Raw genomic sequence first — 144,179 nt, forward strand, 5'->3', positions numbered from 1 at the left:
AGAATATACTAAATTATGAAGCCTTCAAAGACAATCCTTTGTACCTAGACAGAGTGTCTGTTGGGGCACTAAAAGGATTAAATGATTTGCCTTGGCTTTTGTACTTTATTAGTGCCCAAATGGCTAGTTTTAAATCATTAACAGCTTAATTTGTTAAGGCTTTTCTATATACATCCTAAAAGAATGCATTGCAAATACCCTCTGTATGATTTTTAACCCACTCATGGTCTCTCTCACTTAAGGTGTCTTTTATTGTCTTCCAGATGCAGCCCCTTTCTGATTAAAAAAAAAAAATGTATCGCTGAATCTTTCTTTGAATGAGTAAGAGCTCAAGATGCAATAGCCTGCCTGCAGGTCTTCCTTCCTTTTGCCAGTGTAGGCTGTTAACTATATGAATGTGGTCTAAGGACACTGAAGAAATTTTCGGCATTGCAGCATTCAAGCAAATGTTCAATGTCCAACCAAATAGCTAATTCTACATGGGACAAAAATAGATGGAAATGTGTTATTTGTGGTTCAGCTTGGCTTGCTTTTTTGACTTAGCAAAGAACTGATTTCATTTTTATATTCTGCTCTGTTCTCTACAGTGACTTAAAAACATAGTGTAGAAACTTAAAAAAAAATCATGTTATTCCCAGTGGCCCAAAATAGATATTTTTAAAAGTCTAAAAGCAAAATAGAATGCAGTTCACTATAGTGCTGCTTTCAGTATAATTTAGGGCTTTTTTGGGGGGTGGGTGTGTTAAAGAATCATACCATTTTTTTCCACTGGTTATAAAAGCAATATATGTTTGTGGTGAGGATAGCATAATGCATAGAGAAGTTAAATCACTATGTTGTACACCTGAAATTAACATAACATTGCATATCAACTATACTCAAAAAAATTTTTTTAAGATATTATTAGATGAAAACATAATTTTTAAATACCTAGTAGTGCAATTACTGGATTGTAGGGTAGTTCTATTTTTAACTTTTTGAGGAACATCCAGACTGTTCCCCCAGAGTGGCTGCACCAGTTTGCATTCCCACCAACAGTGCAAGAGGGTTCCCCTTTCTCTGCATCCTTGCCAACATCTGATGTTTCTTGTGTTCTTAATTTTAACCATTCTGACAGGTGTGAGATGGTATCTCATCATGGTTTTGACTTGTATTTCCTTGATGATGAGTGATATTGAGCATCTTTTCATGTGTCTGTTAGCCATCTGGTTGTCTTCTTTGGAAAAGTGTCTATTCATGTCTTCTGCCCATTTCTTAACTGGATTATTTGGTTTTTTGGAGTGTTGAGTTTGGTAAGTTCTTTCTAGATTTTGGATGCTAACCCTTTATCAGATATGTCATTTGCAAATATCTTCTCCCATTCCATAGTCTGCCTTTTAGTTTTATTGATTGTTTCCTTCGAAATGCAGAAGGTTTTTATCTGATGAAGTCCCTATAGTTCATTTTTGCTTTTGTTTCCCTTGCCTCTGGTGACATATCTAATAAGAAGTTGATACGGCCGAGGTCAAAGAGGTTTCTGCATGCGTTCTCCTCTAGGATTTTTAAAAATATTTTATTATTTAATTAATTAATTTATTTATTTTAAAGATTTTATTTATTTATTTGCGAGCGAGAGTGAGAGAGCACAAGAGAGGGGAGGGGGAGGGTCAGAGGGAGAAGCAGACAACCCGCTGCAGGACTTGATCCTGGGATTCTGGGATCATGAGCTGACCCAAAAGCAGTCACTTAACCAACTAGACACACAGGCACCCCAAGATTTTATTTATTTATGTATTTATTTGAGAGAGAGAGAAGGAGGGAGGGAGAGCAGAGGGAGAGAGGGACCAGCAGGCTCCTTGCCAGCACGAAGGGTGAAGTGGGGCTCAATCTCACAACCCCAAGATCATGGCTTGAGTTGAAATCAAGAATTGGAGGCTTAACCGACTGAGCCACCCAGGAGCCCCTCTCCTCTAGGATTTTGATGGTTTCATGTCTCACATTTAGGTCTTCCATCCATTTTGAATTTATTTTTGTGTATGGTGTAAGAAAGTGGTCTAGTTTCATTCTTCTGCATGTTGCTGTCCAGTTTTCCCAACACCATTTGTCAAAGAGACTGTCTTTTTTTCATTGTATATTCTTTCCTGCTTTGTCAAAGATTAGTTGACCATATAGCTGTGGGTCCATTTCTCGGTTCTCTATTCTGTGCCATTGATCTATGTGTCTGTTTTTGTGCCAGTACCATACTGTCTTGATGACTACAGCTTTGTAATATAGCTTGAAATTCAGAATCATGATGCTTCCAGCTTTGTTTTCTTTTTCAGAATTGCTTTGGCTATTCGGGGTCTTTTGTGGTTCCATACAAATTTTAGGATTGTTTGTTCTAGCTCTCTGAAAAATGCTGGTGGTATTTTGATAGGGACTGCATTAAATGTGTAGATTGCTCTGGGTAGCATAGATATTTTAACAATGTTCTTCCAATCCGTGAGCATGGGGGGAAAAAAAAAGACAATGCAGCTATTCAGGGGAGGAAGTGGAGTACTTCCTTAGTCAAAGCTACTGTGTCTTGCTTGGAATTGCTACAGTAGCTTTCTAAATGGTGTCTCTGAACCCTCTCTCATCCATCTACAATCTGCTCTCCATCAACATCCAGAATAATCTTTTCAAGATTCAAGTCTCCTACTTAAAAATTACAATAGGGTTCATCTGGATGGCTTAGTCGGTAAAGTATGCATCTCTAGATCTCAGGGTCATGAGTTTGAGCCCCAGGTTGTGGGTAGAGTTTACTTAAATAAACAAACAAAAAAATGCAATGGTTTTCCAACTAGTCTTCAAAAAAAGATCAAAATCCTTAACAATGTACAAAGCCTTGAGTGCTCACTCTCCTGCTTAGTCTTTGAACCCCTAGCCTACAAATCTCAGCACAAGCCTCACTTCCCTGACCATGTCTATCCTCCAGATACATACTTTAAGCATTCAACTGAGCTTTCTTTTTTTTTTTTTTTTTAAGATTTTAGTTATTTATTTTTCAGGGAGAGAGAGAGAGAGAGCAAGCACAAGCAGGGGGAGTGGCAGCCAGAAGGAGAAGCAGACTCCCCGCTGACCAGGGAGCCCGATGGGGGACCCGATCCCAGGACCCTGGGATCATGACCTGAGCTGAAGGCAGATGTTGAACCAACTGAGCCACCCAGGCATCCCAACTGAGCTTTTCTTAATAGCCCTTTTTAGAATTATAGTTGTAATTATAAACTCTATGAGGGCAAGACCCAGGTCAATTTTTGCTCACTTTTGTATCTCTAACATCTAGCAAGTACCTGGCATAGGTAATTTGTAAGCACCTGTAATTAGCTGAAAAAAAAAAAAAATGGATGAGCCCTTTCAGCAAGAGTGAATTATCTAGTGCGGTAATGGTGTAACCTTTAATATTTGTACTTTTTGGTTTCTGGGTCCGCATGATGAGTCATGACATCATGAGAGTTGACCATCTAACCTGGTTAAGACTATTCAGCTCTACAACTCTGAGATCAAATACACGTCCAGCTTAAGTGAAGTTTTATTTGGAGATCCTCATTTTAAATATCAAACTAGTCATCAATAACTGACATCTGCTGTCTGACTCTCTGAAAAGTCTTTCATCCCCACCTAATTTCAACCCAATAACTACCACACGGGACTTCTTCCCCAAGTTCTCTTGGCCGGGGTCCATCTTCAGACTTCCCAAGTTCCTCCTCTAGTTAAGGACACTTCAGGTACCCCACTTGGAAATGAGGGCTCACTTTCCAGAATTTGTATCTGACGTAGAGAAGGAACATAAAACTCTGTGCAGCATGTAGTTCATAAAATCTCCTTGGAGAATAAAGTGTCTCTTCTCTGTATCTTAGTCAGTTCTGTAGTTTGTGAAACTTCTGTAAGCATGAAGAATAATTTGGAGTTCCAAGAAGCTGTATCTCATACAGAAGGAGCTGCCAGATCTCTGTCTGTGTACTTCCTATAATCTGTTTGCGCAGTAAAGCTGAGTCAACAGCAATTGTATCTCCCATGGATACAATGCTCTGTGCAGTGTGGCCTGCCTATCATTTGCGTGGAGAAAGTTGTAAGTTGTGTTTTCTGGTTGCCAGAGGGGGAGGAGTGGATGAAATAGGTGAAGGGGATTAAGAGGTACAAACTTCCAGGTATGAAATAAATAAGTCACAGGGATGAAAAGTACAGCATAGGGAATATAATCAATAATATCGTAATCACTTTGCATGGTGTCAGATGTTAACTATACTTACCATGGCGGAGCATTGCATAATATATAGAATTTGTCAAATCATTATGTTATACACCGGAAACTAACATAACATTGTATGTCAATTATACTTCAATTAAAAATTAAATTAAATTAAAATGATGCATCAAAATGTTAAAGGGAAAAAAAAAAGTGTGTCTTGCACAGAGAAGCCATGATGCTCTACATCCCCTAGGCTACTTCCTTACTCTCTGTCTACAGGCCTAACTCAGAGTTCCACGCCCACAGAACTCTTCATTCCCTAAATGCTCCATTTACATCTTCTTTCTCTTTTTCCCTGAAGGTTCATAGTTGTCCTTTCCAAAGATCGCTGAATTAAAAAGAAAACCTCCCTTCTTTATTTTTCCATAATATATATCATCATCCAACATAATAAATATTTTATTTGTCCCCATGATTTACTGTCTGTTTCCCTTCCCCTCACTAAAATGTATGCTACATGATGCAGGAATTTTTGACTGTTTTATTCATTGATGGTCCTAGTGCTTGGAACAGTGCCCAACACATAGTAGGTTCTTAATAAATATCTGCTGATGGAATTAATGATGTCTAATCTACAAAATAAAGAACATTCAAGATTAACTATATCTTGCATAGGGTTTAAAGTAATTCTTCATTTCAATTGCTGAGCAAAATTCTCAAATTAAAAAAAAAAAACACAACCAACTACTTTGGAAGAGAATGTAGACATGTGGAAGAAATGAGGTGCAGAATTAGGAAATTTAGACTGGAAATAACACCAAGGAGTGAGCACTTGGAGACGGGCTAGATATAGTTATATATCACACATGCGGCTGGAGCCTTCGTTGCTAGAAATAACTGCCCTGAATAATTTCTGGGAGTTTATGTCATCACTGCTCTGCTTGGCTCCACCTGCCCCTAGGTCTTGGCCGCTTGGCTTGCTTCCTTGCCAGACAGGTATTAAGAGATGATAGCAGAGGGGCACCTCAGTTGGTTAAGCATCTGCCTTTGGCTCAGGTCGTGATCCCAGGGTCCTGGGATCAAGTCCCACGTCAGGCTCCCTGCTCAGTGGAAAGTCTGCTTCTCCCTCTGCCCCTCCTCCCCTGCTCATTCTCTGTCTCTCTCTCAAATAAATAAATAAATAAACAAATAAATAAAATCTTTAAAAAAAAAAGAGAGAGAGAGATGATAGCAGAGTCAAGGGCGTTATAGCCATGGGAATGGGGTGAAGCAAATTACTGGGGGTAAGGACTGGGTTTCCACAGCAGTTTCAGGAACCTGGTCCACCTGACTGGACCGGTGCAGGCTCTGGCTTTCCCAGAGGCTTCTTGGAGAAGCCAGTTAGTACAACTGAGAAAGGCATGGGAAAGGACTTTTTTGCCCTTCTTTCCTGCCCTCAACAGATTGTTCTGCGACCCACACAGCCTCTCCAGAGATCTCATATGACCAAGCAACCAGCCTCCTGAAGAAGCAGTGGCCCTTTCCCCCTTATTCTTCCTTCCCTGAAAATATACTCATCATCCCTCTTCACACACTCCTAATACACAATAAAAATTAGCTGTCTAAACTTTGTCTTAGGTTTTGTTTTCTAGAAAACCTGGGCTAAGACACAAAGAAGAGGAGTTGTCACAATTCAGTTTTGGAAAAAATGCGCAAAACATAGCCATACTTTTGAGCTCAAATTCTTCTCCTGTGTGCCTTACTGCAAAAAATGTATGCTTCTACTTCAAAATAATTAAAATATTAATATCTAGGAAAAGTCAAATAACCACAAGGTGAAAAATTGGTAGAATTTCAAGTGAAGATGAAAAGACATGGAAATGAGATATTGTAGTCAGAAAGACCTGTCTAGAATTCATTTTCATTTGTTCATTCATTCATTCATTCACTCATTCAACAAAGAGTAAGAAGCACTAATCTAGGTGCTGGAGACATAACAGTGAACAAGACACGTGGGCCCCTCCCCAAGGAGCTTAAATACTACTGGAGGAGACAAATGATAAACAAATAAGAAATACTTAACATAATGTCAGATGGCAATGAATGATATGAAGAAAACCAAGAGGAGGGGATAGAGAGTGATGGAATACTTTTTAGGTAGCGTGGTCAGGAAAGGCCTCTGTGAGGAAAACCTAAGCAGATACCTGAGCGAAGTCAGAGAGGTATTCAAGGAAAAGTCTAAGGACTAGCACCCAACTATGCACACACATAAATTGTTAGATTAGCTTTGAACTGAGAATAAATAAATATAACAAGGGAAGGAGAAAAGTTTTTGCCTTTCTTTTTTTATCTCAAAATCATCTAAGCTTGAAGCTCTCCTAAATTCCTCTTGGTGGCTTGTTGTATTTTTTAAAATTAATCAACTTAGCAGAAATTGAAGATACTTCTTCCTTCTCCAGTGCAAGGTTATTTCTAATCTTATGTTAGCCCCACACTTCGCCTAGTATTATTGCTCTTTATACATGCACCTCATATCCATATAATATGGTATGTACTTTGAAAGCAAAGTCTATATATTTTCAGCATTACATTTCCTGAAATATCTAGCACAGTGTCTGACACAGAGTAAGCAAATAATTATTTGCTGAATTAAAATTTTTATTTTTAATACTACAGGTAATTTTTGGACAAAATCATCTGACTCCTCAAATTTCCTAAATTACAAATAAGTGTTTAGTCTCTTTGAAACTATTATTTATGCATACACTGATTTTTTTTTTTAAGAGAGAGAGAGTGAGCGCATGTGCGTGCATGGACAGAGGAAGGGGCGCAGGGGACAGAGGGAGAGGGAGAGAGAGAGAATCTTAAGCAGGCTCTACGCCCAGCACAGAGCCCACGGGGCTTGATCTCTCAACCGAGATCATGGCCTGAGCCAAAATCAAGAGTTGGGCCCTTAACCAACTGAACCACCCAGGTGCCCCTGCACGCACTGATTTTTAATAAAAAATAAAATATCTCGTCTTGGAAAAATCTACCTAACCTCTCTGAGCCTTAGTGTAGAGCAAGAAGGAATAACAATTCTTATTTGACAGTACTTGGTGGGAGAATTTTAAAAAAGACAGTAGAGGGCCAGACACCTGGTAGTATTTGTTGGTCATTCAATCAATAAGTTAGGAATTTTTGTGGTGCCTGGGTGGCTCAGTCATTAAGCATCTGCCTTCTGCTCGGGTCATGATCCCAGGGTTCTGGGATCCAGCCCGGCATTGGGCTCCCTGCTCGGTGGGAGGCCTGCTTCTCCCTCTCCCGCTCCCACTGCTTGTGTTGTCTCTCTGTCAAATAAATAAACAAAATCTAAAAAAAAAGAAATTAGGAATTTTCAAGGTTGATATAAAACCTGGTTATTTGATCAAAGAATGTGCTAGTTATTTGTTAACAGCATGTGTCATTACTTATTTCCTATGAAGAAACCATGATATTATCACAAGATTCTTTCCTTAATCAGTTTTATTGAGATAATTTACATGCAACAAAATTAATCAATTATCAGTCTATAATCTCTGATGAATGCATACGGTCATATAATCAACTCCACATCAATATGTAGAATATTAACATCACTGTAAAAAGTTTCCTTACATTCCCTTTGCAGCCAGTTCCATCCTTCCACCCCCAGACCTAGAAACCACTGATTTGTTCTCTGCAAAAGATACTTTTTATTTATTAAGAGAATATTTATGGAGGCCTTCTATTTGGAAGTCCTTGAGTTAGATACTTCGTAGAATACAAAGATAAATAAGACAAGTTTGTGTCCTTAAATAGCTTAAAATCTAGCCTAGTTTTATATAATTTTGAGATGACTTGCCTACAAATAATATGGGACTGAATTTCAATATGAATTATGCCTACTAACGAGAAATAAGAAGAAAAAGTATTGCAAATGATTCCCTAACTTTTAGAACACCGAGCAAAATAATGTACCTTCATGAATGTCACTAATTATGATTTCTTTTAAAAGGCACAAATTTATGATTGCACGATGTCCCAGATAATTATTGAAAAGTAAACTATTTTTAAAATCAAGTAACATACATACAGGAAAAAAGTGCAGAAATCCTAAGTGCACAGCTTGATCTTTCCAGGTTATTTAATGTCAACTTAGACCAGTTTTCTGACCAATACAGTAAAAAGACAACATCCTAAAGCCTTTTGGTTTAGATAGAATAATTATATCTTGGGAAGAAAGAAAGAGATAAGAAAATGATGCCCTGTGAAGGCTCACATAGAATTGTGAGGATAAGCAGTGAGAAAATGGATGACACATTAAAATTCATGAGGAGATGCCATTTAAGTTCCATGAATAACAAAGCGATTATTATGCAGGATCAGGTTTTTCTTTCATCATTACAGAAAGACACAAAATCATTATCGTGATCTGCCATGTGTTTTTCCTTTGTTATTAGATGCTGGGACAAGCCTGTTAAATGTTTTGTGTTACCCAGGGGAATGGTCACTGGTGAGAAATGGTGGTCTCGGTGCACGTGGCTTTCTATGGTTCTGATTGTAAGTATATTTATACCAAAGGAAAGGAACAAATTAAAAAGAAGGGAAGAATGGCTGGGTGGGCATTTTCTTGTGGTTACAAAGAACTGAATCTATTCTTAACCTTAACGGGTCTTGCTTCATGCTTTACTCTTGCCAATTTCCGAATAGACAAAGCTGGTATTTGCATTTGGAACTTCCTTGGTCAATACAGTGGGGACTACAGTTCATTTCAAAGGGGGTAATATATGCGAATTGAGGAAGGGTAATAACATCAAGAGAAAAAACAATCTGGAAAAATACTCCTACAAACATTCATATAGTGGGGTCAAAATTTTACCCATATTATAATTCCAATATGCAAAGAATAGATTGCTCTTTATTTTCTTCAATGAACATAATTTTCCTTGCAAGCTTCCATAGTGGGAGCAAACAAACAAACAAAACCCCCCAAACTTTAAGCTTGTCAATTCAAGGTTATAACCTTTTTCAGTTTCAATAGTCACTATTGAATAATACATTTTCTTTTGGGTAGGTGCAAAATCTTCCACATTTTTTCCTCCTTACCCTTGCTTCTCTTCAAAATAGTGTCTGGCTGTATTGAAGGATTTGTGATCCATGGTGTCAGGGAGAGAAGAGGCCTCAGATCCCCGTGGGGTCTCAGGATGCAAATTTGTCCTTGTGGCAAGAATGGCATCTCTGGACTGGCGGCCGATGAGGGCCATTTTGAGATGTGGCAGGTCTTACCTGGCCTTCAGGTAGTGTGCTGGTATCATCCCTGGGTCTGTGGTTTAGGCATCCTCTCTAAACACTGCAGCTTCTTAGTTTCCACGAGACGCTTCCCCATTTCTGTGCTTTCTGACCAGCATGTTCCTGGGAGGCCACATGGGAGCCAGGACCACTGCTCCCAGCCAATCCATCCATGCACGTCTCTCTGTCACTGCTGAACAGTCACTGTAGTGGATGTTGCACCAAGTCAAATAGAAGCAGGGCATGATCCATTTTCTCTTCAGCTTTCTCCTTATGCTATTTCACTTATCTCCCTTCTCTAGAAAGTTGCCCTAGGGAAGAACACTTAAGTCACAGGGATCTAACCCTTCTTTCCCCTTTCAGGATCACCCTCTACCCTCTACTTCTTCTCTTTCTAAAGAGGCTTTCTGCATATCCTTTGCTTCACTAGAAGGAGGTGGGCACTATATGGCTCCATCTTAATGGCAGACGGTATCTTTTCTATGGCATCTATGAAAGACACCGTTAGGAGTGGATCCTGATAGGATAGGGTAAGTTGTCTTTGTCTGCAAGACAGCTGGGAACTGGGGTTTACAAAATACTGTTCTAGCTTCTTTTTGAAGGAACATTAAATGCTCCCTAATTATATATTGCCATGGTGCTCAAAAATTGTGACCATCAAGGAGAGAAAAATGAAATTTCTGATTTCATATTTTAGTCTGCTCATTATTTAGGCTTTTTATGAAAACAGAATTTCAAAATGGCTTTCAAAAAAATGCCTAGCTGAGGTTGAGATGGGTTACGTTGAGGAAGAGTACATTCCAATTCTTATTTGGAGGACTTTGATTCCATTTCTTTTTTATTTGGCCTTGTGCTTTCTTCTCTGTCTTCTCAAGCAAGAGAGAAAGATTAATCTAATATTCCCAGTGACAAAAGACACACTTTGCCTTGAACCTATGGATAGTGAGAAAACCCAAAAGATGGAAACAACAAAGCTCCCACAAGAGATGTGTACCTTTTATATGCCTCTATTTCTTTCCTTCCTTTAAAAAATACCAAATATTGGCAAAGGGAGTGTTTTGGATGCATCATATGGACAGAAATACAGTCTTGGATCTCAAGGATCTTCTATCTTCAACTTTTCTACAAGCGGCTAGAGAGTCGTAGAGATAACTAGAAAGACATGTAGTATGGTACAGTGCCTTTCCTGTAAGCTGTGTTTACAATTGATGTAGAAAGACAATTTTGTAGTCTCCTTCAATGTCCTCATGACCAGTGAAAATATGTAATTATTTATTTGCACAAAAAGGCTTAATTACCTAGATTTCTCTGTGAGACAATGTTTTGGGAGTTTTTAATTAGAGTCAATATTTCAGATATACAGAAAAGTATAGAAAATAATATGGTAACCATCTATGTATGCAACAGCAAATCTTAACATGTTGCCATATTGTTTCAGATTCTTTTAAAAGAAACACAAATTACAAATGTATTTGAAACAACCCTCCTTCATTTCCTTCCTATTTACCATAGGTAACCTGTATCCAGACGTTAGTATGTATCCCATGTTTCTAAAATTTTACTATGTAGTTATGTGCCCATAAGCAATGCTATTATTTTTGTGTTTAAAATTTTATTAAATGATATCATACTGTTAAGTATACTTTTGCAACTTTACTAATATAGTAGAATTTATTTCTACTATCCTATTTTGTGTTTTCCATTTACCATGCTTTTTCTTTACTTCCTTTTCTACACTTTCCTTCCTTCTATTGAGTTATTGAGTTGTTTATCTCTCATCTCTACTGACTTGGATGTTATATTAATATGTATTAATATTTAAAAATATTAACCTTTATTTATTATGGGATGAAAAGGAGTTTCTCTGGTAAAGAGTTGCAGTTTCAGGTTTATTTACAGAAAGCTTTATGTGACATAGAAAAAGTATCAGGAAAAAAACTTGCTATTTTCTTATAAGCTTATACAATTTTAAAATTGGTCTTTTCTTCATTATAATTATATATATCTTTTAAACATTTTTTTTTTTTGGTTGGTTGGTTTTATCCATTTTCCTTGGATACTTTCTCTTTGTTGAGAAGTTCATGGTAGTCAAGTGTATTTTCTTTCTTTCTTTTTTTTTTTTAAGATTCAATTTATTTATTTTAGAGAGAGAGAGAAGAAAAAAAAAATGAGGGGGGGAGGGGTAGAAGCAGGGTCCCAGCTCAATCCCAGGACCCTGAGATCATGACCTAAGCAGAAGGCAGACATTTAACCAACTGAGGCACCCAGGTGCCCTTAGTATATTTTCTTCATAGTGGTAAAATCAACAACTTACTTTGCTTCTCTTTTACATTTATGAAAACAATATACACTTTCATTTTATTTATTCAATGTTTACCTTTAAATTTATAACATGCACATTCAACTGGGCCTAAAATATTGTCAGCCTCTTTTGAATAATACACAATATTAGAAGATTCACACTCCCATTATTTCTGTTCTTATAATATTTTGGTTTCACCTTTTCAAAAATCCTCTCATCTTAGAAGTATTTATCATTATTGCTTTTTAATACTCAACATTAATTTAGATTTACCAGTATTTTTACTAAGTTGTCTGTTCACAATTCGTACTTATAGAAAATTTTTCCTGGGTTAAATTTCCCTCATCTTGAAGAACACACTTGAGTATATTTTAGGCAATGATTTATTACTAGTAAACTATTTTAGTATATGTCTGAAAATATCTTGATTTCAGTCTCACTCTTGAATGACAGTTTGAGTATAGACTTCTTGATTATTTTCCATTAACAATGTGGTGATGCCTACTATTCTACTGTCTTTTGTCCTCAATTTTTGTTGATATCTGATAATGTATTATTGTTCCTTTGTAGGAAATCTTTTTTATCTTGTTGCATTTAAGATTTTCTTTCTATTGTGTTCTGTGTTTCGCTTTATTTAGGTGTATATGATTTTTATTTTTTACTTTATAGGGCTCAAAGATTCTCTCCTCAAATATTATTTTTTTCCTACTCTGTCTATTCCATCACTCTGGAACTCCATTTAAACATATAATGGACATTTTTATTCTATTCTCCATATCTCTTATTTTCTTTTTCATATTTCCCATCTCTTCATAGGTAAGTGGTACATTTGAGGTGATTTCCTCAGCTTTGTCTTCTACTTCATTCCTTTCTCTTCATTTCTTTAAACTCCACTGAGTTTTTAATTTCAATGATTATTTTTTAGTTTTGAATGTTTACTTTTATTATTTTTTCAATCTTTATGTTTATTTTTATAATGTTCTCTTGTTTCATTATGGTTTCTATTCTTTTATCTTTTTAATATTTTAAAACTCTTATTTTATAGTCTCCTTAGGATTTTCCTATTATTTCTAGTTCTTGGGGTACAGTTTTTCCTGGGTTCCTGATCTCTCTAATGATGGTTTATTTCTTCATGTGATGTGCACTTTTTGTTGTTGTGAACTCATCTTCAGTAGGGTATGCTTACTCTATGGAAATTATATTGTCCTCTGAAAGTATCCTCACAGGAGACTGTCCCCACATAACAGTTTTTAATTTTTAATAGATTTGCATTTCCTATCTGTTTCTGGTATCTAAGGATTTCCTTTTCTTATGTTTTATCCAGCATATATATGTTTTTGTTGCATGAGGCAAGACTGGACCACTCAGATTTAATTCACCAGCTTGCTGAAAGTCCCATATAGTGAAAAAGATGAATTCTCTGTCTAATTTAAAATTGAATGAGAAACATAGCTAATTTAATGTAAAGTAAAAATTATGTATAAGTGTAAAGTCTTAGAATTATCAACTAAAATGCCAGCATTTTAGTAAACCTTAGATTACTAAATTAGATTTGTTTCCTTTGTCTAGATTATGTTTCCTTTGTGTGTGTGTATTTACTTTGTGATGAGATTTGTAAACCCAGTGGCACTGGATAAAGCTTGGCAGTATTTTATAAGAATTGGGTTTAATTTTGCTTAGTCAAATTTCATGTACTAGATGGAAAAGCACTGAAAATGAAATTTTAGATAAAAGCCTACTGTTGCAACAAATATCCACATTTAATAAGTAGGAATAAAGCTATGACACATTTCATAAGGGGTCACACACAGTTGGCAGAAAGAGCAATGGCCTGGAGATTTGGAAAGCTGTACCCTGGGCTTTGCTTTGCCTCCTTCTAGTTGTATGAACTTGGGCAACTCACTGAAGATCTTCGAGTCTCAGTTTCCTCTTTAAAACAGGGGGGCTGGAGTTTAAAATTCCATAATTCTAGATAGTGCAGAGATAGTGTCATCTCAAAATACCTTGAAATCCTATCACTCCCAAATAAAATAAAATAAAATAAAAGGTAGAGAAACCCTGACACAAATTGCTCTTTTTAAAATAGAGTGTAATATTTGGGAAATAAAGTGAAAAAAGGGGGTGCCTGGGTGGCTCAGTCAGTTGAGTGTCTGCCTTTGGCTCAGGTCATGATCTCAGAGGCCTGGGATCAAGCCCCGCGTTGGGCTCCCAGCTCAGCAGAGAGCCTGTTTCACCCTCTCCCACTGCCTCTCCTCCTGCCTGTGCTTTGGTTCTTTATCTCTCTGTCAAATAAATAAATAAATAAAATCTTAAAAAAAAAAAACACTGTACTTTGGATGACAGAATTAAGAAAATTAAAAGACAAGCCATAGACTAGGCCAAAATATTTGCAAAGCACATAACTGATACAGGACTTGAATCCGGAATCTATAAGTAACTCTCAAAATTAAATACTGAGAAAATAAGCAACGCTTCCCTCTCTCATGCAAGTTGACAAAAGACTTGAATAGACACTTCATCAAAGATACACGGACTACAAGTAAATACATAAAACAATGTTCGACATCACTGCCACAGAGATATGCAGATTAAAACCATAATGACATGGCACTACAACTTATTTGAATGGGTAAAACAAAACAAAAAACCTGATAATACCAAGTACTAGGAAAGGTGCAGGGCAACTGGAATTCTCATATGTGGTTGGTAAAAGTGCAAAATGCCCCAGTCCCTTTGGGAAAACAGTTTTGCAGTTTCTTATAAACATACATTTATCATTTAACCCAGTAATTCCACTTCTAGGTATATACCCAAGAGAAATGAAAATGTACAGTCACTCAAAAACCTGTATGCCAATGTTTGTAGTGACTTTATGCATGATCACCAAAACCTGGAAAACACATATATGTCCCTTACCTAATGAATTGATAAACAATTTGTGGAATACTACTCAGACAAAAAGGATTGAACTATTGATATACATTACAACTATATGCAACTCTAGATGAAACTCAAGGTAATTATGCTGAATGAAAGAAAAAGCCAGACTTAAAAAGAATACATACCATATGAGTCCATTCATATCACATTTTGGAAGAAACAAAACTATAGAGACAGAAAACAAATCAGTCATTTCCAGGGCCTAGAGGTGAAGAAGGGGGTTGACCACAAAGGAGCACAAGGAAATTTGTTAAAATGATGAAGTGTTTTATATCTTTATGATAGCAGTGGTTACAAACCATATGCACTTGTCAAAACTCATAAAACTCACTACTATACACTAAAAAAAAAAAAAGGATGCGTTTTACCATTTGGAAATTATGTCTCAATAAACCTGACTACTCTCAAAAGATTTATAAACAAGGCTGATCACAGATTTTAACGTTAATACTTAAAATATAACCTCCTTTTAGGGGCACCTCACTGGCTCAGTTGGAGGAGTGTGTGAATTTGATCTTGGGGTCATGTGTTGGAGCCCCACTTTGGGTAAGAGATTACTTAAATAAACTTAAAATAAGTATAATCTCCTTTTCTCTCATTTTTTCAAATGAAAAAAATTGTATAACTGAGAAATTAATAAGGAAAATAAAATATTAAAATTTAAAATATCTAAGTATCTAAATTAAAAATTAAAATATCTAAAATCTATGGCCTTAAAATAAGTAATATTAGGGGTGCCTGGCTGGCTCAGTTGGAGAAGCATATGACTCTTGATCTCGGGGTTGTGAGTTCGAGTGCTCGCTTTGGCAGCACATATACTAAAATCGGGGTTGTGAGTTCGAGCCCCACGATGGGTGTAGAGAGTAGTTAAAAATAGAATCTTTAAAAAAAATCTAAATATATACAGATTTTAATATAATAATATAATGTTAGTAAGTAATGTTAAGGTTAGTAATTTTTTATCTTTTTTCACTTTTTGATCTTATGAGTTAAATGTCAATGAAAAAATTGTTTTTCAGAGAAATAATACTGTTTCATTTTTCTTTCAAATAATATTGATTCTAAAGTTTCAAATAAACCCAGCTTGCCACCTTCAGGCAAGTGAAAGATTTACAGAGACTATGACTGGAGATAGAACATTGATTTTGTAGATTTCTCAATAATCCTTAATCATATCTTGATCACTCCATTATTAGTGCCTTTGTGAGATTTCCTCTATCCAGGATCTTTCCCTGGCATTTACTGGAATATTCCCAATTTTCAAATCTCAGTTCAAATGCCACTAACTCCGAGAAGCCTTCCCTGATCACTCTAGCTAGTTTTTCCTCTTCTAAATATTTTATCTCCTTGAATACATGTAATGTCATTGAAGGTAGGGATCATGTCTTACACATATTTTTATGCCTCTGTATGACTATTAAAAAGGATACATGTGGTCGCCTGGGTGGCTCAGTCGTTAGGCATCTGTCTTCGGCTTGGGTCATGATCCCAAGGTCCTGGAATCGAGCCCCGCATCGGGCTCCCTGCTCGGCAGGAAGCTGCTTCTCTCTCTCCCACTCCCCCTTCTTGTGTTCCTGCTCTCACTATCTCTCTGTTAAATAAATAAATAAAATCTTTAAAAAAAAAGAATACATGTAAGAGTTGTGTATTCTGATATTTGCTGAATGAATACATGAATGAATGAATAGGAAGTTAGAGTAATCATTGAGCCTTCTTTTGAAAGAGGCATTATTTTACTAATAAAATAATGGAATTCTACACTTTTATTCAAGATTATATGCATACCTGTAAAGCATCAATTTTTATTGGCAATGATTAGAAGTGTCTCAATCTTTATCAATCTCTCAATTAAATTATATCACTGATGAATGATTCAATGACTGCTCGGTGAGGGGCTCTGTGATACTAACTCAGATCTTAATATCTGCTCATCAGAAACATGAGATTAAAAAGAGAAGAAAGTATGATGATTTCTCTTTTTATTTTTTTATATGAGATTGACTTAGACCTCTGATTCCCTTTTTTTTTAAGATTTTTAAAAATTTTATTTACTTGAGAGAGAGAAAGAGCAAGCATAAGTAGGGGGGTGGGGAGGGGTAGCGGGACAAGCGGACTCCCCACTGAGCAGGGAGCCTGATGTGGGGCTCGATCCCAGGACCCGGAGATCATGACCTGAGCTGAAGGCAGACGCTTAACCGACTGAGCCACCCAGGTGCACCACCCCCTTAAAATATTTTATTTATGAGAGAGAGAGAGAGAGAGAGAGAGACTGTGCACGAGCAGGGGGAGGGGCAGAGGGAGAAGCCGACTCCTGGCTGAGCAGGGGAGAAGTGTGATGATTTCTTTTACCCTCAGTTACATTGATTCATGCCGCAAAGGAAACAACGCGTCTACAAGCGTACAAGTCTTCCCATCTAACAGAACTTACTGAGATTTACAGCCAGACTGACATGCCATCTGATGTGTACTCCAAGTAAAGCTGGTTGATGACCTGGAGCAGGTGCAGGACTCGAAGCTTTCAAAGCTTTACTTCTTTTATCAGCAATCCTGATTTTCTAAACGATGAAGCCCATCAACCCCACTCCTACCCAAATATCCTGGTAAACCTGGGTATAGTAGGGCCTCATGGGGACCCAAACATTTTTGACAAGGTTTTGGAGCATCTCAGCACAGGACCCATGGCTATGACCCACACGGCCAACAACTTGGAAAGGTCACCTTGATTTATTTATTTACTTTAAAGATCATTTATTTGGGGCGCCTGGGTGGCTCAGTCGTTAAGCGTCTGCCTTCGGCTCAGGTCATGATCCCAGGGTCCTGGGATCGAGCCCCGCATCGGGCTCCCTGCTCGGCGGGAAGCCTGCTTCTCCCTCTCCCACTCCCCCTGCTTGTGTTCTCTCTCCTGCTGTGTCTCTCTCTGTCAAATAAATAAATAAAAATCTTTAAAATAAAAAAAAAAAAGATCATTTATTTGAGAGAGAGAGAGTGCGTGCATGCATATGTGGGGGGAGGGGTAGAGGGAGAGGGACAAGCAGACTGCTGAGCAGGGATCCTGAAGCAGAGCTAGATCTCAATCCCAGGACCCCAAGATCATGACCTGAGCTGAAGGCAGACGCTTAACCACTTAACCGACTGAGCCACCCAGGCGCCCCCTCACCTTGATTTATTTTTAAAGGAGGAGGGTTCCACATTTGAGGATGGTTCATCTTCCTGAATTTCTTCCATTAGAACTTCCAACCCTTTTTCTTTTGACCACTTTGAGGGCTCTATTCCTTCTCTTGGTCTTCCTTTCTCATTACATTCTTCCTTCTCTCTTCCCTCTCCCTAGTTCCAGTCCCAACAGTCTTGAGAGAAAATAGTTCTTCATGCACAGGAGGCTCTGGTCTTGGCCATTAGGTCAGCAGTGTCCTTGGATCTTTGTTTCTGCTCTGGTGGGGGCTGGAGAGGAAGAAAGGCCTTTGGTTTACAAGTAAGTTAGAAATAGGGAAGGAAAATACAGAGGAACAATCAGATTTATATTTTGGGATACAAATCTGCCACAAATGCAGATTTATAATACTGCCTTAACTAAAAGTTTGTTCTGTCTCTTCCAACCCTGCATCCTTTCTCAAAATGTGAACTCACTTTTTCTCCTTCATCAGTACCTCTGTGTTTCAACTCTCCCAAACACACCTTCTAATTGTACCTCAATGATTTCATTGACCATGTCTCTTTAAAATTACCATTTATACACTGTAGCAGTGGCATCTTGTTCTGGCTATTCTTTTCTTTCCCTTTCATTTAGCTTAGTTGATTCTAACCAAACATCTCCAAATGCATCATGCATATTTTCAATTTGCTCCCTAATTCTCTTCTCACCCACTTACAGTCTGGCTTCTCTCTGCCTCTCTTTACCAAGACAACTATTGTTTTGGTCAAATTCATGAATTGGAAAAAAATGCATGTACTTTGACACCACTGCTCACTCTCTTTCTGTGACTTCCTGTTGTGATTAGCTTTCTCCATAGCACCACTTGCCTGGTGTTTGTAACTTTCTGGATTTTATTGTATTAATATCTTTGATAATTTTTCTTATGCTCCATTAATTTCTTTTAAGTTGTAACATTGATTCTATAGTCTCCTTTCTTTCCTGAAGATGATTTAAATATTTTATTCCATTTTGTAAATCTCTAATATTGAGCCTCCTTCCTTTATTTTGGATGCTCAGAAACAAATTGCTTGGATTTAAGAACATTTTGAAAGACTATCTATGAAATAGCAGAGTGCAATTTATATTTCTCACACTTTTTTTTTTTAAGATTTTATTTATTTATTTGACAGAGAGACACAGCGAGAGAGGGAACACAAGCAGGGGGAGTGTGGGAGGGAGAAGCAGGCTCCCCACTGAGCAGGGAGCCCGATGTGGGGCTCTATCCCAGGACGCTGGGACCATGACCTGAGCCAAAGGCAGACGCTTAACGACTGAGCCACCCAGGCGCCCCAGCAGTCGGTACATTTTTAATGAGCACAGAAAAATCTTGGAGTCCAATGACATCTTTTGAAGCCTGATCAGACAGGAGCATACTGGCCTTTAGTTAATGGTGAAGGGACAACTTTAAGTTGTATTCTTTGGTACTAAGTGTTGGTTAATTCTAATAGTAGGGATGGTTGAAAAGCCCAAGAAACAATCTTCTAGCCTTGATTTTGTTACAATTGACACTATTTACAAAGTTGGAAGATTCTACAACAATAAGATCTGCCCTCCAAAGTACCTTTTCTGAAAAAGTCACCCCACCTCTGATTGTTGCATATTTGTTTAACTTTTCTGTTATTGTGGTTTCCAAGAAATCCATATCCATCAAGTGAGTTTAATTCCTCTGAAGATCAATAATTCACTCACCATCCAGAAAATTCAACAAGTATTGAAGGCTCATTCTGAATCACTTTGCTGGGCTGAGTGTACCGTGGTTTTCTAAAAGTTCCCGCTCTAGTTGGGGGAAAGGGGAATAAAATAAATTGAAATGCAGGGCCCTATGGAGGAAATGAACAGCGTGTGGGACGGAAGCTTTGGACACTACAGAACTAGAAGTTCAGCTCTGCAACTCAGTAGTTCTGAAATGAACAGGTCACTTCAGAATGAGCAAGGTGAGAATGTGTTGTGGAACGATGCACTCTAGGAAGGTTCCAGCTCCGGGCAAAGGGTCACATCACGTTAGGTGTGTGAAGGCAGAACAGGGTTACAGTGACCACAGGAGCTTAGAAGAGGGGTGTCATCTGGCTCTTCTGAGCACAAGAGAAGTAGGAAGGGGTCCTTCCGGACCTTGGGGATGGCATCAGCGCCCTAGGCGCAGCGTACACCAGCAAAGGCAGGAAACCCTCGGGACTGGGCCCTCGGCTGCTAGCCCAGCCGGGTCGCGCCGGCGGGGAGAGCTTTCCGGCGGCCGCGCGCCACGTCAGCTAACAGCTCCCCCTCCCCTCGTTCCAAGTCGCACGCGCGGAAGTAAACACCTCGACGTCATCAGGGCGCGTCTTTGTCTTTCCCCTCCCATCTCTTCAGATCGGTGGACGTGCTCACCTCCGCTCCGGGCCAGGTCTATGTCCCGGTTTCCCGCCGTCGCGGGTAGGGCGCCAAGGCGGCAGGAGGAGGGTGAGCGGTCAATAGACCTTCAGGAAGAGCGGCCTTCGGCTGTTTCCATCGCTGATAGAGGTGCGGTCCGCGGGACGCTGCGGAGGCCAGCGGGAGTTTCGGCATGGGGGTTTTGGGGTGATAAAAGTCCGCTTTTGGCGGGCAGAGAAAAGTGGAGAGGAGACCGCAGCGTTCTCCTTGCCCTCCAAGCCGGAGGCGAACTTTGCGTCCAATGAGCACTTTGGTGTAGAGGGGGGCGGTCCCAGATCCAAGTTGGGTGAAAACCTTGCTGGGGGACAAAAAAGTGAACCCCAACACCTAGGCGCGTTCTCCTCTTAAAGAGGCTCATAAAGCCTTTGTTCTCTACCCATCCATTCCCCCCCGCCCCCCCAACTCGTCGGGCCGCCAGCCTGCCTTTGGGTATGGCATGAAGGGAGCCAGTTTCCAGGAGCCAGTTTCCATGGTTACCCACCACTTGGCCTTCTGGGATATCAGTCACTCTGAACAGGGACCTAACTTGAACCATGAATCAGAAGCAAACACAGGTGGCTTTTTTTTTTTTTTTTTTAATTCAGCTGAGAGTTTCCCGCTGTGTTCTAGCTTTTGGTCTATTGTTTAATAAAATTGGGTTTTGCGCTTCTATATAGGTATGCTTGCATATTTATTGCTTTGTGCTAGGCTTACATTGTCAAGTACTCTGAGTCATGCATTAGCAAATGCTCATGTTGTTAGATTTTACTAAAAAGTTGTTCTGGGCTTGTAAACCCTCACATACAAATTGGACATAGATGATTTACCTGAGAAGTCATGGATTGATCCTTTCCAGCCCTAAAATTATATTGTCTTTCTCTATTCAGTTCTGGGAAATTGAGTCAAAGATATCTTTACAGTCCTTTTAATTGCACAATTGTTTTTCTGTTATTACAGAAGAGAAAGGATGCACATCACAGGAGGGAGGAACTACTCCAACTTTTCCTATTCAAAAACAAAGAAAAAAGCTTATTCAAGCTGTGAGGGACAATTCATTCCTTATTGTTACTGGAAATACAGGAAGTGGTAAAACAACTCAACTACCAAAATATCTGTATGAAGCAGGTAATTTTATTCTGGAATAATATTGGGAGTATTTAAAAATATATCCTCTTAAAAGCTAATAGGACTTCTGCATTGCACAAATGCCCACCATTTGTTCTACAGTCCCAATTCTTCTCTTGGCACATCCTCCCTACATCTTCCCTGCTTTTTTATGGTCTTATTTCATATTCAGGAATTCAGATGATTTTTCCATTTTTAATTACTGTAATAATCTCAATTATAGGTAGATACTGATTCTCTGTTATAGAATGAGGTTGATTTGCAGTATACTCTTAACCATTGGGTATTGAAATAATTTACAGGAATATAGTGATATCTGTTGCTTACGTTAGTATTTCTTGGTTCTTTTTCCAGAGTATTATCAGGTAAGTATTTATTCCCTGACTCCATAACCCAAGCCAGCTAACAAATTACCCTTAAAGTGTCTTTTCCTTCAATATGGTAAAACTTACTATCATAAGGTTGGTATAGAGCAAAATTATACTGGATGTTATTCATATAAAAAATAAACATTTCTTAGCTGATATTAACTTATTCTAATCCATCAAATCTAATGTGCCATTTATTAAGACATTTACCACTGTTTTACATACTATTAATAAAGAAAAAAATACCATTGTCTGTAAGACACATCTTTCTTTCAGAGATATTAAAATGGTAAAAAATGAATCTATGAATGGTGGTATATTTAAACTTTTGTGGCAAAAGTAAATCTTTAGGAAGTCTGAAATTTTATGGATTCCTAGGACTTAAGCATTTTTGGCTTACTCTTTAAAGTAAATCTTGACTGAAATTGGGGGGGAAACCTAATAAAATACGTATTTTAATGGAAAATATGTATTCTTATTTTTTATTACTACTTAAATTTCCATGGTGCATTTGTAAAACAGTATGTTGTTAATTTGCAGTTTTCTTTTGGAAACACTTGGAACAGTTTGTGTTGATTGGTCTGAAACAATTTAGCCCTAATTGGAAACATTGTTAACAATTTTTTTTTTTTTTTACCTCTGGTTTTGTTAGGGTTTTCACAACATGGTATGATTGGTGTGACTCAGCCACGAAAAGTAGCTGCTATATCTGTTGCTCAGAGGGTTGCTGAAGAAATGAAATGCACTTTGGGATCCAAAGTAGGGTACCAAGTTCGTTTCGATGATTGCAGCTCTAAGGTACAAAAATTTTATTGCTGTTTAAGTCCTATAGACTTATAGAAGGATTGGAGAAAGTTATGAAAGATTTTAACTTCAAATTTGCGTTTATATTTTAAAGAAACAAAGCCCAAGATTAGAATTAATTTTTGTTGTCCTTTGTTAAATGATTTATCTCTGAAGTGCCTATTAGTTTTACTATTTTCTCCCTTCTCAATTAGTTTATAAGTGACAGTTACGTTTATTTTTTTAAGGATTCTCTTATTTTATGTTTTTTTAGCTGTAAGAATCCTGGACCTGTACCTTACACTTGTAATCTTTGAAACAATTTTTTATTGTACTAAAATATATATAACGCAGAATTTACCATTTCAACCATTTTTAGGTGTTACATGTCATTGGTATGAAATACATTTACAATGTTGTGTATCCATCAACACTCTATTTTCAGAATGTTTTCATCATCTCAAACAGAAACTATATCTACTAAACATTAACTCTCCTGTTCCCTCCTCCATCCAGTCTGTGGTAACTTCTATTCTACTTTCTGTCTTTACAAATTTGCCTTTTCTGAGTACCTCATATAAGTTGAATCATGCAATATTTGGTCCTTTGTGTCTGGATTGTTTCATTTAGCGTAATGTTTTCAAGATTCATCCATAGGGTGTATTTGTATTCCTGAAGTCAACTTAGCAAAGTCAGTAAGCATATCTTCTGTATTCACGGCACCAAGTTTAAAATTGTTTTCTTTTTAGTAGTTAATGGTTATAATTTACATTCCTTCAGGATTTTTTAATCCTGTACCAAATACAAAACAATCCCTAATTAAATATGGTCCCTAATAGGAATGGCCATCAATTATGACACACGGTGACTCCCCAAAATACTATCTTTGCATTCCTAGTGGTTACTGCTGGGGAGTTTTCTTTCTTTTTTCTTCCCTTGTTTTATGTGTGTACTGTTGTTAACTTCTAGCTTTTAGACCTTATTCTCACCTTGTTTTAATGCTAGGTGACAGACACAATTTTTAAAAATTTTTATTATTTGTCAGAAAAAGAGCACACAAGCAGGGGGAATAGCATGGCAGGCAGCGGGAGAAGCAGGCTCCCTGCTGAGCAAGGAGCCCGATGCGGGACTCGATCCCAGGACCCTGAGATCATGACCTGAGCTGATGGCAGACACTTAACCAACTGAGCCACCCAGGCATCCCTGACAGACAGAATTTTTAAAATAAGCAAATAGGGTGGCACCCGGATGGCTCAGTCGTTAAGCGTCTGCCTTCAGTTCAGGTCATGATCCCAGGCTCCTGGGATCGAGCCCCGCATTGGGCTCCCTGCTCAGCGGGGAGTCTGCTTCTCCCTCTCCCACTCCCCCTGCTTGTGTTCCTTCTCTCGCTGTCTCCCTCTGTCAAAAAAATAAATAAATCTTGGAAAAAAAAGAAATAAATAAAATAAGCAAATAGGGAAGAAAGAGAGTGAGAGGAAATTGTGCACCTAACTATTTCCTCTGCCTTTTCTGAGTCCTCTAAAATATTGGCTCAGGGGCGCCTGGGTGGCTCAGTTGTTAAGGATTTGCCTTCGGCTTGGGTCATGATCCCGGGGTCCTGGGATCGAGCCCAGCGTCGGGCTCCCTGCTCGGCGGGAAGCCTGCTTCTCCCTCTCCCACTCCCCCTGCTTATATTCCCTCTCTTGCTGTCTCCCTCTCTGTCAAAAAATAAATAAAAAACCTTTAAAAGAAAAAAATAGTGGCTGAGACAGGGAGATGGATCCCATTTCATTGTTGTTTCCCACAACTTGCTCACGGGAAGCCATTGCATTATCTTACCACTTTCCCCAGACTACTTTATATCTCCTTATTGGCCCCTTTTGTTGCTTTATCCCAGAACATCCACGTTAGTTCCTTATCTCTGTCCCTGTATAGATCACAAGTTTTACAATTTACCATCCTTGTTATTAGACTAATTTATATACTTTTTTATTTAGTCAGATTAGGTGGATCACTTAATGGCTGCACATTTGGGGGGGAATTTAGTATGCGAAGCAAGGGAGAATTTCTCTAACACTATATATATAAGTTGATACACTCTGCTGTTTGAACATCAGGAAACTGCAATCAAATATATGACTGATGGATGTTTACTGAAACATATTTTGGGAGATCCAAATCTTACCAAGTTCAGTGTCATCATTTTAGATGAAGCCCATGAGAGAACTCTAACTACAGTGAGTATTTTAATATGCTGGTTGTTTATTAGTTTACTTATTTGGGGTAGCTTTTACCCTGTAGAGAATTGCTTGGTCTTACTTACATTTTATTCTATTGAAATAGGAATTCTTTGGTTAGGAAAGCAAGATATTTAAAATAAGTTGGTTGGTAGGTGTACTCGTGACTTATTAGAAATTTACTTTTTTTTCAGGACATCTTATTTGGTTTATTGAAGAAGTTATTTCAGGAGAAGTCTCCTAATAGGAAGGAACATTTGAAAGTCGTGGTGATGTCAGCAACTATGGAATTAGCCAAGCTCTCTACATTCTTTGGAAATTGTCCAATATTTGATATACCTGGAAGGCTTTATCCAGTCAGAGAAAAGTTCTGCAATTTGATTGGCCCACGAGACAGAGAAAATACTGCATATATTCAAGCGGTATTACTTGGCATCCTTTTTGTGTCTTTTTTTATATTTATGATTCTAGTTGATTGAGTAGTTCAGTAATTTGTTTGTTCCCTTTTATTTTTTATTTATTTATTTTTTTTAAGATTTTATTTATTTGTGAGAGAGAGAATGAGAGACAGAGAGCATGAGAGGGAGGAGGGTCAGAGGGAGAAGCAGACTCCCCGCTGAGCAGGGAGCCCAATGCGGGACTCGATCCCGGGACTCCAGGATCATGACCTGAGCCGAAGGCAGTCGCCCAACCAACTGAGCCACCCAGGCACCCTGTTTGTTCCCTTTTATTTTAATGGCGGCCCTTATAGGTCCTAGAAGTTTCAAGAACCAAATTTAATTTTTCTGTGGAATAAGGGGAGGTGGTTGGGATTGGGGGACTATATTTCCATCAGCATATTATGCTTGTGTTTCTTGCTTTAGATTGTTAAAGTGACCATGGATATCCATTTGAATGAAATGGCCGGAGACATCTTGGTTTTTCTGACTGGTGAGCATTCAGTATCAGGTTTAAAAATTTTACTATTTATATAAGAGCCGAATGTGGCATCACAGTAGTGTTACTTTTGTTGGAAAAACTGGGCTTTAACTCATATTGCCTTAGCTTTGTATGATTATCTGAAAGTTTTAGATATTCTATCTTATTTAAGATATATAAGATAATTCTATACTGCCATAAAAACTGCCAGTCTCATGAGTAAACATATGTAAAACACACTGACCTTTTAGTAAAAAGATATTAAATGGTAAAGTATTAATATTTTATTAGTCTATCTTTTATAGAGCTGTTACCACACCAAACAGTCCTGGATCTGAATGATTAATTCCATTATTTCAAAAGACATCTTACTAATTCATTTCTTCTTTGAGTGGTGGGATGGTACTGTGTGATAGCAGTACATAAGGTGTTGAATCCGTGTCTCCTAGACAGGCCTTTTTTGGAAGTCAAAAATAGATTAAATCCTAAACTAGTGTGATTCTTCAATTAGCAGCATCCTACTAACAGAAATGAGTCATTTTATCGCTCACCTCCTACTCTGCCTTGTACTGATGTCAGAAGTGAGACATTGTAATGGTCTCTGCCTTTTTCAGGTTACTTAAGTATTTTGAAATACACCTAAATGCAGTATCTCCTGGACTAGATTCTTCTATATTAATGATTAACTTTACTGAGTCTTCCTCAAATACTGTGTTAACAAGATGATAGGCTTGAAGATTATAAACATTTTTATTCCTGTAGAGGTTTAAATTCCTTGGAAACTCGTGTTCTATTTTCAATTCTATTGTTGAGATTTGGTACAATTTATGTGTTCATCTTCTTTAGATCAAATGAGATTGAAAATAGCTATTATGCAAAAATAATCCAGAAGACTTCTCTTTTTTTCATTCTTAAATTAATTTTGCTGTTCAGTTGCTGACATTATTTTCCCTCCCTCATTTCAGGTCAGTTTGAAATTGAAAAAAGTTGTGAGTTACTTTTTCAGATGGCAGAGTCTGTTGATTATGATTATGATGTTCAAGATACAACTCTGGATGGTTTGTTAATATTGCCATGTTATGGATCTATGACAACAGGTAATTCCTCACTAGAATAGAAAATTTGACTAATTTTTTAAAAAAAATATTGAATAATCACATATGTACAGAGTAGTATACAGATCCTAAGCGTTTAGGTCAATTAATTTTACGAACAACTCATTTTTATAACCAACACCCAGATCATGAAATAGAACTTTAAGGGAACCAGCATTCCTTGAGAGAAGTGATTTTTTTCTCAAAGTCTTTTCATACTCACTTTTTCAGGAGCCTTGGACCACCCCCCCACCTTGATATTATTTAAGAGTGGGCTGTGTCCTCTCCCAGCAGAACAAAAATATTGTTGGTAATTTTTTGAAATTAGGACTATAATTTCTTGATAGTAGTACCATAAGTCAAACCTAATTTAGTATTGCCAAAGAATTTCTAGAGATCATATACATCCAGGTACATCTGAGACTAAACATAGTGGGTTGTTTTCTTTTGAAGTAGCACACAGTCTGCTTTTCAAGAATGATGCTGTTCTTTTGTAATTTCAAAGAGCAAATGCAAACTCTTATTCTGTTACTTGTTCATAATAAATATTGTTGAATTAGGTTTAGAATTTGTTTAGTAAAACTACTTTATTATGGAATTTGATATGTAAAAAAGGGAAGCTATTTAGAGTTTGATTGTGATTAGCATTAAATGTGTAAAAAACATTTGAATGTTTTGATATATATATATTTTTATGTTTTTATATTTTATATGTATTTTTGTTTTTGTTCAGTAGGTGGTTCTTAATCTTATGTTAACAAAAAAAGTTAGGAATATCTGTTTTGGTAAATAACCATAGACCATGTGCTATTTTAGAAATCTCTTTTGTGATGGTATTAGGCCCTTGCCCTCCATATGGAAATCTATTTTTAGGTTTTTGTATCTTTAAGGGAATTCTTAGGGTCTTTATTAGATATTTAAGGTTTTCATTGTTTTCTGGAGATTTGATCCGCTGGCTCCTTTAAATTTATTTTGTTTACTGCTGAGGTAATTCAAAACTCTATTAGAGTTGCTTTGTTATTAACCATTAACAATATAAATTTTTTTTCTATATAAGTAATTTCATTCTTTCCTTTGTTACTGTCACATTGAAAATAGCATGCTGAGTCTGCTATTGCATCTTGTTTAATGGCCTGAAATACAGTTTTTATACTATTAAAGGTTGTGAATGACCTCCTATTTCTCAAATCTCATGGCTTTTTTTTCATTAGTTTGTATTTTGATTTTGTGATAATAATAAGTCTCCTTGAAATGCTGTCATCTGGGATAATACTTAATTACCTGGTTCTCCTGACCACTCTTTCTCTAAGTGTGCTGCCCTCCCACCCTTCCCAGCCTTTGTTCCTCTCTAAATGTGACTATTTTTTAAGGTTTTATCTTTAGCTTGCTGTTTTCTTAGAGTTCTCTGTTTTGGAGAGGTTGGCTATCTCTAGTTAAGTCTCACTCCTGCATTCTAGAACTCCTGGATCTTCTCACAGGGCTTTCTAGTCTGTGTATCATGTCATCCTAGCTCATTCAGTCCAAATAAGTGACAACTCCTACAGGTTGGTTTTTTTTTTTTTTTGTCTTGTCCAGATCATTCATTCTTCTTTTTCGTTTTTCATTGTCATCATTAGAGTTGGGATCCTCAATTTGCTTTCCTGAGTTGTTAACATAACCTGCTAACCTGTTTTCCCTGATGTAATTTACCATCCTACCTGCAGTGGTAAGCATCATCTTTCAAAAGCACAGCTCTGATTGTATCATTTTCCTGTTGGGTATCTCAGCCATTCCCTATTACCAGTTAAATTAAAATGCTAACTTAATAACTTGGCATTCATTATCCTTCCAGTGTGATTTCAGCCTGGTTTCAGCCTTAATTCCCAGGGTATGAGATTTTCTGTGTTGGCGTGTATGTGTGAATGGTAAAGATATAGAGCTGCCTGTCAGTAGAGCCATTACTGAAGGGTTTTGTTTATTTTAGTTTCCCTTCTGGTTCCAAGGGCACGCTAAGGGCGAGCTACTGGTGATCCATTATGAGCATAATAATATTTATGGGAGCAATTTCTAACAATGGAAAGAGGCATTCAGATGGAGCTGATGAGGTACTGAGTAATGGGTGAGGTGAAGTTGTGAGTGGCAGCTTCCTGGGATCTTAGGCTTTTTTTTTTTTTTTTTTTAAGTCTGGCTAATAGAATATGGCACTTATTTTATTATTGCTACTTCGGGTGGTGGGGAGAAACACTATTAAAATGTTATTTCCTTTATTTCCTATTATGTCTTAGGAACATAAAGCTTGTGCTTGGGAGTGAGGAGAGGGAAGAAGGGTTTCCTGCTTGTAGCCTCTTGTGAGGAGGGTTCAAAAATGACTCAGATCTAGGTTTAGTGAATAAGTGAAGATTATGAGGTGGATATGTTGTATTTGCTTTTATTTCTGGGCTAGCCATGAGGGTGGCTGATTGTTTTAAAGGGACATCTTAAGATACCTCCCTAATTGACAAAAAATTCTCAACTGTCAAATGTGAAGAGGTGCTGTGGTATCCCTTCTATTGCCAAGATTATATGATCCCACTCCCTGGGCTGAACTCTAACCCCCACCCTTTGAGGTGTTTCTCTCAAGCTCAAAGTGTAGGCAGTATTTTTTATTCCATTTCCTTCTACATCTTTTTTGTGACAGCATTTGATATTTCCCTTCACTTGAACTCCTCCTTTTCCCTTTTATTCTCTCCTCTTACTGGCTGAAATCTTGCTGTTTTGTTTCACGAGTGCAACCACCTCGATAAAAACCTTCCCTGATTTCCCACCTCACAACTGACTTTGATCTCTTCTTCGTTTATACGTCTTGTGGCACTGAACACATTCTCCCTTGCGTTATGGTTGCCTCATCTCCTTTCTGAAATTGTGAACTACTTGAGTATTATGTGTTGAAAAAGTCCTGATTAGATGTTTGTTAAAATGAGTTCCAGATTTTTCACTTTCTGCTAGACATTATGTTATATCTTGTATGAAAACGCTAGCTGTGTCTAGAACCTTATTCTTGTTTCCCTCGAACCTTTTTGCTCTTCTGACTTCCCTCTTTTGTTCAAGATTTTGTAATTCTTCAGGTTTACTGAAATATACCTGTTACTTCATAAGCAACAAATATTTGCATGGAATTTGACTATTTTAGTACTATAAGTAATTATCGAAATTCAGTGCTGCTTAGCCTTTTTAGAGGGTGGAATCTGAGATTCTTTTTAAAAGATAATGAAAGCCGTGGTTTCTTTCTCTAGAAGAATGCACATATACCCATAAATATTTTTCTTGCATAATCAGACTTCTTTATTGAACAGATAGAGACTAAGTGATGTTCCTGAGGTCACATGGTAAACCTGCATTTGGTAACTGGTTATCCATTCAGTAGGGGGTGGAAAAAATAGTACATGTGTTTTCAGAATACCTGAAGAAAAGGAAAGGAGCTTTACCTTGGATTAGTGCAAGTTTCTCTCAAGCTCAAAGTGTAGGCAGTATTTTTTTTTACATTTCCTTTTTTATTTCCAGTATTTTAAAAGAGGAAAATTGCACATTTAGATTATTGCATTAATCTAAAAGTAGTTTTATTTCTTTCTTTTTCCTGCAAAACAAAGACATTATCTCACTTTGGCAAGTACCTAGAATTTGGCTATGTCTGTGATAATTTCCTTAAATGTTAAGATTAAAGATGAGGGGGGAATAAGGCTAATGAGCTTCATATAAAAACTTTTACTCTAGGGGCGCCTGGGTGGCTCAGTTGGTTAAGCGACTGCCTTCAGCTCAGGTCATGATCCTGGAGTCCCAGGATCGAGCCCCGCATCGGGCTCCCTGCTCAGCAGGGAGTCTGCTTCTCCTTCTGACCCTCCCCCCCCCATGCTCTCTCTCTCTATCTCATTCTCTCTCTCAAATAAATAAATAAATAAAATCTTTAAAAAAAAAAACTTTACTCTCTCCAAATGGGAAAATTTTTCTTTTGTCTTACAAAGCAGACATAGTTGTAAAGAGTACATAGTTGTAGAGTATGTAGTTGTAAAATATAATCAGAAAAGTAAGAAAGATAATTAAACTTAGATATCACCAACATGGTTAAGTGATAATCACTATTAATATTCTGAGGTGTATTGTTCTAAACTTTTTAAATATATTTAAATATATTTTTAACATAAATATATTTTTATTGTTTAGCTTTTTCTAACAAAAAAATTGCATTTTGTTATATATGTTCTTTAATGTTTTTTCCTTTAGCCTTTTGTAGAAATTTTTAAAGTGTAGAAAAGTACAAAAACAATCCATTTCCCACTGTGCAGAATTAACACACTCTTAGTGTCTTCACATTTTTGCTCCAGTTTTCCTTTAAGAAAAACTATTCAATTAAGGAAAAATGATAACAGTTTCATTATAAAGAATTCAAGCAGTGTCCAAAGTTACAAAGGTAAAAGTAAAGAAATCACCTCAAGTTCCTCCATATAAAAATAACCAGCTCTGTGTGTGTGTGTGTGTGTGTACATATAGAAGGATAAGGAAGTAAACAGGTGGGTTGATAGAAATACTTTTTAAAGTGAGATTATACTATTAGTTGCTTTTTAAAAAAGTATTTAATTTTATGTGAATTTACTTGAAGGAATTGTTAAACGTCAAGTAACTTTCTTTACCACATGAGAATATGATATAAAAGGTTGCTGTCAAGTGTAAAAAGATGAAAAATTTTAAGAAGTTGAAGTTAATCTCTTCTTTTTAGACCATGTGTGATTGGAGATCTTATCTGCTGATTCTCTGATTTGAAAGATAAGGACTTAAATACTTTGACTCTTCTGTATCTTTCCCTTCTGATTTTTGTTAGTTATTTTTACATTGTTTAGATGTTTATCATCAATCCTTTTACCATGGCTTTTCCATTCTTAAGTTACTTTTGGTTAATTTTCAATTGCCTGGGTTTTGTTAACTTTTTTTTTTCCAATAGAAGGGCTCTTGATTGTTACTTTTTGTTTTTACTCTTTTATGTTTGAGAATGTCTCGCTTTTGCCTTTATACTTGAACTATGTCGTGGCTGGGTTTTATGTTCTTGGGTCACACTTTCTTTTCCTTAGAACTTGGTAGATGTTGCCCACTTGTCTTCCGGCACTGAATGTTGCTGTGGAGAAGTCTGAGGCCAGCCTGATTTTTTTTTTCCCTTCCTTGTAAGTGATTTGCTTTTTCTGTCTGCCTGAAAATTTCTTTTTTTTTTTTAAATTTCTCTGATTTTGAAAGTTCAGTAGTTTTAATTAGGATATTTTTTGGTGTTGAGTGTTTTATATTAAAATTTCCTGGAATTTGATGTGCTTTTTTAAAAAATCAACTTTTTGAGGTATAATTTACATACAATAAACTATGCTTGTTTTAAGTGTATAGTTCACTGAATTTTGACAAATGTACATACCCGTGTAATGACCATCACAAACAAGATGAACTTTTATGATGTGTACTTTTGATCTGAAAATTCAGTTATTTCAGGGAAACTCTTTTGTGTTATATCTTTGAATATAATTTTTATATATTTATTGGTTTCTCTACTTCAGGGATACCAATTATTCTTATGTTGGATTGCCTGTCTTCCATATTTTTCAACTTCCTTCTAGTTACTTTTTCAGTTGCATTTACTCATTATTCAAGCCTTTTCTCTGTGTCAGGAATTTGATTTTCAGCTGTGTTACTGAGAATTCTCAAGATATTTTTGACTCACCCAAAAATAACTTCTTGGGGGCAGAGGGGTACAGTTTTAGCCAAGCAGTGTTGTACTTCTTTCTTTTCCTCCGAAACTGTCATCTTTTCCCCTCTTTGATGACAGTTTCTGTTTATTACTTTAAGTTATGTTCTTTTTCTTCTCTTTCTCAGAAATAGTTCTGCTTTGGAATCTTTTTGGGGGACTTTGGGACAAGATATTCTATGAGGAAGTTTCATTGGCCTTAACATATAATGTGTCATATGCATAAATCTAGGAGCGTTACTTCATTATGAGTGTTGAGCGGTCTCTCAGTATCCTTATTTCTTGGTAGACTTTGGACATCTTTTTTGCCTCTTTGCCAATCCCCTGCCCTCCCCATTAATAACATCCTAAGACCTAACTACATATTAATGAAAGTATTCCATTTCCCCTTTCCTTCCTGGAGAGTGAGAATGTGCTTTAGGATATATTTAACTTTTTTTTCAAACCTTTATAAACAAACATAGAACTGATATGTGTTGGAGTGCCTAGCTGGCTCATTCAGAAGAGCATGTGACTCTTGATCTCAGGGTCGTGAGTTTGAGCCTCACATTGGGTTTAGAGATTACTAAAAAATATATATATATATATAAATAAAATTAAACTGGTGTGTGTTTGTACTTGGGGAATATGGTATTAAAGTGTGTGGGTGAAATGGAAATGAAATAAATGTGAGTCTTGTCAAAACAGTTTCAAGACTTTTTAATTGATTATAGTGAACAAAATGGTGAATGAAACTGAAATTTTGCTTGAACTGAACACTTACAAAATTAAGTATTTTTAGAAATGGGTTGATTGAAAAATAGACTTAATTATAGATAAATATGTTCAGAAAGGACATTTTTAATTTATGTAAATTTTTAGGGTAGTGCGGTAGAAAGGATGTTAAATTATTATTTATATAATGCATTTTTTATTTATCAATTCATTGAATTCTATTGAACACTTTCTGTGATCCAGACATTGTTCTAGGTAGTGGGGATATGTCTTGGATAAAAGAAAATCCTTGTTTCATGGAGCTACATTGTAGTAGAACAAGCAGATCATAAATAATGTATAAGCATAATTTGAACTACAAAGTAGTATAAAACTCCTTTGAACCATCTGGAAGAAATGAGCTACCTGAGTCTAATACCTAAAAATAATTCTTAACCAAAGTTAACTATAAATCTAAGAGAAATAGGTCTTTTTGGAATTATTTTTGTATTTACCTCAGAGCTTCTCCACAGATATCTTTTATAAGCTGCCTTTCTGGCACTTTTTTACTTGTGAAATTAATTTCTGAATAATGTGGAAGAATAGCAACATTACTCAACTTGGTTTCAAATTTGTCTGTCTGTAAATCTTAGCCAGTCACTTGACCTCTCTGGGATTTAGTTTTCTCATTTATAAAATGAGATGGTTGGCTTAGTTCCATGATTTTAAAACTGCTTATCTGTGCCATTCCTTTTCTCCCTTATAATGGTTTAACTTTGGTCTGTTATATATACTGGGAATACATGGATCTTTGTAAGATTTTATTTAGGAACAGGTTTTGTACTTTATTATTTCAAAACAGGTTTTGTTAAGATTTTCTCGACTACTGAAAAGAAAACAATTTTGAGATTGCTCAATTAGAAAAGATGAATTTTCTAAACAAATATGGGCATATCTTATGGAAAACAAATACAGCCAGGCATTTAATTTTTTTTTCTTCTTAAGGTATATATGTACTTACTGTTCTATTGTATAATGTACAATTGTAAATACATGTAACAGCTTAAAAAAGATGTTATGAAACATACAAATAAAAATGCTAATAATTTCTTTTCATACCCCCAATAGATTGACTTGTATACTCACTCACTGGAATGATCACTCCTAAGTTTTGTTGATTATTGAAGTAGAGTGATCCACCCAAACAATCCTTTGCTTTGAAGTTCCTTGATCTCTGTATACTTACACACTCTATAAGTGATCTTTTCCTTCATCCCACTTAAGCCACCCATTCAGAAGCTTCCATCCTAGACTTTGTCATTACCATCATTTCTGGTCTCAGTTTTAAACATCTTTCTGTTTTTGCCAGATACTCTACTGTTTGTAATTCAACAATTTTCGGAATGCACTGACACTTGTCTTTCATCAGCCTTCACTTCTTTCACCCATACCATAATAATTTCCTTGCAAACGTTCTCTTTTTTTTTTTTTTTTAAGATTTTATTTATTTATTTGACAGAGAGACAGCGAGAGAGGGAACACAAGCAGGGGGAGTGGGAGAGGGAGAAGCAGGCTTCCTGGCAAGGAGGGAGCCTGATGCGGGGCTCCATCCCAGGACCTTAGGATCATGACCTGAGCCGAAGGCAGACACTTAACGACTAAGCCACCCAGGCGCCCCTGCAAACATTCTTAACTCTCTTGTCTTATTTTGTGCTTAACCTGGCAGGAGAGCAAGTCTGGCCAAATCTGTCTTACTAATTTTACACCCAGGCCTGGGAAGAGCCAGGAACCCAGAAATACTCTCTTATCAACTTTCATGGCTAATTCATTATTTTCTTTTTAGACTTTCCTTCATGTACATTAACCACTTCCCTATGGTTCACAAGTTCATTTTTCTTCTTTGCAAGAGACTAGCCTAATCAAATAGAGTATCTCTTGGACCTTATTCCAAATTCCAGGAGATTGCCCTAGCTTGGGGGAGATGTTTATCTTTGGTCCCATAAACTATGGTTGGAGGAACAAGGTACTATAGTACAAGCATTGTTGCTGGGGTTCACTCTTGAGACTGTGTGGATAGGGGAAATAAATATGATGTTACTTGCTTAGAGAGGTAGCCATCAGAAATATACCCCAAAGGGTGAAAACCACTTAGCTAGTCAATCTTTAAGGTAGAGAGAGGTCCTTAATGTGTAGTCCATGGATGGACTGCAGTGAGTCCCTGAAAACCCTGAAATTGTTTGAAGTGTGTGTGCACATGTGTGTATACGTGTGTGTATACATATGTGCCTTTTAATGGAGAAGAGGGCCACAGCTTTTAAATACTCTCAAAGGGAGCTATGACCTACATAAAGGACTCTGCTCTAGGGTTTATTTTAGCAATAATAATCTGTGATTTAATGGATCTAGAAATGTTAGCAGTAAAAGGTGAGGCAAAGATAAGTTTTGCTCTTTTGAATTCAAGATAATTAAAGAGGTGAAGGAAGCATAACTTTTAATGAAAAGAAGTAAGTTTTTCAAAAGTGGAGTTTGGCAAATGCATGTTGTAAATTAACATTTTCTCTTTACGGGTATTTTAGATCAACAGAGAAGAATATTTTTGCCACCTCCACCTGGAATTAGAAAATGTGTCATATCCACCAATATTTCTGCAACATCTTTGACAATAGATGGAATCAGGTACAACTTTTAAAGTTTCTTTTAAAGTCAAGGAAGCCACTTAGGTTTGAGTTTGCTCCTCTGTGCCCTCCACTAATTTCCTTCTCACCTACTTGTAATCACTTACTATTTTTTATAATTATTGTTTGCCATGATTAGGAAATGGAGTAGGAGGTACACATAGTATTCCTGATCATACTTTTTAACTACTTGTATTTGGCAATTTGTAGCTTTCTCTTCCCAAACTTAAGATTATGTGTAATGCTTCGTGGGTTTCATTATTCATTATTCATTGAATAGAAAGCCAAAGCTGTTTTTCTGTACTCATTATCACCATATACCTAAGATGATATGATAATTCCCTTCTCATCTGGCACCTCCACTTGGTGGGGTTGTATGTCCCAGTGTTTAGCTGAAGGTACTGTTTCTCACTTTTCACCTTTTTGTGAAATGAACTATGATGTGAGTCTCTTTTTTGATGTAATCAATGATGCCATCAATTTTTGGGTAAATGTAGTGGAGAAACACTGGGAAATTTTAAGTCTAGACTGATGGTTAATGTGAAGTTCTTTTAGTGTATTGAACCACAGCCCTTTTGGATATTTATCTTTTATCCAATATATTTTATGTCCTTAATTATAAAAGTCTATCTGTTTGCCACAGGAAGGCTGTACCTGAATCTCAAAGATCCTATATCTTTCTTTTGGGTAAAATGATCACCCAGATCTAAGAGGAAGTTTAATTTCCTTTGCTTTTCTCCTTTACTTTAAAAATAATTATTTCACTAAGGACTTTGACTTCTTTGGAGTAAGTTTACCTCTGTAATTTTTTGTTTCCAGCAAAGCTAAAATCATTAAGTATTGTGTTTTGGAATGTTCCCTTAGTGAATGGTAGACTTATTACTATTCCTAACTTATTTACCTGACTTGTTCTCTGTTTAGTTGACTTAAATGGTGTTGTTAAAGGCTACCTGGAATTAGATTCTAAGCCTATTAGAGTGGTCTAGAGGTGACTTTCAAGTTTGTTTTTTTTTGGGAAGAAATTCACATAATGTAAAATTAACATTTAAAAGTGAACAAGTAGTATTTAGTACATTTACAGTGTTGTACAAACACTAACACTACCTCTGTCTACTTCTAAAACATTTTTATTACCCCAAAATAAAGCCCTATACCCTTTAAGCAGTTACTCCCCAGGCCCCCTTCCATTCCAGCCTTTGTCAACCACCAGCCTATTTTCTGTTTTTATGGAGATCCTATTCTGGATATTTCATATAAATGGTCAAACAATGTGTAAACTTTTGTGTCTGGCTTCTCTCACTTATCATGCTTTCAAGGTTCATCCACATTGTAGCATGTGTCAACACATCATTCATTTTTATGGCTGAATAATATTCTATTATATGTATATGCCATAATTTGTTTATCCATTTATCCCTTAATGGTTAATGGACATTTAGGTTATTTCTACCTTTTGGCTCTTAATGAATAGTGCTTCTATAAAAATATGTCTATAGGTATTGGCTGAGTTCTTGTTTCAGTTCTTTTGCGGTATATGCTTAAGAATGCAATTTCTGGGTCATGTGATAATTCTGTGTTTAACATTTAGAGGAACCTTCAAACCATTTTGCACATTGGCTTAACCATGTTACATTTCCATTAGTGATGTACAGGGGTTCTCATTTCTTGACTTTCAAGTTTTACGTTTAATATAAAAGTCATCATGTAGTTGTTCGTTTGGTAGAAAAGGAGAATCCAAAGTGGTTAAAAATCAACGAGTCTTATTTTCTAGAAGCTTAACTGGTTTTCATTCTTCTTAGATATGTGGTAGATGGTGGCTTTGTGAAGCAGTTAAATCACAATCCAAGATTAGGGTTGGACATCCTGGAGGTGGTTCCAATTTCAAAGTAAGTCTCTATGCCAAGCTTTTTTGTTCAAAGAACAGTTTGTTAGGTCATTTTTAACTGGTTTGGGGGTATGATGTTAGCTACTTAGAAAACTTCCAGTACATTTTGGGGCCTTCTGGTTTTTTTTCTTCTAAAGGAGTGAGGCGTTACAGCGAAGCGGCCGAGCTGGCAGGACTTCCTCAGGAAAATGCTTTCGGATCTATAGTAAAGAGTTTTGGAACCAGTGTATGCCTGACCATGTGATCCCTGAGATTAAGAGAACTAGTTTGACATCTGTAGTTCTGACCTTAAAGTGCCTTGCCATACACGATGTTATAAGGTACGTAGACAATCTGAAAAAAGAAAAATTTGTTAGGATGGAGCCAGGTTATTCCTCAGAATTCTTTTGAAGTATTTGACTCCTACATCCCCCTCATTTCGAGGTTTAGCTAAACCCAAATAAAAGGCTTCTTTGCAGTGCTTTCCTGTGATTTGATTCCTTGCTCCTATTTTAACCTTGGCATATGGGGTACTTCATGCTGATGTTTATTTGGATCATTCAGTGGCCACTGCTTATCTGTAATGAAAGGTACATAATGACCCTTATTCCAATCAGAAAGTGGTTTTCTGGTAGCATCTTTTGTATGACTAACATTGTAGCAAGTACTGTGAGAGATAGAGTAATACTCTCTGGTAGTATTTTGCTTTCACTAAACTTAAGTTATATTAGAGAAACAAGATTCAGACACATGAAAGAAAGAATGGGACAACTGTTAAGTTACTCAAATGTTAAACTATATAATTAATTGGCATAGGATAGAATATTGTTGTAGGGGTTGAAATTTCATATTATACATGTTAGAGGAAGTAATGAAGGAAAATACTGTTCTTGGTCTTAATTTTAGGCTAAATTGTCTGCAAATGTGAAAGGGTCAGGAACCTTGGGAGAAGGTGACCGTGCATTCTTTAAATTCATAAGGGAAATAATTACTAGGTATATCCAAATATGTCTTGTATACTCTTGGAAAGCCAATTAAAATATTTTTTGGATAGTTTAAAACTAGAGATTTTCTAAATGAGAATATAGATCTTAGAAAGAGGAAAGCGTATAATTATGAATGATACCAATGAGAAAAAAAAGTCATTTAAAGAAATCAAAATGGCTAAACAGAAAGCTTTCAGATGAACCCAGATTTTAAAATAATATTCATAATATGATTTTTGTGAGTAATATATAATTATAAAGCAACATATAATCAAGAATAAATATGTATTAGAAAAATAGGAATAATATTAAGAGTGGCATATAATGAAGAATATATATTAGAAAAGTAGGAATAATAATTACTTAATATCATCTGCACTGAGTTATTTTTCCATCTTAAGTTTTAAGACTTAGAATGTACTAAAAGTCTCCAAAATGCTAGAGACAAAAAAAAAAAAAAAAGATTTCTCTCTCTCTCTCTCTCTTTTTAGGATTTTATTTTTAAGTAATCTGTATACCCATTGTGGGGCTTGAACTCAAACCCCGAAATCAAGAGTCACATGTTCCACCAACTGAACCAGCTGGGTGTCCCTTTCCTCTTTTTATTTTTTTTTCCCTCTCTCTTTTTAATATGTGTGTAGAATAAGGGGAAATAGAGCCAGTATTAACTTGCAGATTTGGGGTTATCTAAGAGAAATTATGCAGAACAGCTTGCCAGAAAATTGTGAGAAATACAAATGTTTTGACTTCTTCATTTAGGAAAAGGGCAGAATCTGGAAACAACTGCCCAGTGTGCTTCAAATTGATCTTCAGCAAATTCTAGCAGAGTTTATTAGAAAAATAGTTTTAGAGAATTTAATGGTGATTTATAGTAATCCATATGAATCAAAATGGTTCACAAAGAATATGTCATAATAAACCATTTCCTTTTTAGTTTGAAGACAGGACTGTCCACATAACGGGTGCACCATAAGAATTTATTGAATGATAACCTAATATCTCTTGTTTTCTACACAGTACATGATAAGTTTATATCTATCTATTTATTATGTATCTATTATATCTGTCTTACTCATCTTTGTGAATAAGGTGACAGTACTGCTGAATATAGTTGCCAAATAGCCAAATCCAGAGTGTATTGATTAATTGCTTAGCATAGCCCAGATGGAGGTTTTGCTGATTGTATGCTGAACTTTGCTCTTTCCTCATGAGCATTGTCAATGAAAATATTAAAGATATTGAAGTCATGGTTATAGATTGCTGGAAAATGTCTTGGTATCTAATCAGTAGATGATTAAAACTGGAGGATTTAGAGTGATTTTTTTTTTTTTTAAGATTTTATTTATTTGAGAGAGAGAATGAGAGAGAGAGCATGAGAGGGAGGAGGGTCAGAGGGAGAAGCAGACTCCCTGCTGAGCAGGGAGCCTGATGCGGGACTCGATCCTGGGACTCTAGGATCATGACCTGAGCCGAAGGCAGTTGCTTAACCAACTGAGCCACCCAGGCGCCCTTTAGAATGATCTTAATAGGCAAAAATCAACAAGGCAAAAGTCTGAAAGATTACATCTTATATCCTTTGTTTTGGTTATACATTAAGGAGATACACATGGAAAAGATCTGAAATTATCAGATCACCACAACTTAGTATGAGCTTGCAATTTTTATTCTGTTTAGAAAATAAAAAATTCCTACTGGCATAGACTTTAGTTATGTTAATAGACTGCAATGTCCAAATGACTGGAATTATAGCATTCCTGTTCTGTGTTGGTCACTCTACATGTGGAGTTCATTTATGAGTATCATCACATTTTATGAGGATTTTGACAAGCTAGCGTGTTTCTAAAAGATGGTAATCAGGTATGATGGGTCTTTTAGAAAGCAAATAATACAAGCAGTGCTTGCAAATTTGGTAATTGGTATAATCAAGGGAGAAAGGTAGTTTTTACAAATCTGAAAGGGCACCCATGTAGAAGAGGAAGCTGACTCGTTTGGTATTGCTCTAGGACAGGGGTCGAAAACTATGGTCCAGGCTCACTGGCTGTTTTTGTAAATAAAATTTTATTGGAACACAGCCATGCATATTCATTCATGTATGGTTGCTTTTGCTACAACAGCAGAGTTGAATAATTGTGACAGAGACCATATGGCCTACAAAACCTAAAATATTTACTATCTGGCCTTTTACAGAAAATGTTTGCCGACTCTTGCTCTAGAAGATACCAGGACTTGTTGGTACAAGTTGTAGGAAAACTGACTATAGAACAGTCTGCGAGATTTTTGTTTATTTGTTTTTAAATAGAGCTGTGAATCCTGGAATGGACTTTTATGTAAGGTATTGGACCTTTTGTCCTTTGTTGGACTTTTTCAAGGTGAGAAATTGGAGTAGATGACTTAACCATCTCAAGACTTATGGCGAAAAAAGCAATCCAGTGCAGATAGTATTAAGTAATTATTGTTATTATTAAGATAATATGTATATATATTCAGGCTTGGTTATATGCCACCCTTTGTGAATATTATTGTCTTATGTTCATTAATAGTATTGTGATTATGTAAGAGAACGTTTTTATTTTCAAAGATTTTATTTATTTTTCATTTATTTATTTTAGAGCGAGTGTGCACGTGAGCAGGGGGAAGGCAGAAGGGTGGGAGAGGAAGAGGGAAAGAATTCCAGGTGGACTCTGCGCTGATTGTGGAGCCCAATGTGGGCCCCATCTCAGGACTCTGAGATCATGACCTGAGCTAAAACCAAGAGTGGGACACTCAACTGACTAAGCCACCTAGGCACCCCTAAAATGTCTTTATTTTCAGAGGATGCATGCTGAAGTATTTTGTGGGTGAATTGGCATGTATTTTTACCTTGTTTTCAGATAGTTCAGGAGAAAATAAGAATATACATAAAGCAAATACGGTAAAATTAATTGAATATACTTACCATTTTATTAAAAGCCATATTGAAGTACTGTTAATCAACTTACAATGTTTGCATTTTTTCTCCACTGGTTTATAAAATTGTAATAAAAATTGTGGGCTACAGAACAGAGTAGATTTGGCATTGGCTATGAAGAATGGGGCAGGAATAAGATAGGTAGAGAAGAATGATGAGTGTTCCAGCTAAGGGGGATCAAAAAGAAGTGTTTTTTGAATTAAATAGAAGAGTGTGATTCAGCACTGAGTTATACTCCTGAAACCAACATTACACTGTATGTTAACTAACTAGAATTTAAATAAAAATTTAAAAAGAAAAAAGAGTGTGATTCAGAAAAAATAATTTCCTCCTTTGCTGAAGGCTGATCATGATCATAGAATGCTTAGAAAAAAAAAAAGAGAGAGGAGGGCTTGAAAAAGAGAAGTAAAACCTTTAAAGGAATTTTCAAGTCTGTATAAAATCTTACAATGGTCAAGGAATGGAATCTTATTCATGTCTAATTTAAACACACAGGTTTCCCTATTTGGATCCACCTAATGAGAGACTCATTTTGGAAGCTCTTAAACAACTTTACCAGTGTGATGCTATTGACAGGTAAAACAACAACAACAAACCAACCACAACAGATGTTAATCTCTTTCTGTTTCATTTTATTATTTTTAAAATTTTTTATTTTTAAGTAAACTCTGTGTCACACATGGGGCTCAAACTCATGACCCCAAGATCAAGAGTCATATGCTGTACCAACTGAGCCAATCAGGCACTCCACTCTCTATTTTATAATATTTTATTTTATTTTATTTAGTTATTATTTATTTGAGAGAGAGAGGGAGAGAGAGAGTGTGCCAGGGGAGGAACAGAGGGAGAGGGACAAGCAGACTCCATGCTGAGTGCAGAGCCTGACACAGTGCTTGATCCCATGACCCTGAGATCATGACCTGAGCCAGAATCAAGAGTTGGATGCTTACCTGACTGAGCCATCCAGGCGCCCCCTCAATTTTTTTTCAAATAGGGTTCTTTTTTTTTTTTTTTTTTTAAAGATTTTATTTATTTATTTGACAGAGAGAGACACAGCGAGAGAGGGAACACAAGCAGGGGGAGTGGGAGAGGGAGAAGCAGGCTTTCTGCCGAGCAGGGAGCCCGACGTGGGACTCGATCCCAGGACCCTGGGATCATGACCTGAGCCGAAGGCAGCCGCTTAACCGACTGAGCCACCCAGGCGCCCCTCAAATAGGGTTCTTAATAGTTTCCTTTATCAGTAAAAAATGATTTGTTTAAATTGAATGGATTGTTTTATCTGAAATTAGAATTTGTCCTCAGTTTTTCTTTGCCACAATTCTGAATTTTAAAATTATATGATAAAACTATGTTTATATTTGGTATTATTTAACAAGTAATTTTTGAGTACCATTTCAGTACCAGGCTTTAAGCTGGGTATATGAAAATAAGAGAGCCAGAGTCCTTGTTCTCATGATTGTGTGATGGGGAAAGATTTGGTAATTATCATTCTCTTATTTCTTCAAGGACATCCTCTATGCTTCTGTAGCATTTTGTGTCTTTTATTATAGTACTTTATTCTGCCTCATTGTTTAATTTTTTTGGATGTATTGGCCCTTGAAAGCAGGGACTATATCAGCTTTATGTTTTCTTTTATCAATGATCAGTGTGTCATGTTTCTTATATTGAATTGAATTTCTGGAGTTGATTTAAGGTAATATAAACTATATCTGATTTATTTTGAATGATGAACATTTCATTTTTACTCTCCCAAGGTAGAAAGACTTAAGAACCTTTTCTTTCTATTAAGGAGTGGCCATGTGACCAGATTGGGTTTGTCTATGGTGGAATTTCCTCTCCCTCCACATCTGACATGTGCAGTAATAAAGGCTGCTTCTCTGGATTGTGAAGATTTACTACTTCCAATAGCAGCAATGTTATCTGTGGAAAATGTCTTCATTAGACCAGGTAAGAAGTTTATTGATGAGTTTTTAAAAAATTAATAGACTTTATTTTTTAGAGCAGTTTTAGGTTTAAAGAAAAATTGAGGATAAGTACAGATGCACACAGTTTCCTCATGATTAACATCTTTCTTTAGTGTCGTACATTTGTTATTGATGAGCCAGTATCGATACATTATGATTAACTAAAAGGGTCACTTTATTGTATATTTGGGTTTTGACAAATCTGTAATGACACATTTCCACCATTACAGTAATATACTAAGTAATTTCACTGCCCTAAACATCCCCTTGTGGTCCACCTATTCATCCCTACATCCCTTCTCCCAAGCCCTTGCAATTACTGGTCTTTTTACTGTCTCCATAGTTTTCCCTTTTCCAGAATGCCACATGATTGGAATCATACAGTACATAGCCTTTTCAGACTGGCTTCTGTAGCTTAGCAATGCACATTTAAGGCTCCTTGTTGTCTTTTTGTGGCATAATAGTTCATTTCTTTTTATTGCTGAACAATATTCCATTGTATGGGATTTATTTGTCTTTTCTCCTATTGAAGGACATCTTGGTTGCTTTCAAGTTTTGGCAGTTATGAATAAAGCTGCTGTAATCCGTGCACAGGTTTTTGTGTGGACATAGGATTTCAACTCACTGTTAAGTTGTAGTATAATAATATTTGTAAGAAACTGCTAAACTATCTTCCAAAGTGTCTGCACCATTTTGCATTCTCACCAGCAATGAGTCTGAGAATTCCTGTTGCTCCACATCCTCACCAGCATTTGGTGTTGTCATTGTTTTAGATTTTGACCATTCTAATAAGTGTGTTAGTGGTATCTTGTTGTTTTAACATGCAGATCCCTGATGACAAATGATGTTAACCATCTTTTTATATGCTTATTTGCCATCTGTAGTTTGTTTGTTTTTTTTTTTTTTTGGTGAGGTGTCCATTCAGGTCTTTTTATTTTATTATGTTATTTAAAGATTTCATTTTTAAGTAATCCCTATACCCAATGTGGGGCTCAAACTTACAACCCTGAGACTGAGTCTCATTCTCTACCAACTAAGCCAGCCAGGCGCCCCTGGATCTTTTTAAATTGGGTAGTTTTCTTATTGTTGAGTTTTAAGAGTTCTTTGTATATTTTGGGTAACAGTCCTTTATCAGGTATGTCTTTTGCAAATATTTTCTCCAAGTCTGTGGTTTGCCCTCTCATTCTTTTGATATTGTGTTTCATAGAGCAGAAGTTTTTAATTTTAATGAGGTCCAGTTTTCAATTACTTCTTTCATGGGTCATGCCTTTGGTGTTAATATTTGAAAAGTTACCACCATACCCAACATCCTCTAGGTTTTCTCCTGTTATTTTCTAGGAATTGGATGTCCATTTGTTCTAGCCCCATTTGTTCAAAAGGCTATCCTTTTTCCATTGAAATGCCTTCCCCCCTTGTTAAAGATCATTAAACTATATTTGTGTGGGTCTGTTTCTGGGCCCTGTATTCTGTTCCATTGACCTTTTTTCCTATTCTTCTGTCAATTCCACACTGTCTTGAATATTGGAGCTTTATAGTAACTCTTGAAGTTGGCTAGGGTCAGTTCTCTGACTTTGCCCTTCCCTTCAACATTGTTTTGGCTATTTTAGGTCTTTTCCCTTTCTATGTAAACTTTTCAACTAGTTTGTTGATATCCATAAAATAAGTAGCTGGGACTTTATTTGGGATTATGTTGAATCTGTAGATCAGGCTAGAAAGAACTGATATCTTGGCAGTATTGAGCCTTTCTTTCCATGAACATGAACTATCTCTCCATTTATTTAGATTCTCTGGTAATTCACTGGGCATTTTTTATTACCATATATCTAGCCCTATGAGACATGAAACTGAGGATAAACGGATTTTACATTTTGTTATTCTTTAACTTAGTTGTTTGAAATAGAGAGTTTATAATGTTCCTGGCTGAGAGTTAATTTCCTTTCACTGGTAAAGGGAGATAGTATGGTAGACCTTTACCCTGTTATAGTACATTAGTAATATATTAACTTTTCTTCCCTAGTCTCAAAAGAAATGGAAGTTCTAAGAGAATTGTTTTGAGGTTCCCATGTCTTTAAACTTCTGCTTTCTTTTCTTGGTGTGTCAGTATGGGACACAACTTAGTCTCATAGCAGCTTTACTTTCTTCTAATGGGGGTGGGGGGGGGTCACAATTTCTTTTTTAAAGAGCTTCTGGGAGAGCCTGGGTGGCTCAGTCAGTTAAGCTTCTGACTCTTGATTTTGGCTCAGGTCATGATCTGAGGGTTGTGAGATCAAGCCCCCATGATGGGCATGGAGCCTGCTTAAGGTTTTCTCTCTCCCTCGCCCTCTGCCCCTCCCCCCTTGAATGAATGAATGAATGAATGAATGAAAAATAAATAAATAAAAGACCTTCTGAGTAGTGTATCTTGCCTGCAGCCAAGACTAACAATAGTGTGTGCTATCATATTGGATATCCCTTTATAGGCTGTGAGTGTGTGTCCAGATTGGTTTATTTATTGCCAAGACTATAATGGAGGATACATTTTTCTATAAAAATACTCTGGTTTAATCAGTGGGCTGCCTAGTCTTTTTTTTTTCCCTCCCCCCTAGATTGTAGTTTTAAGTGTCAGAATTTTGGTTCTAGTAAAACCCCTAATTACAATTGTTTTTTTCTAGTAAAGACTAATATGCAAGGGCTCTTGGGGGCCTTGGGCTCAGGTCATGATCCCGAGTCCCAGGGATCGATCCCCGCGTCTGGCTCCTCAGCAGGGAGCCTGCTTCTTCTTCTGGTCCTCCCCCCTCTCCTGCTCTCTCTCTCTCTCTCAAATAAGTAAATAAAATCTAAAAAAAAAAAAAAAGACTATATTCAGTAAATAAGGTTGGCTGGGTGGTGGGTGGGGGGTGGGTGAAATGGATGAAGGGAATTAAGAGAAACAACTTCCAATTATAAAATAAATAAGTCGGGGTGCCTGGGTGGCTCAGTCGTTAAGTGTCTGCCTTCGGCTCAGGTCATGATCCCAGGGTCCTGGGATCGAGCCCTGCATCGGGCTCCCTGCTCCGCGGAAAGCCTGCTTCTCCCTCTCCCACTCCCCCTACTTGTGTTCCCTCTCTCGCTATGTCTCTCTCTGTCAAATAAATAAAATCTTGGGCGCCTGGGTGGCTCAGTCATTAAGTGTCTGCCTTCGGCTCAGGTCATGGTCCCAGGGTCCTGGGATCGAGTCGCACATCGGGCTCCCTGCTCCGTGGAGAGCCTGCTTCTCCCTCTCCCGCTCCCTCTGCTTGTGTTCCCTCTCTTGCTGTGTCTCTGTCAAATAAATAAATAAAATCTTTAAAAAAAAAAATAAATAAAAAATAAATAAATAAATAAATAAATAAAATCTTTAAAAAAATAAAAAAAATAAAAAATAAATAAGTCATGGAGATGAAAGTACAGTATAGAGAATACAGTCAGTAGTATTGTAATAATGTTCTATAGTAAATACGCTTACTGTGGTGAGCATTGAGTAATGTATAGAATTGTTGAATCACTGTGTTGTACACCTGAACCTAATGTAGCATTGTATGTCAGCTATCCTTTAATAATAATCTTTAAGTAAATAAATAAGTTTGGCTGGGTTTCAAAGCTAAAAATATTCTAAAAACTATTAAAGAGTATTGAAGTGAGAGTCAAGAGCTCAGGGTTCTAACCTGACTCCACTGCAACCTCATTATCTGACTATTGGCCTAGTTTTTCTGGACTTCATTTTTCATTTGTAAAATCAGGGAGTTAGATTAGATTAGGGTGATCCAAGCTAATAATCTTGTAAGGCCAGAAAAAGGAACTGGTTTTCCTCATTGGAATTTTTAAATAGATGAAACCACTCTGTATTAGCTCTTTTTTCTTAATTACCTTTCTATTGGAATACAATTTCAAACTTACAGAAATGTTGAAAGATTAGTAAAGGAATTCCTTTATACCTTTTACCTAGTTTCACCAGTTTTTAACATTTTGCTGTATTTGCTTTACTATTCTTTTTCTCTGTCTCTGTCTCTCTCTGTATCTATGTATGCATTTTATGTCTTTTTTAGAATCATTTAGGAATGTTACACTCCCTTACCACAAAGTATTGGTAATGTATATTTACTAAGAATAAGGGCAATCTCTTATTGAACCATAGTACATTTATCAAAATTAGGAAATTTAATATTGACACAGTACTATTATCTAGTCCATCAAATTGTCCATTGTCCCTAGAATATACAAAAGTAGTTTTAGAATTCCTAAGATAAACCACTGTCTGCTTACAGTTTTTATTTATTTTTATTATTATTTTTTAAAGATTTTATTTATTTGAGAGAGAGAGAGAGACAGAGCGAGTGAGAGCACCGGTGGAGGTGGGGGAGGCAGAGGGAGAGGGAGAAGCAAACTGCCCACTGAGCAGGAAGCCTGACACAGGGTTCGATCCCAGGACCTTTGAGATCATAACCTAAGCCGAAGGCAGATGCTCAACCAACTGAGCCACCCAGGTGCCCCTACCGTTTTTATTTTTGTGGTAAAATGTACATGTAGTGAAATGTATAAATCTTAGGTGTCTAATTCAATTAATTTTGCGAAGTGCACACACCCATATAACCTATACCCCTGTCAAGATATGGAACAGTTTTACCACTCCGGAAAATTTCCTCAGTGCCCCTTCGCAGTCAGAATCTAACTATCCTACCTCTCCCCAGTCAGCTATTTCTCTATTATTATTTTTTTTAGGTTTGGCTTTTCTGAAACTTCATGTAAATAGACTTACATGTACATTTTTGTGTTTGGCTTCTTTTGGTCAACATAATGTGGTGAGATTCATCCATATTGTATTTATCAGTGCTTTTGTTCTTTTTATTGAGTAGTAATTTGAGGTGTGAACATACTACAATTAGTTTTTTTTTCCATTATCCTATTGATAGACATTTGAATTTTTTCGTGTCTTTTGCTATTTATAAATACAGCTGTTAAGGGGCACCTGGGTGGCACCGTCCATTAAACATTGGACTCTTGGTTTCAGCTCAGGTTGTGATCTCAGGGTCCTGAGATTGAGCCCAGGTTGGGCTCCAGGCTCAGCGTAGAGTCTGCTTGTCCCTCTCCCTGCCCCTTTGCTCCTCCCACCCCACCTTCTTACACGTATGCACTTTCTTTCTCTCTCAAATAAGTAAATCTTAAAAAAAAAAACAAAACAATGGCTGTTTTGAACATTCCTGTGTAGGTCTTTTGTGGATGTATATTTTCATATCTTTTAGGTAACTACCTAGGAACAAATTGCTGCATTATTGAGTAGGCATGTGTTTAAGAAATTGCCAACCCTTGGGTGCCTGGGTGGCTCAGTTGGTTGGGCGACTGCCTTCGGCTCAGGTCGTGATCCTGGAGTCCCGGGATCGAGTCCCGCATCGGGCTCCCTGCTCAGCAGGGAGTCTGCTTCTCCCTCTGACCCTCCCCCCTCTCATGTGCTCTCTCTCTCTCTCTCAAATAAATAAAATCTTTAAAAAAAAAAAAGAAAGAAAGAAATTGCCAACCCTTTGGGGTGCCTGGGTGGCTCAGTGGGTTGAGCATCCCATTTCGGCTTGTCCTGGGATCAAGCCCCCTCCCTCCACCCCCCCATGCAGCCCTATATCAGGCTCCACACTCAATGGTGAGTCTGCTTGGGATTGGGATTCTCTCTCCCTCAGCCCCTCCCCCTGCTCACATTCTCTCTTGCTCTCTCTCAAATAAATCTTAAAAAAAAAAAAAAAAAAAAGAAATTGCCAACCCTTTTCCCAAAATGGCTATTCCATTTTAAAATTCCATCAGCAATGTTTGTACCACATGTCTTCGTCAACATTTGGTGTTGCCTGTCATGTTGTTTTATTCATTCTATTATGTATTGGTGATCCCTCCTTATGGTTTAATTTGCATTTTCCTGCTGACTAATATTTTTGTGCATTCATGTGATTATTGGCCATTTTTCTATCTTCCTTTGTGAATTGTTAAAATCTTTTACTCAGGTTTTAAATTTATTAAAAAATGATGGAATGTCTGAGTTTTTAATTTATTCTGGACACAAGTTATTTGGTAGATATGAGTTGCACGTAGTTGTTCCCACTCTGGGCTTTTCTGTTTACTTTCTGACCCGTGGCTTTTGATGAGGGGAGCTTTTGAATTTTGATAAGTTTCATACATCAGTTAACTATTTTTGTGGTTACTATCTGAATGCTAAAAGATTTTTTCCTGCCTTAGGATCATGAAAATATACTTCTCTCTCATATTTCTATTGATACTTACCTAGAAGCTTTACAGTATTGAGCTTTTAATAAAGTTTAGTACAATGATCCATCTGGAATTAAGTTTTGTATATGGTATGAGGTAGAGGTCTAGGTTACTTTTTTCCCTCTGTGAATATCCACTTATTCCAGCACATTTATGAAAAAGATTTCTTTCCCCCACTGAATTGTATTGGCACCTTTTTAGAAAAATCTATGGACTATATATGTGTGACTCTATTTCTGGACTTTATTCCATTGATCTGTTTGTTTATCCTTATGTCAGTGCCACTTTGTGTTGATTACATAGCTTTATGATAAATTTTGAAATCAACATTGTGTTCGTTTTTCGATACCCTTGTGGTTATTCCATATTCCTTGCATTTCTATATAAATTTTAGAATCAGCATATCAGTTTTTTCAAGAAAAAGCCTGCTAGAATTTTGATAGGGATTGTATTGAACCCTTTATTCTTGTTGCTCTTGGTTAACATGTCCTTGTTGTAGGGCTGCTAATATACATCTTTAATCACAGTTTACTCAATGAATACTTTACTGCCTCTTGTAAAATACAGGAAACCTTGCAACAATTTAGTTCCATTCACTCTTCCATCATATGTGCTATTGTTGTCATATAAATTACATTTACATATGTTATAAACTTGAAATACAGTATATAATATTTCCTTTAAACCTTCATATGTTTTTGAAAGAAGTTGAGAAGAAATGAAAAATTAAGTCCATTCCAGTACTGGAAGTAGAAGGTCAGGTATTGGTTTAAAATTTTTTTTTCTTTTAAAGATTTTATTTATGTATTTTAGGGAGAGATAGTGCACGTGCGTATGTGCCTGCCTGCGTGAGCAGAGGGGAGGGGCAGAGGGAAAGGAAGAGAGAGAATCTCAAGCAGACTCTACTCTCAGCGTGGAGGCCGAGGCCATTGTGGGGCTCGATCCCACCACCCTGAGATCATGACCTGAGCCGAAACCAAGAGTTGGTCGCTCAACCGACCAAGCCTCCCAGGTTTTAAAATTTTTGTTTAGAATCTTCTGTCTGTGGATGGATTGTTGACTCAACTTTTTAGCTTTTTAGGTTGTTCAGGTCTTAGGTTATTTGTTTGTTTTTAAGATTTTATTTGTTTATTAGAGAAAGAGAGAGCACGAGCAATGGGGAGGAGCAGAGGGAGATGGAGAAGCAGATTCCCTGCTGAGCAGGAAGCCCGATGCAGGGCTCTATCCCAGGACCCCAGGGATCATGACATGAGCCAAAGGCAGACACTTAACCAATTGAGCCACCTAGGTGCTCAGGTCTTAGGTTTTAATTATGTGTTCTTTGTTTTTTTGTTTGTTTTTATCAAGTCCTTGCGTTGGTTTTTGGTATCTTGAAGGCCTTTACTTGGGACCTACACTTTAGGAAAACGTTATTTGAAAGTGAGCTATATTTGTAGGCACTCAAGGAAAAGGGAGACTTCCCTTTGTTAGCCTAATACTTGGCCTTAGATATCTGTGGACATAGATCTAACGCTTTAGAATATTCAGATAATATAGCCAGTAGGAATATGTCTTATATTCTGTACTTTGATTTGGTGAGGTTTTTTTTTTTTTTAAAGATTTTATTTATTTGAGAGAGAGGGAGAGCCCAGAAGGAGAGTGAGAGGGAGAAGCAGATTCCCTGCTGAGCAGAGAGCCCGATGCAGGGCTCTATTCCAGGACTCTGAAATCATGACCTGAGCTGAAGGCAGACGCTTAACGACTGAGCCACCCAGGCGCCCCTATCAAATATATTTCTATGTTAATAGGCCCAACAACACAATTTTATAGGTAATGTTTCATGAAATTTCTTTTTAAGTCATATAAGGGGACATAATAGAAGAAATAATTATGCTCTCGGGGTGCCTGGGTGGCTCAGTTGGTTAAGCCTCTGCCTTCGGCTCAGGTCATGATCCCAGGGTCCTGGGATCGAGCCCCGCGTCGGGCTCCCTGCTGAGTAGGGAGTCTTTCTCCTTCTCCCTTTGCCCCCCCCCCCCCAACTGCTCATTGCTCACTCTCTCCGTCTCTCAAATAAATAAATAAAATCTTTAAAAATAAATAAAAAAAAATAGGTAATACATGAGGTGTTATTATCAAATATATATGTATTTTTTAAATATTTTATTTATTTATTTGACAGAGACACAGCGAGAGAGGGAACATAAGCAGGGGGAGTGGGAGAGGGAGAAGCAGGCTTCCCGCGGAGCAGGGAGCCCGATGTGGGGCTCAATCCCAGGACCCTGGGATCATGACCTGAGCCGAAGGCAGACGCTTAACGACTGTGCCACCCAGGCGCCCCTATCAAATATATTTCTATGTTAATAGGCCCAACAACACAATTTTATAGGTAATGTTTCATGAAATTTCTTTTTAAGTCACATAAGGGTACATAATAGAAGAAATAATTATACTCTCGGGGTGCCTGGGTGGCTCAGTTGGTTAAGCCTCTGCCTTCGGCTCAGGTCATGATCCCAGGGTCCTAGGATCGAGCCCTGCGTCGGGCTCCCTGCTCAGTGGGAAGCCTGCTTCTCCCTCTCCCACTCCCCCTGCTTGTGTTCCCTCTCTCACTGTGTCTCTCTCTCTCTCTCAAATAAATAAATAAAATCTTAAAAAAATAATAATAATTATACTCTCTTTTTTATTTACCTACATGTTTACTTTTCCCAGTGCTCTTTTTCAGTGTCAAATTACTATCTGGTGTCACTTCCTTTCAGCCTGAATAACTTCCTTTATTATTTCCAGTAAGTCAGGTATGCCAGCAATGAATTCTTTCAGGTTTTGTTATCTGGGAATGTCTTTATTTTGCCTTCATTTTGAAAGATCATTTTACTGGATATAGGATTCTTAGGTGACAGTTTCTTTCAACACTGTGAATAAATATACCATCCCACAGTCTTCCAGCATCCATCACGTCTATTGAGAAATCATCTGTTAATTTTATTGGCATTCTCTTGTGCATAATAAGTCATTTTCCTTTTGCTGCTTTTCAGTATTTTGGCTATTATGAGTCTGTGGGTCTTTTTGCTTTTATCCTACTTGGGGTTCATTAAGCCTCCTCAATGTGTAGATTAATGTTTTTCATCAAATTTTGGAATTTTTCAGCCATTATTTCCTTAAAATTTTTCCTACCTCTTCCTCTTCTTTCCTTCTGGCAGTCCCATTATACAAGTGTTCATGGGCTTAATGGTGTCCCACATTTCTCTGAGACTGCTCATTTTTCATCGTTCTTTTTTTTTTCTCTGTTCTTTGGATTGCATAATCTCTCTTGATCTATATTTTGCTGATTCTTTCTTCTTCCAGCCCAAATCTACTATTGAGCCCCACTTAGTGAAGTCTTCCTATTTTTTATTGTACATTTCAGTTCCAGCAGTCAGCTACTGGTTGGTTGCAGGTTGTACTTAATACCTTTAAGCTAGTGATGTTTGCACCCTTTCCTGTTGAATCTGTGTTATGTGGTTTGGACACTGCTTTCACAGTTCAGAGTTTATGAGTTTGTCCTATGTTCAGCCATAGACCAGAGGCTCAGATGTTCCCTTTCCTTTTGTACCTCCTCAGAAGGTACAACCTTGGAGATCTGCATAGTCTTTCAGAACATCAGGACAACTATGGGTTTAACTGGTTTCTCTGATCTTTCTGTTAAGTTTTTAGCCTGCCTTAATTTCTTGCTGGTCTGCCTCTAATGGTAACAGATTAAGCTGTTAGTCTCCACTGATTGCTAGCTGATTGCTCTCTTGTTTTTGACAGTGCCCTTGGGGCATAAATTACTCTATAGTCTGATCCAAATAAAGTTGGGCACCTTGGCAGGGGCACAGTATTGCTGGTTTTTAATAGTGCTTGTTTCTGTCCTCTTCTGGGAAGAACCTCTGTGCTGTGGAGCAGGAGCTGGGAGTTGATTGGGAATGGACGGGCTCTTCACTGGCTGCCCCACCAAGATCCTCCCTATAGAGCAGAAGCTTGAAGTAGGAGGTGGTGGGAACTGGTGCTTTGGTTACCACCACTGCCCAGTATACATCTTCCTTAGCATAAAGCTTGGTGAGATGGCATCTGTGACTGGCAAAAACAAAAACAAAAAAACAAAAACAAAAACCTGGTATAGCTCTAGGAAACTGGGAGTAGTGGGAACTACCACTCAGCTGCTGAACTCACTAGAATAGCTTTTCTGCAATCCAGAGCTGTAAGGGAAGGGAAAGCAGTAATTCACAGTCATGAGCTGTTGGGCCTTGATCATCCTTACAGAGTAGGAGCTGGAGATGAGGGTAAGGCTGCCACTTTCTGGCTGCTAAGCGCTCTGGAATAGTTCTTCCACACACAGAACTATGGGGGTAGAGTGTAGTTCCTACTCGAATGTGATCCTTCCTTCTGTTCTTACTGAAGTACATAGATTCAGTCAATCTCCAGAGACTTTGAATGATTGTCTTTGGTAATTTTGACTGGCTTAACAGATGTCTGTCTGGGACAGAGGTTTCACCTAACTCCTCACATCACCATTTCCAATATATGTACATAGTTAAATATTCAAACACTGCACAAAGAATTAAGTGAAAAGTAAGTCTTCCTCTCCTAAGATGTCCTTAGGTCTGATTCCTAGAGGCAACAATTGCTACCAGTTTTTTCTTCATAACTTAGAGAGATACTTTGGCATATATATATATGCATATATATAATTAATTTTTAAACCTGGATCATGAAGAACTTTAGCTGCTGCAAAATGCAGCTTCAGGATTTGACCATGTGACTTGCTAGGATCTTGTTACACCCAAAATGTGTATTGGCTTTCCAGCTGCTTCTATAAGCATTTGTAGTCTTTATAGGTTAAGCAGTCCTTTCTGGCTTGAGTCTTGGAGATCACCTAATTTAGTTTATCATATACTTACTGGTAAAACTGGATAGTATTCTCACATCTAACATTAAATTAAGATTATAGATATCAAGATGATCACACTGTCAGTATTTTTAATGATCTTTTGCTGTAGTAAACTGTATCCAATATCTGCTAGTATAGATTTTGTTTTAAGTCAGACAGTAGAGTGAGAGCTGTTAAATATTTTTTAGGTGGTAAAAAGCATTGCCTTAAAATGGAACAAATTTAAAATAACACTGGGTTGGTTCTGCAGTCTTTAATTATGTTAATTGTGACATTTTTAGAAATAAAGGGCATTTTATGTGCATGTGACACTTGTGGTTTTATTCCCCTGTTTCAGCTCTGAGGACTTATTATTGAAATCCTGTTTTGTTTTCTGTTTGATTGCTATATAGAAAAGTATTGAATTATCTTCCCAAATGGAGAAGTTCAGCTGATGCAACCTTGTTTTACTGCTTCACCTTGTTACTTACAGTTCTTGCTTCAGTAGATCTACCTATTTGCAAGACATAAAACTGATAATAGAATTTCATCTGGGGACGGGGTGCCTGAGTGGCTCAGTCGTTAAGTGTCTGCCTTCGGCTCGGGTCGTGATCCCAGGCTACTGGGATCCAGCCCCGCATCGGGCTCCCCGCTTGGCAGGAAGCCTGCTTCTCCCTCTCCTACTCCCCCTGCTTGTGTTCCCTCTCTCGCTGTGTCTCTCTCTCTCTCTGTCAAATAAATAAATAAATAAATAAAATCTTTAAAAAAAAAAAAAAAGAATTTCATCTGGGGAAAGATAATAAAGAAAGTGATGAGTCTACTGGAAAGTAATTAAAGATGGATAGTCAGACTGTTTAGCGGATAAACTTACTGAGATTGTAGGAACTGTGTGTGATATGGGTTTTGACTTTCCCATACATATCCTGAATTTACTATGGGACTTCTGCCTGTTTTAATTTTAATTAATTAGATTTGGGGGGGGGGGGAAGTCAGGGAAAAGGAACAAAAAAAGGTTATCTGTTCTCTTGACTTTGAGAATAATGGAGGAAGAGACAAAGAGAAGGTAGCAACGTGGGATGGACACCCAGGGAAGCAATATGCTCTCTACATTTTTAAAAATGTGAGCAGGTAGCCACTGTAAACAATAGGGATCCAACACTAACCATGCAGAGTTAATCTTCAGAAAATATGAGCTGAGCTTAAAATTGTAATCTACACTAAAAGTTGTTGCAATTCTACTGACCTTTTAATAAGAGATGGTAAGCCACCTGTATAAATTATGCTAGGAGGTATTATAGCCAAATTGAATGGTTGGCTAGAGGCAGAGAAAATAAGAACTGAGCCAAGGTAGGAAGCTTCTCTGAGGCTTTATAGCCCAGGGGTCCAAGGCAGCTGGTGCTCTACATTTCTATAGCAGGAAACACAGTTCAGGGATCCAGGGGCCCCTGCCTGATAGATAGGCTTGTCTCCTAGTGTTGGGAGCCAGGACAGGGTGATGCTCAAGTCTAGTGCAATTTGACTTTTGACATAATACCTTTTGGGCAGTGGTGATTCAGTACTTGAAATTAAATGTTTTGGCTTAAAAATCAGTTTCCCTGAGTGGTTCAGGAGATGGGAATTGTATTTTCACCTTGGCAGGGCTGTTTGTATGGTCTGTAATTAATCATATTCTTTTGTCTCTAGCTGCTTCCTTCAGTTGTTACCTAGGTAACAAAGGTGGAAGCTACTTAATGCCTGGGATGAAAGACTTTTTATCTTCATGAGTGTTTTCTTTAATCAGATTGCTTTCCTCCTAATACCAGAACTGCTGCTTTGCAGATTCACATCGTAGTCTATATAAGTGCTGCTCTCTAGTATCAGGCATCGTGGTGCCTATGCTAAATCTAGTTGTGATGGGTATACTGAAGGAATAGGAATTGTGGTATGATGTGGTAGAATGAATGAAGGAGCCCTAGGAAATTTTGAAAAAAAAAAAAAAAAAAAGTGGGACTCTGAAAGAAATTTAGCTTGGGTAAAGTACTATGTGGGGAACTTGGGCAATCAGAGAGCATATCAGTGCTGAGTGGGATTGGGTCCATGTCAGTAACAGATAAATCTCAAAAACATAATGTTGAGCAAAAGAAATCAGACACATGAAGTACATTTATACAAAATTTAGAAACAGGCAAAACCCTTCTGTGGGGTTAGAAGTCAGGATCTGGTTACCCTTGTGGAGGGGAATAGATAGTTATTGGAAGGAGAGCAAAAAGAGGGCTTCTGGATGCTAGTAATATTCTGTTTGTTGATCTGGGTGTTGGGTATATTGGTATGTTGTGTTTGTTAACATTGAGCTATGCAGTTATGACCTGGTAGTTTTCTGCATGCATGTTTTACTTCAATATAAAGTCGAAAAAAGGAAAGAAAAGCTTGTAGTAGTTCAGTTCTGCTTACATGGTAGTCCTGTCTAATTGCCCTTAATTAGGAACTGGATAAATAGGGACTGGTTAAATTGTGTTATGTTCCTTATACCCCTGGGGATACAATGTAGCTATTTTGAGAATGAATAATTCTACATGTACTGACATGAAGCCATTATTAAGTAAAGGAAGTTTCAAAACATATAACCCATTTATGTAAAAATAAACCATCATATACATACGCTGGTATATACATAGAAAATATCTTGAAGGCATCAGGGAAATACAAATCAAAATCACAATGAGATACCACCTCACAGCAGTCAGAATGGCTAAAATTAACAAGTCAGGAAACCACAGATATTGGTGAGGATGGGGAGAAAAGGGAACCCTTTCTGTAGGTGGGAATGCAAGCTGGTGCAGCCACTCTGGAAAACAGCATGGAGGTTCCTCAAAAAGTTGAAAATAGAGCTACCCTTGACCCATCAATTGCGCTACTCGGTATTTACCCCAAAGATACAAATGTAGTGATCCAAAGGGGCACCTGCACTCCAGTGTTTATAGCAGTAATGTACACAATAGCCAGACCATGGAAAGAGCCCAGATGTTCATTGACAGATGAATGGATAAAGAAGATGTGGGGTGTGTGTGTGTGTGTGTGTGTGTGTATGATGGAATATTACACAGCCATCAAAAAAAATGAAATCTTGCCGTTTGCAATGACCTGGATGGAACTAGGGGTATTATGCTAAGCAAAATAAGTCAGCCAGAGAAAGACGATTATCATATGATCTCACTGATATGTGGAATTTAAGAAACAAGGCAGAGGATCATAGGGGAAGAGAGGAAAAAATGAAACAAAACGAAACCAGAGAGGGAGACAAACCTCGGGAAACAAACTTAGGGTTGCTGGAGGGGAAGGGGGTGGGGGGATGGGGTGGCTGGGTGATGGACATTGGGGAAGGTATGTGTTGTGGTGAGCGCTGTGAGACTGATGAATCACAGACCTGTACCCCTGAAACAAATAATACATATGTTAATAATAAATTTTTTTAAAAAATTTAAAAAACATAAAAAAAGAAAATATCTTGAAGGATGCACATTCAGTAATCAACAGTGGTTAGCCTTGAGGATTAGTTTGTGGGTAATGTGACAAAGTGGTAAATGTTGAACTTTTACATAATTTTTTTTTACTGTGAACATGGGTTACTCTTATAATCAAACTTAAAAAATAAATTCTAAATACCATTTTAAAGGCAGATGTATTGGGAGAATTATTATTACTATTCTGGTTAAATATCCAATAGAAAAGGAGTTGTGGGAGTAATTAGAGCCCCCCCACCCCCCAGAAGAGTTAATATAGTTCACTTTATTCCGCTGTAGATGATGAGGCAGATTTTAATGACTTTGAGTAAACAAAGTGAATGTAGGCATTTGATGTAAAGTATAACTAAATTGCCTCTCTGATTGTCATTTTAGTTGATCCAGAGTACCAGAAGGAAGCAGAACAAAGACATAGAGAATTGGCAGCTAAAGCTGGAGGATTTAATGACTTTGCAACTTTAGCTGTCATCTTTGAACAGTGCAAATCAAGGTATGTGGAATAGTTCTATGTACTAGAAAGTTGTCAGTTTGAAATATAGCTCCAATATGTATTTACTATGTGACTTTAGACAGTAAGATTCAGTGGGGGTACTATTGACTCAAGGTATTTTTGTGAACATTAGTGAGATTTATCTATGCCAGGTGACTGTTACTAAGTAGGCATTTATTATATAGTATTAGTTCTCTTCTTTTTTCTCTCCCTAAACCTTTCCTGAAGATGACCTTATAGAATTTTGCTTCTGTAGAAGTAGCTTAGATGTGAAAATGATTGTATATATTTGTTAAAGCATCTATGTATAAGAAGAAATACATTTATAAATTATTTTTTAATTCACTCAGAGGCACCTGCGTTAGTTTTGTCAAATTCCTTAAAGTGCTTTCTCAGTAATTGGACAAGTCTCATAAAAGAACTGACTGTTGCTTATTTGTTTCTAGTTTTATAATAGAAATGAAAATGTTAGACTGTCTTTTTGTTTTTTGTTTTTTTTTAAGTAAACTCTGTGACCAACATGGTGCTTGATCTCATAACCCCGAGATCAAGAGTCACATGCTCTACTGAGTGAGACAGCCAGGTGCCCCTGTTAGACTGTCTTTCTCTTATAGAAGTTATTTTCAAGATACCAGTATTTTTGTTTTGCAGTGGAGCTCCAGCTTCGTGGTGCCAAAAACATTGGATTCATTGGAGATGCTTATTTTCTGCATTTCGTGTTGAAGCTCAACTTCGAGAACTAATCAGGAAGCTTAAACAGGTAATTATTATAATGATCTTTTCTTGAGTAGCATTTTGGCAAGATTCTCTGAGTACTGTCCCCCAGCTATGGAAATTATGAGGTGTTCTGATCTCTGATTTGTAGAAATAGGCCCCATTTCTAACTGTGAGTACCAAGAACTGTTACCTCTTACCCTTTGGGGAGGTTCTTTTCCTGGTCTTGTGTGGTTGCCTCACATTTATATGCTAACCAGTGCTCAGCTAAACACTTGTGGAGGCCCTTCTGCAAATCTCTGGAGTTTTGTCTCTATCAAGTTCTCTTCTCTCCTGAACTCTTGGCCTGTGAACTCTAGTCGTCTTAGTCTTCCTGGACTCTCAGCTCTTTCTCTTTATGTTTTTTAAATTCTTTAAATTTTTTTTAAAGATTTTATTTATTTGTTTGACAGAGAGAGAGAGAGAGCACAAGCAGGGGGAGCAGCAGAGGGAGAGGGAGAAGCAGACTCCCCACTGAGCAGGGAGCCCAATGCAGGCCTTGATCCCAGGACCCTGAGATCATGACCTGAGCCGAAGGCAGACGCTTAACTGACTGAGCCACCCAGGTGCCCCAGCTCTGTCTCTTTAGCTCAGGGAGTTCTTCAGGTTCCACTTGGGTTTTTCCTTCCTTGAGCCTTCATCCAGAATCTCTCTCAAGGTTGACTGTAAGCTGGGGCAGTCATTGGGCTTACTTCATTTATTTCCCATACTTCATTTATTTCTCAGAGATCACTATCCTTTATTGCTTGATATACAGTATTTTGGAAATCATTATTTCATATGTTTTGTACATTTTTGGTTGTTTCTAAGGAGAAGAGTAAGTCTGAGCTCTCTTTTTTTTTAAGATTTTATTATTTATTTATTTGAGAGAGAGTGCGATCGAGGGGAGGAGCAAAGGGAGAGGGACAAGCAGACTCTGTGCTGTGCGTGGAGCCTGTCATGGGGCTCGATCCCACGACCCTTGAGATCATGACCTAGCTGAAATCATGAGTCAGACGCTTAAACAACTGAGCCACCGAGGCGCTCCAAATCTGATCCCTCTTACTTCATATTGGCCAGAAACAGAAGTCTCTAGAAATGTGTAGTTTTCAAAATAAAAGATTATTTCATATTATTCTGTGATATTACCACTGTATATATATTATTATTTCTATAGCAAAGTGATTTCCCAAGAGAGACCTTTGAAGGCCCTAAACATGAAGTACTACGAAGATGTCTTTGTGCAGGCTATTTCAAAAATGTAGCTCGAAGGTAAGCAATATGAGCTTGAGAAATGGATAAGAAATACTACTGTTTTGACTACAATGTTGAACTATTTAATATTAAAGATTGATGATATATCTAAGCTCTGTGATTATCAGGACATCAATTACAATGACTACCATAATTGTCACTTGTGTAGGGGGAGCTGCAGTGGCTCAGAGTGGGATATTGGCGCTCAAGTTCAGTAAGAGGGAGTTTGTAGGATAGCTGTCTAGCATGGGGGATCAGCACCTAAGTTGAGTGACAAGGGTTTTCTTGCAGAGGGGTGGCTCTATGTGGAGTGTGAAAGACAACCATGTTGAGCATGGCATATCTGAGGAAGAATAGCTTGGTGTGGAGTGTCAGCAATTGAGCAGGAGGGGGAAGGCACTCATACGGGAGGTGTTTGGTGTTGAGTTTAGAGTCTGAGTTTAGAGTCTGAGTGTAGTGAGGGAGGGCATCTTCTTAGGGAAAGGGGTAACAATGGTGATGATAGGAGACTCATTATATACAAAGGAATTGATCACATAATTAAATATATTAAAGAATGGTAAAGGGAGTATTAGAAATACTGAAAGGGAGAAAATGAGAATGAGCCCTGTGGTGTTGGATTGGAATTTCAGGGTATCATTGTGAACTTACAGTTTTCTATATAGTTAGATGGATGAATAGATAGATATGGGAATAAAGACAGATGTTACTGTGTATATTTATAATATATATTTGTATATGTGTAAATATTTATATACAAATATACCCTAGCTCTGAGATGGACTGGGAGCAATAACACCATAATAGCAATGAATATACTTAGTGCCCGGATCTTGACTTGAAACAACCATCTGCTGCGTAAAGGACTCAGAACTGTTTGGAGAAATAGGGGTGGGAAAGTACAAGATGAGCCCAGAACATCTTATTTTGCCAGCAAGCAAGAAGTGATCTATGAGGTTTGAGGCCATGTTAGAAGTACACTGGAGCTAGCCTGAATAGGCCCTGACTGATCCAATATAGGACATTCTAAGCATCGAAATAAATATTGATAGTAATGGATTATATAGCCCATTAAATAAAATGTGAAATCATGGGTCTATAGTCATATAAATTAATGAGTAAATTAAAAGTTTAATGACAAATGGAATTAGTTGAGCCACCTCTCCACAAAAGTCTTATAAATTACAACGGGAAAGGGGAAAAGTAACTTTTAATGGAGAAACCTGGCAGATGCTACCCAAATGAAGCCATCAGAGTGAACACCATCAGTAATGAAACAAATCGAAATCATGTTCTTCCTGATAGGATATAATGAAAAATACAGCTTCACTTCTGTGATGTTCTTGCCAAAGATGTATAACCTAAATCTAGTCATCATGAAACAAACAAACTCAAATTGAGGGGCATACTACAAAATTACTATTCAAAAAGCTGTCAAGATCCTGAAGATCAAAGAAAGACTGGGGGAGTATGCCATTATGAAAGAGACTAAGGGGACATGAAAAGTAAAATTAATACTTGATTCTGAATTGGATTCTTTTGCTATAAAGGATATTATTAGGACATTTGGATAAAACTTTATTGGGGTCTGAGGATTAGATGTTAGTCATGTTCATGTTAATTCCCTGGTTTTGATGGTTGTATTATGTATTATGGTCATGTAGGAGAATGTCCTTGATTATAGGAAATATACACTCAGATATTTGTGGATGATGAGGCATAAGGTTGGCAACTAACTCAAATGGTTCAAGTAAAAAAGATCTTTGTACCGTACAGTATATAAACAATTATAATGCAGTCTGATCTGAGTTATAATGGGAATATTTATAAAGTATTATAGGAAAACATCTGTGGTGATGATTGAACTAGGGCTAATATTTTGACAAGTTTTTGGAATAACATTTATGTAGGGAAGTATAGAAGAGGATAGAAATTTTTTTAAAAGATTTTATTTATTTATTAGAGAGAGAAAGAGAGAGAGCACGAGCGGGGTGGGGGGAAGAGGAAGGGGGGAGAGGTAGAAGCAGGCTCCATGCTGAGCAGGGAGCCCAACGTGGGGCTCAGTCTCAGGACCCTGGGATCATGACCTGAGCCAAAGGCAGATGCTTAACCAACTGAGCCACCCAGGCGCCCCAGAAGAGGATAGGAATTTGAAGTTAAGAACATGAATTAGAGAAATGATAGGTGCAATGTTCTAATTATCAGATTTTAGAATAGTGAAAATTATCCCTTTAAAAAGAGATGTAGCATACTATAAAGAACACTGTATTTAAGTCAGAAGACCTATGTTTGGGACTTGCTTTCACCATACATTAACTCTGTGATCTTTAGAAGGCTAGTTGATTTATTTGAATCTCAGTTTTGACTTCTTAATAAAAATGACTTGCTCTCAAAACTCACAGGTTGTTTTGAGGCTTTATTATAAAATCATTTTGGAAACTTTAAGGCACAAATACAATATTATTGTTGATATTACTACTTATTAACCAAAAATCTTTGTACTTAACTGAAATGACTGTTTAGGTTGTATGTAATGAGAAGTTGTATCATTATTTAAGAGGAGTTATAGTGACACTTGAAAAAGTTTAAACTTATGCTTATAACACTTCTTGTGGTAGAACATATTATAATTGTTTATTGTTAGACTTGGTGCTCTACTTATTTCATTGTTTTACTGTTCTTGTCTTTATCCTTTGATTTTTGTTTTGTTTTGTTTTTTAGATCTGTTGGGAGAACGTTTTGCACAATGGATGGGCGTGGAAGCCCAGTTCACATTCATCCTTCCTCAGCAGTAAGTGCCTTATTATTATTAAAGTGTCCTATTTTTTTTTTTTTTTAAGATTTTATTTATTTTTGACAGAGAGTGTACAAGCAGGGGAAGCAGCAGGCAGAGGGAGAGGGAGAAGCAGGCTCTCTGCTCAGCAGGGAGCCCAACGTGGGGCTCGATCCCGTGACCCTGGGATCATGACCCGAGCCGAAGGTAGACGCTTAACTGTCTGAGCCATCCAGGCGCCCCTAAAGTGTCCTATTTTTAATAAAGGAAAGAAATTTGTAAAGGTGTAGGACTAAGTCATGCATAAGTGTCTTCTACTTTTCACTTTGAGGTTAAATTTAGCATATATCTTTATTATATAAAGCTGTAAAGGTACTGGTTGGCCCGTGCCTTCTGTTTGATTGAAGAATATAGGAATTAATTCAGAAGAGTTTGGGCTGTTAGTATGTGGCTGGTCAAATGTGGAATGAGGCAAGTTACTGAGTTATCATCCTTAAATGAAATCTTTTGTATAGCTTCATGAACAAGAAACCAAACTCGAATGGATCATTTTTCATGAGGTATTAGTTACCACCAAGGTCTACGCAAGAATTGTGTGTCCAATCCGTTACGAATGGGTGAGAGACTTGTTACCCAAGTTGCATGAATTTAATGCACATGATTTGAGCAGTGTGGCCCGACGTGAAGTGAGAGAAGATGCAAGAAGGAGATGGACAAATAAGGAAAACGTAAAGCATCTAAAGGGTGAGTCAGTCGCTTGTTCTAGTGATATAAGTCCAAGGAGCATATATGTCCAAATTCTCATATAATTACAGAAATACTGTTACACGGCGTAGAATCTGGTTCTGTCTCCTCAGAAAGCAAAGAGTTGTCGGGAGTCTCAGACTTCGTTACTTTGACTTCCTTCTTTCCTTCCAGTTAATCATGTTTTCCTTAACTCCTCTGTCCAACATTATTAACAACAGTATCTGTTGAGCTTTTACCATGTGCTAACAACTGGCATTACCCCATTGAGTTTTCACAATAACCCCATGAGGTAAGTACATATCCCCACGTTATAGATGAGGAAATACTTAGCAATTACAATAATTTGCTGAAAATCCCATAGTTAATAATTCATGAGTCTGGATTTTGAACCCAAGGAAACTGACTTGATGGTCTATACTCTTTTTTTTTTTTGAAGATTATTTATTTGAGAGAACACAAGCAGGGGGAGCGGCAGAGGTAGAGGGAGAAGTAGCCTCCTCACGGAGCAGGGAGCCCAATGCAGGACTCAATCCCAGGACCCTAGGGTCATGACCTGAGCCAAAGGCAGTTGCTCCACCAACTGAGCCATGCAGGCACCCCTTGATGGCTTATACTCTTAATCATAATAGCATACTGCTTCTCAGTAGTCCTTTGCTATTTTTATTTTGTTTATAAAATTTTGTGAACTATTACTTCAGAACATCTTTTTTTTTCCTACGGGATCTTTCTGTAAAATGTTAGGTCTCTAGTTAGGAGGCATAAACAGTTATACTGAACTAGGAGATAAAGTTTAATTTTCAGCTCACATATACAAAAAGCTTTTCAGTAAAGCTTTCTGGGCTGATTTTTTAAAATAAGATTTTATTTATTTATGTATGTATGTATGAATGAATGAATGAATGAGACAGAGAGGGCACAGGGTGGGAAGGGGCAGAAGGAGAGAGAGAATCTCAAGCAGGCTCTGTGCTAAGCTAGGGCTTGATCTCTCAACCTGAGATCATGACCTGTGTCGGAATCAAGAGTCGGGCACTTAACACACTGAGCCACCTAGGCACCCCTATGATTTTATAATAAAGGTCAACTTGGGGTGGAAAGACCAATGCCTTTTAAAAAATAGATGTGTTGAAATCAGTGGTTGTCAGGAGCTGGGGGTGAGAGGAGGGGCTGACCACAAAGGGACAGGAGGGAATTTTGGGGGTCGAGGATTCTGTCTCTTGAGTTTGGTCACAGACTGTAATGTACTTGTGAAAATTCATAGAACTGTTTACTAAAAAGGGTATATTTTATTGTAGATAAATTATACCTTAATTTTTTAAATGAAAAAAAATACATAAACTATACAGCCTCATACAAAAAATTAAGATATATAAAAGATAGAGAAATGTAAATATAGATTATCTGCTGATGGATTTTCACCAGCATTACCATTCCCCCCATGATATATATATATATTGTTGTGAAGACCTAACAATATACAACTGGCCAGAAGAAATGAGGGTCATGTCCTCTGCATTTAGTAACATTTATTCATGCCCTCAGCTAGAATTATGTCTAATTCCAAGAACCCATGTTAATTCTCATACCAGTGCAAGAACTTAAGAGTCTAAGGCAGTGGGGCACCCTGGTGGCTCAGTCGGTTAAAGTGTCAGACTCTTGATTTCGGCTCAGTGATGATCTTAGGGTTGTAAGATCAAGCCCCGCATTGACTCCACAATGAGCCTGGAGCCTGTTTGGGATTCTGTCTTCCTCTTCTGAGGCTGATTGATGGAGCAAATTGTATTACCCTTTTTTAACATCATGAGAAATAGAGTGGTAAGGAAATTTGCCCAAGATCTGGAAGAGTCTTTAGAAATGTAGTGTTTTGTTGGAATGTATAACTGTACTACATGTTTGAATTAGGGTCGGTTATTCGAACATTTAGGCCTTCATGCTTGCATTTCTTTCTCTCTTCCTTTTCTTCCCCTTCCCTCTTTCTTTCTTCTTATTTTCTAACCATAGACTTACTTGTTTCTTTTGAAAGAACAAAATTTAATTTCCTTTTTTCCCCCCTTAACATTGAAAAATCAGGGCATCTCCTTCTTTTAACACTTCTTGTACTGAGTTTCACGACTAAAGTTTTACTGGATTAATTTGTAATGTTTTCAGATGGAATCTCAAAAGAAGTCCTAAAGAAAATGCAGAGAAGAAATGATGATAAATCCATATCAGATGCACGTGCTCGTTTCCTTGAGCGAAAGCAGCAAAGGTCCCAGGATCACAGTGACACACGGAAGGAAACAGGCTAAGCAGTGAACCCTCCAATTCAGGAAGTAGGAAAAGCGGCCAGGAAATGTGCTTCTACTTTGCCATTTATATCAGACAGCACTACCAAGAGGAAGTGGTCAGCAACTGTTACTAGCATATAAGCTAAAAGCAAATCCAAGTTCATCAATACCAATAAATGAAATTTTCAAAGAAAAGATTGAATTGCCATTGTCATAGACAATGATATATGAAACCAATGAAAGACAATACATATGATATTTTCCTCACTTCAGTTTTGCTGGCCTTAACTGGTATCAAATGCTGTCACTGAGATATTTTCAAAGAACATTGAATTGTATTTAATTAGCGTGTATTCCATTTGCATTTGAAGCATTAAAAATTATTTTCCTTAAATCTCTTTAAGGCCTTCTTGTTGCTGTTAGAATAGTATTATATCAGGTTATCAGGTATGTGACCATTTCCTTCAGAAGGCTGAATATAAGAGGTTTTTACTCAGCAATACTTAGATGTCTAACCGTTTAATTGCTACAGAGCTTTATAGATATTTAGAGAAAAGACTTAATCAATTAGTAAATAAGAAAATTGCCTATGGCAAGTTTCTTTGTTGAATTAATATTAATCCTTAAATTGATTTTTCTGGGATTATACAAATTCCTTTTTATATAAAAATATATTGTTTAAAACAGTAGCTATAGCCATTAACCAAAGGACAGATGATATATATATATGTTTTTTTTTAGCTGTCCCTACATACCTGTATCAGCACCATGTATGTAGGTGTGACAGTGTTTCAAACAGCCCCCCCACCTGGCCTACTCTCTTGCCTCCAGCTGCTTGGGTAGGACCATTTAAACATCTGTTATGCTGATCTTGAGATGGGAGTTTTTCAAAGCAGCCAACACCACATCACCAGTGTTTCAAATTGGAACCTTGAGGCTAGTTAATATCACACTCAGGCCACACTCAGCACTTGCCCACTCTGTTGTTTACTGCCTTGTATTCTAGTTATTTGTGTATTTGTCTGTCTCCCCCACTAGATTATACGCTCCTTGTGGGCAGGGACTACGTCTTTCCCATCTTTGTATCTTTCATGGCACCTAGCACAGTGCTTTGCACATAGTAGTCACTCAATGTTTGTTAAATAAAGCTATTAGTGTCATTAAAATTCAAAAGGTAGTATAATGTGTGTTTTTAGATATTTTTTATAAAAATTAAGAATCTAAATTTTTCATAGGTAACTAACTTTTGCAGTTATTTCCTTTGGCGTCTAAACAGTTTTCTGTTCAATATTAGAAACTTGAGCCTTTATTGAAAAACCCTGTGAGGAGCCAAATCTGTGGGTTTGTTCTTAAGGTAAGGTGAGTGATGATGGTTCCTCTAACATTCCCAGCATTGTTGCTTTGCTCATTGTAATCTTCAGTGCTCTTGACACTATTTCAGCACATTAGTCTTACCAGGTTCTCTTCTCAGGTATATGTATCAGTGTACTTCCTTAGATGTGGTAGGGCTGTATGTGGACTCTTAGAATAAATGCTCTTTCATTTCAGTAAATATTAGCCACACATTCTAAATCTATAGTACGTAATCACATTTCCCAGTAATGTTCTTTATAGCATTTTCCCCCAGTTCAGGATCCAGTCAAGAATCGTATACTGTATTTAATCTCTGGAAAATGTCTTCAGTCTTTCTTGGACTTTCACATTTAAGACTTTTGAATAACATTTCTGACATTTTTTAGTAATACAGGCTAAGTTATTATTCTTTTTTTTCTTTTTTTTTTTTTAGAGAGGGAGAGGGAGACCGAATCTTAAGCAGCGCAGAGCTTGATCTCATGACCCTGAGATCATGCCCTGAGCCAAAAATCAAGTCAGACGCTTAACTGACTGAGCCACCCAGGTGCCCCCAGGCTGTTATTTTATAGAATGTCCTCAGTTTGGATTTCTCTGATGTTTAACACATGGTGGGAATTCCATGACTGGAAAACTGCATATGTATTGCCAATGTCTTTCCTAAGGCATCAAATCTGGAGGTACATGGTATTTGCCCCTTATTGGTGATATTAATTTTGATTACTTGGTTAGGGTATTTTGATTTCTTCAGTGTAGTTACTCTTATTATTAAGTAATTTGGGGAGAGATAATGTTGAGATTATGTTAAATAGCCTCTTCCTCATAAATTACCACCCTCTGGATTTACCATAACTTGATGACTCTTGCTGAATCAGTGTTATTTTTATGGTTGCAAAATGGTGATTTTTTTTCCCCCTCATTCTTTCCTATATTTATTTGTTGGCATTATGAGAAAGAGCTTTCTTTGAAGAAGAATTTCCAGTAAACAGATGGATGCTGGGAGTAGCATAGATCAAGACAGAGAATTAGAAAGCCCAGGGGCTATTTGAGAAGGGTGGCAAACCAGTTTATTTGGTGCATAGAGTACATGTAGGATAGTAATAGGCTAAAAATGTTGGTTCAGAACAGATTATACAAGGCTTTGAAAGCCAAGCTATGGAATTTGGACTTATTTTGTACTATACAAATGTATTAAAGGAGAATGACATCATTAAAGCTTTAAGGTAATTGTGACAACAGTTCCTATAAAAATAGGTGACTTCCCCTGAGAGAGGCTGTCCATAGGTTAAGAGGAATACTAGATCTAGTTAAGAAGGTGGAAGGAGCCTTGGAGGAACAGTAGTGGTAATGGACAAATTTATTCTTTAAAGAATGAGGATTCACCTTCAAATTACTAAATGAAACAAAACAAAAACAAATGACAAATGTTATAGAAAAATGGCCAAAGGACATGTTTTCTCACAAAGGAGGAAACACGAATGTTCAGTAAGACAAGGTACTGAATCTTACTAGTAATTAGGGAAATCCAGTGTAAAACAGTGAGATGCCATTCTTTTTCATCAGATTGGCAACAATCAATATGCCTGAAAAGTGTTGGCATAGAATAAATTGCTCTTATTTTAGAGAACATTTTGGCAATATCTAGTAAAGTTGAAGATGTGCATAACCTATGACCCAGCAAGCCCACCTTTAGATTCATATCCTAAGAACTCTTTGGGATTATATAAAATACTCTGTTCCTCATAAAGTTTGACTCATGTAGATTTAGCATCATTTGATGATTGACGTTCAATACTTAAAAATATGCTAAATACAGCATTCATAAAATCGTTACACTCCATTGTTTCTAATAGCAAAAATGAGAACAGTATATACGTATCAGTAGAGAAATGGTTGAATAATTGTTCTATGTTCTTATGGTCAAATTCTATACAGCAGTGAAAGTGATTTTTGAGACTCCTGATGCCTACTCTTAAACTGCTTTGCAGAACAGGTGAACCAGTTTGCATTCCCAACAGCAATGTCGTAAAGTGCCTGTCTTACTGTAGCCTGTAGTCCCTCAAAAAAATTCTTCTAATTATAGACAAAAGTGCCTCATTATTATGTTAATTTACATATTTAGATATTCAGCTCTTTTTCCTTATGTTCAAACTGTCTACAAGAAATAACTGATTTGAATTTGATAAGGCCAGATAGTAAATATTTTAGGCTTTCAGGCGATACAGTCTCTCTTGAAACTACTCTGCTGTTGTAGTATAAAAAGCAGCCATAGACAGTACATAAACAAATGGGTACAGCTGTATTCCAATAAAACTTATGGACGGTAAAATTTAAATTTCATGTAATTTTCCTATCAGGAAACATTATTCTTTTGACTTCACTTCTTTACCACTTGCACTTTAATCCAGGAAAGCTACTTTTCACATACCCATTCTAATTCAGATTATTTCATTTGTAAGAAAAGATCTTAATTTCATGAAATATCTGAGATTTTTCTGGCTTTTATTTTTCTTGATAGCAGAGTTGATAGGATTGAGCCTAATGTTAGGCATTAATAAATTTAAATTATAATCTTTATTCTCAGAATTTTCAGAGTAATCTATATTACTTGTTAGCTGTTTCTTTAACCTTAAAATATGAATAATACAAAATTCTCTTGTGAAACTATTAAAGATTTTCAACTCTTTTTTTAAAGATTTATTTATTTTAGAGAGAGTACAAGTGGCGGGAGGGGCAGAGGAAGAGAATCGTCAAGCAGATTCCCCACTGAGTGAGGAGCCTAATGCAAGGCTCGATCTCATGACCCTTGAGATCCCCACCTGAGCCAAAAAGAGAGTCAGACGCTTAACTGACTGAGCCACCTAGGTACCCATTTATTTATTTATTTATTTATTTAAGTAGGTTCCACACCCAATGTGGGGCTTGAACTCAACCTTGAGATCAAGAGTTGCATGCTTTACTGATGAGCCGGCCAGGCACCCCAACTATTAAAGATTTTCAAAGAAAAGAATCACATTACTTGTCCAGATAAAATCTACATGTTTCTTAACCTAATATTACTTGGTGCTCAGCTAATACATAGGAAATGAGATGGGTTAATCCAAAATACAGCATAGCACCCAGTTTGGTGCCTTTTGCATATGATAGATGTTTGTAAATAATTGTACTAGCTCTAGGTATGATTATTGACAACATAAGTTGGCCCAGGCTTTGAATTAAATAGGTGATACAGTCAATAAATGTTATAATAGCTTAAGAAGTAGGATAAATAGATTTTAAGCTGAGTTTTTAAGGCAGAGTAGGACTTGGACTAGATTAAGAAAGAAAACAGAGTGTGTGATTGGGAGAGGAACCAGAATTAGGCATGGAAAGAATATTAGTGTCACCTTGAGAGGGGCTTTTTTGAAGTATTTTTCAGTTTCCAGTCTGTAATGTGGGCTAACACTAGGTCAAATGAATAATTTGAGTGCCACTCATTCTTGCAGACAGAAAAATGTGAAAGTTGGCTTGGACTCGGGTTATTCTTTTACAGCATATAGCACTTAAGAGACTGCCATTGTGTGCCAGTCTGCTACTCTATTTAGTTACCTTTCAAGAAATGGAATTTTTAAGCCTTCCTCAGTAATGAGGAGTATAATCTCATCTCTACCTCTGATTTGGTGGTTTAGCTAGATAACCCAAAAATATAGAGATGGTAAAGGGCTGTTTTTATCAGGTTAGTTTTTATTTTCACCCTAAAGAGAACTTTTTTTTTTTTTTTAATTTTTTTTTTTAAATGTTTTATTTATTTATTCATGAGAGTCAGAGAGAGAGAGAGAGAGAGAGAGAGAGGCAGAGGCAGAGGGAGAAGCAGGCTCCCCGCCTAGCAGGGAGCCCGATGCGGGACTCGATCCCAGGACCCTGGGATCATGACCTGAGCCGAAGGCAGACGCTTAACCATCTGAGCCACCCAGGCGCCCCCCTAAAGAGAACTTTTTATGTCTCTTGGTGCTAACAGGGCTGACTCCAAAAAGAAAAAGAAACTTAAATCAATAAATGAGGTAGGCTTATATGAATGCTACATATTTTTCTATACTGGAATGTTATGGAATGAATAGTTGTGTAGTTATATACTGTACAACGTTATAAACTCACAGTTATTTGGAATAAAAGCAACCAGGAAAAGGAAATAACCAAGTTTTTGGTTAGTTTTACATAATCCACTCTTATCAGTCATGACATGTTAAGGTAAGTCATTTTTAAAAAAGTAATTTGTAGTGTGTCCTAAATTTGGTACATATTCAGATCAGGCTACATATGTAGGTGTACTTACAGAAATTTCACAGTGATGAACTCGAGGACTTTAATATTCAGAATTGCTTTCCCCATATAAAAAATTGTTTAATCAGGGGCGCCTAGGTGGCTCAGTTGGTTAAGCGACTGCCTTCGGCTTAGGTCATGATTCCAGGGTCCTGGGATTGAGCCCCACATCCGGCTCCCTGCTCGGTGGGAAGGCTGCTTCTCCCTCTCCCACTCCCCCCTGCTTGTGTTCCCTCTCTCACTGTCTCTCTCTCTCTGTCAGTTAAATAAATAAATAAAACCTTTAAAAAAAAATTGTTTAATCAAAAGATTTTAACATTGAGTATTTAATTTTTCATTGTATGTACTGAAAGGTATTTGTTGACCAAGTAAATTAGATTATACTTCCTTGAAACTTTATTATTGAGTTAATCAAAAACTTTGTTTACTAGATCTGTTTTTAACCATTCTGTTCTGAGAGTTTACTACCATAAGAAGGCTGCATACGTGCGTTGCTACTAGTAGAACTATCCCTGGAGTGTGACAGAATTTTAAGATTGCCGAGAAAACATGTTTGTGGGTCATGCCTTGCTTTGGAGATGGTAATAATTCTAGGAGATGAATAGAGACAGTTCTACATATTTAGAAAGGAAAGAAAAAAAAAAAACAGACCATAACAATCATTCCAACATCCTGATCCTCGTCCCTTCACTGTATAGAACTTCTCCAGCTCTTGTGACTTTTATTTTTGGATATGAAGGGGATATAGTGACATGGCATCTGACTCCCTATTGATCAGCAGTGTTATAACTCTTCTGGGTTTTTCTGTCCATAATACTCTGTGTATCACTCTATTTGAACCAACTTTTCTGAGATGACTTTTTAAGGTAATGTTATGAGCCACTTCATTCCTCTTCTGGAATCTGATTTAACCTTTAAACAACATGGGAGGGGCCTATATAATATGACTAGATTCCAGTTTGTATTCCCACAGGGCTTCACTTCGGGATTCACTTGGAACATGCTCAATCCTGACACAGAATAAAGATTCATTATAGATCTTATTTGCCATCCATGATACATTATAAAACTTGTCTGTATAAATTAGATTTAAGACAAGCCTGAGTAAGTGAATGACATTAAGTATAAATTCAGGTCCATCTCATACTAAAAAGGCCATGAAAATTTTTTTCTGGCTTTGTAAATGTTTCTTTTCAGGTGAGCTTTGCCTATAATCAGTGCCTTGTACAGGGCCAAAATAAAGTGGGCACTGTAGGTTGACTGATACCTGAGTCAGTGTATTTGATATGCTGCTTTTTACCTAATCCTGAGGGATTCATATCTGTAGCCCTAGGGGGCTGAGATGTTTCAAAGCTGCTGTTTAAATGGCAAAACCACTTACTGGGTAATGTTAAAGTATATCCCTCTTGGTTTCACTAAAATCTGAATTTTAAATAATTGGTACAGTGGGTTAGGCTTAAAGTTCTGCTTTAAAATTAATATATATTTTTAAAGATTTTATTTATTTATTTGACAGAGAGAGACACAGCAAGAGAGGGAACACAAGCAGGGGAAGTGGGAGAGGGAGAAGCAGGCTTCCCGCGGAGCAGGGAGCCCGATGCGGGGCTTGATGCGGGGCTTGATCCTGGGATCCTGACCTGAGCCGAAGGCAGACGCTTAATGACTGAGCCACCCAGGTGCCCCTAAAATTAATCTCTTAATGTTTGAGAAATGCCTTTACTTTGTGGCTTTTGCAATGTAGCTAGCTCCCGATGTTTTTAAAAGGTCAAGTTAAAAGGCAGGAGCCTTAATTTGGGGGCTGCTTGAAGATAAACAACTATAGAGGAATCCAGTGAATGTTCTTCTGAGGTGTCATTCTCACTGTATGTGTTATATATATATTTTATATAAAACATCATATTGTTATATTTTACATTATATATACATATTGTTTCCTGGCATAAAAATTACAGGTATGTTAAAGGTTTTTTGGTATAAGTTTTGAGAAACTGACACTCCTCAAAATAGCATATGAGCAATGCAGTTTTTCTAATGGTGCTTGCTGTGACTCAGAGTGAGGAGCTACTATTGAATATTCTGATAAAAATAGCTTCAAATTGGAAGAATTTGACCACTTTTATTAATATGGCTACTTACTAAAATATTTTCTGGAACTAAAAGCCAGGATGATAATACATTAATAGCAGTCGAGATAGCGGCACCTGGGTGGCTCAGTTGGTTAAGCATCTGCCTTTAGCTCAGGTCATGATCCCAGTGGGGGGAGGGGGGGCCCCTGGGATCAAGCCCATGTTGGCCTCTCTTCTCAGTGGGGAGCCTCCTTCCTCCTCTTCCTCTGCTGCTCCCCATGCTTGTGCTCCCTCGCTCTCTCTCTGCCAAATAAATAAAATCTTAAAAAAATTTGCAGATGTATTAGAAGACTTTGTCATAGTTAGAAAAAAACCCAAAACCCACTATTTGTTTTCTGATTTATAAGGTTATCTATCTTCTCTAACTTAAGGTAGCACCTGAAAACAAAGCCATTTGATTACTGCTCAGGTAACTGGGAACAGTGACTCAGCCTTTGGGATTTCTAAACCAAGGATAACCTTTCCTGCCTTTACACCATTAGTAGGGAACAGCTTACTACCATGAAAAGCTCTCCTTTTTCCTCAGCCAAAATTATTGATCTTTAAAATGCACAGGTTTGAGTTTTAATGTTTATCCTCTGGATCAGCTTTCCTCTTGAAAAATTCTGGATTTATTGATTTGAAGGATATAGTGTTCAAAATGAACTGGTAAATTGTAATCTATTTTTCTTCTGTCTAAATGACTTCTGAAAATAATGCATTTATTACATTTCTTTGTGTGATGACACAGCAGTCATTAACAGAACCTCAGTGCACTTTTGGTTAGACATTCCACACATTCAGACATCCAAGCTAAAATCAATTGCGTTGGGAATTCTAAATGTACTTAAAATTATAGGTCTGTATGAAAATGCAAGACAGTTATTAACAAATTAGAGAAAATATTGGTGGCTCAATCGTGATACAGCTCTTGTATCCCAGATTCTGAGATTAGACATGTAACCTGATTAAGCTACTGCTTTTACTATAATAAAACAATAACTCCTTTAGATTTTTAATTTAGAATTTGTCTACTTCCCAAAAGGATTGAAAGCAGCTACTATTAAACTGGAATTAGAAAGGTTATTTCAAATGTTGCAGAATACAGAACATCTTCAAGCATCTGGCCTAATAAAACAAAACACAATTTTGTCTACCATAAATATTCACTCTTATTCTTTGCATAATAGCCTTCTGTCTCCTCTCTTACCTGCCAAAGATTCTTCTCTCAACCTAAGTATGTGAGATGTATTTTGGGAAAAACATTAAAAGGAATTTAAATGATTAAGCAAACGTCTCTAAGCAAAACTGCTTAACACACAAAATTATTGTATACCTAATAGGGTTTTATGTTTAACTGAAAAGGGCACTAAAAAGAATTACTGTGTACTTGTTTTTCCTCAAGATCGTTCTGGAAAAATAGCCACATCTCTTATAAAGATGAAAGGCACATAGCTAAATTCTCAAACCTTTAATGCATTTGTGCTATTAATGAAATGTTACAGCTTATACCTTAGCAACAAAGTATTGGGAAGGTTATTAATCGATAATGAATATTGTAATTATCTTAATGCTGCTGGAAAACAAGATGCTCCAGTTTTGAAGCGCTTATATTCCCAAATACTGCTAATTAACTGGCAATGTTAAGGTGGTCCTACTGAAATACACCGCTAGTAGTTAATCCCCTTTTATAAGAATGTGTATTAGCCACACCTTAGAAGAACCTTAAAGGTTTCAAACCTCCCCCTTAAACTCAGTATCGAAATCTTTAAGATTTTTTTAGCCACATCAAATTGTAATCTATTTTTCTTCTGTCTAAATGACTTCTGAAAATAATGCATTTATTACATTTCTATGTGTGATGACACAGCAGTCATTAACAGAACCTCAGTGCACTTTTGGTTAGGTATTCCACACATTCAGACATCCAAGCTAAAATCAATTGCTTTGGGAATTCTAAATGTACTTAAAATTATAGGTCTGTATGAAAATGCATGTGTATGAACATGATGTGGCCAAAAAAATCCTCCTGCCACAATTTTGGTCCAATTCTGTAGCACATATACGATACTCAAAGTCTCTAACTCTGTACTAAGCTAGACCCGTATCACATACATATTATGTCCGCCAAAATGTCCGCAGGGTAAGAAAAGCTATCGCAAGGCCAGCTGAGACACCTCATAAATGGCCTTCACTGTCCTTTGAGCCAATTATTTAGGTAACATACAAAAAAATTGCTAGTTCTAGTTAGAATCCAAGCGTCAGCTTCTCCAAGCGTCAGAAGGGTGTGCATAAGGGCGGGGAGGATCTCAAACCCCATTTCATTCCCCCTCCCTGAGACGTAAGAAACCACCCACGGTATGAAAGTAGGCGGGGGAGGAGCGCTGCAGCCGGCTGCCAAGAAAGCTCTCTGCAAGGAGGCCGTTTCCCTGAGTCACGGAGAGGGCGGGAGGCTGGGCCCATCTGCCCACGCCACATTCTCTTTATAAGGGACTCAGTTTAAATAGGCAGGGCCCAAAGGGAAAGGGAATAGCATCGCCATTCCTCAACTCGGCCCAACAGCCACCCCATTCCCAAGAGACTCTGCATTTCCCCAGAACTCGCTCTGCATTCTGGCAGCAATCGCCGACCCTCCCCGACCAGCATCACGTGCACCCGGAAGTACGTGGGTGGGACCTAAGCGCCCACGGAAATGACGTAGTCACTGCTAGTCGCATGATGTGGCAAAATGCAAAAAAAAGGAGTGGGGGGAGGAAAACCAGGAGGCTGGGGAAAGTGATGAGTCCAAAAAAGTAGTCCCTTCGAGTCCTCTAATTTACCCTCGTGGCGCAGCAGTAAGCGAGGCCCTCGGCGCACTGCGCCCCGAATTCCTGCGCCCCACTGCACCGCGGCGCTCCGTGGAGGGGTACATAAGGCGGAGTGGGTGAGGTGACTTGGGCGGAGTTCTGTCGTCGGGATCCATCCGCAGGGCTCAGCCGTTTCCGGAGTCTGCGCTGCGCCCGGTTCCGCCATTGCGGCTCTCCCGGACCCTGGAGCCTCCGCCCCCGACCCGAGCTTTTTCGTCTGCCTGCCAGTTTCCTGCGTCCCCGGAGAGTATCTTGCTGAGCCCAACCTCCCCCCCTCCCCCTTCTCCTCCTCTCCCTTGGAGAGCCCGGGCAGCCACTGCCCCGCAGCCCCAGTGACAGGAGGAGACCATACACCCCGACAGCGCCATGGCCCAGATTCTGCCAATTCGTTTTCAGGAGCATCTCCAGGTGCGGCCGGGCCTGGGCCGGTGAGGGCTGTGGAGAGGGTGGTAGGAAAGGAGAAGCTGGAGTCTGGGCCCAAGTAGAAAAAGCAGGATCGGAGGGGGGTGGGTATTGGTGTTTGGGGTAGATGGAGGAGGGGGGCGCTATCTTGGAAAGCTTAAGAGTTAATGATGTGGGGCTTGGATAGAAAGGACGAGAGTCGGGGTGCAAAGGGCAGCGAAGCCAGGCCTGGGTTCGAGGGCCTCTATTTTCACTTCCTGGGTGGTAAGAACTGCGCATTCTAACTCCCTCCCCTTTCGCCGTTTTATTCAGTTCATTCATTTGGGTAGATTGGGCGGGGAGGGGGGGCGATTCTCCCGCGTTTCTTCCAGACCAAGGATTTTCATCCCCTAGGCCAGTGCAGAGCTGTCACCTCCCATTGCTCTTCTCTTCCCTTTCCCCCATCGTGTCTGCACCCAGCAGTTGTGGGGCGGGTGGGCTGGGGAGGAGCAACCTTTTTTCTTCCTCCCTCTGCGGCTCTCAACTGGGAAAGGCACCTTCCCCTGGGGGTGGGGGGAACGGCGGCGACTCGCCTCTTGCCTTCCCCGAGGCAGTTGGAACAGAAGGTCACTGAAGGAACAGAAGAATAGAATGGGGGAACATATTTCTCAGGGCGGTGTCAGTCTCAGAGTGCGTGGGGTCAAGGTCCCTAGGGGTACTCGTCTGTTTTTCCTTTCCTTACTTCTCTGAGGATGGTGCGGCTTTTATCCCCTATTTCGTTTTTCAGTTATTCAGAGGTTATCTTGGGGTCTGCTGGAGTGTAGCAGGTAGTCGTGGGCTTGGTGTAAGTACCTCCCTCAGGATTGCTTGGAATTGAACCTAGCCCTGGAGATAGAGCACACCTGCTCTGAGATATGCAAAGTTATTTGGTCTGTAATTGGCTTCCTTTTAGTAGGTTCTAGAGTTCTTTCCCATGGTGCATTTTCCTGTAGGCAACATACTGTCTTATCTGGCAGTGTGCCCGTGGCGGGCCAAGGCAGATGATCTTTGGAGGGCTTGACTGAATTAAGCCTCTTCTGAGCTTCTGATTTTCATAGTTCACCAAGCTGGTTTTACTTTGGTTGCAGTAATTTATTCATCTTAATTTGCTTTCTTCCCAAATACTCCCTTAAAAAGCCCTGCCTCATCTGAATCTTCTGAAGGCCTAAATTCATAATGGTAAAAGATGCTGCGGTTTGACATGACATTGTTAGTGACCTGCTGGACACCATTGAAGGCTATTTTATTGACTTTCTCCAGTTGATAAACATAAAAGATTCTTGTTAATAAAAAGGTTGAATATGAATATTTAGGCTATCAGTAACATAACCTCATGTTTCTTTACAGGTATCTTTGCACGAGCAAGAAATTTTTTTCCTTTATGTCTTGAAATGTATTGAATAATAAATCTAAAAAATAAGTAAAACACTTTCTTTGGTCATCTGTGGTTTTCAGATAACTCACCTGAAGTAATGGAACACTTAAAAAAGGTTAAAAAAATCTTAAGTGACAGAGTGGACACACAAGTTACTGTTTTTGCTCAATTCAAGTTTTAATTGCTATGGTTATTTCTGCTAGAGTGAGGTGTAAATGAATGTAGAGGTTTAGGAAAATAATGTTTTTGAGTGTGAGGGGAAAACACAGGCTCCTCACTTGGAGTGTTTCTGAAATATAATCTTTCTGCAGACAAATGTTTGTAAATTATAAACAGAAGCAGGTACAGTTGCTAGTTACAAGGCAGAGGTATCTCCCATTAGTAAACCTTTCTTGACTAGTGGTGGTTTGGGCAGTAACTTTTCATTTCTATTAAAGAGGAGACAAGAATTGTTAAATATTCCCAAAGATTGGAATCCAGCCTTGTCACTAATTGAAGACAGATTTAATACGGGTCTGATTTCTGAGTTTCTGCAAATACTCAAGTGAAACCATTTCCTTCTGAAATAATTTGAAGATTTGAGTATAAAGCAGCTTTGCAAATGTATTTGAAGAATTTAGTCATTTTTTTGGTAGTAATATGCCACGCCTAAAGTTAAGCTTGCTAGTGTGACTGTATACTCCAGCTGATAATGATTAATTGTGCAAAGAGCCCCAATCACTGACCTCTTCCAGAATATCCCCTAACTTCTCATTTTTATCCCTTTATTAAAAGTTAATAAGGATTATTTTTAATTGGTATCTCACGTCTTTATCTGAGTCCTGCCAGTTTGCTAAGTAACAGAAAACTTTCTGAAACACTTAGGATAAAAATTGGGAACAAGAATTGAGGAACTTGAGTGTAGAGTTAGCTTTTGTGAAAGTTTTCTAAAGGTGAACTGTAAATTTGTTTTTAACTATTATGGCCAACTGAAGTACCTGTCATCAAGGCTTGGAACTACATCAAATGAATGTTAATATTTTAAGTTATGAAGTTTTTTGCTTTTTTTTTTTTTTAGGATGTTTAGGCTGATAGTCAACAGATGAGTGCCTATCTGAGCAAGAGATTACTAGAGTTGCAGATTCTAAAAAAATTCCTAGACTACACATAAAATGTTGCAGTTCTCAATTCTTGGCACATTAAGTTTCTTTATGCTGATTGGCACATTCTGCTGTATTCCCAGGTTCTTGGGTTCTCCCCACCCTTTTCTTTTCCCTTTGATCCATAAATGCAGGCATGGAATATGTTGTGAATTGAATGGTAGGGGTTCTTGCTATGGCTGTGTTGATTTGCAAAGAGGAAGCAGTGCTCAGTATTACTGTGATATGCTATATGTGTAACTGTACTGCCTGGAGAGGCATACTGCCTGGAATTCTGCGACAGTCTAACCTGGGAATGGCTTCCAAGCTTAAGATGTATCATGTTTTTCAGAATTTTCCTAATCGTCAATTTACTCAGCTTAAAGGGGTATGGCTCATTCTAGTGAATATGCTTTCACTCTGTTTAGGAAATAATTTAAAACCCGGAAGTGTGTGTGTGTGTGGAACCACCGTCATTTTCATTTTAGTATGTAGTGCAGTACATGATTTTAGAAACCATACCCTATGATATTCAAATATCATAAACATATCAATAATATGTTTTTCCTGTCACTGTTACTCATGTGTTTTTTCATTTTGAGAGTTAATGTCTAATAGAACTTTCTTCTGGGGCGCCTGAGTGGCTTGGTCGGTGAAGCGTCCGACTCTTGATTTTGGCTCAGGTCATGATCTCAGGGTTGTGAGATGGAGCTCCACTTTGGGCTTCACACATGGCATGGAGCCTACTTAGGATTCTTCCCTTAAAAAAACAAAAAACAAAAAAACAAAACTTTCTTCCATGATGAATATTTATACTAGCTACTTAGGGATATTGAAATGTGGCTTGTGTGACTGAGGAACTTTTAAAATTAATTTAAATGTAAATGGCCACATGAGGCCATTGTCTATAACATTGGACTGCACGATTACAGGCCATACTGATGGACTTTGTAAGAGTGAAGATTTTATCTGACCATCCATATTAAACATTTTATTAACTAAAATTAAAACATTATTTGAAAGTGTTAGTTGAAAAAAAGTGTTAGTTGAATCCTCCTGTCTCTTTTGGGACATGGTGGTGATGAACAATGACTAGTGAATGAAGGGAACAGCAGACTTCTAGTGAGAGCCTGTTTTTCCCTATGACTGTGGCTTCATGTTTTCAGGTCTTCACTTAATCCCCCCAGACATCCTTATTAAATAGTTAAAGTGAGACTCCACCTAAGGGAACACTGTCAGAATAGGATTTGATCCTGGGTCTTCAGACACAGAATATTTCAAGGAAATAGAATGGCCTTAAGAGGAGAAGTTATACAATATCCTACTGTGCTGTTTTCTGTTGGACTTCGCTCTGAGAATGTTATAATTTGACCCAGAATGTTAAAATTTCGATATGTAAGGAGTATAAAATTTTCAAATGAGATATTTTACATTCCTTTTTTGGGGTACTGATTTTTCAAAATCTGATGTGTATTTTACACTTAGAGCACATCTCAGTTCAGACCCTATTTTCATTGGAAATATTTGATCTGTGTTTAACTTTTATAATATTTACAGTTAAAAAAGCAGATTTGCATATCTAGGTTATTCCAAACATACTTAAGTTTTCCATAATTGAATCAATTATCAGTTACTATTTAGTTTTAATTATTTTAAATTTTAAAATCAGTCCCAGTAACCGTATTTCAAGTGCTCAGTATCACATGTGGTTTGTGAAATGTGGCTCCGGTATTGAAGAACACAAGGTTAAGACTCTTTTTCTCAGTAAAATAGGCTTACCACCTCACAAAGTTACTGTAAAGGTCTGAGACCATGTATTCCGAAGTACTTGGTGTAGCACTTTAGGAACATTAATTGTTTAGCTATATAATTTTTGTCTAGTATATTTTATTCATGTATCTCACAACCAGTGACGCAGTATTTTATTTGTAGACCTAGATTTTTATGGTTTATAAATATTTGATACCTAAGATTTGAGTACTTACCAGCAACTGTGTTAGACTAGGGACAAAGTGGTGAACAATACGGACTATAGCTTGCATTGATTAGTTGGCAAAGGCTGTCCACACATAATAGCAACCATGGACATTATTCAGTTTTTGATGCTGTGCAGGACTTAATACAAATATTCATATGATACAGAACTGATCCCACTCTGGAACTGTGCCCAAAAGAAAGGAATATTTTTTTAAAGATTTTATTTATTTATTAGAGAGAGCACAAGCAGGGGGAGCAGCAGAGGGAGAGGGAAAAGCAGGTTCCCTGCTGAGCAAGGAGCCCGATGTGGGGCTCGATCCCAGGACCCCGGGATCATGATCCGAGTTGAAGGCAGACGCTTAACTGACTGAGCCACCCAGGCGCCCCAAGAAAGAAATCTTTAAATTACTTTTTTATTATATCCCGATAAAATACCCACCTGGAATGCTAGTCAGACCTTTGCTAGTGTTATATATGTTCTCCTATAAGATGGTAGTGTTAAAGTGAATGTTCTCACTTAGATGGGAAATGAGTTCGTAACTAATATTTCCATCCTTTATATTAGAATGAGGTTATTTCTCTAAATTTATTTACATATAAACCATGCTAAAGCTACTTCACAAATCAGCTTGTAAACCATAGCAAAGTTTATAGCTCTAAATGTTTTTTCCCCCTTGGTCAAGTGCCTGTGGCTAATGCTCTTAACCTGAAGGGATGGCAGGAGGGTTGGATCTGAATGCATTATACAAAACCCATCTGTCAGACTTGGATTTTGTGTCTCCTTTTTGTGTGTGTGTTATGAGAGACATAATTTATTTTGTCCTTACTTAAAGGGAATAACTATTCATCAAATCTTAGTTGTCCTGACATCTATAATATCAAAATTAATTGACCATTATAGCTTTTTGAGTACCTACTGTTGTGTCAAGGATACTGCTAAATATTCTATGTTCACGATCTCCTATAATTAGCAAGAAAACCTGTCAGGTAGGTAGGGTTAGCCTTATTTTGCACATGAGGAAACTGAAGTTAACTTTTAGAGTCACATAGCTAGTGAGTAGGTGGTCAGACTTTAATGCTTGGTCTTTTTGCATTGTGGCACATTGCCTCATTTGGTGAATGATCTATATAATTTGAACTGCAAAATATAGCACTTTGCATCTGTGTTGTGGTGTTCTTTGTACACATTCTACCAGTGATTTGTTTTTAGGTCAATAGTTTTTTGTTTTTTTAAAGATTTTATTTATTTATTAGAGAGAGATAGAATGGGGGTGGGGAGTGGCAGACAGGAGCCAGACACGGGGCTTGATCCCAGGACGCTGAGATCATGACCTGAGCCGAAGGCAGGTGCTTAACCGACTGAGCCACCCAGGCACTCTTCAATAGTTTTTATATTAGGGGAAAAGTAGGGGCCAGTGAACCAACCTTTGATTTTCTATGCTTTAAATGGTTGGATGATGTTTTTAAAGGGCTTTATTCAAGTTCCCACTAGAAAATTGTGCAGAATGATTGGGATCAGGTTAACTTGTAATGAGTATTATCTTTATCCCTCTCATAAAGCTGAACTTCTCAAACATGTCTGGAGTTTTTCTTAATGACAAGAGAGTGAATGTATTCCAGTCTGAAACCACTTACGAAAGCAGGAAACTTCTTTCTATTTTACTGTATTATTCATGTTTTTGTGTTTATAGTAATATAAAACTTGAATAGAACTCTAGGTAAACAATGGTGCTTGAGGTGGGGGAGAAGGAAAGTAGGAGTTGAACATGTTTGCTCAGTGTGAATAATGAATAACATAACCATAGAGGGGAAAAATGGTTACAGACTTGTAGGGTTGTGCTTCCTGTTCTGAATCATTGGGTAAATAGGGACTTTTCTTTAAGTTCTGAAGTAAAGCCGATTTTAAACCTTATTTCTGAAAGAGTAGGGATTGAGTGCATTGAAACCATTTTGCCACATTAAAAAATTCTCTGTGTGATTGTAGAAAATGTCTCAGATGTTTAATCTGAACTCTTATCTTTTTATCTTTCTTCAACTTCCTCATTTATGAAGTTAAAATAATTTTTGGCAATTGTGAAGTTAGACTGGTATGTGTTTGTGTTTATATTGTAAGACTTGGCTTATAGAGACACTCAAATGTTAGTTCTTAGCCCTATGCTAGAGGGGAGTCTCCCTTTATCCAGTAGAGTAGAACATACATGCCAAGCTAAAGGAGAAAACTACCATCTATCCAGTTATTGAAGCCAAGATCTTAGAGTTACACCAGATTCTTTCCTTTTATTGTCTACATCCAGTCCATTTCTGGAGTAGGAAAAGAACTCTAATAGTGATGCACACTGGGGTCGTAGGGATTGCAGTTTCTGATGACCTTGATCTGTATCTATATCTATATAGGTAATTTTGTTTGTTTTAAACAACACAAATTTATTATCTTAAAGTTTTGGAGGACAGAGGCTGAAATGAATCCCATAGGAGAAAACAGGGTTTTGGGAAGGTTGTTTTCTTCCTGGAGGCTCTAGAGCAGAACCCATTGATGACTCCCATCTACTAGACTGTGAGAATCAGAGTAGATCAAAATGGGAATTGGGTTGAGAGTTGCCTTCATCTGTTTCTGAATAGCTGAGAAAGAGGACTTAAAAACCACCATTGTGGACACAGGCCAGAAGTATCCATGTATGCTCAGTTCAGCAAACAGCTGACTTTAGATCACTCTTTATTTGAGGATGAATAATTAGGGGAAAAAAAAACCCATAGGGAGAACATGGTTTACAAATTTCATGTCTTTTCCCACTCTGCAATACTGTATATTCCTCCCTTTGAACCTTGCAAATCCAAGGTAATTTGCTTTTTTACCATAAAATATTCTTCAAGAAAGTTTTCTTTTTATATATATTCTTTTAAATGGGTTTCTCTTTTTTTTTTTTTTTAAGATTTTATTTATTTATTAGAGAACGAGCAGGGAGGGGCAGAGGGAGAGGGACAAGCAGATTCCCTGCTGAGTGGGAAGCCCAACTCGGGACTCAATCCCAGGACCCTGAGATCATGACCTGAGCCGAAGGCAGACGCTTAACTGACTGAGCCACCCAGGCGCCCCAAGAGTTTCCTTATGTTAAAAGCCTTACCAAGTCTCCACATTTATCGAACCCTCTTACAATTGTTTTGAATACTACAACACTGTTCATTGAAGGCTTTCATAGGCTTGAAATCTGGATTGAGAAGAGGTAAATGTAGCATATCCAATAATTATTGTTCTCTGGCCTCACAATTATAACTGTTGGATGTGGTAAGGAAACATTTTAAACATCCCTCAAAAACCCAGTCTGTTGTTAGGGGTATATTTCTGGAGATCATAATCCAAAAACAAGTGAAAAAAATAGCTCTTCTAATATGCAAATGGAAATTTTAGGCAGGTTATAAAATTTCCATGATTGTTCCATAATGGATTTTTTTTTAAAAAAAAAGCACTTCAGTGGAATGGAGATGACTTTCCAGTGCTAATGAAAACACTGATGTAAAAAAAGTGCACATGAAGAGTTAAGATGGTTTCTGAAATGTGAAGAGTAGAAAAACATTTTCAGGTAAATTATTTTATAATTTTATTTATTTTTATAAGTAGGCTCCATGCCCAGTGTGGGGATTGAACTGATGACCCTAAGATCAAGAGTCATCTGCTCTACTGAGCCTGCCAAGTGCCCCTGTAAATTATTTTATAATTTTAAATATCTTTTTTTTTTTTTTTAAGATTTTATTTATTTGACAGAGAGAGACAGCGAGAGAGGGAACACAAGCAGGGGAAGTGGGAGAGGGAGAAGCAGGCTTCTCACAGAGCAGGGAGCCCAATGCGGGGCTCGATCCCAGGACCCTGGGATCATGACCTGAGCCAAAGGCAGACACTTAACGACTGAGCCACCCAGGCGCCCCTAAATGTCTTTATAAACTAAGTCAAATGACTACTTGAACTATGTATTAAGCATATCTAATCCCTAAGAATTTATATTAACAGGGCCAAAGTTCTTTTAAAATTGAGATAAAGTTCATGTAACTTAAAATTAACCATTTTATTTTTTTTAAAAGAATTTTATTTTTTTTAAGATTTATTTGACAGAGACAGTGAGAGAGGGAACACAAGCAGGGGGAGTGGGAGAGAGAGAAGCAGGCTTCCCACAGAGCAGGGAGCCTGATGCGGGGCTCCATCCCAGGACCCTGGGACCATGACCTGAGCCGAAGGCAGACGCTTAACAACTGAGCCACCCAGGCGCCCCAAAATTAACCATTTTGAAGTGAACAATTTAATGGTATTTAATACATTCACAATGTTGTGCAACCATCACCTGTATCTAGCTCCAATTTTCATTGCCCCAAAAGGAAACCCCAAATTCATTAAGCAGTATCTAATTTCCACCCCCCTCCTATCCCCTGCAACCTCTAACAGGCTCTCTCTCTATGGATTTACTGATCAGTGGAATCATATAATAAGTGACCTTTTTTGTCTTTTACTAAGCGTAATGTTTGAAGTTCGTCCATGTTGCAGTATGGCTGCATACTCCATTCCTTAATGGCTGAATAGATATACTACATCTTATTTGTCCTTTCATTAGTTGATGGACATTTGGGTTCTTTCCACCCATTGGCTATTATAAATGAATGGTGCTGCTATGAACATTAAAGTTTTTTTTTTTAATACTTATTTTCAGTTCTTTTGGATATATACGTAGGAGTGGAATTGCCGGGTCCTATGGTTTAGAACTGTTCTAATTATTTGAGGGATTGCCCAACTATTTTTCATAGCAGCTGTACCATTTTGTATCCCCACCAGCAATGTATGAGAGTTCCAATTTTTCCACATTCTAGTACTAGTCAAAAGCTTTTTTGAGTGTCCAGGGAATAGTCTACTTGCTAAAATGAATACCCTATTTGGGCACATAGGGTATTTTTAGTTCTGTTCTCTCCCGTTTGTAGCTCTGTCCTCCCTTAAATTGTGTGTCCTGCTTCAGATTGTGTTTCCATTTCTTCTGAGACATTGTGTATACTCCCACATATATTTGGGCTAAGCATGCATCCTTGCAACTCAAGGCACCCTTGTAATTGCTATGTGCTTGTTACACGCTGAATAGAGGAGGCCATAGCATATTTACTGTAAAATTCTCTGTATTAGTGTAGTGTCGGGCATACAGTAGCTGCTCATTAATTGTTTAAATGTGTGATTATTGGAAAAAAATACCATAGAACTAGGAAGAGATCTGAGGAAATAAAAATTTTTTTTCTACTGGAACTGGAAGAAAACTTCAGAAAACTGTTGGCATCATCTATGGCATATAAAAAAAACTTGATCTAATATGAATAGAAAGACCTATCGAGATAAAAGCCTGCAGTAATAGAATATATACAGAAACAGCAGTAATAGAATATATACAGAAACAGTTGATCCCGGACACAGCAGAATTGCCCCTGTGGAAATCAGCAATGTGGAAGATTAACTTGAATTTTTTGCAGATTTTGAATTTAGAAAGAAATAACAGAATTAAAACAAGAGGTGTGACAGAATAGGTTACAAATCTAAGAACTATAGAAACAAAAATATTTGGAATGGAAGCTTTTTTCAGACAATGGAAGAAAATGTAACTGATAATGAAGGAAGAAGCAAGATTTAAAGTATTCAGTGTTGGGGCGCCTGGGTGGCTCAGTCGGTTAAGCGTCTGCCTTCGGCTCGGGTCATGATCCTGGGGTCCTGGGATCCAGCCCCACGTCTGGCTCCCTGCTCAGTGGAGAGCCTGCTTCTCCCTCTCCCTCTGCCTGCCACTCTGCCTGCTTGTGCTCTCTCTCTATCTCTCTGTCAAATAAATAAATAAAATCTTTAAAAATAAATAAATAAATAAAGTATTCAGTGTTTGAGACCGGCCTGGGGAAGTTTTAGTACCATGAATTTAAAAACAAACAAAAAATCTACAAGCATCCAGAGCATACCCTCTCCCTGACCAAAAATCAAGGTAGTCTTATGTTTTTAACCCTGAATGTCAGACAGTGAAGCAGTATCTATAGAGTTTGGAGATGGTAAGTTTTTTCCACTTTTTAGAAGACATGAGGTACAGGGGGCGCCTGGGTGGCTCAGTTGTTAAGCGTCTGCCTTCGGCTCGGGTCATGATCCCAGGGTCCTGGGATTGAGCCCCGCATCGGCCTCCCTGCTCAGCGGGAAGCCTGCTTCTCCCTCTCCCACTCCCCTTGCTTGTGTTCCCTCTCTTGCTATGTCTCTCTCTGTCAAATAAATAAAATCTTTAAAAAAACCCAAAAGACATGAGGTACAAATTGTACACTCAGAACCCTCTGAGTCTAAAACCTATTATTTTCCCTATAGGTTGTTACCTTAGTAGTAATGACAGATTTGTAACTTAACACAAAGAAAGGCAATTTCACACAAAACTTAAATAGTAGGTTATAAAATATTGAATTGTTGTTAAGTTGCCAAATAATAGATCCTCAGTAGATATTAGAAAATAAATCCTGGTCATTTAGTCATTTTAACATTTCAGACTCCCTGAATTTGTTGATATTAAATGATTTTCAGAAAGCTTGTAACTCTTCTTGCTGAGTGTTAATTCATTCACTCTGTTGAACTTGGAATTTTTGGCATTTAGGTTCACAAGGAAATATTTCAGTGACTCAAATGTAAAAAAAGTGGTACTGGTCTTGTAACTTGTAGCACCTATATGCTGATCATGCTTTAAATGATTGCTCCAACTAGAAAAATGAGCAATAACCGCAGAATGTCTAATTTCCTAGCAGGTCTGTCAGTATAGGGTAGAAAAAGACATGAATATGTGCAACAGTAGCAGTAGTAATGGGATTGAGCTGAATCACTGGGCTCCCACTTAAAAATACATTTTGGGAAGTTTTGTCATAGAATGAAGTTTCTTTGTAACCTTTACAGTTTTAATAGTAAGGAAACTGACCAGATGTTGTAGTTACTTATACCAGGAAACCAAGCCTTTGGTGTCTGCCTAGGGACATTCAGATCATCCTTTGAAGTTTTTTATGTTAAGTCAGCACTAAGTATTTATTATAATCTTGAACCCTCAAAGTAAGACTCATTTCTAGTTCTTTGAAAAGAATGTTTGGACATCCAAACTATGACCCTTCGCCCGCACCCCTACCCGTAACACACATATGTACACACCTGTAATCAGTCATGACTTTGGTAGCGTTCACTTATTTTGTGCCAGCTGAATGGCATTTATGCAGAAAAGGGCATAACTTTGGAGAGTTTGCAAGATTTGGGGCATAAAAATTTCGTTATATTCCCCTGCAGCCTGAACAAAATCAGTGTGTGACATTTCATCTAATCATTGGAATATTTTTTAAGACTGAGTCAAATTTAAAGTTTTTTAATCTTCCAGTCAGTAGTTGACTATAAGGAGAAAAAATGCTCTTTGAGTTTCCTGGTAATTTGCCAAAGCTAATAGTCTTACAGTCCAACTGTGGTTCCTTCTTGAATGTAGTACTTAATTTTGGAGTGAGTGACCAGAGTCTCATTCTCCTAAGAGACAGTGATTACCTCAAAAGCTAACGTGCTGTAGAAGCAAAGGGTCAGCAAGAGTTAAAGGCATTTTTACTTGCTTGAAATGTGTGGAGCACACAAAACGATGGCCAGTATCCTGTTGATGGAAGAACTAAAGGAATCCTGCATTCTCAGCATTTTTCTTCATTTCCTGTAGAAGACAGCAACTGCAGCTTTTATTTGACATTCTGCTGGTTTCATAGCTAGTTTCAAGGGCTTGATGAAGTGACTGCTGTCAGCATTTTTTGTCACTGTGATTGATACTAGTGAAGGTAGAGGATGTTTAGGGACTTTTAAAGGAAATTATGCTGAGTGAAATACTTGGGATAGGAAGTTAACCAAATCTTTAGGCACTTAACTTCAAAATAAATGCATTGAGTAATATCCAAGTATCAGCAGGTCTCTCTCAAATTGTTGACTTCTTAACTCTGTAGTGGTAACACCTATTAAGTCTATCAAGATACAAGATTCATTTACAGAAAAGGTAACTGAAATACGGCTATATACATAGACCACTTACAAAATAGTCTCATCTGAAACGTAGTAGCTCGTACATACTTCCTTTCTATTCTAACTCTTCAGATGAAACAAGGAGGAAGGATCTGGAAAGTGTAAAGCCAAGCACTAATTGTGAAACATAAGTTCTTAGTAATGCTGTCATAAACACAAGTTTTAAGGTATTTTGATTTTCAGCTGATACAGCTGGTAAATGAGTTCTGTTCATTCAATAGGAAGCAATCTCCCTGAGTATGCTTGTAAAGAAGGCTGTTTGCAGTGAATGTTCCTATTTGATCAAATGTGACAATTGCTCGCTTAAAGCAAGACTAATATTCCTTTAATTATAAGATGTTTGTAGGCACAAACAATTGTGATTGATTGCGGAGACAGACTGAGCTAACAGAGTCTCCTCTTTAGTCTAAGAATTGGGCATTGAAAAATAGCATAGTTTTACTTGGTTGTATTGCTTTCTACCATTTTCTTCCTTTTTAAATAAATGTATACTCTTGGGTTACATATATCCATAGTCCATTTGGTCCCTTTAACAATATTTTCATAGGTTGATCACTAATGTATTCTAATAAGGTGCTGACTCACCATTACTGGGTTCCTGATTCCTTGTTATATGGAGGTATTCCTAAGCTGTCTTTAGTAACATGTGTTTTGTTTTAAAGATTTTATTTATTTATTTGACAGAGAGAGACACAGCGAGAGAGGGAACACAAGCAGGGGGAGTGGGAGAGGGAGAAGCAGGCTTCCCGCAGAGCAGGGAGCCCGATGCGGGGCTCGATCCCAGGACCCTGAGATCATGACCTGAGCCACCCAGGCACCTGTAACGTGTTTTGAACAAAGCAAATTGGCCCACCCTAGGTTTAACTATGTAATGTTAGTAGCATGAAATCAGAGTCAATCTCTTTTGGAATAGTATATGTCATGATGTCATAGTCCCTGAGCTAGATAACTGTAAAATGATAGAAATCCAAAAAACAGAGAGTGCTTATGTGGCCCCACAGTGTTTTAAGTGCTTGATATGTGCTAACTCACTTTAACCTTTCATGTAGCACTTAGCCATGCTTTGCTCGCCCTCGAGCAAGGATGGACACTTCCTCTTTTCTGTTTGCCACACATACAATCAAATCAAGTATAGTTTTAAAACCAGGACAGGAAAAACAAAGCTTTTAAAGCGTTAAAAACTTATGAATCTTTAACTTAGATTTCTGAATCTAATATTGAAGTTAAAAAAATTTTTTTTTTACCATATCTTTTTGATTTTAATACAATCTCTTTCAACTTACAGTTTTTTAAATTAGGGATTCATCATACAGATGTGTACTCTTTCTCCAAAAGTTTCATGATATTGAGAAATTGAGGCAGTGGTAGTTTACCAAGCATAGAGAAAGACCTCTCTTTTTTCAAGTTCTTTGAAGAGATGGCATCTTACTACATCTGCACATTCTCCGTCTTTTATAACCCTGGGCTTTCCCTATTTGAAAGTGTAGTGATTTCTTGAGGGGAAAGAGGCACCCAGATTGAGGAGTTTTTCTTGGGTTCTCACTTCTGCTAGTATTGAACTTTGTAGATTTTTTTTTCCCCAAGCCTCCTGTAGGTATCTGGACTCTGAAACTTGAAAGTTCTACTTTTTCCTGCTTCTCCTTGTCTTGTTTGAAATTCTTGTGTAACTTTACCAACTGTCTTTCATATTTTGCTGGAGTTTAATGTTAAGGAAGTTTTCTTTTTCTTTGTTAGACTCCCAAGAAAACGTCTGAAGACAATGCTCTTTGTTAGACTGCAATGATGGAAATGTTGTATATTTTGTGCTTTCCAATACAGTAGTCAGATGTGACTGTTGAGTACTTGACCTGTGACTAGTGTGACTGAGGAACTGAATATTAAATTTTATTTACTTAAAATTGAATAGCTGCATGTGACCAGTGGCCACTATTTTGGATAGTATTAAGTGCAGCAAACCTCTTAGTTCTGATTGGGCAGACATCCAGTGTACAACTCCTTTACAGAGCATAACTCTTACACTTGAATTATATCACTCTTTGGTTTATCGTTTTTTTTGAAGATTTTTTTATTGTTATGTTAATCCCCATACATTACATCATTAGTTTTAGATGTAGTGTTCCATGGTTCATTGTTTGTGCATAACACCCAGTGCTCCATGCAGAACATGCCCTCCTCAATACCCATCACCAGGCTAACCCATCCTCCCACCCCCCTCCCCTCTAGAACCCTCAGTTTGTTTTTCAGAGTCCATCATCTCTCATAGTTCGTCTCTTTGGTTTATCTTTACCTTTTGAAAGTTGTATCGTTCTTTCTTGCCCTACAGGTAAATTGCCTAATAAAAATCTATTCCTGACAATTTAATTTTCAGTTTCTGTAACCTTATGAGTAGAATTTAATCTTTTTTAAAAACTTAAAAAAAATAAATTTGCAAGCTTTCAAATAAGACTGGGGAGAGCTATATCCCAGTCATTTAGATTTTCGGTATTTTGCAGTATTTGCTTTTTTTGTTTTAAACATTTTAAAGAAATTCAAGCTACCATGCCATTTCACTTTTTTTTTTTTTTTTTTTTAAGATTTTATTTGCCAGCACAAGCAGGGGGAAGCGGCAGAGGGAGAAGAAGAAACAGACTCCTCACTGGGCAGGGAGCCCAACATGGGGCTCAGACCCAGGGCCCTGAGATCATGACCAGAGCCGAAGTCAGGCTTTTAACTGACGAGCCACCCAGGCGCCCTTCTCTTCCCTTTTGTAATAAGTATCTTGGGAAATAGTGTGAGACTATGTAAATATCTGTCTTATATAACCATACTACAGTTACCAAAGGGAGGAAATTTCATCCATTAATTTTAGTATCCACTGATGATTCTTCCCTGAATTAATTATTGTAATCCTTGCAAAAAGAGTGACTTTAAAAATTCCATTGGTCTTTCACCATTTTTAAGTTTGCTTTCTTTAAGGAACAGCTTTTCATTTTTTGTTATTTATGTCTTTTATTTATGTTAGTGTTGATTCCTGATTTCATAAACCTCTTTTAATATATAATTGTCCTAAAAAGTATAGCAAGAGAAATGTCTTTCTGTGTAAGATGATTCTTGTCTCTGTAACATTAATTAGACATATTGAAGGGCAAAGATGGAAGAGGGTTTCACTCTTTAAGAAAGTTCTTTTAATTGAAGAACTTAAAGTTTAGTTGGATAAATTGACCTGGAATTGTGTGGTATTGGCCGATTGGGAAACTCTAATTTTGGAAAGGTATAGTATAGGTTTGTGTGTGTCTTTGAACAAGGTGCCTTAAACTTTTCTGCATGTTGAGGAGAGAAATTCTATGTTTGCTTTACATTTTACCTTCTGTTTTTTTAGTCTTGAGTTCTTTAGGGCAAAGAGAATTTTTGATGATACTGACCTTATGCCATCTGCATTAGCTTTCCCAGCTTGCTTCCTCAGCAAAGGTGTTAGAGGCATATTTGCCAAGTTTGTTAGAAAGCCTTAGCAATGTTCCATGGTGCACCTAAAAATAGGAATTAAAATAGGGTTACTTAGCATGAAAATGTTATGTGGTTTTGGAGATTCTGGTCTCTACCTAACTTCACTTAGTCAAATTAAAGAACAGAATTGAAAGTTTTTAAGTGTAATTTTCTATTTAAAAAAAGAAAAAAAAAAAGCATTTCACAGTGTCTGAGTAAGTTAAGCACCCAGAGACCACTAATCTATTATCAGTAGTGAAAAGATATTCACACCCAGGGTTTCAAGCAACCTGTAGGACAGCTGAATTAAGCAGATAGTAAAATGCAAATACAAAAAAAGCTAAATTTGAGCTGGCCTAAATACTGATGTGTGTTCTAATAGTATCAATTGAGTCTTTACTATGCGTCAGACATTGTTCTAAGTGCTCTACATTAAATCCTCATAATTCTGGGATCTCAGATGTTTCAGAAGAGGAAACAGATACACAGATAACTGATTTCCCCATGATCATTTATGTGGCAAAACTGGGATTAAACTCAGACATTTTGTTCTTATGAAGAATCCACAGAACCAACTAATTTTGGATGGTACTTGTACTTTATAATCAAAGTTATATATTTTTATAGTAATTGTCTACTTGAATGAAGAACCTTCTGTGTTCTCTAGATAATGGGGAATCTGAAATACTATGTCTCACTACAAAAACTAAAAATGTAGTGTTTTTTTCCCCCCCAGGCATAATAATCCAAATTGGGGTGAGAAGGGGAGGAGAAAGAAAAAGAAACATTTTTGTATTTTTTTTAAGATTTTATTTATTTGAGAGAGAGAACACAAGTGGAGGGCAGAGGGAGAGGGAGAAGCAGACTCCCCACTGAGCAGGGAGCCTGATGCAGGGCTCGATCCCAGGACCCTGAGATCACGACCCAAGCCGAAGGCAGACACTTAATCAACTGAGCCACCGAGACGCCCCATTTTTGTGTCATTTCTAACATGCAGTTCCAGGACTTTCCACAGAGTTTTGGGTTGGCTGATTAACAGTAAATTTGTTTATTTAAACTTTTTGGAAACTAAACTAGGCTTAAGTGTCAAGTCCTACAGTAGGACTAGGGCCCAAAATGTAGTGTGGAAATCAAATGAATTGCAACATTCGAGTTGGTTTTCTTTCAAAAGGGAGCAGTTGATAATTTGTATGGTTTTGTGCATGTGCTATTAGTGTGTTTTTTTTTTTTTAAAGGGAGGATGGAAATCTATACTTTCATATACATAGGCTGTCTCTCTAAGATGGAAAAGCATCTCTAATTGCTGGGGGGAGAGAGGTATTACTGGAAACATAGGTGGGTGACTTTTCATAGTATACCCTTTTGTACTGTTTGAATACTTTGCCATATGTATGTGATAACTATTCAAAAAAAATAAGTAACCCCTTTTCTTGGACCTAAGTTTATTGACTCCATATTCTTTTTAATTTATAATCAAAAAGTAGAAACTTTTTGAAGTTAAAGAATTTTTTACTAGGAATTTCCAAGCATGTAGCAAAACAATATCCCCAGCTTCAGTGGTAACAACATTTTGCCAATTGAGACTATAAAAAATGTAGCCAGAATTTGGATATTATTGTGTATTCTCTGAAAATAGCTGCAAGTTTGGAGACTCTTACATGTCCTCTGAGTTTATTAGTGGTTTGTTGCACAACTTCTGTGGTAGATAGTTCCTATACCATCAGACTTTTATAATTGACTAAGAATTTTTTCTGGTTAGTTTGTGCTGTTTTGAAAATAAAACCTTTTTAAAAACACTGTTGCATTTTAGAAGTCTTTATATGTGCAGATATTAGTAGACATAGTTATCTAGTATAACCCTTTCATATGATCTATTTTAAGGATGTACCTAAGCCAAAATTGCTTTTAATGATGGTGTCTTGTCCTATTACTGTGTGTTTTGGGATGTTTCCCTTTTGAATATGTTGTAGGAAAATATGGGAAGAATTGGTGAGTGTTCTGAGCACTTTCGCTGAAAAGTATCACTAGTAAGGAAAAAATCTCACTGATGTTATTTGAAGAAGTGAAATCAAATACAATTTTCTGTTAACTGATAGGAATACGTCACTTGAAGTTCTGTCACTTATCCTAACAACTGGGAGAAGCTTTTTAGGAGGGAGCAATTTCCTGTGTAGTAGTGTAAATGGGCATTACTTAAGTATGCTTTTTAAAATGTTTAAACATGTAGAATTGGTGAGAGCTTGACACTTGCCTCTTGTTTGTTTTTTAAATACAGCATGTATGTCTATTTCACATGGAGTATTTTGAATAGCACTAGTACATTCTTGGTAGAGAAGATAAAATATATATATGCATAGCTTTCTTGGTAGAATGTGTAAATGAAGAATGAGAAAAGAATGTAAGATTATGTAGATTGCAAGGAGTGCAAGAACACAACCCATTTGTAACCAAATCTGCTTTTTCTGCAAATAAAACTGCCCTGAGGCTGAAGGTCAGTGCTAACTGTTGACAGCATGCTTTTTGACTGCATTTATTTGGAGACTTAGTCGGGAATAAGAAACAAAGGTTTCTTGATTTTCTTTTTTTTCTTCCTCTGCTGTCTTTCCTAATAATTTTCTTTTCTTATGGTTGTCTTGCACCTGCCTCTGAGGAATAATTTGGGATTCAATTAGTTACTATTTGACTAACACTATTAATTTTTACTCTTCTTAACATTGTAGGACTTAAGCTGTGACAATTGAACCTCAAAATTTGTCTTATGTGAATGTTTGGTGTAGTGATTTAGAAACATAGAATTCTTATTTTACAGAATAGTTAAGAAGATAATGTGTTGCTTTTACACGTAGAGTTCTAGGTGATCTGGGAGCCTTTGGAATTTTTTCTCCAAACTATTAGAAAGGTAACTGGATTAAATTTACAAGAGTTTGAGAACCATCCACTCAGAAAAATAGATGTATATACCTCTGAAACTAGATGGACAACTTGGCCTCTGGAAGCCCACCCACAGTCCCCTTATAAGTGGTTGGAGACCTCTTTTCTTTATCGTCCTTCATTAGTTCTGGACCTAAAAGTTACTATAAAGTTAAAGTCAGGAAGAAATGAAAATTAATAATTTATAAAGTTTTACTGTAACCAAATTTGTTATAAATTACTTACCTCATAGCTTGTATACTTGCCTTGCTTTGCAGTGTGTACTTGAGTTTGTAAAGCCAGTTAATCTTCTATTTTATTACCATGTTTGTAATGTACCATGTTTACTATAATAATTAAACAATTGCTTGACTCCTTGCCCCTGGTATTCAGTGTTACTGTAACTACACATTATAACTGGTTGTGCTTGCAGTCTTTGAGGTATAAGAGGAAAGTGAAAGTTAAGTGCAGTCTCTTAATCTTTTTATTTTTTTAAAAAAATTTTATTTATTTATTTGACAGAGAGATCGAGGGAGAGGGAACACAAACAGGGGGAGTGGGAGAGGGAGAAGCAGGCTTCCCACTGAGCAGGGAGCCCGATGCAGGGCTCAATCCCAGCACCCCAGGATCATGACCTGAGTCGAAGGCAGATGCTTAACGACTGAGCCACCCAGGTGCCCCCAGTCTCTTAATCTTATGTTGTATATTATTCAGATCCTGTCCTGGTTATAATTAAGTCCTATTAGCAGAATTTGACAGAAGAATTTAGATAAAATACAAATAACTTGGCTCAGCCAGTCCATAAGAAAGTGGTGGTCTCTGAGGAGGAGGGAAATTGCTATCTAGGCGACTCGGGCAGAAGGAAGACTTGGTGTGTTTTTGTTTTTTTTCCTCCCTGTGCTTTTTCATTTTTGTTTGTATTTTGTTCCATGTGAACCTACTATTCTTTGGAGGAAAAAAAAAAGTTAGTCTGGCCAAGGTTAATAAAACCTGCTGGTAACTTTTTAGTGGGACTTAATCTGTAATACTACATTTAGTCACTCAGAATATTAATAACCCACTAGCTTTTAGGTGTAGCTCAGTCCTTTCCCCTTTTATGTACTTGTTCTGCCTCCTAGTTTTAACCCCAGAGTTACACATCTCTAGTTAAAACTACAGGGTTATAACAAAATAATTGAATGCCATATTTGTTGGAAGAACAGAAGGTCCATCATTTGGCTATCAATTGCTTCATTTGAATGAATGTGATGGAGTTGTCACTGTTGACCTTAAAGCATTAGTGGTTAAATGAGGATTTGTAATGATAACAATACATGAATGTCAAGTCTTTCTGATTCACTTTGTAACGTGACTTCCTATGTTTTTGTTTTTTCCCCCAGCTCCAGAACCTGGGTATAAACCCAGCAAACATTGGCTTCAGTACCCTAACTATGGAGTCAGACAAATTCATCTGCATTAGAGAGAAAGTAGGAGAGCAGGCCCAGGTGGTAATCATTGATATGAATGACCCAAGTAATCCAATTCGAAGACCAATTTCAGCAGACAGCGCCATCATGAATCCAGCTAGCAAAGTAATTGCATTGAAAGGTATAAAAGATTGTGGGGATTTCTTTCCTTTTTTCCCCCCTATGTATAATTTATTCAAATACAGTAATTAGGATTTACCTTTTTTAGCATGTAGATTAAATTTGGTTAAATCTGCAAAGTTAAAGTTATTACTAAATTTGATTTTAACTGCTTTCACGACTTGGCATGTATCTGTGAAATGTCTTCCTTTCTCCTCAGCATAGACTATTTAGAAAAATTTTAAGTTTTAGATTGAATGAATTTAAATTTTATATCTGCTGTGTGACAAGACTGTGCTAAAAATATAACTCCATATACAGAAGACAAGAAATTAGTGATTCATATTCTGGAATAAAATATACTGTAATATTAGTACTTAAACATTGCAGGATTTTGTTATGAAGATAAACTTACCATTTATGTTGTGCCTTTTTTATACTTCAGGTGTGTGTTTCATTTAGATTATCAAGTCCTAAAAATGTCTTGAATTGGGTGACTGGCTGGCTCAGTGGGTAGAACATACAACTCTTGATCTTGAGGTCATGAGTTCAAGCCCCACCACGTTGCGTGTGGAGCCTACTTAAAAAAAAAAGTCTTAAATTTACACTGATTGTTAGAAGTGTGTATATATGTAGGTGGATATTAAAGCTTTGGGATCAAGGGTGTTAGAGTTTATTCACACTAACTTTTTGGTTCTCACAGTAGGGAACCGTACAACCTATCTAAGTTCAAAGAAACTCATACTGTCTGGAGCCTATATTAATTTTTTTCCTTTGAACTATAGAGTGAGAATGTAACTGACCCTTTAAAACAGAAGTTTGTGAGAGGACTAAGGTGACAAGCTGGCTGACTCTAAAAAAGGCATTTAATTGTCTGTATTTTGCTTTGTTTTTCTTCTTGGTAGTAGTAGGAGGAGTTCAGGTTCCTAGTAATTTCTTGATAAATTTGTGGGTGAGTTGTTAAAGGTGCTGAGGTTTTTATTTTTTTATTTTTATTTTATTATTTTTTTAAATTTTATTATTTTAGTCACCATACAATACATCAGGTGCTGAAGTTTTTAAACAGATTTTTCTTCACATAATTTAAACTTTGTATTTAGTAGTGATACTGGTTGGAGATTAAATGCAGGGTTGGAGGCAAGCATAGTCAGATAACTATGTCACCATTACATATCCAAGATAGGAGTTGTTGATCTCATCTTAAGGAAAGATGGTCCAGCTTTTACCTAGGACCACATGTTTTATGGTAGCAAGCTTCTTGCTTCTGTTAAACAATACATGTATTATACTTTAAGGTATTAAGCTTCCTTCAGCCTCCTTAAAGAATTTAGATTCAACTGCTTAGCAGCTCTCACACTTCTCTATTAAAAGGCCATCGTTTTAATTTTCTCATAATTCTTTTCTATTTTTAATGTTATTGTTATCTTATCACATTTCTTAATGCTTTCTTATGTGTGCAGATGGTGAGTTATCTTAAATTAGATTGTATTAGTTATTGTCCTGTTATATAAAAAGAATAAATTGCAAAAATTTTCAGAGTATTGTAATAGCATTATAGATTTGTGCCTATATGTCTATATTACGGAGTGAAGCTGTCATCTTGCCCTCCTGCCCAAATCACCCTACATACGTATACTCCAATCCCTTTTGTGTAGAAATAAATAAGTAAAAGTCTGTTAACTAGGGTCTGGGAAAGGCAGCAAAGGGAAGTAAGTCATTCCCAAATACTGCTTCCCTCTGAAGCCAATTTTAAACCCTTCGATTCTTTTTATAAACAGGACTGTAACTCTAACAATTGTTCAAGTCTGGTTGTGGTTTACATATTGTGTGGGATGGGAATAGCATTCTTTGTTTTAGGGAAGAAGTTTTTATACATGTGGTAAGAAGGGTCATGGTACAAAGCTGTATGTTTTGTGTCCCATTCTGCCAACCCCCCCCCCTCACAGTTTTTGTTTTCCAAGAGCCAGATTCTCGGTGGCTCAGGAATGGAGTTTTCTTTAGTCTCTAAGGACTAATGTGGATTAGCTAGCTTCGAGATTGCTTTGGGCTTTGACCTCTGTTAATTTAGGCCAAATCACTTTTCATTCTGATGGATTTCAAATTACAAGTACAAGCCTTTGCATCTGACTCCGTGAACTCTTAACACTCAAGGCAAATTTCATCCTTCTTTTACTGTTTGTTGTCTTAATTGGATGAAGCTTGAACTTTGTTCGTATCTCCAGCATATTAACAGCATCTCAAACTGTCCTCTGTCTCCTTTTTTTCCAGCACCTCTACCTTTCCCTTTGTATCTTAAACCAATGGGATGTAGCATGCACTTCTCTTATGTGCTTGGTACAAGGCAGAGTTGAAGTAGATCCTCCTCCAAAAAGGCAGTTTCCACAAGACTTGGTTGGATGGGGGATGACTGCCTTTTAAAAAGTAGACATTTTCCCCATGTGTTTGTATCAGATTTGCTTTGTTCTGTGTACCTACAACTAACTTAGTTTATGCATAAACATTCTTAATTATCAGCATGAAGGCTACAACCTTGTTTTCCATCACTGTTAAGTCTTCAGACTCATTTTCAGTTGGGATTTAGAATTCTATAGAAGTCATACTATTTAAAATGTCTTTAGTAGAGGTAATATAGTTTTGCTTCAGCTGTAGATATAGATTGTTGGCTTAGTCTCAGCTATCTCTTTAAAGGTTGCTGCCCTATCAGTGTGACTTCTGTAGTTGGTTATTAGTCTCCTGATAGAACCATTTTGTTTTGAAGTTACAGATCTTGTTACAGAGATAGTCTAGCTAGATAATAATTTATCCTGAACTTTGCTTTCCTAATGATTCATAATTCTTAATTTTGTTTTTAGCTGGGAAAACTCTTCAGATATTTAACATTGAAATGAAAAGTAAAATGAAGGCCCATACCATGACTGATGATGTCACCTTCTGGAAATGGATCTCTTTGAATACGGTTGCTCTTGTTACGGATAATGCAGTTTATCATTGGAGTATGGAAGGAGAGTCTCAGCCAGTGAAAATGTTTGATCGCCATTCTAGCCTTGCAGGGTGCCAGATTATCAATTATCGTACAGATGCAAAGCAAAAGTGGTTACTTCTGACTGGCATATCTGCACAGGTAACATTTTTCTATATGTTTAATAAAAGGTATAGAGAATGCAGTTTATTTTGAAATTATGTCTTCTCTGTTTAATCCTGGTGAATCAGACTTTTTTTTTTTTTTTTAAAGATTTTATTTATTTATTTGACAGAGACATCGAGAGAGGGAACACAAGCAGGGGGAGTGGGAGAGGGAGAAGCAGGCCTCCCACCGAGCAGGGAGCCTGATGCGAGGCTACATCCCAGGACCCTGGGATCATGACCTGAGCTGAAGGCAGACGCTTAACAATGGAGCCACCCAGGCGCCCTGAATCAGACTTATTTTGAAAGTCTTTTTTAAGAAATAAAGGTTGCTAGCTTAATGGCTTTATACTGATGTACATTTTCAGAATACTCTTACCAATTGATTTTTTTTTTCAAGATAATGTAAAGAGATGGTTGTTTTTGAGGCACATTTTAAATATTCATGTTAAGCTTTAATAAGATAATGTTGGAGCCAAATTTTAAATTAAGAGGTATCAAATCTACACAAAGAATTACAGATCCTGCTAAAGGTGATATAAAGCATTTTAATTGTTTTACTGGTTAATGAATCTGGGAGTTATAGATTCATTGGGTCCCCAAACTTTGTTCTCTTTGATCCTTTGTAGCAAAATCGTGTGGTGGGAGCTATGCAGTTATATTCTGTAGATAGGAAAGTGTCTCAGCCCATTGAAGGACATGCGGCTAGTTTCGCGCAGTTTAAGATGGAAGGAAACGCAGAAGAATCAACGTTATTTTGTTTTGCAGTACGGGGTCAAGCTGGAGGGAAGGTAAGTTTTGGCTTCAGAAATTATTATTGAGAACTTGTCTTTGTCTCTCTACTAATTTAATTAGTCCTCTAATTTCAAAATAGTCTTCTCCCTTCATTGTTAATTGGTTTTTAATATTCAGATTTGAGGTGACTTTGTTTAAATTCTGTTTCTAGTGATACTTATCTAAAATAAGTAATATTTTCTTATGATCCTTGTCTAAAATGAATAATGTTCTTTAACAACTTTTTTATATCAGCTGTTTATAGTGACACTTTATTTTGCTTGTCTTTTCCAAAGGCCTTAATGTGATGTTTTTCAATTTTGCTACAATGTACATTTGTTTGCCTTATATCTAGAGAGTCTGACTCAGTAAGTGGAACCCATAACCTATATTTTAAATGCCCTAAGTGACTAGATAGATGTGGACCACAATTTGAGTAATACCATCTTACATAGCTATAGTACAGTAGAAAAACTGGAAATTGACATTGGTACCTTTGTTTCGTTCTATGTCATTTAACAGGAATAGATGCGTGATACATACTGTTCTATCACCACAGATTCCCCCCAGCTATTCCTTTATAGTCACACCCACTTGCTCCCCTCTTCCCCAATGTCTCTAACTCCTAACTACCAATAATACTCTCCATTTGTATAATATTGTCACTTCAAGAATGCTATATAAATAGAACTGTATAGCATGTGACCCTTTGAGATTGGCATTTTTTTTTCACTTGGCATAATGTCCACAAGAATTTTTTTTTTATTATTACTGAGGAGTATTCCATGGTATAGTTGTAGTTTAATATTCACCTATTTTAGAACATTTGGGTTGTTTCCAGTCTGGGGCTACAAATAAAGCTGCTATGATCAACTGCTAGATGAGAGAGATGTGTATCAGTTTTATTTTCTTTTGAACAGTTACATATCATTGAAGTTGGCACACCACCTACAGGAAACCAGCCCTTTCCAAAGAAGGCAGTGGATGTTTTCTTCCCTCCAGAAGCACAAAATGACTTTCCTGTTGCAATGCAGGTATTTTAAGCAAAACAAATGGACTTTTAAAATCTCTCCTCATAACAAAATTAATACCAAAACTACTATTCACAGTCAATATAATTTAGTAGTGCTTAGAAAAATACCCTTTATTCAGTAGTAAAGTTTATTAGTGAACCTTTGTAAGGAAATATTCTTAATTTTCATGTAATGCATAAACTGGGTTATTCTAAGTTCAAAATTATATTTTCTCTGTTATACATTTTATTCATATTCTTTGTTTGCTGTAAGAGCTTGGGATAGTAAATGGCTATAAAAATGAGGAAACCATATGTATTAATTTTTCATATAAACCTCTTGTCAAAGTTCTAGAATTTAGCATCTCTCAAATGGAATTGAATTTTCTCTTTGTAGATTCGTGATTTTACGGAAATGTTGATTTTCTTTATACAGATCAGTGAAAAGCATGATGTAGTGTTCTTGATTACTAAGTATGGCTATATCCACCTCTATGATCTTGAGACTGGTACCTGTATCTACATGAATAGAATCAGTGGAGAAACAATCTTTGTTACTGCACCTCATGAAGCCACAGCTGGAATAATTGGAGTAAACAGAAAGGGACAAGTAAGGAAATCTCGAAACAAATTAAGCAGCGAAATAACACTACTGTTAACTTTTCTTTTTCTTCCCAAACAGGAAATGGTTTGGTTGTCAGAAATAATATATACATAAAAATACAGAAGCATATGATAAAAAGTCTCTCTTTGATCCTGACTCAGAGAAGAAGCTCAGAGAAGTGACATATAGTCACTTAGGATTGTGTTTATCTGTCTTCATTGTCAAAAGAAATGACTCTTGGGGTGCCTACGTGGCTCAGTCTGTTAAGTGTCCAGCTCATGTGTTGTGGAATATAGGGATCGAGTAGGGCTCTGCACTCAGCAGGGGGTCTCCTTGAAGAGTCTGTTCCTCCAGCCCTTTCCCCCTCTCAAATAAATAAATAAATCTTAAGAAAAAAAGACTACGTGCAAAGAAACTATTAGGGTCACATTTGACAGGTAGTATGCTTTTTCTTTTTTTTTTTCTTGCTAAGACAGTTAATCAACTATTGGAGAAAGAATTCTTTCTACATCTCTTTTCCTAACTCTTTAATTATTATTAAATATTTAATGTTGGAAAGTGATATTTTACAATAGCTATTGCGGGGTACCTGGAAAGTTATCCAATTAGATAGGGAAAATATTAGCTATTCTGAAATTGTCAGAAGTGATCCTTTTTCTGTTTTCTTAGTATTTTAGCAAGATCAGAAATATTCCACCAGGAGGTTATCTTATTTTCTAAAAAATGGTTTAAAATTTCAAGCAATACTGTTATTGGTCTTACCTTTTGCTAGTTTTTCTTCAAATTAGTGTTTTTCCCAGATAGTAAGCAAAGGAAGTAGATAGGGTTTTTTTTTCCCCCCTTTGTTCTGTTAATTTCTGGAAAATGGTATGTGTGTAAAGAGGCAAATAATATAGAGAAAGGGTCTTTCCCTATCTATCCATTCCCTGTCTCATCTCCACACCTGGTTAGGTGCTTCTGCTTTATGCCCTTAGAATATAGGTAGCTCTCCTCATTTACATCTATCACAATGAATTACAATTGCTTGTTTAACTGCTTCAGTCACTGTTCTTCATTAGGAAAGGGGCTTTTCCTTTTAATTGTATTTCTATACCAGTCAGTGTCTTGGCACTAAAACAACTTTAAAAATTCAGTAGCTTTCAGTTGTATGGGTCTCTCTTGGAAAAATCAGGAATGAATTGGCCTTTTGGTGAACTAGGTTAGTGATAATTTAATTATGAAGTTGGTAAAGACTTCCTCATTTTTGCTACTGTGCTGATATTTTTAAGGTAATAAAGTATCTGGGAAAATTCCACCATATATATTTACAGTTCATAACTCTGATTCTGAGAATTTATTGATTATTCTCCTTCCCAACAAATTTTCTGTGCCGGTTGCTTTGAGTAGGGAGATGGGTGTTTATAGTGACCTTAGGCCTCAAGGCATTTCCTTTGGTCTTTGATCAAAGTCAATTGCAGCTGGACATATGCCCTGAAGGAATGAGTTTGTGGTTTCTGTTGGTTTAAAAATCAAAAGCTATCAAGAGAGCATTATTGCCAATATCTAGCTTAAATTGTGAACTTGGTAGAACTGAGTGAGTACTTCAGAGGTAGAGGAACCTTCTCTGTCCCTTATAGATACTAAGTACTGGTTGCTAGAAATCTGCTAGAACAGTCTAAAATAGGATAAAGATGAATCTGGATTTGGTGTTTGGGGAAGACGAAGGTGTAGCAATCATTAGGAAGCTTCAGGCAGTGTAATTGGAACTGGATTTGTTCATCTTCCTTATTTTTCCTGGGAACTAAGCACTAAATTAAGGGTGAGGGTCTGGAATGCTTTAAATGACTGTAAAGAACAAGTAATTACTTTCTTCCTTTTAATGTCTTAATTTGTAGAATGACATGAGGCAGATACAGGATAGCCTAAGCTTTGGGGATGCAGGAGGGGGTCTGGCCTGTAAAAGTTAAAGCATCTGGAAGTTAAAATTTCTTCATTTTTCTCAAAAGGAAAAATAGAATAGGCAGGGTACACTGTTACCTGTCTCTTTGATTATTGAATTCTCAGATTGTATTGATTCTTGTTAGTACTGGGACAGAAATTTCCCATTTTCATTTACTTAACAAATATCAAGCATTTATTTCAGGCAAAACACTGGTGCTAATAATGCAACTAAGGAAAGATATGTCCCTGTCCTTAGTGGAATAGTGACCGAGAAACAGATGAGAAATTATATGAGAAGTGCTGTTGGGATAGTATAAGTAGTTTGTAAGCTGAGGTGTATAACCAGCTCTGGTGCTGGGGAGAGGAATGGATATGTAGATAGTGAAGTGACGGCTCCCTTTCTCATGTCCATTGATAGTAGTTTAGATATTAGGCAAGTAGGGCATCATTCTGTGACAGTGATTTTTTTTTTAGGAGGAGAAAGGGTGAGTAACTGTTCTCCAAATAAAAAGCAGTTAGAAAGTTTTCTTTACTGGTGGCTACATTTATTAAGTGCCTACTGCATACGTTGCAGTATTTTAGGTGCATGAGGATTCAGTGATCCCTCCCCTCATTGAGTATATAATCTGGCCTCTAGGAGTGTAAATGGAATTAAAATTACTGAAAGTCCTGTTAAAAAAAAAAAAATCCTAGAATTAAAAGGAGTATACCTTAAACTTCTTCCAGGTGAGCCTTAGATTTCATTTAGATTGCAGAGCTTTTTCATAGTCCTGTAGATTGTCCAGACTATCTCCTAAGAATCAATAAACCATATGGAGAGCCGCCTTTCAGAGCTCAACTAAATGGGAGAGCCTTAATCTTTGATATTAACCATGATAAGAATGAATGGATGATAGCAAAGCAATTAGTTTGGACCGTATGAAGATAGTATGAAGTAGGTGGTATATTATAAATATGGCCATATTTTAAGAATCCCAAAATGGCTTAGCAACCTTTAGTCTTCTTTCTCCTGGGGTGTTTTGTTTTTTTTTTTTTCCTTCTGAGAGCGAGCGAGCATGTGTGTGCAGGAGTGGGGGTGGAGGGAGAGAAAGAGAGAGACTCTCAAAGCAGGCTCCACACATCAGCACGGAGTCCGATGCGGGGCTCGATCCCATGACCCTGAGATCATGACCTGAGCCGAAATCAAGAGTCAGATGCTTAACCGACTGAGCCACCCAGGTGCCCCTAAATTTTTTTTAATTTTTTTACGGCAACAAGAATGTAATTGTCACAATTTCATTACCTTTATGATTCAGTAGTAAACAGCTCTAAACAAATTTGGTATCATTGATATCCAAATGAATACATTGCAGCTATTCATTAATCTTTAAATTGCAGGTTCTGTCAGTATGTGTGGAAGAAGAAAACATAATTCCTTATATCACCAATGTCCTACAAAATCCTGATTTGGCTCTGAGAATGGCTGTACGTAACAACTTAGCTGGTGCTGAAGAACTCTTTGCCCGGAAATTTAATGCTCTTTTTGCCCAGGGAAATTACTCAGAGGCAGCAAAGGTAGCTGCTAATGCACCAAAGGTAAATAGTTATGGAAATGAAGTTGGCATGATTGGATTAATGTTAATATGTTCTATTTCTAATAATGTTAGAAGTGGAACCAGCTCTTCACAGGGAAACTAACCCTTTTGAGGTTGCATTTTCCTGTAGTACAAGTGACTTGACAGCGCCCCTAGACTTGGAGGGCTTTTTAAAACTCAGTGTCAGAAGATTATGTAGATCTAGCAAGTTATGATTTACATAGATGTAATAATGTTCAGTTACTTAGTTACAACACTGTTTACCCTCATCAATGATAGCTACTGATTTTATTTCTAAACCTGAAAATTGAATAGATTCTGTTTAGTTTATGGTAAGAAGATTTGTCTGAAATTTAGCAGAATTCATTCTCATCACCTTAGTATTAAATTGGACTGAATTAACACCCTACACCCTGATCAGTTATTTTGAAGTTTGCACTTAATGTGAACCTGGAACAAAAGCTAGCCATAATTACTTTACGATTATGCTGTTCTCTTACACACTGGCATTGTAATTGGATTGGTATATTTCTGATTCTGAATAATCTCATAACCTTGAACCAGACGTGTAACATTGATTGAATCTTTGCTAGTTAGTGTATGCAAGATTTGAAATTTGTTATACTGGTAGATGAAATCATGCTTTTAAGATTGACCCAAGAGATCCTTGGAGTTATTAGTGTGATGTTGGATCACCTTTAAAAAGAGTCTTTCACATTTCCTTTTCTTAAAGGGAATCCTTCGTACTCCAGACACTATCCGTCGTTTCCAGAGTGTCCCAGCCCAGCCAGGTCAAACTTCTCCTCTACTTCAGTACTTTGGAATCCTTTTGGACCAGGGTCAGCTAAACAAATATGAATCCTTAGAACTGTGTAGGCCTGTACTTCAGCAAGGGCGGAAACAGCTTTTGGAGAAATGGTTAAAAGAAGATAAGGTATATTGACTTATGTTAACATACTTTTGCTTTGTATTTAAATACCGTGGTAGCAAGTTAGAAACATCTAGGCTGCACCAAAATGTCCATTATTTACTGCTTGTAGGAATAGAACAAGGACAGATACTGTATGAGATGCAGTAACTTACTACCTTTTGAAAATGTATTTATTTTTTATGGCCTGTTGAGATAGGGTATCTTTGTTCAATTTTTTGAATGGAATCCAGGATTCTTGCTTCGTGCTTAAAACTACTAACATGGAAGCAAATTGCTATCCTTTTGCTTTAGGAAAAGTTTAGTGTGAGACACTTACTTCAGTATACATTCAGATTTGTCAACATGTGTAACACTCATTTGGACATAGGGTATATTCTTGTATCTCACATCCCACACTTGATACCACATCTTTTAAAAATTCCCAAGTATTATCAAAATTGTTGTATTTGCTACTAGTAACAAGTGTTAGGATGTGCAGGGGAAACATAAAATGTGGGATCATTGATACGATACAAGACATCAGGGCTGTCTAATAAGCAGTGGTAGGGATTCCCAAGGTGATTTCACAGAATGTTAATTGGCATTACATGGAAAAATATTTAACTAGTTTCTTGAAATTTTTTTAATGTGTGTCTTTAAAATCTGTTCTTAACCTTAACCTAAACTTTACTGTAGGGTTTCCCTATGCTTTTTATACAGAGCAGCTAATAGTACTGTGTTTCTTAGAGCACATTATGGAAAATGTTGCTTATTTGTAAGGCAACTAACAAGTTTAAACAGTTCCTTGGTGGCATTATTCCTTTCATACCACCATAAAAAGCCTTTTTTCACAAAGTAGTCATATTGAATTACCCTAGCGTATGCCACTGTCAAGAACGGAGGTGGTACTGTTTAAAATACTCTGAGTAGTGAATAACTTTTAGTATTATTATACCTTTCAGCTTTAGTGTATATTGATAATATTTTTACATTACTAATTCTAAGTGCTTGTTTCTTGACCCAGCTTCTGGCAGTCTTATAGGATACTGGAGAATAGTGCTTCAGAGTTGGGATGCTTGGACAGGAGTCTCTGCTGAAGAATAGTTACTAGCCACACTAGCGAGTGTTTGAGGTCCGTCCTAATTGTTTAAGTTAAGGGAGGATGGGAACAGCCAGAGTAACTGAGTTGACCTGTATAGCTGTGTGAAAGCTTTTTGGATATCATTACCTTTTTTTGTGAATGTTCATATGGGATTTATTTATGGTAAAAGGGATACTAGTCAACTCTATACTAGTTAGCATGTTCAGTTAAGAGGTATAGACTCTGGTAGGACTTTTAACCTCTCAGTTATAAATGCTATTTCCTGACAACCATTAAAAGTAGAAAATCAACTCTAGTATGTAAATCAAAACTCTTAGGGAAGCTGTTTTCTAGTTTGGGCAGCTGACTAACTCAGGTTGAATAGTGCAAAGGAGGGTATCTGCTTGTATACCACCTAAAAATTCTAAAGTTTTTATCTCTGACCTTAGAAAATTATGTTCTGCTTTGTGACCTTAGATCTAAAAGTCAAAATGATAATGGAGCTTAGATCCTTTAGACAAATTATACCTTAATTTTAAGAAGGGTCCTTAGGGTAAGCCTCATCTGGCTCCTTAAATAATAAATTTTCATTTGATAACATTACATTAAAAATTGAATTCTTTTTGAAGAATTGGGGCCATGTGGATCTGATGATCTGAATATTCATAATCGATAGAATTTCAGGATTCTGCTTTTTAAGTACCTCCTTTCCTAACAAAGTAGTTGGTTGTATCTATGATATAGATACAATATGATATTGGTGGGCTTTTTATCCTTAAGTAGGATGTGTGGAGAATTCTACTGAGAAAATGCTGTGAATACAAGATCAAGAGTCTTTATTAACCACAACCCTTGCATATTTATAATATATTCTGGGACAGTTGAGTAAGTGCCCGTCGTATTAGTTATTATTTATATGGAAGTAATATCATCTGCTCATTTATAAAAAAGCTCAATGATTACTAAACAATCTCTTTTTCCCTTGGACAGCTGGAATGTTCAGAAGAACTGGGTGACCTTGTGAAATCTGTGGACCCTACATTGGCACTTAGTGTGTACCTACGGGCTAATGTCCCAAATAAAGTCATTCAGTGCTTTGCAGAAACAGGACAAGTCCAGAAGATTGTTTTATATGCTAAAAAAGTGAGTTCAGTGAAACAGGTTCTCAGTATACATTCATTAAAACATTGAGATATTCACCCATAGGAATGGTCAGTAAGTTTAATAGTGAATTTCTTTAAATTTTGATTTACTTGAAAAAGTATAAAAACCCTATTTTAGCTCTCACATATAGAATTAACACTTATTCAGAAATGACATGGGGGAACACCTGGCTGACTCATTTGGTAGACATGAGACTCTTATTTATTTAAAGATTTTACTTATTTATTTGACAGAGAGACAGCGAGAGAGGGAACACAAGCAGGGGGAGTGGGAGAGGGAGAAGCAGGCTTCCCACTGAGCAGGGAGCCCAGTGCGGGGCTCGATCCAGGACTCTGGGACCATGACCTGAGCCGAAGGCAGACACTTAACAACTGAGCCACCCAGGCACCCCTAGACATGAGACTCTTAATCTTGGGGTCAAGTTTGAGCCCCACATTGGGTAGAGAGATTTCTTAAAAAAAAAAAAAAAAATGGAGACACTCTGGCTTGGCTTTTCAGAATTTAAGACGTCAGGGGCCTATTTACCTTTCAGAAGAAACTTTGAAATAGTCATTCATTGAAAATGCGTAAGTCAGTTATAAAAATTCATAGCTTTCCATTCAAATATATTATCACCAAGGTGTCTATTTGCCAATATAAACCAAGGTCAAATTGAGCATGTTAAAACTGAATTTGTACTTGCAGTAGTTCTATATTAGCAAAATTCTATTGTAGAAAAATCCTTTAAATGATATAAAAATGAAACATTGCAGTAGAGTTGCAAATTTTTGTCCATTTGTAGGTTGGATATACTCCAGACTGGATATTTCTGCTGAGAAATGTCATGCGTATCAGTCCAGATCAGGGACAACAGTTTGCCCAAATGTTAGTTCAGGATGAAGAACCTCTTGCTGATATCACACAGGTAAAGGCATTAAAATGTATTCTGTAGAAGTTGATTTAAAAAGTGAATGGGGTGGATCTGGGTTTAAACAGCTTTGGAGAAGAATGGGTTAACCTTTCAATTTGTAGAAATTAGAGCTGTGTCTGTCTACATGGATAAACCTCAAGTATATTAAAAAAAACAAAACAAAACCCAAGTTGCAGAAGAATGGACTCCTAGGAAGATACCACCTATATACAGTTTTAAAACACGTAAAACAACCATCTTGTTTAGAGATATATATACATGAAAAATACGGGAATAATAAAAAGGATGGTTGCTGCCATTGGGTGAAGGAAGAGATGCATATAGGAAGTGGGATTCAGACTCCTTCATATTTTGTATATTTTAAATAGTTCATCAGAATTTTAAAACTATTGTTTTAATTGTATTCTATTATATATAGTACCTTAAAATATTTTTTTTTACCAGAACTAAAAATAACTGTAGAAGACAAAAATTTATTCTTAAATTATGAAGTTATATTGTACAAATGATATTTAAATCTGGGATTAGGTCTGGCAGTTTTTTTATATGTGAACTGATACTTAATTTCATTTACAAATTGTCAACAGTATTGTAAAGCAAGTTGTTTTAAACATCTTAAAACAATTCTCTTTAAATCCTTTTTTTCCAGATTGTAGATGTCTTTATGGAATACAATCTAATTCAACAGTGTACAGCATTCTTGCTTGATGCCCTGAAGAATAATCGCCCATCTGAAGGTCCTTTACAGACACGGTTGCTTGAGATGAACCTTATGCATGCACCTCAAGTACGTTTTTCCTGCTTTTTAGGCATGTTTCCACTGTTCTAGTAGTTACTGAGAGCTTCTTAGATTAAGCTATTTGAAGCTACTGTGATGCCTTTACTTTTTTCTTTATTCACTATTGAATCTTAGTATGTAATCTGGATATAGAATTATTGATATAAATGGGATATAAAATAAATCTGTCCTATTTGTGGTTTTATAGGTTGCAGATGCTATTCTAGGGAATCAGATGTTCACGCATTATGACCGGGCTCATATTGCTCAGCTGTGTGAAAAGGCTGGTCTGCTGCAGCGTGCATTAGAACACTTCACTGATTTATATGACATAAAGCGTGCGGTTGTTCACACCCATCTTCTTAACCCTGAGGTATTGTAGTCTCACCTAACAGATGACGATATGATTGATTGGTATACTGAAATGTGTGTGTAGTACTGATAATAGTAATTTCATTCCACCATTAGGTTCAATATTATTTCATTTATGTATTTATTTACCTGTTTATTTTGTCTTCTAGTGGTTAGTGAATTATTTTGGGTCCTTATCAGTAGAAGACTCTCTAGAATGTCTCAGGGCCATGCTGTCTGCCAATATTCGTCAGAATCTGCAGATCTGTGTTCAGGTGGCTTCGAAGTATCATGAACAACTGTCAACTCAATCTCTGATTGAACTTTTTGAATCTTTCAAGAGTTTTGAAGGTAATTAAGAGTTTCTGAGTTTTTTTAATTAAGAGAGCCAAGAGGGGTATTATGATCTTGTACTATTGGAAATTCTGTCTTTCTACAAGCTAATTTTATGGCACAATTTGAGTTTTAATAAATGTCAACTCTTTTATGTGGGGTTCTAGAGATGTGTAGTGAATGAGACTGTCAGCTTGGATATTTTATAGATGAATTAAAGGCAGAATTTTAAGACACAAACATATGTCGTAGCTTTGTCATAATTGTATAAAATGAAAATACGATTAGGTATAATAAGATTTCACACTTCTGTTGTCTGACTCTTAAAATGGCAAATGTTTCTAGCCAAGGACATTTTGTGACTTGTCACTGTACAGTAGCTTTTCTCTACCTTTCCACTTTAGATAATTTGGGTTTTTTTGCACTATGGATAATTTGGTTTGGGGGCGGGTTGTCATGTGCATGCAGGATATTTAGCAGCATCCCTGGCTTCTACCTCTAGATGCCAGTAGCAGCTAAAACAGTTGTGATCACCAAAAGTGTCTCTAGGCATTGCCAAACGTCTGTCTCCTGGGGAAAAAAATCACCCCATGTGAGAATCACTGCTATACTGAGTATCAGTGTAATCACTATTGGATGATGCTTAGGTTTATTAGCTAAACTTCTGGTCCCCAGTCATCTTTTTTCCCTTTTTTGTCCTATTGTCCTCTAGACAGAAAGAATAAGAATAATTTTCTCAGTTTCTGTCTGTTAACTATGTACTAAATTGATTCTGTTCATTCAAGTACAGTAGCCACTAGTGATATGTAGCTATATAAATTTAAAGTAATTAAAATTGAATACAATTAAAATTTTAGTTCTGTAGCCACAGTTCAAGTGCTTAATAGCTGCGTATGGTTAGTGGCTACCGTATTGGACAGTGCAGATATAGAACATTTTTATCATCACAGAAAGTTCTGTTGAACGGCATTGCATTAAATTCTTTTCAAACCACTTTTGTATTTTTCCTATTAACTACATATAGGAAAACCTCCTCTAAGGGACTTCATTTAAAATTTCTCGTATGGAACATGGTATGATTTCATTTAAAATTTCTCATATGGAACATGGTGTGATTAGCTTTAGTATTAGGTAGCTACCTCCTAACTACTTCTTAACTACTAGAAAACATTGAATTGTCTGTTCTGTAGGGATTAAAGTGAATATTCATTTATTGAACTGATTACTGGATTAATTAGTATTCTTATTGAGCTTTTTGAGCAACCCAGTTTTTATTTGGGGCTATTCAATATAACAGTTATTTTTAAATTAGAAGTATAATTGACATGTTTCTTTAATTGCTTACATATTTTTCAGTTCTATCATTTTCAAAGGTGCACCTATGCTTAATTTCAATTATTTGTCTCTTTAAGGTCTCTTTTATTTTCTGGGATCCATTGTTAACTTTAGTCAGGACCCAGATGTGCACTTTAAGTATATTCAGGCAGCTTGCAAGACTGGGCAGATCAAAGAAGTAGAAAGAATCTGCAGAGAAAGCAACTGCTATGATCCTGAGCGAGTCAAGAATTTTCTCAAGGTAAGTGGTTTTGAGTAATGCACTTTCTGGCTGGGTTGAAGATCAGCAGTTTTACACAGGTTTCATCATAGTTTTAAAATATTTGTTTTCCCTGGGGTGCCTGTGTAGCTCGGATGGTTAAGTGTCTGCCTTCGGCTCAGGTCATGATCTCCGGGTCTTGGGATCGAGCCCCGCGTTGGGCTCCCTGCTCAGTGGGAAGTCTGCTTCTCCCTCTCCCTCTGCCTCTCTCCCCTACTCTCTCTCTCTCTCTCTGTCTCAAATGAATAAATTAAAAAAAATATTGTTTTTCCTAAATGGGAAATTCTTAGCATTCTCAAATTATATGCTGAGTTATTTCTTCGAAATTTAATACTCCTTATTTCCTTTGAAATAAGGAAGGGAATTGGTAAGTAATACTTAAGAATGAACATCTCTTTAAAAGAAGAAAAAAATAGCACTATGTCAAAAGAATTTCCTTCCACTTGAAATTTGGAAGAAAAATTTTGAAAAGTGGTTGGAGATTCTCAATGTCACTTTAGAATTTCAGGAATGCTCCTATTAAAGATTAGGATCAGTTTGCCCTCGGTGTCCTTTTCAGGAGCCTCTATTATATACAAAGGTTTTGTTATCTAAAGGACAGGTTTCTCTCTCTTCAAATTAGCTTTTCTCTAGAAACTAAATATTAATCGTGTATAATTCACTCAACTGAAGGTAAGATCTAACAAAAAAAAACCCTCAGCTTTGTGACACTAGTTATAGAGAAGAACTGCCTCTGTTGCAGTGAAGAGTAATGGTTTAAAGAATTTTAGCTCATCAGAACATACCTAAGGGATGTTTACTTAACTTAAGCTTTATTCTCATATCTACCAGTTATACTATGAGGAAAAATAAAGCTTTGAAATCGGCAGTTGTTGATAAAAATCAGGTAAACTATAGAACACTTAGATTACCCCTTAAAAATATATGTATTTATATTTTGCATTTAGATTATATATATGTACATATATATGAAATGATTCTAGAGACTATATATAAAGTTCTTAAGTATTTTTTGTCTTTTGGAAGAATTTTACCTTGAAACTAAAACCAAAATGATTATTTTGTAATTCAGTAGAAAAAATAGGCTTTTCCTGCTCCTATGCTGTATCTAAAATAACATAGATTATCTAAACCTATAGTTTTATTAGCTGTTTGCTCTTTTGAAGAATTACTACTGGGCTCTAGATTAAACAGCTAAACTCTTAGAGGTTTTAATACAATGAGGTAGTTAAAGTATAGAAGTTGCCTTATATTTTAGATTAAAAGATAAACTTTCCCTCATAGTATGTATAGCTTTATATAATGTCTTGGCCATCATGAATATTCTGAGTAGCCTGGCTAGTATGATATGTTGGAACCCAAGTCTTTCTGGTGTCAAAAAGCCCTCCAAATGAGAAAGATTTGATGCTCCATGCTTGACTAGAGTACCCATGACAACAATTCAGTTCCTCCTTTGAGTATCGGTACTGTTTCCTGTTTTTAAAAATATTACCAGATTCTTAAACTGATTCCTTTCTCGTTGTTACTAAGCTCTCGACTGTTAGGCTTCAGTGGTCATTTCTTTAGAATTGGGTTTATATTTTTGAGTCATTTATATGTAAAATAGGACTAAATTAACTATTTTCACTTAATTATGATCTTGAGCTTCAAAAAAAATCCTCTGGATTTTAGCATGGTGTAACCTTAAGTTGCTTAGCCCCTGAGATCTAATGAGAAGAGGACTCCCCTTCCACACATCACACTGTGAATTAGGTGCAAGTCTGATAGAGTAGGGAAATGAATGTGGATTTTGGGCTTTTAAACCAGTCATCCCTGGTTTAAATTCTGTTTCTGTCATTAGCTATTGTTTGTTCATTCGGTATTTGTCTAGCTGTTACCTCAGGCAAATTGACTAATGTCCCTCAGCCTCAGTTTCTCCAGCCAGAAGCTTTGTTGATCAAGTCAAGTACCATGTATGCCATAGGTGTTCAGGTGATAACCATTGTTAATAAACTGTGTTGATGGGCCTTGGAAATAAGGTAGAGTCAGCCAACATGTGATCACTTTCTATCAGGCAAGTTTTCTCTTTGGTTTTAAGTTATTTCTGACTTTATGAAGGAATTTTAACTCCAGCCCAAGTTAGAGGTAAACCTTGTGTCTTGTCTTCTGCCTGAGATGAGAATCTAGTACTTAGATGCTACTATTGTATTCAACCTTTCACCCCAGTAGTAAGAATGAACATACTGGGCCCTTTACTCACTTTCTTTATTGACCTGTAGAATGTAGCTATAATGCTACATCTCATCATCACTGTCATTAAACTTCATTTTGGCGATAACTAGGCGTATGAAAATTGACTGGTGTTATATGTAAACTCTGGCAAGAAAAATACTCTGATCTTGAACATTCAAGTGCCAATTACATGTTAGCCACCAGGAATACAAAGATTGGTAGATTATGACTTCTCCTTTAAAGTAGCCTGTGAGCAGGATGAAATGGTGTCATCAGCATCATTTGGCTCATGCATTCACCCTGTGAAACTATAGCTCTCTGTAGAAAGTATGGAACTGTTCTTCAGACCCATGATCTGCTTTCTCCTACCTTTGATCTTATTTCTTTTACCATTTTTCTCTTCTGGTTGTACTTAAAACACACTGGCCTGCTTTAATTATTCCTGGAACTCCCTGAACCCTCTTCTGCCCCAGGACATTTGCTTGTGCCCTGTTCTACTTTTTTCTTAAATCTTCATGACTAGAATTCCTTATCTTTGTTCAGATTTCTGATGAAATGTCATGAGAAAGGATGTCTCATATTACCCTGTTTAGAATAAAACCTATCCCTATGCCATCTTCACTTCCCCCATGTCCTGCTTTATTTTTCTTTAAAACACTTAACGTTACAAGACATTGCCTTTTCCCACTAGAACAGAAGTTCCTTGAGAGAATGCTTTACTTTGTTCCCTGCTATATCTATATTGCATAAGGACAGTGTCCAGTTTATAGGTACTGAGTAAATACTAGTTAAGTGAATAACTTAATATTTAAGAAAACCTCTGAACCTGTTTATATAATTTCAATTTTGTTCTTAAAATGTTTAACCATAATAGCTAGAGGGTTAACCTTTTTAGTAAGTAATTTAAAATATTAATAGCATTACTGCCATGTGTGAAATCATGTGCAAATTTAGGCAGTCAAGAAAATATACTAGTTTTTATCTAGTTTTCCAATCTTAAATTTTCTTTAGAAATACAATATAGTTGTCTTTACCAGCAGAAATCTTAAACACCCATGCATGAGAATAGAACACCTAGGTAATCTTACATTACTTCCAAGTGTATTTTCTAAGTGGTAAAGTATATAATATTTTATGTGTATATTAAAGAGGATAAAGAAGATTAGTGTGTTGATCCACTAACTTTCTGATGTTCATTTAGTAGGAAAAACTTGGCCAACTGAAATCTTTTGGATAGGTAGATCCAACATTTTTTCTAGAAATGATTGTAGCTGTTAGTACAGAGTTTCCATGGTGCTAACATGCTTTAGACTTTCCTTAATTGGAAAAATCTGCAGCTGGACTTCCACTTCAGATTTACAGCCATTTTGATTTTTTATTTGGAATTTCTCCTGATTCCCAGAGTTAGTTTGGTGTTCTCTGAACTTTTCATAGGCTAATCTTCAAATTATACATAATTTATAAATAATTGGATAAGTGATATGCACTAAACTTCGGAACCATTTTATTTTAACATTGTAAATAATGTTCTCAGTGGCTGCCATTGGGGAAAGTCCTATCCTGCTTAGTTGTACTTCCTTAGTAGACTGACATAGAGGAATCATTTATTGAGGAATGTTTCACTGTGTATAAATGAATTCCTGATGGAAACTGTTGTTTTTTGTGCTGTACCTTATGTCTGTGGAATGTAACAGGACATGTATCAGGTAAATGCCCAGGTACAGGTCTTACCTACCTGTCTGTAACATCTGTGTCAATCTATAAGTAGGATTATAGCTTGGTATTTGTAATGGTAAAAGTGATTGGTAATTTAAAGATGTCTTTTCCTTATGTGCTTTTTCTTTTTTTTTTTTTAACCATCATGCTGCTCCTTGTAGGCTTTATTGTAATAGTGTTAGAGGCTGGCTATATAGATTGGATTTGGGAGGGGTAAAAAAATCATTAGTTTGAAACAACTATGAGCCATTTATGCCGTAATTTTCAAATGTGACTGTAGTTCTTAAGTCAACTCCAAACTCACTTGCAATATTACTATTAATGAAAGTCCTACTGTGATGATTTTATATCCTAAATGCCACTGGTGGCTCACAAATCCTAATTTGTTACTTTTTTTGGTAAAGGGTGTATGTGGAAAGGACTTGGTATTTTGCTTAGTAAAAATTTAATGGAACTGGGATAGGTGCACACTAGCTACTGGGGCATTTCTAAGTTTATGTGGGCCTCTCCCAGCAGTGTAGAACAGATTGTCATATTTTACATAGATTTGATAGCTCACAGAAGGAGAAAACTAAGGCTTCATTTTGTTCTTTTTTCAGGAAGCGAAGCTAACAGATCAATTACCACTTATCATTGTATGTGATCGATTTGACTTTGTCCATGATTTGGTGCTCTATTTATATAGAAATAATCTTCAAAAGTATATAGAGATATATGTACAGAAGGTAAGTACTACTTAAAAATACCTTATTGTAAATTTTACTTCTCACACTCTGGAAATCTTCATATCCTTTTGAAACTGTACAAAAGAGTGGTCTGCTACAGTTCCTGTCAACACCCCCTCCTCCCCGAATCCTTATTTAGATTAGAATTTTACCTTCATGTTAAGCATTAAACAGAACTGACTGCTGTAGTTGAAAAAGTTGGGTGACCTACACACTAGTTACTTGATAACACAACCCCTGAGATACCATGTAGATCCATGTAGATATCCATGTAGAAAAGCAGTTTTGCTATAATGGAGGCCTTTTACTTAGTCTTCCATAGACATTCTGTGACTGTAGCTTCTTTGGATGGACTGACTTAATTTAGAGCAGTGCTGAGATAATTAACCAACCCAGACTTCCTCCTAACTTTTTCTGTCTACTTGTAAATTTAGACTCTTGGTTTATTACTGAATTTTAAAATTGAGCTTAAAAGAGGGAAATGAGTTTAATTTTTTAAAAAACTCCTTTTTGCTTTGCTTATTAATAACATAATGACTTTTTTTTTTTTTTTTAACCATAGGTGAATCCAAGTCGACTTCCTGTGGTTATTGGAGGATTGCTTGATGTTGATTGCTCTGAAGATGTCATTAAAAACTTGATTCTTGTTGTAAGAGGTCAATTCTCTACTGATGAGCTTGTTGCTGAGGTTGAAAAAAGAAACAGGTGTAGTACCATTTTAACCTACACAAATGGGATAAATTAGTAGTCTCTCTCAGCATGCTAATGGATAAAAAATACGGACTGTCATTTGCCTAAAAGCTATTCAATAAAACATGGATCATAATTCCCTGGGGACACCTAATTTAGAAGTGATAAGCTAGCTATAATGCTGAAAAAAAATCTGTTTTAGAAAACATTACAGTTTTGTCAGACATTATTTACATGTTTATAATTACAGCTGTGTGGGTTGACTGTATGTTTTTAATGTAAACTGTAAAAAACCTGTTTTTAGTTAGGTACGACACCACTGTTTTAGTAACTAATTCTTCTCTAATTTATGTCAAGTATAATGAGAGAAAAGAATTCCCTGTGTAACTGTGGGTTAAACTGATTTTTAATTTGAACCTTAATGTGATAATATGAATTCTGAATTTCCAGGAGAGGAGAATATAGTATAAGTGCTTCTAATATTTATTATACCATGAAGTCTTTTTTTTTAGCTGGGACATTTTGATGAACTAGTGTGTTTAGAAAGTGTTGATGTAGTAAATGAGGTTGGTAGGTTGGTCTAACAGTGGGGAAGTTACTCAATGAAAAGATAACAAGAAAACCTATGGGGTTTAATTTTAACCTGAGTTGGCACAGGTATCCTAGAAATGATACTTGTAGAATTTGTATTTGAATATTTCAAACAGAAAAATTCTGTATTCAAGGACAGTGGAGATATAGAATATAATACTGATTTTAAAAGCTTGAGCCTAGTTTGAAATTATAGGTCCTAACAATTTAACATTTAGAAAGAGGTTTCAGTTGAGTCTTAAATCTAATACCTGAAAACAATCTTGTTTGTTTGTATATTCCAAGCAAATAGCCAGATAGTTATAGTTAGACAATTTGGTCTTTAAGTTACAAATTATATTGTGATAAACTAGATTCACACGTGAGTCAGTAGTCTAGATAGGCCTTAGCTAATGTTTATTTTTTCAGTTGCCGTGGCACATCTGCTTGGGTTGCACTTGTTTATAACATCATGATTTTTTTTTTTTTTTGCCTTAATGCAAATTTGTGTCTTTACCCTAGTGGGAGTGTGTTATAGCCAAAATATGACCTACTGTTTTTCCTTTGGGTGCTTTTATTTTTTATTATTATTATTATTTTAATGTTTGTTTAAGTAATCTTCTTACCCACTGTGGGGCATGAATTCATGACCCTAAGATCAAGAGTTGCGTGTTCCACCAACTGGCCAGCCAGGAGCCCCCTCTAGGTGCTTTTAACACTTCAGCCGTGGTCAAAAGGACCATTGAAACATAAGCTATAGCTTAGTGAAACCATGATCCTTGGTGGAGTGATCGTATGACTTCTAGAATTACTAAACCCAGAGCTTCTAAAGCCACCAGATTTTGTTCACATTGTGTATTTAGGGTATTGCCCCCTTTGGCTGTAGGTAATGTCTGTTAATTGTGTTAAAATTGTAAGGAACCTTAGATAATCTGGCCTATTTTCTCATATGACATTCCCATCTTACTTCCAAAAAAAATTTATCTGAAGTCTGGATATTTTGTCCAGTATAAAAAAAGAACAGTATGAATCTATAATCTGTTTTTTTTCTGTTTCCTATCTAAATAACGTAGCACATAGGTCTGGGAGATTCTAAAGAGAGTCTTTTATACCTTTTGTGTAGTCTTGGGCAAATCATTTAGCCATCTCTGAATCTTAATTTCCCAATTTGTAATAGAATTGTTGAGAATTCAAAATTATGTATGGGAAAGCATATTATATACCGTAAGGTACTTCTGTAGTTAGCATTGTCAAGAATTGTATGGTTTTTTTTAAATAATATATCATGTGTGGCTTTGTGTTGTTTTGTGTGTATATGTGGTTTTTTGTTTTGTTTTTAATACTAGGTTGAAACTGCTTCTGCCTTGGCTAGAGGCCAGAATTCATGAGGGCTGTGAGGAGCCTGCTACTCACAACGCATTAGCCAAAATCTACATAGACAGTAATAACAACCCAGAGAGATTTCTTCGTGAAAATCCTTATTATGACAGTCGAGTTGTTGGAAAGTATTGTGAGAAGAGAGATCCGCATCTGGCCTGTGTTGCTTATGAACGTGGCCAGTGTGATCTGGAACTTATTAATGTGAGTATTACTAGCTAAATGTGTACAGAGAGAAGGCTGCATTTTTAAAAACCTGTTGTATAATGTTAGATTAGTGAATTTTGAATTTCACAGTGGCCTTATGTAATACAGAGCATTCCTTGTAGATGTGTGCTTTTTAAAAAAAACTTTATCTGCCACTAACTGTGAATTTAAAGTGGCCAAAATAGTAAATTAAGTCTATATTCACCTATTAACATTTTAACCCCAGTAGTTTTATCACTTGTGTTCTCATACACTCTCATACATAAACACACATACACACCATACATACATATATATGTATATGTGTACATATGAGAATAAGTTGCATACCTCTTCAGTGTGTATTTCCTAAGACTAAGGATACTGTTTTCATAACCACACTGTAGATACCAACTTCAGTGATCTTGACACTGACAGAATAATTTTAAAATCTGTCTTATTCTAATTTTGTCATTGCCCCAATAATGTCCTTATTTTTTCCTTTTAATCTAGGATTACATATTGATTTTTAATAAAAAGTTGGTTATAACCTATTCAAGTTTGTATGTAAAAGTGATGGATTTTTTTAAACAATAAACAGGGTATATATCATAGGAAATAGCCCTTAAAACTAAAGTTAGTCCATAAAAAGTCTTTTTATCTTGAAACTAACCTAATCTATCTTATTTAGGTTTGCAATGAGAATTCCCTCTTCAAAAGTCTTTCCCGCTATTTGGTACGCCGAAAGGATCCAGAATTATGGGGTAGTGTGCTGCTGGAAAGCAATCCTTACAGGAGACCCCTAATTGACCAGGTAAAATTGGCAAATGTGGTTAAGGCTCATCTTTTTAACTCTGAATAAAACCTTTCCCATCATCATACCCATAAGTACTCAAATGGATCATATTTAACTATGAGAGAGGGCAGTAAAAAGTGTAGAAGAAAACAAAATTATACTAATATACATATATATTGCACATACATCATAAATTGAAAACATTTTTTTAAAACCCTAAGAATTGAAGGTTGTTATAATGGTTCTTAAATCCTCCTAGTAGAAGTACAAATATGGAAAAGAATAAATTGAAGGTTATTAATTTTTCGTTCCTCTCCTAGGAAGCATTTCTAAGGAAAATTCCCATTTTAGATACAAAGCTTCCTGGAGGGGCACCTGGGTGGTTCAGTCGTTAAGCGTCTGCCTTCGGCTTGGGTCATGATCCCAGAGTCCTGGGATCGAGCCCCACATCGGGCTCCCTGCTTGGTGGGAAGCCTGCTTCTCCCTCTCCCACTCCCCCTGCTTGTGTTCCCTCTCTTGCTGTGTCTCTCTCTCTCTCTCTCTCTCTCTGTCAAATAAATAAATCTTTAAAAACAAAACAAAACAAAAACAAAGCTTCCTGGAAAAAATATTTATTGAAGCACCTGAGAGCCATACAATTAGCCAAAAATAGAGGAATAACTGAGTCCCTATTGCCACATCTATGTAGTTGAATTCATATTTACCTATGAAAGTGATGATGAGGAGTGGTTATTATGCATAATATTTTAATCAGAGAAAAAGAGAAATTATATAATTAGGATGGTTTTTCTAGAGAATGGAAGTACACATGATGTGGGTATATGTGGATTTATGTAGAAAAACCTTTGTGTGGTGAATTTAAAGGTATTTCTCCTCCTCCATTCTTACTTCAAGTTTTCTACTGAGATGCCAGCTTATTCTTATTAGATAATGTCTTGATTTTCAGTACTTAACTCCTTGATTTTCAGTACTTAACTCCCTATATATATATTTATCTATATACTCTGTAGGTTGTACAGACAGCTTTGTCTGAGACTCAGGACCCTGAAGAAGTGTCAGTAACTGTCAAGGCTTTTATGACTGCAGACCTTCCTAATGAACTCATTGAACTGCTGGAGAAAATTGTCCTTGATAACTCTGTATTCAGTGAACACAGGTATGTTATAAGAAGGGCCTATTGGCTATTTATATTCAGTCTTAAATTATGGCCAATCAGTTTTGAGAGGGAACAATCAGAGACAAAGATTAGAGAATGTTGTTTGAATTCTGACTCTTCTAATACCCTCCTCTTCTCACCCTGCCTTTGAGACAAAAAACTCTTCATAGCCACAGTGTTTATTCTTTATGACTAATAAGCTTTTGAAATAATGCAAATTTTTTTTTCTTAAAAGGAATCTGCAAAACCTCCTCATCCTCACTGCAATCAAGGCTGACCGTACACGTGTTATGGAGTATATTAATCGCCTGGATAATTACGATGCCCCCGATATTGCCAATATCGCCATCTGCAATGAGTTGTTTGAAGAAGCATTTGCCATTTTCCGAAAATTTGATGTCAATACTTCAGCAGTTCAGGTAGATCTTCACATTGCCCGAGTTGATTTAATGTATGCATTGCGCTGTTAGGCCCAGCATAATTGATTGCTTTGGCAGTAGAAAAGCAATAAAATCCTAACTGTTTAAATGTAATTGCTATGTGGCACGATTCATTCTGCTATAACCCAAATTCAAAAATTGGTTGCCTAGGTCTTGATTGAACATATTGGAAATTTGGATCGGGCATATGAGTTTGCTGAACGCTGCAATGAACCTGCAGTCTGGAGTCAGCTTGCAAAAGCCCAGTTGCAGAAAGGAATGGTGAAAGAAGCCATTGATTCTTATATCAAAGCAGATGATCCTTCATCCTACATGGAAGTTGTTCAGGCTGCCAACACTAGTGGTATGACTTCTTACTTTTATGTGTTTGTGACCTCAGAAAATGTACCTAAGCTATGATTAAACTAAGCATTAAGATACTGGTCTATTCTGAATTTATATAGGAGTGAGATACTGCATGGTTACTTGTTGAAAACATTTAGCACTCCATCTTAGTCCACCTATAGGGGGACTGCATTTTGTGAACTTACAGAGGTCCATAGGGAAGATTAATTTTCTATTTTGAAATCTCACAAAATTCTTTTTAAGATTTTATTTATTTGAGAGAGATAGCGAGAGGGAGCACAAGCGGGGAGTGGGGGGGAGGAGAAGCAGGCTCCCTGCTCAGCGGGGAGCCCAATGCAGAACTTGATCGCAGGACGCTGGGATCATGGCTTGAGCCAAAGGCAGATGCTTAACTGACTGAGCCACCCATACACCCCTGAAATCTCATAAAATTCTGATCGAGTTCTAATCTTACAACTTTAAGGGAAAGGGGAATTCAGCTATTCATTTGGTCAGTGATGATACAGAAATGTAATAGAAATTTTGCCATTTTAGATACATTTTTCATTTACATTTGTTATTCTCTATATTGTTTCCTTAGAAAGGAAATTAACAATTCTCATTTACTTGAGTGAAAAGGTAAATGTTAGGATGTTAGTGTTTGTATTTATTTTCTTCTTTATAACTAGGAAACTGGGAAGAACTAGTGAAGTACTTGCAGATGGCCCGTAAGAAGGCTCGTGAGTCCTATGTGGAGACAGAATTGATATTTGCCCTGGCTAAAACAAACCGCCTTGCAGAGTTAGAAGAGTTCATCAATGGGCCAAATAATGCTCATATCCAACAAGTGGGTTTCCTCTTTGGATTTTTTTCAGAGTGTAAAAATAAACTGTTAAGCAACTTTTTTAATAGTATCTAACCTATCACAATTGATGATTTCCAAGAAAAAATGTTTCTCAGTATTAAATTGTGACTTTGGAAAGAGGATTGAGTTTACGCTTACTGAAAATGGATTGTGTTTGTTTCAGGTTGGTGACCGTTGTTACGATGAGAAGATGTATGATGCTGCTAAATTATTGTACAATAATGTTTCCAATTTTGGACGCTTGGCGTCTACCCTGGTTCACCTTGGTGAATATCAGGCAGCTGTTGATGGAGCTAGGAAAGCTAACAGTACTCGAACATGGAAAGAGGTAATCTCAACACCAGTTTGAGTGAAGAATTAAGATTCTTAGAAATCTCTTTAAACTGATTAATTGAATTAACCAGCCATGTTTATATTTGAGTTTACATAATTGAAATTTTTGTTACAGGTCTGCTTCGCCTGTGTAGATGGCAAGGAGTTCCGTCTTGCTCAGATGTGTGGGCTTCATATAGTAGTACATGCGGATGAATTGGAAGAACTTATCAACTACTATCAGGTAATGAACAGGACTCTTATTAATTGAGAGCTATTTCCATAGATAGTCTTATCTTTAATTGTGTATTTCCCTTATTTAGGATCGAGGATACTTTGAAGAACTGATAACCATGTTGGAAGCAGCATTGGGACTTGAGAGAGCTCATATGGGAATGTTTACCGAATTAGCTATTCTATATTCTAAATTTAAGCCACAGAAAATGAGGGAGCACCTGGAGCTGTTCTGGTCCAGAGTGAATATTCCTAAGGTAACCCAACCTTTTAACATTGTGAGGCTCTATAGCTGTAACTAAAACTTTAAAATATCTTTCCTTTTTTAGGCTTTTGCTAGACTTACAGACTCCTATCTAAAGCAATTCAGTCTTTCTTACGTAGGTGCTTAGAGCTGCAGAACAAGCTCATCTTTGGGCAGAATTGGTGTTTTTGTATGACAAGTATGAAGAATATGACAACGCCATAATTACTATGATGAATCATCCAACTGATGCATGGAAAGAAGGGCAGTTCAAAGATATCATCACCAAGGTGTGTGGTCTGCTTCAGAAGATAGAAGCTTCGAAAGGAGAGAGCTCATTAGGAAATAACTCTTAACTTACATATGGATTTTTCCCAATTTTAGGTTGCCAATGTAGAACTATACTACAGAGCAATACAGTTCTACTTAGAATTCAAGCCTCTGTTGTTAAATGATTTGCTGATGGTGCTGTCTCCACGGTTGGATCATACTCGTGCAGTCAATTATTTCAGCAAGGTAATTTTTAAAAAACTTCAGAACCTCAGGGCAGTGGCTTAGTTGGTTAAACGGCTGCCTTCGGCTTGGATCGTGATCCCAGGGTCCTGGGATTGAGCTCCACATCGGGCTCCCTGCTCAGCGGGGAGCCTGCTTCTCCCTCTCCCTCTGCTGCTCCCCCTGCTTGTGCTCTCTCTCTTTCTGTCAAATAAATAAATCTTAAACAACAACAACAACAAAAAACCCTTCAGAATCTCATAGCAAGGAACTAAGACATATTTCAGTAACTTTTGTTGAACTTTAAGGATATGCTATGTTTGTAATAAAGCTCTTTGTTTTAAAGGTTAAACAGCTACCACTGGTGAAACCATATTTGCGTTCAGTTCAAAACCACAATAACAAATCTGTGAATGAATCACTGAACAACCTCTTCATTACAGAAGAAGATTATCAGGTAAAACCTTTTAGTTCTTGCATCTCAAAACTCAGGTTAGGATTGAGTCATTGAGTTGATATGTTTTGGGGTAAAAAAGCCCATTATCCCTTAGGTTGTAAGCAGTAGGTACTTAGATGCCTGGGATCTAAATTTAGTTATGTTTTCAGGATTGATAAATCTGAGTTTTAATTGCCAAGTTTGCAGAATTTTGCTTAGATCATGTCTTAGTTAATGCTTTAGAAAAATATTATGGTTACTTTGTCCCTAAGCATCTAGATTTTAGGTGAGGTTCAAAAAGTCTTTTAATCTGTTAACTAGTCCGTAAAACCTACTTGGTATTAAGTGTATTTATTCACTGCTTTTCTTGCTCAATAGCATATTAGTATCTGTCTTTTAATAAACTTTGCCTTGTGAAGAATTTTGCAAACACAGAATTAGAGTTAAGGTTAAGCTAGTTGCCTTTTTTCTTTATCTGTCAACATGATGGGTTCAGATCTCATGCTGATCTGTATTACTAAATATCGTGTTTACTTGTATCAGGAGTTTCTCTAAAGCATAAAATCTTATCCTCCAAATTAAAATCCTCCCATTTTCATAACTATGCAAGTTCTTGATACTGAAAACCATGGAGAAAATTGCACCTTTAGAAATTTTATAGTACCTTTGAGGACTTTATTGTTACATAATCAAATTGAAGAACCTCAATACTTGTTCAACTTGCAACTTTCTGGCTTGATGCTTGAATCTACGCTGTTGTATTATAAGGCTCATTGATCAAGTTGTATTTTATACATACACATCATACAGCATATTGGTCAAGTCATACACAGTAATGACTTCTTGATAAAAAATGATGGAACAAATTTTAAACTAAAACTGATTTGGCATTGGATTTTTTTTTTTTTTAAGGCTCTGCGAACATCAATAGATGCTTATGACAACTTTGACAATATCTCACTTGCTCAGCGTTTGGAAAAACATGAACTCATTGAGTTCAGAAGAATTGCTGCTTATCTCTTCAAAGGCAACAATCGCTGGAAACAGAGTGTAGAGCTGTGCAAGAAAGATAGCCTGTACAAGGTGGATAAAGTTGGTGGGGGCAGGCCTATTAAATCAAGTACTAGATCTGTCTGATCCTAAAAATGTATATCTGAAGTGATTATGGTCTATACAAGTATTAGTATATGAGAATTGCCTGTAAGCTCCCATTTGAGGGGGATGGTAATTAAGTCAATTTCTTGATTCTAGGGGCATCTTCTGTTTATTTCAAAACCTCTGTTTAAAAAAAAGTTACCCTGTCGTCTTTTCTTTCAGCAAATTTCAGTTTAAATGATGTGACTGTGATGTTTTTCTCCCCCATTGTATTACTCGTTTTGCCAGTTTAGTATATTTGAGTTTAACGTTTGACCTTCATCCTTTCCTTTGAATAGGATGCAATGCAGTATGCCTCTGAATCTAAAGATACTGAGTTGGCTGAAGAACTCCTACAGTGGTTTTTGCAGGAAGAAAAAAGAGAGTGCTTTGGAGCTTGTCTTTTTACCTGTTATGATCTTTTAAGGCCAGATGTTGTCCTGGAAACTGCATGGAGGCACAATATCATGGATTTTGCCATGCCCTATTTCATCCAGGTCATGAAGGAATACTTGACAAAGGTAATGGTGCCTCTGGGTGTATTCAGAACTACTTATCTTGAGAATATATAAAATTCCACATGCAGATTTATTTTTCCAAATTTTTTTCTCTAGTAGAAGTTTAAGTCATTTGGTTGTCATAAGATATTTTTGTTCTCCAGAAATTTGTAATGTCTGACAGAGGACATTGAACGGAAAGGGAATTCAAACATAACTTGTCAGAATGTTTACCCTCCCATGTATTTCTGAGGGTAAATAGTGTTATGTCTATGTTGTATGTTTGGGTTTTTTTTAAACCTCTACTAAAAAGATTTTTTCTTCCCCCAAAATAACATCTTCCTCAAATCCGTTCTTGTAACTCAGATATCCATAACTTAGTAGTATAGATTCCCTTTTATTTGGTTGATTCTTGACTTTAATGTCTGCCTGTTTCTTCTGGGGAAGCAAAATCTATATTCTTTATAATATCCCATTAATCTTCTCAGTATTTTGGTAGCTTAACCCCTAATTTAAAAATATCATAGCAGGTTAATAATTAACAACGTATTACCTCCAAATGCATTAAACAAGCTGTGGGTATAATCATCTTACAAAATTCACTTATCTTAGTGTCCCTTTTTGGTGTCATAATATTTTTTTTACTCACTTGATCCTCAACAGTTACTAGCTCTTTTACTGTAGAACATTTTAAAATGGTCCTAAAGGATCCATTTGTTAAAGCAAAACATGCTTATTAAAATCAGTTTCACATCTGATCTCTTCAGCATGCCTGAGTAAAGGGGGGAGAAAAGGTACTACTAATGGCCCCCAGTATGAGTATTTCCTTAGGCTGCTATCTAAGTAGATACCATTGTGTTCAGTTATAATTTTTTAAGAATTAATATTTTCGGTATAAAAACGGCTTGAAGTCCAGTGTAAGAAAATGGTTGCCTTATATTAGCCATAGATGAGAATAGCTTCTTTTCATATGCATAATGCCAACTTAAGAGACCTGGCTCTAAGCTGCTGTTAACCGAAATGCTGTAAGTTTTACTAGCGATAAGCTGCTTTCTATCACACTGACTCTAGCATAAATTCTTCTGCAATAAGCTCTGAAGTTTAAGAAAAATTCTAAATTTTGCTTCCAGTATGCCCTTTATTTTCACTTCTCATGCCTTTTTTTGTGGTTAGATGTTTCTCCCCTAAACCTTTGTTGCTGATTCTACCTTTTTATGCTCAATATGGAATTTGATTTTTTTCTAAGCTGCACCTTCTGAATTCCTTTGCAGGTTGATGCAATAAAGGAAAAGGTGAAAGTTGATTCTTTTCCATCTTTAAGTCTGGAGGACTAAGTCTAAGGAATTTGCATGATTTTTTTCCCTTCCTTTTCTACACTGCTGCTGCTGCTTTTTCCCCCCCAATAAATTTTCACTAAAGCCTCTGCAAGTCCCTTGAAACATAACTATAATAGAGCTGTAGGACATTAGTAGATGTTTGCTACTAATCTGCTAATAGGCTTTAGGAAGGGCAGGAGGCTAATCAGTAGTTGGTTCACAGTCTCTCTTAAATATATTATTAAAAACCGAGCATGGTGAGTTTCCATATTAATTCCAAAGTTTCAGGAAATTTCTCTTCCCTGTCAGGGTATCTGGACCATAATAGGATTTTCTTAATACTCTAAATAAATTTAAGCAGCCTCTGGTTTTATTTTGTGAGCTTGCCTGACAGTCGTTGAATTTATGTATGTATATATATGCCCTAAAAGGCTTTTTGGGGTTTTTTTTTTTGGTATTGAAGGACTGTGATCCAGTTTCTGATCTCTTGATTCTTACTAATTTTTTGCTGAAAGTAGGTACAAGAGATACTAGCTGCTTCCGAAGAGACTTTCCTCATGTTTCTCCAGGTGTCCAGTTCTTATGGTGCTAGTCCATTTTCAAGAAGAATCAAAACTTTTTTAATCATGAGAGTAGCTTGCTATAATTGTTGCTAAGCAACATGGATTATTTCTGTATATAACAAAGCAATATTAACTTCTTCCTGTAATTAGGCACCTTTTGGTTGCTGCTTCCTTTATTGGCTTGTCTCCATCCCAGTATAAATGAAACAAACTAATGTCTGGTATCAGATTGTTGTAATAAAAGGGTGGGAAGGTAAAGGAAAGTTGAAACAAATTTGAAAGAATTTGGGTGGGGGACAATGCCTTGGAATTACGTTGAACCAAACTGGAATCACCATTGGAACTTAGGGCAAACCTGAGTAAAATGCATTGTGTGTGAGGCCCTTCAGCAGCTAGTAAGCAAGGCAGTTAGAAAGCGTGTGTGTGAAAAACAGGTAATTGAACTGCAGTGTTATGCATTGTTTTAAATCAAGCATGTACAACAGTCATTGCAATTACATCATACTACTTTTGAAACTCTTAAAGCATTGCTGTGGGCTGTGTGTGTTTCTTGAGAGCCTGTATAGCAACAGTCATCTTCAGATCTCACTTCTTGCTTCAGTACTTTTGCCTTTTTTTCATGCACACATACACCAGAATAACTGACTGCATGTTAACTTTTCCTCTGCAGCATATTGCAGTCTTTGTGGAAAAGCCTTTTACATTATAGTGAATTTTTAATAGTACAGATGGAACTGAACTCAGTGACATGCTTACCTCTAATTTTTCTTTTTAAATCCAAGGATCAGAAACTTTTGTTACAGCTCTTAACAAAAGCTTGTGTTCATAAAAGCCTTCTCTGCTTTTTTTTGAGCAATCTAAATTGGGTCATGGAAACAAAAATTGGATGTTGCTGTGCCAGAGGCTGTCCTCTTATATAGAAAAATAAAAATTTTTTGCTTAATTTGATGCTATTCCTTCAGAGTTACTATTTTTTGTTTTTTTCCCCTATGCCCAACCTGCCTGTGTCCACATGCCTGGGCATTGTGATATTGCTAGTTCTTCTAAATCTTCAATGTACTACTTTAATAGGACGTCTTTCTTGAACATCTGACTCAGATTCACCTCTGACCTTAATGTTTAAACATGTGTTCACTTCAGATTCTTTTCCTTGAAAGTCTGGAAATGTATTATGCAGTGGTGACTTTTTTTTGGTTGGTGTTTCATTTTTCTTCTAATAACTTGGAAGTTATGTACACTCATCCATGTATTTTTTTTGTATAACCTCTTTAGCTCACTCTTGGATACTGTTTAGTTAGCAAAACCCTATCTGACCCTGATGGCACAGACTGTGCTTTAAAGTATACAGCTGAAATAATTTTTAAGTTTGAATGCCAAATATTGGGTATTTCTTATGGTACTTCTACTCCATGGTTGTTTTTAATTTGATATTGGGGTAATTTTTAACACATGAACACTTAGGCTATAAAATAGGAAAATAGCATACAAAAACATAACCAACCCTTTTCCTAGTGTAGAAAAACCACATTTTATCTGAAGACATCTCAACTTTTTTCCCAAACTTACTATTCTCAAATTATTCCCTGATAAACTAGAATGGGTTTGATTTACATTTATAATATTTAATATGGGACAAAATATGTATAAAATACTGTCCTGACCTTAATAACCTATGTGAAGACCCACACACACTATTTTAAATAGTTTCAAATAGAAACTACGGGCTACTTTAACCTCTTTTGGACCCAGTCTTTATAGCTTTTCACTGAAGTCTGCATGTCTTTTTTTGTGGTTTTCACTATTTGCCTTTTTGAGGAATATGCCCTGAACATTCATTAAAAGTTTTTCCTGCACTGTGCCCCTCATCTCACCCAGTGCACTTAGGACTTTGAAAACCACGAGTAATAGATAACATCAAAATTTGAAGTTTTGGTTTTACCTCAAGTGTAATGATAGACTTTTAAATATAGTTTAAAATGCAGGTGGAAGTTGTATAGTAGACATCCCATAAGCCCACTGTCCTAATATTTCTCCCCAGTTCTTCACAGAATTAGAGAACCAAGTCATGTTAGTTCTAGAATAAATTTTGCAGAATATCTTATTCAGCTATCATTATACAGAAATTTGAGGATCAGTGTAATGGTTTGCCAGGGTCACTCAACTAGCTTGTGGAAGGACCTATGTATTCCAGCTCCTTTCTTTCATTTTTTCTTTATTTTTTTAAACATTTGGACTCCTACAGTATTAGTTCTGTCTGATACTATCCACTTTTATTTAGGGTAGTTAGCATGTAATAGCCATTTACTTCTTTGCTTAAATAAAAGCAAAAAAAAAATTCTTCCTCAAAGACATTGGGGCAAAAATTAGGCATTCCTACTACTATTCTACTTCTTAGAAAATAGAGCATTAAAACATGCAGCCTGTCTTTATCTGAAAAGATGGAATATGGAGCCACTTTGTGTCTTAAATTTCAGTCCGCACCTGTAACAATTATCAGCAGAAACTGTGCACAGTTGGAAAAAGATAGCTTATTCCAAATGAGTATTTGTCCAGTCATTAACTAATTTACTTCTTTGGATATCTTTTCCTTTGGGGAGGGAAGTCTTGCCTGGTCATGAGTTCATTATTATTACCTATGATATGGTTTAAACTTCATTTGAAAAAGTGGTTCCTTCTCATTATTTCCCTCCCTCAGGCTGGCTGCATCCTAGCATGCCCAGTTTTAGCCTGGCGTGAGCTTTTATGGCATTTATAAATCCCTCCTTCCTGAGGGTTTATAATGACAGTGCTAAAAATCACCTTGACTGAACTGTGAACATTGCCAATGAATTTGAGGGGGCCTGAGAATGTTCTTTAGTCTGTTTTATTTTGACAAAATTTAACATACTAAGGCTTTTCCACTTTCTGCCATAAACCTAGGTTTGTAATACTTTTGAGATGCTAAGTAACATTACCTGTTTTTCTCCAGGTGGATAAGTTAGATGCTTCGGAATCACTGAGAAAAGAGGAAGAACAAGCTACAGAGACGCAACCTATTGTTTATGGTAATCTTGCTCTCTTTTTAACCCTACAGAAAAGTAGTAGACAGACGTTTTCATTCTTTAGGGATCCTACCTCAAAACAGAAATATAGTAAGTTTCTAAAGTGCGAAAGGCTCACTGAGTTCAGGAATAATTCTACCATCTTTTTCTGAAAACAGTCTTAAAGTAGACCTTGACATTATTCATTAAGGTCATCTTAAATGCAAAGACATAATAAAAAACGGTCACTTAAGATCATAACTTAAATTTTCCTATTGCCTGCTCACTGATTGATTCGTAAATTACTAAGAAAGAAATATTAATGAATTTAGTTTTCAGAAGTGCAGAAGGTAAGAGAACATGCCAAGGCTGTCTTTAGTGTGCTTTTCATAGAGTACTCTAAGTTCTAACCAGGGCAGAGAACTGGGTTATTTCCATTTGAGAACTTTCCAGAGAGATAGGATCTTGAGACTCTCAGTGAATATTGAAGGCAATTTAATTTCTTCTCTGAACTACTTCCCTTTTCCCTTTCACTTTGGTGAACAGACTCATTTGAACAATGAATTAGAAGGATATAAATTACAGCACTATAGCCAGGTATTCTTTGGAGGAAAGCTTAAAATTGTGACCAGCTTGCTAAAGGAAATGATAATATACAAATATGTTATGACAATTATCTCCTTTTTATTATAGATAAAAAGGACTTGGGGAATTTAGAGGACTGTGTAGTTTTGATGAAGTTGGAGAAGATAAATTTAAAAGTAGATTAAAGATGATTAGATTAAAGCAGGTTAAAAGATTCGAGCAAGATGTTTGACATATTTGAGATAGGAAACACAGTAGGAACAATAATACTTTGGGGGCACCTACTGAATTTGGCTTGTGTTCAGAGTGTTTAAATGGAGAGTCTTTCTAGGCAGTTGAAAATTTCAGTATCAAGGGTTAAAAGTTATTTTTACAAACTGCTGGTTTCCAAAAAGAATTTGCTCACAAACAACAATTTTGGTTGTTCACAAAAAAGACAGACATGAGGTCACTTGTCTGAGAGAAACCTTGCACTAGGTTTATATTCATTCAGGGGATTAAGAATACTTCTTTTGTGGGGGAGTGGGTAGAGGTATTATGTCGTTTTCTCCCTTTAAATAAGCCAGGTTTTCTATAGGTGGTTTTCTTTATGTGGTCAACCACTATTTAAAATACATAAGAGTGTTGGGGCGCCTGGCTGGCTCAGTCAGTAGAGCCTGTGACTCTTGATCTCAGGGTTGTGAGTTCGAGCCCCACTCTTGGGGGTTAGTTTACTTAAAAATTTTTTTTTAAATGAAGTACGTAAGAGTGTTAACATAGTATTTGAAACAGGTTGTATACTCTAATGTATTCATATCTAATGCATATTTAAATGTCTTGTTATTTTTCTCTTAATTAGTACTAGATTCTTTGCTAGATATGCATTAGATTACCATTTCATTTCATTACTATTTAGGTATGTTTAAATCAGTGTTTTTGTTTTTTTTTTTTTTAAGATTATTTATTTTAGAGAAAGGGAGAGATCTCGCGTGCATGAGAGCAGGGGCCGGGGAGAGGGAGAGGGAAAGAGGGAATCTTAAGCAGACTCCCCACTGAGTGCAGAGCCTGCCTTGGGGCTTGATTGCATGACCCTGTGATCTTCACCTGAGAGTCAAGAGTCAGATGCTAACCTACTGATCCACCCAGGCACCCCTTTAAATCAGAAATTTAAATCTAACTTTAAAAGTTCCTCTGTGGGAAAAACACGTCCATTAAAAAATTAAGCTTTTCTGTGCTTATTATATTGTCACCAGATATTAATGTGAGAATACAGCTGTCTTGCTCGGTCACGTCAGACATGCCCGTGAATATTGCTTGAAATGAAATGAAATATCATAGTTATAGTTCTGTCCTCTGCCCTGAATTGTTGACTTTTTAGGCAGAACCCTTCTTAGGGTGATTGTCATGCCAAAATTGTGATAGAAGAGCCACCACCAAACTCATTCTAAGTTGTGATTGTTGTTCGAGTGGGTGAGATTAGAGTGTCGTGGTCCTACAGTGCTAACAGTTTCTCCCACCTCCTGCCCCCCACCCTCTTCCCTTCATGTTTTTCTTCTCTAGGTCAGCCCCAGTTGATGCTGACAGCAGGACCCAGTGTTGCAGTCCCTCCCCAGGCACCTTTTGGCTATGGTTATACTGCACCACCCTATGGGCAGCCACAGCCTGGCTTTGGGTACAGCATGTGAGACAGAAAGCTGATCCTGTAGTCGCCTATTTTCGTACTGAAACATCGTCTCTACCCGCTTCTCAGTTTATAACGGGAAAACAGGCACATGTTCTTAATAACCTTTATTTCATGAAGGACTACTTTTTGTTTCTAACTATAAACTCGGATCACCTGTGTTAAAAGCTTATTTCACATTCCGCATCATTTTAGAATTTATTTTCAAAGGGGAATAGTTTCAATGTTTTATTCACTTGGGCTTTTTTTTTCTTCCCCCTCATTCTTTGAAGAACTGCTTAATACTTAATCTGTTGTGAAGAACCTGATTTGCACTCTGTAGTGTTTAAAGAAAAAAAAACTCTAATATTGAATCTCTTAAATTTAGTGTATGTAAACAGCTTTCGATATGTATTGTCTAAATGCATTTAAATCTTTTACTTAAAAGCTACAGCAAAAATATTGGTATGTGACCATGTAAGACTGTCAATGCCAACAAAGACAACACTAATCAGCATACCCTACATTGGATTGCACTGCTCTCCAAATTATTTGAAAAATGCATTACAGACAACTTGCCTGACTTTTAAATGAGCATAAAAGGCCCTCTAACCTATGCAGGTTTCCTCATTACGCATATAGAAAATGCTAGTGTGTTTTTGCTCACTTCATATGTAACAGGTGCCCTTATGTTGTGCTGTATCCTGTGCTTTTTCTGTGGGACCATTCCATTCAGGAACAAAGCGCACCATGATTCCAATCTGTGTGTATTTACTAACCCTTCCCTGAGGTTTGTGTATGTTGGATATTGTGGTGTTTTAGATCACTGAGTGTACAGAAGAGAGAATTCAAACAAAATATTGCTGTTCTTCAGTTTTGTTTGTGGAATTTGAAATTACTCAAATTTAAAATAAATTACTGGACTGTGGAAATAACATGTAGAATGGCAGTTTTAATTAAATAATCTCTCAAATTTAAACCAAAAGAACCATGGTTGTGATAGTTTCATATTGGATACTGAGGCGCAGTACAGTGAGGCAGGAGCACAGAAGTGGAATGAGGATTGGGACATGTGAAAACATAGCATTGCATCATGTGCATTACTGTAGTTAATAAGGTACATGCATTAGTCTGAAGAAACAGCACTGTAGTGGGCTACATTTTGGCTATCTCCATCATTTTAACCAAGTGGTACCTTAGGTTTTTCTCTAAGCATTTCACTTAAATGTACAGATCATGGATGTTCTATTAACTGGAAATAAAAGTATATAAGCATGTAGTTAACATACTGTCCCTTATCATGAATAGTAAGGGCCCCCACATTATGGGTACTTTAAGTCGATTTTTTTTTTTAACCAGTGTTTGAATTCAGCCCTTTTTGTTTATGGCTGAGAATATTACTTTTAAGTTCATTTCATTGTTAATCCTCAATAGAGTTAGCCCCCTACCTAGCCTATATTGCCCTGTAATTCTCTACATAGGGCAAATGACCATAAGCTGCATGGAAGGCTTTTTTCTTTTTTTTAAACTTAGAACCCCTGCCCTTCCCCACTTTTAATCATCCCATCCCTTATTTTCCTATCAAAAATTATAGTATTAGCTGGAAAATTCCTTTTTTGGTTTTTCATTCTGCAAACATCTGGCTGTACTTGTTTCTGCTGGATCTCTCTCCCCCCCTCACCCCCTTTATTCATCATTATCAAAATCATGAGGGAGAATAGCAATGATCCCTGGGAGTTCATTCATTTCAGAGTCAAGATTTGTTCTTCTGGACCTTTCCTGTACTTTGAATCAGCTGTGGGTTTGTTTTTGTTTTTGTTTTTCCAATGGAATAATTCATCTCTTTTCCTTAAGTTAAATATTTATTAAAGGTTTTCTTACAACTTTAAGAAATAAAAAAAAGCCGTTTTAATGTGATACTATGTCCAATGATAGTTTCCACATAAACCATCCATAATGGGCTATCGTAGAAACAAACTGTGGTGTATGACATAGGTTCAAATCCTGAGCAAGCTGAACCTCTGAACATGTTCCCTCTTGTGTATGTTAACACGATGAGTACTTTCCAGAATTATTTTCAGGAGTATTTTTAAATCTCAAAATGCCTACCTACCTCAAGACTTGGCAGTAAAGTATTATACAACAAGTGGTAGGCCAAATTGATCATTTATTTTAAGATGTCTTCCCAAACATTACTCTGAATAGGATGATGGTCTGGGAGAAGGAACTAAAAACAGGGCATTAAGAGTTCTTACAATTCTCTAAATTTAACTGAAACAGCAGGGAGGAAGGGGGAGAGAGATTTAATGGGAAACCTCTCAGGAGGTAAACATGTTTTCAATGATCTTTGTACCATTGTACCAAAAAATCCGATACTTGTTGATATTCAACATAGACATTGTACAACTTAGTACAATAGGAACACACTGACATGATCTCCAAGTAGGGCTGCTTGAATTTTCTGTAAATTGATTTAGTCATGTAGACATTCTCACACTAGTGGTTCTCAAACTTTAAGATCCTTTTGTACTCCTAAATTATTGAAGGTCCCAAAGAGCTTTAAGTGGAATTGTAGGTGTTGATATTTACTGTATTAGTATTTAAAACAAATTTTTAAAATTCATTTAGGGGTGCCTGGGTGGCTCAGTCATTAAGCATCTGCCTTCAGCTCAGGTCATGATCCCAGGGTCCTGGGATCGAGCCCCACATCGGGCTCCCTGCTCCACGGGAAGCCTGCTTCTCCCTCTCCCACTCCCCCTGCTTGTGTTCCCTCTCTTGCTGTGTCTCTCTCTGTCAAATAAATAAATAAAATCTTAAATAAATTCATTAAATATAACTTAAACTCATTGCATGTTAAACAATTATAAATCAACCATATTTCTCAAAACGAGTGGTATTGCACTGTTTTTTGCAAGTCTCTAAAGTTCATCTTCACAGAGGACTGCTGTATTCTCATGTTTGCTTCTATATTATATCAGTATATTCCATTTTTAAGTATGTGAAGAAAGTCTAGCCTCATGCAGATAATGTAATTAGGAAAGGAAAGGAGTACCTTTTGAGATACTTGTGGTTAGTTGAAATGTGGAATCTGAAACCGTAACACTGCATTTTTTGTGATGTTATATTAAAATCCATTAGTCTCTCTGAATGGATCTTTTACCCATGCATGAAAAGAATGAACTCCCAGGGATCATTGCTATGGTTATATCATGCATTGGTTATATGGAAAATACTGATTCACTAAGTTGTACAGGTCTTCTAAATATTGACAAATATCTTTAAAAAAATATTTGTGAGGAACACTGATATCATCAGAAAAGTCTTGGGAAAAAGTTTTGGGAAACTTGGGCGAAGAGGCAGAAGTTTTCCAGAATACTGTCAGTTGTTTTCCTTAAAATGATTGGGTCATTTAATTTATGAGGAAATATCTGCCAAACACCCAGGTCTGGATGGATAACTAGTTTGCCAGTTCTTTCAAGTAAAAATCTTCTATGACAAAGGCTGCTAGTTCAGCTCAGCTCACAATTCAGCCACACGTTTTTTTCAAGACAACATTCATATTTCAGTGTGTACCAGAAGTGTTTAATATTGCAGAGAATATTAAGACAAATAGAAATAGTCAAGGGTCAAATTTTATTTTTACTGCTTTATCAAGAACATTAAGTGAACTTTTTTTTTTTTTTTTTTTTTTTTACTGTGAGTATAGGGCAGTGAAGTACTACTTATATAGGTAGGGTGCTCCTGTCTTGATTTGTGAACAGTGCCAACAGTTTTACCCACCTTTGCAAATGTCAACACAGCAAAAAAAAGAAAAATGTCTTAGTATTATGAAAATAGTTTTGACCCCATGGAAGTATCTTAAGGACCCTATGGGCTCTGCAGAATATACCCTGAGAACTATAAGATTAAGCACCCTGTAAAATAAATACTAAGTACAGGTGAACTAGGAAATAAGCATAATGTATTTCCAGATTTACTAGAATTTGTGTACAATTCATCCTAGTAGATGTACCATGATTTCTTAACAGTTACTTGAGTCAGCCACAGCAGGCCATCCTGTTGGGAATGCACGGTCTTTGAACTTGGAGCCATCCATCTCTGAGGCAAGCCTCAGAAATTACTGAGCCAGAATCATGCATTTACGATTGAGTTCTCCTCATCTCAGTTACATGCTGTTGCATCACTTTTGAATCTAGTATAAACATTCTATTTAGAAACAGTTGCGGGGCGCCTGGGTGGCTCAGTCGTTAAGCGTCTGCCTTCGGCTCAGGTCATGATCCCAGGGTCCTGGGATCGAGCCCCGCATCGGGCTCCCTGCTCAGTGGAAAGCCTGCTTCTCCCTCTCCCACTCCCCCTGCTTGTGTTCTCTCTCTCGCTGTGTCTCTGTCAGATAAATAAATAAAATCTTTAAAAAAAAAAAAAAAAAGAAACAGTTGCTACTGTGGCATCATTCACAGATGGAATTTCTCCTGTGCTGTCATGCCAGCATAAACTCTATAAAATTGACTAAATATTAGAAACTAGGACTGGCTGCAGTAATCTTTAGTGTTCTGCCCAGACTCCACTGACCTTAGAACTTTAAGTTGTGTTATCGTGCTGCTTATGTTGAAGTTAAATGCTAACTAATGCTAACTGTTGAAGTTAACCATGAAGAGTTGGAGCTACTTAACGTGCATCTGTTACCAAAATTCTCTCTGGCATTATCACTTCTTAGGGATATACTCAATTTAGAAATACTGTCAGGATCCCCCTAAAAGGCTTTCCTTCACGAAGCTATAGCTTTTGGGAACTGGGACCTCCTTCATATTCTGGGCAGCTGGTGTAACAGTAATTACTGGAATTATGTCATGATGCATATAAAGATCAAAAGGGAAATAAAGGTGCCCTTAATAATTGGTTCCTTAAATTCTAGGTAAAGAAACAGTAGGATGTTGGAATGACACACTACATTAACTCCACAATTACTGTAAATTCTTATGTGGGCCCAGTAATACCTTCAAAGTCCATACAAGTCACTTTACAGGTTTTTCAAGGCCTTTGCTATTAGGAAAGTTGGGGGAAGTAAAAGGAATTTTTATAGGCCATGATGTAGAAGCACTGCTGAGAACCTTTGGCCAGTGTGGGTCAGGGAACATGAAGTACTGCACAGGTGGATTATATCAACTGCTATAAAACCTCAATTTTGAGACAAAAAAAATCCAGGTTAGATTGTAAACCCATTGTGTGGGGTTACACCATGATCTGTTAATGTTGGCTATCACTCATCCGAAAAGTGATGGCAGGAAAACTAGAGTTTGCATCCAATGAGAATACCCTTGAACCCTGGCCCTTCAAGGGGGTACAGCAACACTGTTTTGGGGAAGAAGAGCTATTTAACACATAGGGACCTAACTATGCACAGGAAATCCTCCCCGCCTCCCCCTGCCCTTGTATAACCCAATCTTGTGACCAGTTTCTCTCATAAACATTTTTTGTTTCAGCAGCTATCACTTGAACCATCAGGATCATTTAACCAACTTTTTTTTTTTTTTTTAAGCCCAAGATAACTGTAACTGAGCCAAGTACGTGATAGAAGAACGTGGAAACGGATTTTCATCTAAAAAATACTTAAGCTGGATGGGGGGGGAAATTCAGCTTTTATTGTTAGAATTTAACAGTTTCAAAGCACATCTTGGTGGGACCATCATACAGAATTCCACCTAGTAAAGTTTCAGGTGGCCAGTGACCTTGTCAATTAGATCTGCTGGTCCTGGCCCAATTCCCAGCACAGTTCTAGAACCTGGTGCAATCTGAGTACGTCCAGCATCTTGGATTAAACTTACAGTCAGTCCTAGCATTTTCGCATGGGTCAATAATTCAACCAGAGTTTCTTCATCAGGGGCTTTGACCACCACTTTGGGCTGGCCACAGTATTCCCATTGTTTGAGCAATTCAGGGTTTCTCCTTTGAATTTGCTTGTAGGCAGAAACAGCAGCATGAGAGCACTGGGCAGCCACTTTCCCTTTTCCCATCTTTAAGTCATTTCGAACCACAAGAATCATTTTGTACTCCCCACTCTCTCCTAAGATGCTTGCTTCACTTCCGGTCTCTGTGTCTGTCTCACTCAGTGAGCTTTTGGGGATCATCCCAAAGCGTACACGGAGGCCCCAGCCCAGGCACATGCCACATGCAACTCCAGCAGCCAAGCTAAGTGCACCAGGATGAGCCAAATATTCCATCACCAAGGATTTGGAGAGCATCTTAAAGGAAAGGAAAAAAGTTATCACTACATAGCAGTGAAAAGATACAGGCTTATCAGACAAGACACCTTGACAATATATATAAGCAACAACATTTTAAAACTATATGAGGTCATCCAGAAAAAAAAGCAAAATATATTTTGGATCTTAATGTACTGGGTTTTTTTCCCGTGTTTTCTAAAAGATTGAAGAATACAGGTAAAGCAGTTTAGGTCATTTTGAATCTCAACATAAGGATTATCTATCTTGTTCTTGGATACAATAAAGCTCTGTTGCTCAGTGTTCCCTAAGTCTTGTAGAGGAAGGAAATACTCCATTTCACCAAGCTGTCTAAAGGACCCAAGGAAACCAAGAATAATTCATCCCTTCTCTGGAATATAGTGCTCATTTAACTGTGTCTTCATAATCCAGTGGTTCTCAATGGGGATGGTACCAACTGCTCAGAAGTTTCTGGCTGACACAACAACGGACCTGGAGTGAGCTGCACTGCTGACATTTACTAGACCTCAGCATGGAATGCCAAAAGTCTTACGAAGTGAAGATTTGTCCCACTGGAAATTATAGGTGAAAAATGATTAATATCTGAGACTAGAACCCAACTTCATTATACATATGGACACAAAGTATTTTTTGCATAGTTGTAATATACACTGAATTTCCCAGAAGTATAACTATCATATAAAACAAAGGAAGATCATCCTTTATCCTTTTTATTTTAGAAATTCCTGTTCCCTCAGCAAGGCTGTTGATGGTATTTGGGTCACCAATAAAACACCTATATCAGTCTACATTTGAGGCTGTTGGACTCATAATGCTTCCGTGTATAGGCACAAACAACTATCAGTTTCTTCTTCTAGTGGAAGAGTAAGCATTTATATACTGAAATACATGGGGCCACCATATTTGTAGTGCTGACAAGTAATAACCTTGATTATGCATTGCATAATCTACATGGCATAGATGGCAGTCAAATTTCCTTTTCTCATTTATGTTAAAATTAGGACATTAATGTTTTTGAAACTGCCTGGCTGGCTCAGTCGGTGGAGCATGTGCCTCTTGATCTCAGGGTTGTGGGTTCAAGCTCCACACTGGGTGTAGCGATTACTTAAAAATAAAAACTTAAAATTTAATGAGGATAGCATAGGAGATGTTAAATTTTTTGAGATAAAATCCACATACTACAAAATCCACCTTTTTAAAGTGTATAATTTAGTACAATTTTTAAAAATATATCCACAAGGTTGTGCAACCATCACCACTATCTAATCCCAGAACATATTCAGTGCCTCAGAAAGAAACCTCTATACCCATTAGCAGCCGCTTCCTATTTTCTCCACTCCTGGGCCCCTGGCAATCACTAATCTACACTTTGCCTATTCTGGACATTCATATAAATCAAACCATACAACATGTAGCCTTTTGTTTCAAGCTTCTATCACTTAGCATGTTTTCAAGGTTCATCCATGTAGAGGCATGTATCAGTACACTTCATTCCCATGTTCTTAATGCTGCTCTATTTTGCCTTTCCCAATAGTCTAGATGAGGTGATAGTCACTTAGACAAGAGAAGTGTCAATGAAAAAGGAAACAAGTGGCCAAGGCACGTCTGTATGATTTGGTGACTCACTGGAGGTCTGGTGATAAAAGAAAGGGAGAAGTTTAGAATGACCTGGATTTGAACAAATGGAGAACAGAGGTACTATTTACTGATGAAGAGGATTTTTGTGAAGTAGCAGGTTTGAAAGTAAAAGATACTGAAATCAGTTTAGGATATATTACACTTGGTTTGACCAAAAGACATCCTGGTTAGAGATGTCCAGCAACAATAAAAAAGGATATACCATCTTAAAGGTCAGATGATAAGCCTAGGCCAGAAATACAGATTTAAGAAAACAACATATATCTGAAGTTACTGAAGTGATGAAAGTGGTGAGGCCACTGGGACAAGTATACAGAGTGAAGGAAGGGCTAAAACAGAATCCTAAAGAAATGAACATTGAGGGATCAAAAGAGAGTGACATGGAGTGGCCAGAGGTAAGAGGGTCACACATGTTAAGTTGTCAATACCCAGTTTCATTCCTTTCACTGGTGTGACATCTGGTGACAGGGCTGTACTGACATAGTACTTTATGGCTCTAGATGCCTTTGCAGTCAGAAAAAAATATATTAAATTCTTATTAGAACCTACATTATCTCATAATGCATCTATCATTTACTACATGAGGTTTACATGTCAGCAGGACTTCTCTCTGATAATCTAACAACTAGATTCCAAAATGAACAAAAATTCAATT

General features: G+C 36.9%; 3 protein-coding genes and 1 pseudogene across 6 annotated transcripts in view; 2 read left to right on the top strand and 2 right to left on the bottom strand.

Annotated features, from left to right (window-relative positions):
* Window positions 1-8,847: 8,847 nt before the first annotated feature.
* Window positions 8,848-17,362, bottom strand: LOC116647699 (annotated as a pseudogene).
* A 2,845-nt stretch (window positions 17,363-20,207) lies between these two features.
* On the top strand, window positions 20,208-67,675 carry DHX40 (DEAH-box helicase 40). Its single transcript, XM_032428832.1, has 18 exons — window positions 20,208-20,385; window positions 21,232-21,399; window positions 22,420-22,565; window positions 24,647-24,766; window positions 24,961-25,188; window positions 25,630-25,696; window positions 26,650-26,781; window positions 35,782-35,881; window positions 37,680-37,766; window positions 37,903-38,085; window positions 42,173-42,253; window positions 43,467-43,624; window positions 58,618-58,732; window positions 59,384-59,492; window positions 60,642-60,736; window positions 63,440-63,509; window positions 64,007-64,235; window positions 66,384-67,675. Exons 1-18 carry the CDS (start codon window positions 20,274-20,276, stop codon window positions 66,521-66,523), a joined length of 2,340 nt encoding a protein of 779 aa, XP_032284723.1. The 5' UTR covers window positions 20,208-20,273; the 3' UTR covers window positions 66,524-67,675.
* Window positions 67,676-77,229: 9,554 nt separating this feature from the next.
* Window positions 77,230-136,924, top strand: CLTC (clathrin heavy chain). 4 transcript variants are annotated; one of them, XM_032429316.1, is made up of 34 exons: window positions 77,230-77,510; window positions 97,806-98,013; window positions 99,202-99,204; window positions 100,844-101,112; window positions 101,744-101,905; window positions 102,809-102,922; window positions 103,337-103,510; window positions 106,802-106,999; window positions 107,732-107,932; window positions 109,980-110,132; window positions 110,935-111,057; window positions 111,713-111,850; window positions 112,050-112,214; window positions 112,363-112,543; window positions 113,938-114,101; window positions 118,646-118,771; window positions 119,334-119,476; window positions 121,378-121,612; window positions 122,286-122,408; window positions 123,401-123,546; window positions 123,782-123,965; window positions 124,137-124,329; window positions 125,000-125,157; window positions 125,339-125,503; window positions 125,624-125,731; window positions 125,811-125,978; window positions 126,106-126,255; window positions 126,350-126,481; window positions 126,804-126,914; window positions 127,806-127,976; window positions 128,327-128,548; window positions 129,796-129,816; window positions 133,372-133,447; window positions 135,548-136,924. In XM_032429316.1, exons 1-34 carry the CDS (start codon window positions 77,469-77,471, stop codon window positions 135,670-135,672), a joined length of 5,052 nt encoding a protein of 1,683 aa, XP_032285207.1. In that variant the 5' UTR covers window positions 77,230-77,468; the 3' UTR covers window positions 135,673-136,924. The 4 variants fall into 4 exon arrangements, with proteins under 4 accessions (XP_032285207.1, XP_032285209.1, XP_032285208.1 ...); XM_032429318.1 differs by lacking the exon at window positions 129,796-129,816 and having other exon boundaries at window positions 77,231-77,510; XM_032429317.1 differs by lacking the exon at window positions 99,202-99,204 and having other exon boundaries at window positions 77,231-77,510.
* Window positions 136,925-141,267: 4,343 nt separating this feature from the next.
* The window catches only part of PTRH2 (peptidyl-tRNA hydrolase 2), a 5,940-nt gene continuing 3,028 nt past the window's right edge, over window positions 141,268-144,179 (bottom strand). Inside the window, exon 2 of the mRNA XM_032428404.1 lies at window positions 141,268-141,886. Coding sequence (XP_032284295.1) covers window positions 141,347-141,886 — 540 coding nt within the window. The 3' untranslated portion in view covers window positions 141,268-141,346. The remainder of the gene's footprint in view (window positions 141,887-144,179) is intronic.

Source organism: Phoca vitulina, unplaced genomic scaffold (assembly GCF_004348235.1).
Source record: "Phoca vitulina isolate PV1807 unplaced genomic scaffold, GSC_HSeal_1.0 scaffold40, whole genome shotgun sequence".
Classification (NCBI taxonomy): domain Eukaryota; kingdom Metazoa; phylum Chordata; class Mammalia; order Carnivora; family Phocidae; genus Phoca; species Phoca vitulina.

Excerpts from the sequence above, each read along its gene's own strand:
- DHX40 (XM_032428832.1), top strand. The coding sequence starts at position 20,274 with ATGTCCCGGTTTCCCGCCGTCGCGGGTAGGGCGCCAAGGCGGCAGGAG. Across the intron at positions 59,493-60,641 it reads TAATCAGGAAGCTTAAACAG|CAAAGTGATTTCCCAAGAGA; the intron begins GTAATTATTATA and ends TTATTTCTATAG. Across the intron at positions 64,236-66,383 it reads AAACGTAAAGCATCTAAAGG|ATGGAATCTCAAAAGAAGTC; the intron begins GTGAGTCAGTCG and ends TAATGTTTTCAG.
- CLTC (XM_032429316.1), top strand. The coding sequence starts at position 77,469 with ATGGCCCAGATTCTGCCAATTCGTTTTCAGGAGCATCTCCAG. Across the intron at positions 101,113-101,743 it reads TGACTGGCATATCTGCACAG|CAAAATCGTGTGGTGGGAGC; the intron begins GTAACATTTTTC and ends GATCCTTTGTAG. Across the intron at positions 103,511-106,801 it reads GAGTAAACAGAAAGGGACAA|GTTCTGTCAGTATGTGTGGA; the intron begins GTAAGGAAATCT and ends TTTAAATTGCAG.